Source organism: Musca vetustissima, unplaced genomic scaffold, assembly GCF_032173495.1.
Source record: "Musca vetustissima isolate MV318-11 ecotype Yass unplaced genomic scaffold, APGP_CSIRO_Mvet_v1 utg26893, whole genome shotgun sequence".
Lineage (NCBI taxonomy): Eukaryota > Metazoa > Arthropoda > Insecta > Diptera > Muscidae > Musca > Musca vetustissima.
In genome coordinates this window covers 1-117,132 of record NW_026887321.1, presented here as the reverse complement: position 1 = coordinate 117,132, position 117,132 = coordinate 1, and the positions used below count along the sequence as shown (strand labels likewise).

Here is a 117,132-nt window from a genome sequence, read left to right as displayed (position 1 = left end):
TTTGTTGGGATATTCTTCCCAGAAGCTATTGCTTATATACAAAAAACCTTTCATACCCAAATGTCTCTTGTAACAAAGCGAAGTACTTAGCTGACCAACGACATAAACTGCATGAGAATTTCGCTGGAGCCTCACTTCGAGGTTAACAAGGCATTTACAAACAATACCACACCTTTCCCACTGTTGTGTGTTGTCACATCGCGACAAATGCACACAACGACTTTGTTGGTGTTGCTAGTATACAGCAACAAACCAAACAGTTCAACCGTGCCTGCGTCTACAACTTCAGTAGTGTTGGCGGTTTATTTGGGATACCATTTGTATTTTGTTTTTGCAAAATAGTCAGGCTGAATCCCAGTTTGTTGTTTTTATAAAAAACAACTATTTATTAGTGGGGAATGTATGGCATTGTTTGCCGAGGGGTAAGGCAGGGAAGACTATAGTTTCGGATCACGCCACTGATCCTCATCAGTTCCCTTAGTTTTTTGTTGGGATATTCTCCCCAGAAGCTATTGCTTCTATACAAAAAACCTTTCATACCCAAATGTCTCTTGTAACAAAGCGAAGTACTTAGCTGACCAACGACATAAACTGCATGAGAATTTCGCTGGAGCCTCACTTCGAGGTTAACAAGGCATTTACAAACAATACCACACCTTTCCCACTGTTGTGTGTTGTCACATCGCGACAAATGCACACAACGACTTTGTTGGTGTTGCTAGTATACAGCAACAAACCAAACAGTTCAACCGTGCCTGCGTCTACAACTTCAGTAGTGTTGGCGGTTTATTTGGGATACCATTTGTATTTTGTTTTTGCAAAATAGTCAGGCTGAATCCCAGTTTGTTGTTTTTATAAAAAAACAACTATTTATTAGTGGGGAATGTATGGCATTGTTTGCCGAGGGGTAAGGCAGGGAAGACTATAGTTTCGGATCCAGCGAAATTCTCATGCAGTTTATGTCGTTGGTCAGCTAAGTACTTCGCTTTGTTACAAGAGACATTTGGGTATGAAAGGTTTTTTGTATAGAAGCAATAGCTTCTGGGGAGAATATCCCAACAAAAAACTAAGGGAACTGATGAGGATCAGTGGCGTGATCCGAAACTATAGTCTTCCCTGCCTTACCCCTCGGCAAACAATGCCATACATTCCCCACTAATAAATAGTTGTTTTTTATAAAAACAACAAACTGGGATTCAGCCTGACTATTTTGCAAAAACAAAATACAAATGGTATCCCAAATAAACCGCCAACACTACTGAAGTTGTAGACGCAGGCACGGTTGAACTGTTTGGTTTGTTGCTGTATACTAGCAACACCAACAAAGTCGTTGTGTGCATTTGTCGCGATGTGACAACACACAACAGTGGGAAAGGTGTGGTATTGTTTGTAAATGCCTTGTTAACCTCGAAGTGAGGCTCCAGCGAAATTCTCATGCAGTTTATGTCGTTGGTCAGCTAAGTACTTCGCTTTGTTACAAGAGACATTTGGGTATGAAAGGTTTTTTGTATAGAAGCAATAGCTTCTGGGGAGAATATCCCAACAAAAAACTAAGGGAACTGATGAGGATCAGTGGCGTGATCCGAAACTATAGTCTTCCCTGCCTTACCCCTCGGCAAACAATGCCATACATTCCCCACTAATAAATAGTTGTTTTTTATAAAAACAACAAACTGGGATTCAGCCTGACTATTTTGCAAAAACAAAATACAAATGGTATCCCAAATAAACCGCCAACACTACTGAAGTTGTAGACGCAGGCACGGTTGAACTGTTTGGTTTGTTGCTGTATACTAGCAACACCAACAAAGTCGTTGTGTGCATTTGTCGCGATGTGACAACACACAACAGTGGGAAAGGTGTGGTATTGTTTGTAAATGCCTTGTTAACCTCGAAGTGAGGCTCCAGCGAAATTCTCATGCAGTTTATGTCGTTGGTCAGCTAAGTACTTCGCTTTGTTACAAGAGACATTTGGGTATGAAAGGTTTTTTGTATAGAAGCAATAGCTTCTGGGAGAATATCCCAACAAAAAACTAAGGGAACTGATGAGGATCAGTGGCGTGATCCGAAACTATAGTCTTCCCTGCCTTACCCCTCGGCAAACAATGCCATACATTCCCCACTAATAAATAGTTGTTTTTTATAAAAACAACAAACTGGGATTCAGCCTGACTATTTTGCAAAAACAAAATACAAATGGTATCCCAAATAAACCGCCAACACTACTGGTAAATACTAATAATAAAATAGAAAATGCCGATATATCTACACTTTTAGTACAAAAAATGAACGAAAATAAATATTTGATTGAAAAATGCAGTTACTAAACATTAAAAAGAAACAATAAAAACATGTGTCAAAGAAATGAAGCAAATATTTCGAATAGAAATAACGGGAAAAATATAATAAAAAAACAGTGAGCGGAGCAGTATAGTCGGACGGGGCCGACTATATGATCTACACAACTTCCACGAAAATCTAACTTTGTGTGGTTCTTTATTCTGAGCTTGGGGAATATTTCGAGGTATATTTCTCTTGACCGACTAGTCGTCAACAAATATTACTAATATTCAGTACAGCACTCCACATTCCCCTCACCGTGCCTTGATCGACTCGAAAACTCACAAAAAATTAAGTTTTCGGTCTACTTCATGCCAATATTTTTATCTGATCATCATCGAAAATTATATGCGTTGTACTTGACCATACGTGAACCCTCATGGAAAATTTCAAAACGACCAGTGCTATATTTCCGCCCTCTAGTGTTGTAATGGGTTACTAAATAATATATGAATACGTAAGGACCTGTAAATGTTTAAGTGTAAATCCCACATCGGAGTACATAAGTCAATATAATTGGTATCAATTTAAAGGTCGACCACTCCTTTTGGATATGCTATCAACTCCTCCGGTCTATATCCTTCAGGGGTAAATATATACTCTATAGAATAAAAATTTTGAAGATTGCTCCATAACTGTGGCCTGTATCATGCTTACAAATTATATTGGACAGACGGACGGACACACATGTCTAGATCGACTCAGCTAGTCGAGATATGACGAGATATGATCGGTATACTTAAAGGTAGGACCAATATTTCGCGGCGATACAAATTCTTGGGGCTGCACAAAGCTATAATACCTTGACAACATATTTGTGTAGGGTATAAAAAGTTATAATACCCAGACAACATAGTTGTGTAGGGTATGAATAGCTAACATGAAATGTCGCATAAAACATAAAATAGACTTGAATAAAACAGACAATAAAAAATTATTTTAAAAAACTAGGAATCTGATTTTTCACAATTGCTATGTGCTAATTCTAATTCCTAATTCTAATTTGTCTTACGCTGTTGATAATTATTTTTATTTATTTATGGTACAAACTATTCAGCCATCTACGCGAGTCGACTAAAAGGCATGCTCAACAAAACTTGAGCAAGAGCTCACAAAAGTAAGCAAAAGCTTGTTTTTATGAATATGAAAATGTGAACAATCTCATCCAACTTCAAATTCTAAGTTCAAACTGAGCAAGAAGAGATCAAACGTGAGCAGTGAGCAAAAGCAAATACATCAAATTTTATTATGCATACGACAAGCAACTTTTACTCAAAAAATCGAGTTCGAGCTCAAGCTTACGTTTTATGCATGAGACCCATTGACATGAAATTGAACGAACTTGAACATGTGTTCTTTATGTCTTCGTTGGAACCTATGTTAATTTCATTTGGGCAAGTTTAGAGTCGTTTGCGCACAATGCGACACATTTATGTAAACCGATTTATACATTGCTATTCGGTAGACCGCACTCTTCAAAATTTAATCTCAATCAGACACCCGTTTGAAATATATATGGGTGCTGGGTCTGCATCTGCACCATTTTCTATAAAACGCATAACGTCGTTCTGGTCTCAATTTGATATGTTGTGCATAATTTCGTGTCAACAATATATATATATATATATATATATATATAGGAGCTATATCTAAATGTCAACCGATTTTCACGAAACTTACCAAACATCATTCCAGATTCAATTAGGTGCACTGCAAAATTGTGTGCAAATCGAAAAATATGTAGGGACTTTGGAGCACCATTTCTATTAAATCGGACGAAAATATATATATCTAAATCTGAACCGATATTTACGAAACTGTGCCAAATGAGCTGTGCCAAATTTCTTCCAATTTGGATCATAAATGTAACCTGTACTTTGTTTCCAATGACGTAAATCGACTCAGAAAGTGAGTCTATGCATATTCTTAAAGGTAGCTATGTGTCTATCTCGTTTCCTTTTGTCTGTTACAAACATATGCACAAAGACATAAGGAGCATCTATTGCATATATCAAAAGTGGTGAAGGGTAATATATAGTAGACGCGGCTGCCTTTTGCACTTTCCCTACTTGTTTTTGTATGTTTCTTTGGTCACCCTACAAAATGAAGGGTAAATTGGAAGTGGTTGCCGTTTACTCTGAATTGGCGTTGTCATACTAGTGCTGATTTGAGAGATATATTAAAATGTGTAAATGGGTTACATATTCCGATAGAGTTAACTATTATTATTATTATTACAGAAGAACATGCATATATTGTTGAATTAGGTCAGACCTGGGATTTGAGTTCCGCGTACGAAAATAGGTTGTCTTAGTGTACGTTATCTCAGCTCCGTCCTACTATAAACGAATTAAAATGGTGATTCAAATTATCCGCACTAAATAGAGCCGTGTGTAAAATTTCCTAAAACCTGTGCTAAGCCTGCCCGATGGACATGAAAATCTGAATACATATATTATCTATTGGCATATGTAAGTGCAATTGAATTAGGCTCATATATACATACAGCGTGAGATGAAAAACTGCAACCAACTTTATACTGCTGTCATTTCTAAGCCACTCGTCCGCAAGCTGTAAAATTTCCAGTGACATCTCATTATATTGTTTACAAGCGTACAAAAGCACTTTGGTAAAAATTTTTCAGATAAAAAGTTATTCGTGATGGAACAGAAAGAAAATAGACCGAAAAGAGCTAAAGATCGTGGCCGAAAGTGGTGAACTGCCGAATTTGGTTTTCACCGATGAGAAAACATTCGTTTTCCAGCAGTTTGTAAACCAACATAATGATCGTGTTTACTTGCCAAAGTGGTCAACTGAAAATGTGAACATTCGGTTGGCCAGCAAATCGAATATCATCAGAATAAATGCTGAATTTAATCGCGAAAATATTCTGGAGGGTGTATTAAAGCCTTGGACACGCAAATATTTTGGCCGTAGACCTTGGACATTCCAACAGGACCATCCTGAGTGCGATGGTGGACGCAACACCCAAGATGGTTACACAATGAGGTTCCTCGCTTCCTTTCCAGCGCACAATGGCCACCAACATCTCCTCATACCAATCCGTCTGGAGTATTTTGGAAAGCAAGATTGGCACTAAAAAATACCAAAGTGTCGATCACCTCAAGCAAGCGTTTCGCCAGGGATGAGCCAAAATACCGCAGAACAACAATCGGGCAGCGTGTGATGGTTTCATTGGCCGTTTGAAGGCTATAATTCCCGCCAAAGGTGACGAATTCGAACAAACCTGAACTCATTCTAAAATTTGACGCTATTTCCGACATTTTTCATTTCATTCAATAAAATTTGAAAAAAGTGTACAAATTATGGCGCTTGACTTTGTTGCAGTGTTTTTTATCTCACATAATTAATTTGTCCAGTTTCGTCTGACTGATTCATCAAAGATGCTATGTCTGACCGATCGATGGAAACTTTTACCCCTACAACCTATACAAAAAGTTTCGATACAACTTTTAATCACATTTTTATACCCTACACAACTATGTTGTCAGGGTATTATAGCTTTGTGCAGCCCCAAATGTTTGTAACGCCGCGAAATATTGGTCCTAGACCCACCTTTAAGTATACCGATCGTCATATCTCGACTAGCTGAGTCGATCTAGACATGTGTGTCCGTCCGTCTGTCCATTATAATTTGTAAACACGATACAGGCCACAGTTATGGACCAATCTTCACGAAATTTTGCATGTAGGATGGGTTCTGGCCAATGAAGACCCCTATTGTTTCTGGGAAAGATCGGCTAATATTTAGGGGATAAAATGGACCAAATACTAAATTTTTGTCGGTTTTTCTGGTCGCTCCAGAGGCCGCAATTATGGCCCAAACACCGCGAATTTTTGCATGGAGAAGGGGATCGGGTCAGAGAATAAGCATGCATGTTTTGATAAAGATCGGTCAATATTTAGCGGGTCAAATGGACCCTGACTTTTGTGTGAAAAATGACAAAATTTGTATTCTATGGCATACATATTTACTCCTGGAGGATGTAGACCCCAGGAGTTCATAGCATATCCAAGAGGAGTGGTTGGCCTTTAAATTGATACCATATATAGTGATGTATCTACTCAGATGTGGGAGTTACAGTCAAATATTTACAGGTGCTTACGTATTGAGATATTATTCAGTAACCCATTACCACATTAGAGGGAGAAATATCGCGCTGATGGCTTTGAAATTTTGCATGAAGTTCCAGTTATGGTCAAGAACATCGCCTACAATTTTCGGTGATGATCAGATTAAAATTTTGGGATGAAATGGACCGAAAACATAATTTTTTGTGTGTTTTCGAGTTGAGTATAATCCGAAAATCACAACACAACCCACCGTGAAGGTAATCTGGACAAGTCATTAGAAGGACTGTACTGAATATTCGAAAAAAGAAAGGAAGAGGTGTTGTTAACCTCTAATCGGACAAGAGGGGGCAAATATCACGAAATATTACTCAGACTCGGAATAAACATCCTCAGAAAGTTAGAGTTCGTGGTAGTTGTGTAGGGTATGGTCGGCCCCGTCCGACTATACTGCTCCGCTCACTGGTTTTCTATTATTTTCTATTAATGTTTGTTAACACAACTATGTTGTCAGGGTATTATAGCTTTGTGCAGCCCCAAAAGTTTGTAACGCCGCGAAATATTGGTCCTAGACCCACCTTTAAGTATTCCGATAATATCTCGACTAGCTGAGTCGATCCAGACATGTGTGTCCGTCCGTCCGTCTGTCCATTATAATTTGTAAACACGATACAGGCCACAGTTATGGACCAATCTTCACAAAATTTTACATGTAGAATGGGTTCTGGCCAATGAAGACCCCTATTGTTTTTGGTAAAGATCGGTTAATATTTAGGGTATGAAATGGACCAAAAACTTTATTTTTGTCTGATTTTCTGGTCGCTCCAGAGGCCGCAATTATGACCCAACCATCGCGAATGGAGAAGGGGATTGGGCCAAAGAATATGCATGCCTGTTTTGATAAAGATCGGTCATTATTTAGCGGGTCAAATGGATCCTGACTTTTGTGTGAAAAATTACAAAATTTGTATTCTATGGCGTATATATTTACTCCTGAAGGACATAGAACCGAGAAGTTGATAGCATATCTAAGAGGAGTGGTTGACCTTTAAATTGATACCAATTATATTGTCGTATGTACTCGGATTTGGGAGTTATACGTAAATATTTAGAGGTGCTTTAGTCACTATTTAGTAATAGTGACTAAACGGTGATCACAATTTTCGTTTACTGGCGCATAAATATTATAAAAATATAAAAATAACAATCAATATTTTGCATATCATTTGTCCATCACCAACTAATTAAGATAGCAAACAAACAAACAAAATTGGAAAACACAAACCATGAAAACAACTACAATGGATCAGAATTATTAGTATTAGAACAACAATATTCGCATAAAATATTTTATAAACGTTTATATATAAACTGTCAACTAATAATAAATAAATAAAAAAGAAGTATTAAATAATACAAAAACAAATGGAATATAACCTAATACAGGCAGATAACACAAACAAAACTCGGATGTTTCATATTAGGCTATAGCATATTTTCCAATAAAATTTTTCAATTTATCGTATAAAAGACTTGCTTGGCGGTCAGTGAATCAAACAGAAGCGAACATTCTTTCAATACAGTAGTTTTTTTTTCTCTTGTGTAGAATTCAATATGCGTGCTTTTATTGTCTTGTGTTTGGTGGCTGTTGCCTGTGCCGATAAATTGGGTTACAACTATCAACCAGTTGGTCACTCTTCATCTGGATTATCTTTCACTCCTGGTGCAGGTGTTGGTTCTGCCAGCTATGTTGCTCCCAGCTATACTGGTGGTGTTAGTTCTTATGGAGGTCAAGAAGGTTCCATTGCTCCCAGCTACAATGGTGGTGTTAGTTCTTATGAAGGTCAAGGTTCCAGCAGCACTCCATCATTCGTCCCACAAGCTGAACTTGAAAAGGAATTCTACACTTTCTCTGCCAACGATGCTGATTTCAATGAACCCGCCAGCTCTGAACAATTGGCTAACTCCTTGAAGAAGGGTCTCCGTGTCGTTTTCATCAAGGGCCCCGAAAACAATGGTTTGGAAGATGCCGCCTTGGCTTTGGCCAAACAAGCTGCCCAACAACAAACCGCCATCTATGTGCTCAACAAACAAGCTGACCTCAACGATTTGGCCAACAAATTGAACAACATCAACACCGGCAACAACAACAAACCCGAAGTTCATTTCGTCAAATACCGTACCCCTGAAGATGCTGCCAACGCTCAACGTGCTATCCAAGGTCAATACGATTCTTTGGGTGGTCGCTCTCAAAACATCAATGGTGGTGTTGCTCCCGTTATTAACTTTGCTTCTCAAGCTCCAGTTGCTCCTGTCCCAGCTCCATCTACTCCTGGTGCTAGCTACTTGCCTGCTTCCGTTTTGCGTCGCTTCCGTTTGTAAGATGTTCCGAGTGGAATGTTGTTGAAACGCATATTGTTGTTATATTATAATCTAGTCAAAAATAAAATTGTTAACGTTATTCCGATAAAAAGAAACAAAACATTTTTTTTTCATAAAAATTTAGATAGGAAAGGACTAATGTGAAAAATAATCGTGCTTCCAGAAGAGCCAGAACCGACAACAACTCCAATTTGGTCAAATTTTAAGATTTTGCTCCATTTGTTCTTCGGAAGCAATGGTGATGATTTGTTGCCAATGATTGCTGATGATTTGTTGCCATTTAAAAGGTAACATCAAAATGCCTCTCTCATAGAAGTCCTGTTCTCTAATTGCAATAAACTCTAGTATTGGATTTTCATAATCCTCCCTAGATACCACCTTTTTATCATTAAAGAAATTTTGCAATGCAAGAAAAAGATGATAATCGCTTGGTGCCAAGCTTCCTAACCAAGCTGGTGGAACACGACACTTCTCCTGTTTGCCAATTCTGGCCGTTTCTGGTCAATTGTAAATGGTTTAAAACTGTTTTATGGTCGATTTTTAGCTCCTGGGCGATGTTACTACTTCTAAAATGCCAGCCAACTTCGATAATTTCTCCGATTTTATCGATATTTTCTTCGACCGGCCTACCTGTAACTCACAACTAAATGCACCAAACTAAGAACAGCAAAATATTTTTTACTGCGAAATGTCACCCTTCCAACGAGCATAAATTGTTTGATCGATAATTTACGAGAAATCTATGAGTACAGCCATCTGGCGAAAAAATAATGAATTTATTTTTCCCCAACCTAATATGTTCTCTGTATCTCTGTTTTAGCAGGACACTTCAACATACCGAAAATTTATTTACGATATGCCATATTATGGCCACTTCGATGAAGAAATTCGGATAAACTTAATAATACCGACAATAGGAAGTGCAGTGAAAACCTTTAAAATATCGAAAATGAGGTGGATACGTTATAAGGTAACACGATCTTTGTAATTTGACCCCCCATGATAATCTGATAAATCAAATTGCAGCTAATACGGTTGCAAATTGTGCCCAAACATCCCAATCTACCAAAATTCGGGATGTAGCGTTATTGGAGACTACCCCAAACAGTGTACTAATATTAATCATAATACCCTTCACCACACTGTGGTACAGGGTATTATGTCTTTGTGCATATGTTTGTAACAGTTAAAAGGAAACGAGATAGACACATGGTTCCTTTTGAGAATATGCACAGAATCACTTTCTAAGTAGATTCATGAATGTCCGTCGGTCCGCCCATCTGTCCGTCCGACTGTCTGTCTATGTTAAATTGTAAACAAAGTACAGGTCGCATTTATGATTCGATTTGGATAAAATTTGGCAAAGCCTATTTATTTGGCCCAAGGACGAATCCTATTGAAATTGAGAAAAATCGGTTCAGACTTAGATATAGCTCCCATATATAATTGTGTCCGATTTTATGTAAATGGTGCACCAAAGTCCCTAAATATCTTTCGGATGAATTGAGCCTGGAATGATGTGTGTAAGTTTCGTGAAAATCGGTTCAGATTTAGATATAGCTCCCATATATATTTTCGTCCGATTTAAGGTGAATGGTGCACCAAAGTCCCTAAATTTCTTTCGATTTGCACGAAATTTGACAATTCGTATTGGATAAAGCCTAGGATGATGGGTGGCGAGTTTCGGGAAATTCGGTTCGGATTTAGATATAGCTCCCATATATATTTTCATCCGATTTAAGGTAAATGTTGCACCAAAGTCCCTAATATTTTTGGATTTGCACGGAATTTGGCACAGCGGACTGAATTAGGCCCAGAATGACGTGTGAAAATCGGTTCAGATTTAGATATAGCTCCCATATATATTTTCGTCCGCAAAAACTCCTAATGTTTGTTCGATAACAACAAATTTTGCACAACGTATCAAGTTGAGACTTGAGATGCAGCCAAAACTCCCATATGTATTTCGAACGGGTGTCTGATTGAAATTAAATTTTTAACAGAGCGGCGTATCGAATAGCTTGTATCAATTTTGCTAGACAAATTTATGGAAAACGATTTATAGCAAAATTGATACAAGCTATTTGGTACGCCGCACTGTTAAAAATGTAATTCGAATCAGACACCCGTTCGAAATACATATGGGAGTTTTGGCAGGCTACTCTAAATCTCCCGAATGAAATTACATTTATCATAGGTTGCAGAAAGACATGAGTATGTTCCTCCATGTACCAAGTGAAGGGGATCATGTAGTCGGCCTAGTCCGACTTTACTACTTTCATAAAAATATTAAATAGTGGGCGGTACCATTATATAGGGACTACGCTGAAACATAAGCCAATATTGAAAATTTTGATAGGGGGATTTTTTATCCTTTTAGAACCCAAAATATGATACTACAGCCAATTAGATTTGAAAATGTACGTAAAAGCATTAAAATACCGAATATGGGGAAGTACCAGCCCAACTGAACATAACGATGTTTTTACTTGTTTTAGAATTTAAGTACAAATAACAAATATTAAACTCGAACCTAAAATTGTAAAAACTAGTTTTAATGCCAAATACTTAAAACGGGCCGTCAAGAAACCTTTTTGGAGGTTTGTTCTACTCACAACCCCACATGGAATTTCCCACTCTTATTTTGGCTATGGTATTGTGTACATTTTCCTCTTTACAACATCATACTAGTTTTCTTAGGATAACAAAAGAATTATGTTTTTTTTTTTTTTTTTTTTTTTTTGTAAAAAATTAATAACAATTTTATTATTCTAGATCTATTCGACAACAATGGCAACAGCCAATTAAATTAACATATCTTTGGCCCACACATCTTACAAACGGAAGCGACGCAAAACGGAAGCAGGCAAGTAGCTAGCACCAGGAGTAGATGGAGCTGGGACTGGAGCAACTGGAGCTTGAGAAGCAAAGTTGATGACTGGAGCAACACCGCCATTGATGTTTTGAGAGCGACCGCCCAAAGAATCATATTGACCTTGGATAGCACGTTGAGCGTTGGCAGCATCTTCAGGGGTACGGTATTTGACGAAATGAACTTCGGGCTTGTTGTTGTTGCCGGTGTTGATGTTGTTCAATTTGTTAGCCAAATCGTTGAGGTCAGCTTGCTTGTTGAGCACATAGATGGCAGTTTGTTGTTCGGCAGCTTGTTTGGCCAAAGCCAAGGCGGCATCTTCCAAGCCATTGTTTTCGGGGCCCTTGATGAAAACAACACGGAGACCCTTTTTCAAAGAGTTGGCATATTGATTGGAGCTGGCGGGTTCATTGAAGTCTTCATCATTTGCAGAGAAAGTGTAGAATTCCTTTTCAAGTTCAGCTTGTGGGGCGAATGAGCCAGGGCTGCTGGAACCTTGAGCTTCATAGGAACCAACACCGCCATTATAGGTGGGAGCGACGGAACCTTGGGCATCATAAGAGGTTACACCGGAATCGTACGATGGAGCAACATAGCTGGCAGATCCAATACCGACACCTGTACCAGGTGTGAAAGATAATCCGGAGGAAGAGTGGCCAACTGGTTGATAGTTGTAACCCAATTTATCGGCACAGGCTACTGCCACCAAGCACAAGACAATAAAAGCACGCATTTTGAATTCTACACAGAGATCTAGATGATCTTAAAATGAAAGAATGTTCGTTTCTGTTTGATTTCCTGAGGTTAAAGCATGCCTTTTATATGATGATAAAAATACTTGACGATGGCAAGAACATTGTTCAGAATTCTGCAGTATTTTTGTTTTTGGGCTTATTATTCATATAGGCGGAATAGAATAATATTTATGAATTTTTAGTTCATAATTTAGAATTTGTTGTTAGTGATCGGCATGTTATTTTATTTGAAACAAAAAATACGTATTTTAATATTTTATGCATTTTATTTGCGAAACCGCAAACACTTCGCTATGTTGTCTTGTGTTTTATACAAAATTCTATTTGCTGTCTTAATTAAAATCCAGTAAGTTTGAGCATAAATGATATGCAAAATTAGATTGTTATTTATAAATGTATGTGTTGTGTGTGTGTTTGTGAGTGTATTTGTATGTGTGTTTTGTTCTTGTTTTATACACAATAGGAGGCTTTGCATATATAATGCAGTTATTTCAACATTGAAATATTCTTCTTATTAATATTGAGATTATTTGCGTTGAGAAACTTGTCAGCCAGTTATCAATAAGAATTCAAATTTCTATTGGAATGAGGAAGTCAAACTGAAAAAAAAAAACAAATGGTTGGGGGTGTACTGAAATGCATAAAATTGATTTTTTTATTATCTGGTTTTGAAAATTCCCATACATATCAGTATGGATTTAAAGATAATAAAATTATGATTTGCTCATAAATATGTAGTTAAGAATCTAAACCGGATAATTTGAAAGATAAAAATAACATAAAACATAAAATTAAAAATGGAAACAATAATAAAATTTAACATATCTACAGAGCGTCACAAGCATTTTGACGTTGAATGGAAAATCAAATAAAAAAGTAATTATGATACACCTTTTCCATAAAACAATGTAATATTTCGGCATAAGGACCAAAATATATTGAAAATGTTCCGCGAGTATTATCGATTGAAGAACAGTCAAATTACGTAAGGATACCCCGCATTCATTCACGGTTTCAAAAAATAGATTTTGTACGCTTCACCACACTGTGGAACAGGGTATTATGTCTTTGTGCATATGTTTGTAGGCAAACGAAAACGATTTAGACCCATGGTTACTCGTGAGAACTTCCATAGAATCACTTTCTGTACCGATTTATGCATAGTCGACGGTCTGTCCATGTTAATTGGTACGCAAAGCACTGGTCGCATTTATGATTCCAAAGAAATGAAATTTGGCACAGCCCATTTATTTGGCCCAAGGAAATCGGTTCAGATTTAGACATAGTTCTAATATATAGGTTTGTCCGATTTAATAGTTCACCCAAGATACAATGTTAGACTGATTGACTCGAAGTTTCAGTTCAGATTTAGCTATAGCTTCCGTCTATTTTGTCCGATTTTAGATAAACTTCACAAAACTCACAATATATGTTCGCTTCATACGAAGTTTCTCATAGCCTGCTGACTTATACCTAGAATGATATGTGGGGAGTTTCGGTGAAACCTGTTCATATTAAGATGTAGCACCCATACATATTTTCATCCGATTTTATATTAATGATGCACGAAAATCCCTATATTATTTCCGATTAACACGAAATTGTTTATGGCGTCTTTAATTGAGACTATGCGTGCTATGTTTTGTTTAAATGTTGCCCGATGTAGAAAAATATTGAGTCTAGAATGATAAAGTTTCGTATAGTGAGTTTCACATATATATTCGTCCGATTTCATCTAAATGCCAATTTTCATCCATCGGTATACATCTTAATGTACACTATAATAAGAAACTTGCGATCATTCCTTGTGTATTACCAAAGTTGTGAAAGGCATCAAATAGTCTTGATGCAATATGAACATTGAACTTCTCTAGAATTTCTCATTAACATTTCTAGTGAAAATCGCAACAACTCTTAAAGATATAGCCGATTTGCGTCAGCATCAAGTAACGGCAAAGGTACTTCTCAAGGGTACTATAGTCGGACAGATAACCGAAGCTATGGCTGCATCTGCACAAATTTTATACGTTGTGCAAAATTTCGGACAAACATTAGGAGTTTGGTGCATCATTTATGTAAAATCGGACGAATATATATGTATATGTGGGAGCTATATCTAAATATAAAACGATTTTCGGCATAAGGACCAAAATATATTGAAAATGTTCTGCGAGTATTATCGATTGAAGAACAGTCAAATTACGTAAGGATACCCCGCATTCATTCACGGTTTCAAAAAATAGATTTTGTACCCTTCACCACACTGTGGAACAGGGTATTATGTCTTTGTGCATATGTTTGTAGGCAAACGAAAACGATTTAGACCCATGGTTACTCGTGAGAACTTCCATAGAATCACTTTCTGTACCGATGAAATTTGGCACAGCCCATTTATTTGGCCCAAGGAAATCGGTTCAGATTTAGACATAGTTCTAATATATAGGTTTGTCCGATTTAATAGTTCACCCAAGACACAATGTTAGACTGATTGACTCGAAGTTTCAGTTCGGATTTAGCTATAGCTTCCGTCTATTTTGTCCGATTTTAGATAAACTTCACAAAACTCACAATATATGTTCGCTTCATACGAAGTTTCTCATAGCCTGCTGACTTATACCTAGAATGATATGTGGGGAGTTTCGGTGAAACCTGTTCATATTAAGATGTAGCACCCATACATATTTTCATCCGATTTTATATTAATGATGCACGAAAATCCCTATATTATTTCCGATTAACACGAAATTGTTTATGGCGTCTTTAATTGAGACTATGCGTGCTATGTTTTGTTTAAATGTTGCCCGATGTAGAAAAATATTGAGTCTAGAATGATAAAGTTTCGTATAGTGAGTTTCGCATATATATTCGTCCGATTTCATCTAAATGCCAATTTTCATCCATCGGTATATATCTTAATGTACACTATAATAAGAATCTTGCGATCATTCCTTGTGTATTACCAAAGTTGTGAAAGGCATCAAATAGTCTTGATGCTATATGAACATTGAATTTCTCTAGAATTTCTCATTAACATTTCTAGTGAAAATCGCAACAACTCTTAAAGATATAGCCGATTTGCGTCAGCATCAAGTAACGGCAAAGGTACTTCTCAAGGGTACTATAGTCGGACAGATAACCGAAGCTATGGCTGCATCTGCACCAATTTTATACGTTGTGCAAAATTTCGGACAAACATTAGGAGTTTGGTGCATCATTTATGTAAAATCGGACGAATATATATGTATATGTGGGAGCTATATCTAAATATAAAACGATTTTCACACATCGTTCTAGACTTATTTCAGTACGCTATGTGCAAATCGAAGCAGATATAAGGACTTTGGAGCGCTATTTACCGAAAATCGGACGAAAATATATATGGCAGATATATCTAGTTCTGAACCCTTAAACGGGGCGACCCCAAGCGCGTCGGTCTTGTGCGCAAGTCCACCAGTTTGGAAGACCACGTTCCAAGATGTTGTTTTCTACTTGGTCTTTCCATCTAATTCGTGGCCTTCCCCTTCTACGGAAACCATCCGTAGGCGCATTTTTATATGCCGTTTGAGCTGGGGCATCTTCATTCATCCGCACAACATGGCCTAGCCACCGTAGTCGCTGCAGCTCAATACGACTGACTATGTCGATGTCTGCGTATAAATTGTAGAGCTCGTGGTTCATTCGACGCCGATATTCACCGTCGACGCAGATCGGCCCGTAGATCTTTCGGAGAATTTTTCTCTCAAACACCCCAAGCGCTGCCTCATCTGCTTGCGCAAGTACCCATGCTTCTGATCCATATAATAGCACGGGTAGTATCAGCGTCTTGTAAAGTGTGAGTTTGGTCTGGTGAGAGGTGGCCTTGTTTCTAAACTGCTTACTTAGACCATAGTAGCATCTGTTGGCCATCACAATCCTTCTCCGAATTTCAAAACTGATATCATTCGTTTTATTTATGGCGGTACCAAGGTATATAAAGTCTTTAACTACCTCGAAGCTGTAGTTCTCAAGTTCCACAGTTGGTCCGAGTCTACTGGACGTCTTGCGCGTTGATACCATCAGCTTGGTCATCTCGCCGTTTACTGCCAGACCCACTTTCGCAGACTCCTTTTCAATTTGTTCAAAGGTGGCTATTACCGCTCGCAATGTTCGACCCATTATATCGATGTCATCGGCGTAGGCGAGTAACTGATGTTGTTTGGTGTACAGAGTGCCATTTCTGTTCACCTTTGCGTCTCGTATGACATTTTCCAGTAGGGTGTTAAAAAGATCACACTTTCCTACTTTAACGGCTGACCTTGTGCCACTTAAAGTTATCCTGCATAGCCGTATTAATTTTGCAGGAATGCCGAACGCAGACATGGCTTTAAACACCTCTGAACGGATAGGGCTGTCGAATGCGGCTTTATAGTCGACAAATAGGTGGTATGTGTCGATGTGTTTTTCGTGGGTCTTTTCCAGGATTTGGCGCAGAGTGAAAATCTGGTCAATGGTCGATTTGCCAGGTCTGAAGCCGCATTGATATGGTCCGATGATGTCATTGACCATTGGCTTCAATCGTTCACACAGCACACTGGATAGCACTTTATATGCGATGGGAAGGAGACTTATTCCTCTATAGTTGGCACATATCGTCTTGTCTCCTTTTTTGTGCACGGGACACAGGATGCTGAGGTTCCAATCATTGGGCATGCATTCATCTAGCCAAATTGTGTTAATCAGCTGGTGCATGCTCCTGACCAGCATCTGGCCACCAGTCTTGAATAATTCGGCTGGTAACCCATCGGCTCCTGCTGCTTTGTTGTTCTTGAGCCGATTAATTGCTTTTATGACCTCATCTTGGCTAGGTGGTATACACTCTATACCATCATCTCCTATTGGTTCTGGGGTATCTTCTTCATCGCCACTATTTGATACTAGTAGCTTTTCGAAATGCTCCTTCCAGATCCTCAACACGCTGTCTGTATCTGTCACCAGGTTTCCTTCTTCATCTCTACAGGAGGATGTACCTGCACCAAAGCCTTCGGTTTGGTGTTTTACTCGTTGGTAAAATTTCCGGACTTCATTCTGACTCCTGTACATCTCGATTTGCTCACGCTCACGTTTTTCTTGTTCTTTCTTCTTTTTTCTGAAAACACGTTTCTCCTCTCTCCTTTTCTCCCGATAATTCTCCATCACGTTACGTGTTGCTACTGTCTGCAGGGTTGCCCTATACGCTGCGTTTTTCACATCAGTAGCATTACGACACTCCTGATCGTACCATGGGTTTCTTGGTAGTGGTTTTTGGTACCCAATTGTTCTTTTTGCTGCAGTTTGTAGGGAGTGGGCAATTCTTTGCCATTGTGCTTCTATACTATTATCGGGACAAGAAGTGCTTTCTTCAAGCAGGTGGGTAAGTTGAGCGGAGTAGGCCTCGGCTACCTGTTGTGTTTGCAGCTTTTCGACGTCGAGTTTCCGTGTTGTATTAGATCGCACCTTTGCTGCAACATTTAGACGGGTGCGTACCTTGGCTGCCACAAGGTAATGGTCCGAATCGATATTCGCTCCTCGGATCGATCGGACGTCTAAAACACTGGATGAATGCCTTCCGTCTATCACAACATGATCAATTTGATTTCTCGTTACTTGATCAGGAGAAATCCAGGTGGCCTTGTGTATATCGAGATGCTTGAATCTGAATCAACCTCATGCCGTTGTCGGATGTTTCTTCATGAAGGCTGAATTTTCCGACGGTGGGGCCAAAGATATTTTCCCTTCCGATTTTTGCATTAAAATCTCCTAGCAGAATTTTAATGTCATGGCCAGGGCAACGGTCATATGCAGTTTCTAGGCGCTCGTAAAATATATCTTTGTTCTGTTCATCTTTATCTTCGGTCGGAGCATGGGCGCAAATTAGACTGATGTAAAAGAACTTCGCTTTTATACGGATTATAGCAATTCGCTCATCTACTGGAGTGAATCTGGAGACAAGGTCTTTTATTCTCCTGTTAACCATAAACCCGCAGCCAAATTCATGTCTCGTTTCATGGCAGCTATAATACAGGGCGTAATCGTCTGATTTACTTACGCCTGTCCCTTTCCATCGCATTTCCTGTAAGGCAATAATATCGGCTTTGTACTTCTTGAGTATATCCGCCAAAGCGAACACTGCCCCTGTTCTGTACAACGTGCGCACATTCCAAGTGCAGATTCGCAGATCGTGGTCCTTTATACGTTTGCGGGGGTCGTCAACATTAGGGGGGTTTGGTTTTCTTTTTCTTTGCTTTTTCATAGTAGGTTGGGTTTTCCGAGAGTGGGCAACTAACCCGACGCCTCAACCCATTTTTTTATAGTTCTTATGGGTGAACTCGCGGCACATATTAGCTCACTATTTCATCGGGTGATGAGAATAGCTCCCCAGGTGGCACCGCGGGGAGGTCAGTGTCCACAATTGAGATGAAAGAGGGACCAAGATAAGCCTGGGCTTCGCCATTTTAAAGCCAATCAGAGCCGTTGCTTGGTATCTATCATCCCCTACGCCACCCGAAAAAAAAAAATCTAAAGGTCCCTATAATAGATTAGTGTGATAATCCCTACCTAGGCCCGCTGCAGGTATGAGAATGAATACTTGGTAGGACGGTGGTTTGAAGGACATAAATCCAATACTTCCATCCCAACCTGATATAGGGTAGGGTATAACATAAACAGTTCAACAAAATGGTTAAATTTCACTATTATGATTATTATATCATGACCTATTGAATATTTATAATATATAATTAATTATTCTATTTAATAATATAATACATACATAATACTGACCACATCTAACAATTTAGTCATAATACTATTGCTTACGTCAACGATTCTTTTATTATCTTCTTTCAAATAGTTAATGATGACCTTACTATCAAATATCACAAGAAACCGCAATGAAATCGGAATGAATCATCAAATATGGTATAGACTGGCCACAAACAAATATGTCTGACGACCGATGCGGCATGTCATGGTATTACTTTGTGATAATTGGTCATTAATGCTTACCTGTCGGATTAAAACATTGAAACAAAATGGTATATCGCTGATGCGCAGAGTATAACATATTTTGGCGCCAGACATAAAAGAAAAAAATAAATCTCCCGTAATTAATAAAATTGCCAATTCCGATAATATTTTAAGTGATTAGAAATCTGGCGGTATATATCATTTTGATTTCAAAGCATTTTTTGTTAACAAAAAATAATAATTATAATATAAATAAGCTACAATCGACATCTCACTGATCATTGAAATCAAACGATCAATAAAATATTAACCATAAATGGCGATAAATTAAGGATTATTATTTTCTTAATATTCATATTTCGATATCAATGTGATTTCATAATTGAGAATGATATATTGACCTAAATTGTTATGGCGATTCTTATCGAATATAATACCGATTAAATATGAAAGAATTTAATTTTATATAAAACAATGGAATTAAAAATTAAATCCGTTAAGGAAGTTTGGAATTTTAAAGGCAAACCACTTTGGGTATATTCAACAGATGAATCCTAATATATGCGGGCTATATCTAACTTCGGACAAACTTTTGTTCTTTAGATCACAATTTACATAAAATCGGAAGAAAATATATATAGGAGCTATGTCCAAATCTGAACCGAAACTTAGCACACATCATTCTAGACTTAATTCAGTACGCTATGCCAAATTTCGTGCAAATCGAAAGACATATAGGGACTTTGGTGCACCATTTACATTAAATCGGACGAAAATATATATGGGAGCTATATCTAAATCTGAACCGATTTTTCCCAATTTCAATAGGGTTCGTCCTTGGGTCAAATAAGTGACCTATGCAAATTTTCGTCCAATTCGGATCATAAATGCGACCTTTACTTTGTTTACAATTTAACACCAAAAGACGAACGGACGGACATGCATAAATCGACTCAGAAAGTAATTTTATGCATATTCTCAAAAGGAACCATGGGTCTATCACGTTTCCTTTTGCCTGTTACAAACATGTGCACAAAGTCATATTACCCTGTATCACAGAGTGGTGAAGGGTATAAAAATGGGCATGAATTTGTAAATCTTAAATACATAATTATTTGGAAATCAGAAAAAGTAGACTTTACTGGGATCTAGGACTATACTGATAATATGCTGTACTGCGGAAACTATAAATCTAGTAAATGCCATGTTTGAGAAAATAGCAGAAAATAGCAAATAGCAGCAAAATAGCACAAAAATCGGACGGTACCCACTGTATGATACCTTACTCCGTTAACAGAATTGATTCTAGACTCAAATCGATACGCTACGCAAAATGTCGTTGTGATCGTTAATACATCGAATTCTTTACCGATTTCCCAAAAGCTTAATATAATTGTGTATTAACTCATTTCGGTACAATGTGCAAATTTTCGAGAATGTCCCTTAAAATTTTGAAGGCAAAATCTCAAAAACTATTGTAGATATAGCCGAATTATTTTGTCAGCATAAGAAGTTCTTCTCAAACTTTAAATGTGTTTTTCTCGAAACAATGTTAAGGGCAAAGTAAAAAGACTTTATGTCTGGCTCTGGTATGAACTAGGATTATTGACTTGGCACAAAAATTTGCAAAATGGCGGTCCAAGGTTATTTTTTAGAAGACCCAAGAAAGTGGTCTAGCTATTTTAGGCCTGAAAATTATCTACTAGCTTTATTATACCTGAGAAAGCTCTTGTACCTATATGAGATTTGAGTGATTCAAGCTAGTTCGTCTATAGCCAGAATACCTTTCTCAGACCTCCTAGAGGTAAAGTACTTTTTGCAGGTATTATGTAGAACACACTTCTTAAGTCTTTAAAAGCTAGACGACCTTATTCCTAATTTCTTCTCCCCGTCTTCTATAACTGGAATACTTTTCTCAAATTCTCTATATGTATAAGAGCTTTCTCAGGACCATAAGAGCTTTCTCAGACCATTTTCAGGACTTCTATATCCAAAAGACCATTATGTGGCCAAATATAGCTAGTAAACTTTTATCGGGTTATTTGTAGGTACTCTAGCAAAAAAGTACCAAAAACATGGTCATCTAACTTCAAACCCTTAGATAGGTATTCCAACTAGAGAGATAAACTTAGATAGGACTTTAAGTATAGAAGTCCTAAAGAAAGGTACTGAATGATTGAGTTAAGTCTTCATACTGTAGGATTCTTGTGGAAAATTCGAAAAGCTACAGAAGACCTAGAGGATGTTTTCTGGTTATAGAATGCTGATGTATGCATTCTAGCTAGAGAAAAATTGAGATACGTTTTCATGGTATAGACAACATTTTAAAGGCCTTCTATTTAAAAAACATTTTTTTCTGATCATAAAATATATTTCAAAGTTCCTCTGTCTGCAGAAGGCCTGTTGTTCGATCCATAAAAGACACTTTAAAGGTTTCTATTCAAAGGACAATCCGACACAAGTCTTATGTCTTGAAGTTACAGAAATACCAGTAAGGAACATACAAAAATCGGACGGGCCAGACTATATGATATCCTTCACCACAGATACATATCTGTCGATAGAACGGACATCTTTAGAGGACAATTGATATGGAATCGGACTAAATGAAATATGTGATATAGATAGATAAATGTACCAATCTAAGTACACAAGCATGTCAAATTTATGCAAAAGTCCATGCAATCAGACGGACTTGGGGTATATAGTGTACCATTTGTAAGAAATCAACGAGAGTTATGTGTAACTCTGTGCCGATTTAAAAATTGGCATACACGATTCGGTATTCGTTTGGTGTCACATTCACATAAAATTGGACGAAACTATATATAGAAACTATGTCTATATCTGATCCGATTTAAAAGAACGTTAACACACACTGTTCTTAATTAAATTCAATACGCTATGTATTATTTAATGCAACCGGCTAATATGTGGAATTTTGTGCACACTTTACACGAAATCGGGAGAATTTATATATGAGAGCTATATCTTAATCAGAACCGATTTGCTCCAATATCAATTTTTTTCAATGGGATCATAAATGTGACCTGTACTTTGTTTATCATTTTACATCAGCAGATTGACGGACTCGAATTTGGTTCTATCCATATCTCCGTTCCTTTTGCCTGTAACAAACACATGTACAAAGACACAGTATGGCGAAGGGAATAAAAAATTGTATATAATTCTAATCTAGATAACACCAAGTCTTTGCTGGCGTCGAGGAATATTGAACCAATATTTAAGGACATAATTTGTAAAAAAAATCTTCTAAATAGGTTAGATTTAGATTTCAGATTTAATTCATACAACCAAAATATATTTATTTAGTATTCAATCAAAAAATTATTATCCGAAAAATGTTATGATATTACAGTAAAAAATACCACCCGCTGAATTGTACTATATTAAACTAACTAGAATATTAAAAATAATATGAGTATTATAATATAAATCAAAAATTATTATTATTATAATTCTTAACAGTTATATTGTTATTGGCCTATTCTGCACAAACATAAATCTTAAAAATTCTTCTCATAACAATATATTATGCCACTTTGTTCCAAAGCAATGACTAACTGTCATTTCTTGTGGTTGACGTCGTCAACAGAATGAAATATAAGTGTCATAAATTTTTATGACCAGCATTTAAATCTACTGGTATTTTCACAGAATTATGCTGTGCAATATTTTGAACATATAAAAACACCTACTAATGCAAATAGCCAATCATAATCTGACGAACTCTTCATCCATTTGAAACAGAGTTAATCTAAAAGAACTACAAAGAGAACAACAATGCGTGCCTTTATTGTCTTGTGTTTGGTGGCTGTTGCCTGTGCCGATAAATTGGGTTATAACTATCAACCCGTTGGACACTCCTCTTCCGGATTATCGTTCACTCCTGGTGCTGGAATTGCTTCTGCCAGCAATGTAGCTCCCAGCTATACTGGTGGTGTTGGTTCTTATGGAGTTCAACAAGGTTCCGTTGCCCCCAGCTATAATGGTGGTGTTGGTTCATATGAAAGCCAAGGCTCCTTCGCTCCCAGCTACAACGGTGGTGTTGGTTCTTATGAAGGTCAAGGTTCCAGAAGTGTTCCCTCGTTCGCCCCACAAGCTGAACTCGAAAAGGAATTCTACACTTTCTCTGCCAATGATGAAGATTTCAATGAACCCGCCAGCTCCAATCAATATGCCAACTCCTTGAAGAAGGGTCTCCGTGTCGTTTTCATCAAGGGCCCCGAACACAATGGTTTGGAAGAAGCTGCCTTGGCTTTGGCCAAACAAGCTGCCCAACAGCAAACCGCCATCTATGTTCTCAACAAACAAGCTGACCTCAGCGATTTGGCCAACAAGCTTAACACCATCAACACTGGCAACAACAACAAACCCGAAGTTCACTTTGTCAAATATCGTACTCCTGAAGATGCTGTCAACGCTCAACGTGCTATCCAAGGTCAATACGATAGCTTGGGTGGTCCATCTCACAACATCAATGGTGGTGTTGCTCCAGTCATCAACTTTGCTTCTCAAGCTCCCGTTGCTGCTGCTCACGCTGCTTCTGCTCCTGGTGCTAGCTACTTGCCAGCTTCTATCTTCCGTCACTAAGAGGGTAAGGAGTTTCGAATCGATTTGTTGTTTGTTAGATTTAAAGAACAATAAAGTTGTTATTTGTTGTTTAATTCGAATTTAAAATGTTGTAGTTTTAATATTTACAAGTGTCAGTTTACTTCACTTCATGGAAAGGATAACGATTGAATAATATAGTCAAGTAAATGTTTCTCTATATATGTTAACTATATGGAGGCTATATAGTGTAGCGCCACATTGTCTGTATTCTATAGGTTTTAGCCTGATTTCCCATTATAGTGGCGGCTATTTTACATTGCGGGATATTGGAGGGTGAACCAATTTTAAGCGGAAAAATGTCTATATAAGTCCACGTTTCGTTTTGATAACATTCCCACATAAAAGTTTCAGTTTGTCTCTATCCTACGGCAACGATATTGCATTATCAGTTAAGAGGACCCCAGTTTCCAAACACTGAATTTTAATTTTATTTTGGATTTGGGCTTACACTAATGTCTCAATAATGTCTCTGTAAATTGTTTCAAGTGGAAATCTGAACAATCCAAGAAGATACAGCTGATTTATTGTGTCAGGATCAAGCGCCGGCAAGAGGGCATCTCAAAATGTAAACGTGTTTTTCTCGAAACAGTGTTTTTACGAATAGCGGGCACGATTACTCAAAGTCGTATAATCCAATCGGTTTTAAATTTTATCAAATTACTCTGTACGAACATACCTATCGTATGAGCTGGGATACGATACGAATGTAACCTTTAAAAATCGTTCTTATTATACCCTACATAACACTGTTGTCAGTGTATCATAGCTTTGTATGACCCTAAGAGTTTGTAACGCCGTAAAATATTGGTCCTAGACCCTCCTTTTAGCTTAGTCGATCTAGTGTTCGTCCGTTTGTCCAATGTAATTTGTATACACGAAACAGGCCGCAGTTATAGACCAATCGTCATGAAATTTTTCATGTAGGATGGAAGACCACTATTTTTCTGGTCGCTCTAGAGGCTACAATTTTTATCCGAACACCAGAAAATTTTACACGAGGAAAGGAATCTGACCAAAAAACATGCGTGGCTTTATATGCTATGAAAATAGGTCAACATTTAGCGGGTCAAATGGGCTCGGACTTATGTATGGCGTACGTATTTATTCCTGAAGAACATAGACTGGAGAAGTTGACGGTATATCCAAAGGGAATGGTTGACCTTTAAATTGATACCATTTATATGGTCGTATGTACTCGGATAGGGGATTTATACTTAAATATTTAGGGGGGTATTAGTATTACCCGATTGTTTAGTATTACCATAACCACACTAGAGGACATGAGGTTCTGGTTATGGTCAAGGAAGACGCCTATAATTTTTAATGATGATCAGATGATATTTCGGGGATGAAGTGAATCGAAAACTTTATTTTTGTCGGATTTTCTAGTTGCTATAGACGCCACAATTATATGTCGAACATCGCAAATTTTCCATTTTGACAAAGACCCCATATAAAGGGCCGCTGAAGATTTTAGCCAAATTTTCCGACTAAAGTGACAATTGTTTTGTATTTCGAATTTCTGGTTAATAAAAATTTTTGGGATGCTATATTATGGACGACTGGTAACGTGAAATGTGGTCAGAGGAATCCAAATTTAACCATTTCCAATGTCTGATTGGTAAACAATAATTCTGATAATCAAGCGCAAAGACACGACGTTGTAAGATCTTGAACATTCTTCAAACAGTATAGCAATCCAAAAAATTACAAAAATTCAATAAAGGGGATCCCCCCATTTTAAGTGTCAAAAAAATTAATTTAGTTTTTCTATATAATTCGAATCTTCACTAATTCAAGAATGTCCCTACAAAATTTCAAGTGAATATCTCAAGAACTTTGGAAGATATAGCCCATTTATTGTGTCAGCATCATGTGACGGCAAGAGTGATTCTCAAACGAGATAGACCCATGGTTCCCTTTGATAATGTGCATAGAATCACTTTGTGAGTGGATTTATGCATGTCCGTATTTCTGTCTGTCCATGTTAAATTGTAAACAAAGTACGGGAGCCAAACAAATGGCACATCCCATTTGTTTGGCTCAAGGACGAACCCTATTGCAATTGAGAAAAATCGATTCAGACTTAGATATATATCCCATATATAGTTTCGTCCGATTTAAAAAAAAATGGTGCGCCAAAGAGTCAAATTTAGGACGAATGTACAAAATTTTGAACAACGTACTGAAGATAGGATAGTCTAACGTGCCAAGTTTTATTGAAATCGGTTCCGATTTAGATATAGCTCCCAATATATTTTCGTCCGATTTAAGGTAAATGGCGCACCAAAGTCCCTATGTATATTTCGATTTGTGCAAAGTTTCGTAAAAATCGGTTCAGATTTAAATGTAGCTTCCACATATATTTTCGTCCGATTTAAGGTAAATGCTGCACCAAAGTCCCTAAAAATCTTCCGATTTTACACAACATTTTACACTAAGTTCTTAAGTTAATATAGCCTAATATGTGTTCAGTTAAGGTATTAAATTGAGCCTAGAATATAACGTATTGTAAACATTGGTTCAGAGGTAAATATTGCTCCCATATATATTTTCGACTGACTTCATGTTAATTGTCCACCAAATAATGAACTAGTGTCCACTTGAGGCTATGTGTTGTAACATAATGAATAATTTGATTTGAATCGATTTACATAATGTTGTCCCTTTGAAATCGTGGCTTAACGAAATGGAATTTGGCGAAGGTTACCGAGGACATGTGTGTGGATAAATGTAGCCAATAAGAACCCATTGTACCAAATTTCAGGGAAATCGGTTGACATTTTGGCGATCTATCTAAATTCGTTTGGAGAATAGAATTTTACGCTGATCGAGAATATATAAGCGTTATAGGGTCGGAAATGATTATTTCGAAGAGTTATAAACGGAAACACAAACTTAATATACCTTCCATACTATGGTGGAGGGTATAAGTCGATTCACATGTAGACACATTTAATTTAGTCCAATTTCCGGATTCCGATTGCTTTTTCCGGATTCCGATGTTACACTGAGGAGTTATCATACCCGCCATCAAACATAAGGACTTTTCTTTAATCACTAAAAACCACAACAACAACCAAATCTTGATAATTAATTTTCTTTTCTTTTAAATCTTATTGTGTTAAGTTACAAACCTTAACATGCATTAGTTTTCATATTCCAGCCCTATGAAAATCATGAAAACCTAAAATTGAGAATGGAGCATTAACCAGCACAAAGTCCCAATCCCAAACTCTCTATTTAAATAACATTTTCTGGTCAATTGTGCTGCTGTCTCCAGCTGGGAAGGTATGAATCAACACCTAACAATTTGGACAAGCTCTGAATGAAACAATTGACATTGCATATTGTGCCAGAAGAACATATATGGGAAATCTGTCTAAATCTGAATTTGAATGAACATGTATATGGGAGCTGTATCCTTATCTAAACAGATTTGATACACAAATAGTCATTCCAGAGTCCTCCACATGCAATCAGACAAAATTATATATGGGAACCGAAAAAAAACTGTTCACACAAGTTATTTCACATGTGTTCGGCAAAACGTCAGGTATTTGGTGTTCCATTTACGAGAAATAAGACGATATTATTTAGATGTCTTATATCTAAATCTGAACCTATTATCACCAATATGGAACTACATTAGGCGAATGAAATTAGCCGTTCAAATTTCATCGAAATTGAATTTAAATTTAAATCAACCCAAAAGGCGATTTCAGGCTTATACCAAAAAGTAAATGTATATTGTGAGCAGACCGGGTACAGTGGCGAAGGCTCTCCTTCCTTTTGTGTAGAACACGTCTCTTAATGTCTCTTAATTAAATGTTATCCTGTATTGCACAATAATAACATATTAGCACAAGACGTGCTACTAATTTGCCGGCCAAAACTCTTTACACTAACTATAACTCAAAATTCCATATTTCCGGAAAATATTTGAATACGGCTAAATCTAAGCATACCAAAATATGAAAGATGAATATTAAAATATGTTAAAAATGCCGGCATTGTTAAATGAATTGTTATAAATATTCACACATAATTATGTTTCAGTTTTTGCACCTCAGCTAAAAATAGTAGCATTTTATTATCTTTATTATCTCTAAAATTGCTAATTAAGCAAATTGTAAGATGAAGAAAAAAAACGACGAAACAATTTCTTTATAACCGCTACAATGCATTTCCAACATTAAGTGGCTGTTATGTGCAACTTTAATATTTGGGTTGTTGTTATTTTCGGTCAACGACTTACCGATTTTAAAATTGTATTGATAAATTAATAATCTGCTGGTATTATCTCCGAATTACGTCGTACAAAATTAAAACATATATAAACATCTAGCATTGCAAACAGTCAATCATAAAACCACGAACACTTCATCAATTAGAAACAGAGTTAATCTAAAGCAACTATAAAAATAACAACAATGCGTTCCTTTATTGTCTTGTGTTTGGTGGCTGTTGCCTGTGCCGATAAATTGGGTTATAACTATCAACCAGTTGGCCACTCCTCCTCCGGATTATCATTCACTCCTGGAGCCTCTGATGGTTCTGCCAGTAACGTAGTTCCCAGCTATGATGGCGGTGTTGGCTCATACGAAGGCCAAGGTTCCAGCAGCGCTCCTTCTTTCGCCCCACAAGCTGAACTCGAAAAGGAATTCTACACTTTCTCTGCCAACGATGAAGATTTCAATGAACCCGCCAACTCCGAACAATTGGCTAACTCCTTGAAGAAGGGTCTCCGTGTTGTCTTCATTAAGGGTCCCGAAAACAATGGTTTGGAAGAAGCTGCCTTGGCTTTGGCCAAACAAGCTGCCCAACAACAAACTGCCATCTATGTGCTCAACAAACAAGCTGATCTCAACGATTTGGCTAACAAATTGAACAACATCAACACCGGTAACAACAACAAACCCGAAGTTCACTTTGTCAAATATCGTACTCCTGAAGATGCTGCCAACGCTCAACGTGCTATCCAAGACCAATACGATGCTTTGGGTGGTCCATCTCACAACATTAATGGTGGTGTTGCTCCAGTCATCAACTTTGCTTCTCAAGCTCCAGTTGCTGATGCTCCCGCTGCTTCTGCACCTGGTGCTAGCTACTTGCCTGCTTCTATTTTCCGTCATTAAATGTATGTTTAGATACTAGGGATGATCCGCAAGGACAGTGCAGTTGTTATTATGTAGTTTGATTGTTTTAGAATAATAAAATTGTTTTGTTATAAAATCGAATGCTGATATGTTGGATTCCTTAAAAACTGGCTGTTGCACCCTGTACCAGATAGTGGAGTGTCATTCTTCTCCGAATATCAGAATATAATTCTATGTCAATTTAACAATGGCCGTCTACCCTTCCGTAGAGGTCGCAATATTTAAGATTGAGCTTTCAATTATTTCTAGTATGGAAAATATGTGTCAAATAATTCCAATTGCAACACCTAAAAAAAGTAAAAAAAATAAAATTAAGCACGATAGAGATCGCAATATTTAAGATCGAGCATTGTATTTTTGTATAGCTGCCATATAACGGTACCACCCTATTTTCGGCATTTGGAAGTTTTTAGTCCCATTTTTTAGTCGAAAAGACTGTGATTTTGTACTCCGGGTTTATGAAGGACGACATACGTCTATGCAGAAAATGATTATTGTTAATAGTTTATGTTTTGACAATGTACCGGCCTGACAATTAATCCATTACTACGGTTCGGATCAAACACGAATCCTATAGTTGGCCATAATGATAGGTCAATACTTAGGGTAGCCAATGATATCAAAATTGTATTCCCTTGTGATTTTTTCCAGTCGCCCAAGAGGCCTCAATTTCAATCTCTACATGATGAAATCTTACACGAGGATGGGGTTGTGATTAACCGACATATATGACTATTATGGTGATCATCGGTCAATATTTAGCGGCTCAAATGGGCCAAGTGTTTGTGGTGAGAGATTTCTATAATTTTCTTCAAGAAAACCAAATAAAAACCAGTAAGGAAAGCAATAAAGTCGGACGGGGTCGACTTTATGATATCCTTCACCACTTTGGGTATATTAAACAGATGTTTAATAATAGACGTCACATTTTTCAGAGAACACTAACATTTCTACAAAACTTGACAGACGTTACGTAACTTCAGTACATTGTGCAAAATTGTGTGCCAATCGGCCATATTTTAGGTCTTTGTTTATGGGAGCTATATTTGAATCTTAATCGATTACAGCGAACCTTTCCACATAATTGGTTGTACTAAGTACGGGTAAAATTTTGTGCGAATCGGCACCATTTACTGAAAATCGGACGAAACTATATATGGGATATTTAACTAATTCTGATCCAATTTCAGCGAAAATTTGCAAAAAAGTATGTTATACTAATTACAGAACGTTGTGTTTATTTTATTCCAATTGCCCATATTTTGGGTCTTGAAATACCATTTACTGAAAATCGGACGAAATTATATGTGGAGCTGCCATATTTTGGAGCTTAAGTGCACCATTTCAGTATACTATATGTGGGAGCAATGTAGTGAAAAATTTTGTGTCAAACGGCCATATTTTTGGCCTTTGTTGCACCATTTACTGAAAATCGGACCACACTATATATGGGAGCTATATCTAAATCTGAACCGATATTTCCCAAATAAATGCGACCTATACTTCGTTTACAATTTAACATGGGCAGACATGCATGTCCGCATAAATCGACTCAGAAAGTGTTTCTGCACTTATTCTCAAAAGAAAACATGCGCCTACCTCGTTTCCTTTTACCTGTTACAAAAATATGCACAACGACATAATACCCTGTACCCACACTATGAAGAGTATAAATACACCAGTAAACGGAGCAGTATAGTCGGAAGGTGCCGACTATAAGATACCCAACACAACTACCACCCAGTTCTAAGTTTCTGCGGGTCTATATTTCGAGCCTGGGTAATATTTGCACTCTCTTGGCATATACGTGATCAACAGCGCCACTGCGGCACCTTTTCCGTGTCAAGTTTTCCCGATTTAAAAAATTACTCCATAATATTCAAATGTATTTTAAAAAACAGCGGGTTTGGTTCATTTGTGGTGTCTATTTTATTGGCGCCGTCCATACAAACAAAATATAATATCAGTTTAAAGGCCCACCACTCCTCTTCGATATATTTTCAACTTCTCTGGTCTATGTCCTCGAAGAGTAAATATATACGCATGTTTTGTAATTTCTCACACAAAAATCTTTTGACCCGCGAAAATATACGCGGATCTTTGTCAAAACGGTCATGCTTAGAGATGGTATTTACCGGGTAAATACCCATTTGCGGGTATTTAGTTGGGTATTTACTATATTGAATCGGTAATACAACATCTTACACCATATTTCCGGGTTTCTGTTATCAAATCGATTTAGAATGGATAGTTTTACGATACTTAAATGACGTGGGTAAATACTTGGGTAAATACCCGAGTTTTTAACCAAAAATTGGGTATAAACTCATTAACTGCCGAACCACTTGACATAGGCGGCCAAAATTTGGCATACATGTTTTTAATGTCAAAGCAAATCTAGAAATTCAAAATGAGGTCCCTGGATCCAAGTTTTGATATAGCCCCCATATAACCGTATCTCCCGATTTAAGATAGTTTTGGTCTATTAGACACATTTTACAACCAAATTGGCTGTAATTTGGCACAGAGTGTTCTTTTTGGGTATCAAATGTTAATGAGTTTATACCCAATTTTTGGGTGAAAACACGGGTATTTAACCAAGTATTTACCCACGTCTTTAAAGTATTGTAAAACTATCCATTCTAAATCGATTTGATAACAGAAACCCGGAAATAGGGTGTAAGATGTTGTATTACCTATTCAATATAGTAAATACCCAAATAAATACCCACAAATGGGTATTTACCCAATTTACCGGGTATTTACCCTCTGCCCATATCTAGTCGTACTTACTCTTTGGCCAGATCCCCTTCCTAATGGAAAATTTCGTGATGTTCAGCAAAAAAAGCAAAAGGCGTTTGGTTAATTAACAGAATTCTTACCAGAACAATAGTAGTCGTCTTTGGCTCACAAAATTTCGTTGTGATTCACCTGTATCGCATTTACAAATTATAATAGACAGACGGACTAAAGGCCACACATGTCTAGATCTTGGATCGCCGACTACTGAATTAAAGTCAAGTTAAAAATCGTGCTCAACATTTTTAAAATGCTGAAATTTGCTGGGGATCTGTATATAGGGGCTATGGCTAAAAGTATATCGATATAGCCTATTTCGAAGTCAATTTAAAATATTGTCCGTATCAAATACACTCTAATTTTACAACAAATAACAATAATACATTTATTTAACTAAATAACTTATCGAAAGAGAAAACAAACAGTCAATCATAACAAATACAAACAAATGCCTTACAATCTGCGTTTCAATACTGAAGCGGGCAAGTAGGTGGCGCCAGGGGCAGAAGCAGCTGGCGCATCAGCTACTGGGGCTTGGGAAGCAAAGTTAATGACTGGAGCAACACCACCATTGAAGTTATGAGATGGACCACCCAACGAATCGTATTGTCCTTGGATAGCACGTTGAGCATTGGCAGCATCTTCAGGAGTACGGTATTTGACAAAGTGAACTTCGGGTTTGTTGTTGTTGCCGGTGTTGATGGTGTTAAGTTTGTTGGCCAAATTGGAAAGGTCGGCTTGTTTGTTGAGCACATAGATGGCGGTTTCTTGTTGGGCAGCATTTTTGGCCAAAGCCACGGCGGCATCTTCCAAACCATTGTTTTCGGGGCCCTTGATGAAGATAACACGGATACCTCTCTTCACAGCACTGTCGTATTGGTTGGAGCTGGCGGGATCATTGAAATCAGCATCATTGGCAGAGAAGGTATAGAATTCCTTTTCAAGTTCAGCTTGTGGGGCAACGGATGGTACGCCGCTGGAACCTTGACCTTCATAAGAAGCGACACCACCATTATAGCTGGGAGCAATGGAGCCTTGTTGACCATTATAAGAACCAACACCACCGGTATAGCTGGAAACTACATTACTGGCAGAGCCAACACCAGTACCGGGAGTGAATGATAAACCAGACGATGAGTGACCAACGGGTTGATAGTTGTATCCCAACTTATCGGCACAGGCAACAGCCACCAAACACAAAACAATAAAGGCACGCATTTTCTTCGATATTCCGATTTATCTCTCACTCTCGAACAGATGATCGAATGTTAATGATTATTCTTGGCACAACTGCAGTCTTTTATATCATTTAACAATATATAATAGCAAGAGATACAATTCTTTCTAAAATATTGTCAGTTTTGTATTTGGAAATCGGAAATATTTGAAACAAATCGATTTTGAATGTAAAACTGCATTTTTATAACAGTTTTATTGTTTTTTATCAATGTCAATGTTTCGAAAGTGATCCAAAAGAATTAAATAATGCAAAATTATGTATCAACCTGACCTACCACATAGTTTGTTGTTATTATTGGTTGCTATTGTGTGGGAGTTTAGACCGACTTTGGTTGTTTATGGTTTTTTTGTTGCAGTTTTTTTTTAATCAATGCAAAATTTGATTTAAATGCAAAATTTAAGTTTGTAAAACAAAACAAAACCAGTAAGGAAAGTAGTAAAGTCGGACGGGGCCGACTATATGATACCCTTCACCACTATGGGTATATTAAACAGGACTATTAACATGAAATTCGATGAAATAATATATGTGATATTTATCTAAATGTGAATCTACCTAGATATATCCATAAAGTATGTAAATCGACTTCAAACAAATATAAATAGGTCATACGTGGGGCTATGTCTGTACTTCTAGAAAACGCAACTACGTAATTCTATGCTCAATTTTGTACGTTGTGCAAAATTTGATGTGAATCTGACTAACATGAGGAGTTTGATGCGAAAATATATATGGAAGCTCCATCCAAATATTAAGCGATTTCAAGCAAACTTGTCACAGGTTAGGTTATACTAATTTCAGAACGTTTGGTTCCTATTGGTTCCTTGGTGCGTCAATTACTTAAAGTATGTGAGCTATATATGTGCGAGCTATATAGAAATCTGGACCAATTTTCTCGAAACTTGGCAGACATCACTCTAGGCCCAATTCAGTACGTTATGCCAAATTTCGTGCAAATCGAAGGATAAATAGGGACTTTGGGGCACCATTACATTAAATCGGACGTAACTATATATGGGAGCTATATCTAAATCTGGACCGATTTTCTCGAAACTTGGCAGACATCACTCTAGGCTTAATTCAGTACGTTATGCCAAATTTCGTGCAAATCAAAAGATATATAGGGACTTTGGGGCACCATTACATAAAATCGGACGTAACTATATATGGGAGCTATATCTAAATCTGGACCGATTTTCTCGAAACTGGGCAGACATCACTCTAGGCTTAATTCAGTACGTTATGTCAAATTTCGTGCAAATCAAAAGATAAATAGGGACTTTGGGGCACCATTTACATGAAATCGGACGAAACTATATATGGGAGCTATATCTAAACCTGGACCGATTTTCTCGAAACTCGGCAGACATCACTCTAGGTTTAATTCAGTACGTTATGCCAAATTTCGTGCAAATCAAAAGATATATAGGGACTTTGGGGCACCATTACATGAAATCGGACGAAACTATATATGGGAGCTATATCTAAATCTGGACCGATTTCCTCGAAACTTGACAGACATCATTCTAGGCTCAATTCAGTACGTTATGCCAAATTTCGTGCAAATCGAAAGATATGTAGGGACTTTGGGGTACCATTTACATGAAATCGGACGAAACTATATATGGGAGCTATATCTAAATCTGAACCGATTTTCTCGAAACTTGGCAGACATCACTCTAGGCTTGATTCAGTACGTTATGCCAAATTCCGTGCAAATCTAAAGATATATAGGGACTTTGGGGCACCATTTACATGAAATCGGAGGAAACTATATATGGGAGCTATATCTAAATCTGGACCGATTTTCACGAAACTTGGCAGACATCATTCTAGACCTAAATGATTAGGCTGTACCAAATTTCGTACAAATCGAAAGATATATAGGGGTCGTTTACATTAAATCGGTTAAATATATATACGGGAGCTATATCTAAATCTGAACCGATTTTTCCCAATTTCAATAGGGTTCGTCCTTGGGCCGAATAAGTGACCTATGCCAAATTTCATCCCATTCGGATCATAAATGCGACCTGTACTTTGTTTACAATTTAACATCTACAGACGGACAGACGGACGGACGGACGGACATGCATAAATCGATTCAGAAAGTGATTCTATGCATATTCTCAAAAGGAACCATGTGTCTATCTCGTTTCCTTTTGCCTGTTACAAACATATGCACAAAGACATAATACCCTGTACCACAGAGTGGTGAAGGGTATAAAAACGAAAGAGGTACTTCTTGTTATTTTTTGCTAAATTAATATTGACAAATCATAAACTACTCCTGTTGTTTATGGAGGTTTCGGAAATTGTAATAAATTAGCGTTTGGCTACGGTTTGCCCACAGTTACTTGAAGGCACGTTGAATCTCTTTATAAGAGAATTGAGTTCGTCTGTCTGAACATTTATTATTGTAAACACAGCACAGATCGTAATTTGTCCTCAATTGAACCCAAGAACCTATAGAAAATCGCTTCAGATTTATATATAGTTTTCGCATATAATTTCACCCGACTTGTGGACGCATATGAAGTTCAGTCAGATATTAGTTTAAAGCTTTGGTACAAAATATAGAAATTTACAAGAATTGATGTACAAAAAATCTCTAATTCTAGACACGAATACAATTAATCAATTCATGTCTTCCCGATGTGAACATATACGCCATAATATGCAAATTCTGTCACTTTTTCAACTATACATCTTGGATATACAGTTAACTTCTCCGGTCTATGTCCTCCATTATTTGTACGCCAGATGGCTGAACTGATAGATTTCTCTTAAAGTACCGATCAAACAATTTCAGATTTATGCTCGTTGGAAGGGTGAAATTTCGCAGTAAAAAATTATTTACCTTTTTTTTTTTGGTGCATTCAGTTGTGAGTTACAGGGTGTTAAAAATTTTCTTTGACAAAGGCGAAAATGAGAGCCGAGTGGCTAAAATTATAAATGGTGTTTATGGTTCCGATACTGTAACAGCCAATTATATGCAATTTCGGTTTCATAGATTCCGTGTAGGAATTTTTGATGTTAAAGATGTAACTCGCACAGATAGGCCGGTCGTCGAAAATGTTGATAAAATCGGAGAAATGTTCGAAGTTGAGAGGCTTGTTAGCAGTCGTATCATCGCCCAGGAGCTAAAATCAACCATAAAACTGTTTTAAATCATTTATAATTGACCAGAAACGGCCAGAATTGGCCAACAAGAGAGGTGTCGTGACTTCGGGAGATTGGTTAGGAAGTTTTAATGCATCCGCCAGACAGTCCGGACTTGACACCAATCGATTATCATCTTTTTCTTGCATTGCAAAATTTCTTTAATGATAAAAAATTGGTATCTAGGGAGGATTGTGAAAATCGACTACTAGAGTTGTTTGCAAACAGAGAGCAGGACTTCGATGGGAGAAGCATTATGAAGTTAACTTTAAAATGGCAACAAAATATACAACAAAGCAGTGAATATTTGGCCCAAATTGGACATTCCGAAGCATGTTAAATAAAGCCCTATAGTTCATATAAAAATAATGGATTTCATTTCCACCAAACAATATATTCAGAAAAATGTGCAAATTCTTTGGCCAGAACCGGACTTTTGTTCAAACTTTCGTGACTTTAGTAAATGTCCAAACTTTCGAGACTATAGTAATAGAGTATGAACGGAGACTTAGTTTTCACGTAAAAATTTGGTCCATTGGGCCCGCTAACATTTTCAAAACAACCATACCTATTCGTTTGGCAGACCCCTTCCCGTGTTATATATATACATATTATTTTAACTATTAGCCAATTGTTACGAAAACTTAGAGGTGTCCTCCTTGTTCAGCATACAAAATGTCTTGGCGATTGTTCCATAATTACGGCCTCTACTTCGATTACAAAGTAAAATGGGCAGACGGAGGGCACACATAACTAGATCGATTCAGCTAATAATTACACTGTGCGATACAATCAAGGCCAGGGTCTGGAGGTAGAATATTTCTATTAGAGATGAAATCCCCAAAAGATAACTTCATATCTTCATTTGTAGCTATTGTATGTATTTTTTGTAATTACATCTCTTATGTGAAATCGAATGGACGCTCAGTGGAGTCCAATGGGAAATATTCCCTGCACATTTTCCAGGAGCCATATTCGCCTATGTCGGATTTTAGTAGAAAGTTGCACTTCTCCTATTACATCTGCCTGCCACTTCAAATAAACTCACAAATTATTTAATATAAAAAAATCAACAATTTATTTTTTAATCTACAAATCTATCAACAAAAAAGGTTATAACTAAACATATCAGTCTGAGGATATGCAACTATAACGATGTCTTCTTATTGACGGAAGATAGAAGCAGGCAAGTAGCTAGCACCAGGAGTAGATGGAGCTGGGACTGGAGCAACGGGAACTTGGGAAGCGAAGTTGATGACTGGAGCAACACCACCATTGATGCTGTGAGAAGGACCACCCAAACTATCGTATTGACCTTGGATAGCACGTTGAGCGTTGGCAGCATCTTCAGGAGTACGGTATTTGACAAAGTGAACTTCGGGTTTGTTGTTGTTGCCGGTGTTGATGGTGTTAAGTTTGTTGGCCAAACTGGAAAGGTCGGCTTGTTTGTTGAGCACATAGATGGCGGTTTCTTGTTGGGCAGCATTTTTGGCCAAAGCCACGGCGGCATCTTCCAAACCACTGTTTTCGGGGCCCTTGATGAAGATAACACGGAGACCCTTCTTCAAGGAGTTGGCATATTGGTCAGAGCTGGCGGGTTCATTGAAATCAGCATCATTGGCGGTGTAAGTATAGAATTCCTTTTCGAGTTCAGCTTGTGGGACGAATGTGGGAGTACCAACGGAGCCTTGACCTTCATAAGAACTGACACCACCGGTAGAGGTGGGAGCAACGTAGCGTTGTTGACCTCCATAAGTACCAACACCACCGGTATAGGTGGGAGCTACATTGGTGGCAGTACCAACACCAGTACCAGGAGTGAATGATAATCCGGAGGAGGAGTGTTCAACGGGTTGGTAGTTGTAGCCCAACTTATCGGCACAGGCAACAGCCACTAAACACAACACAATGAAGGCACGCATCGTTTTCTCTACTTTACTCTTTGGTGGTTATTGCTTGATGAAATGTTCGATTGTTTATGATACTGATTGGGTCGAAGTATATCTTTTATAATGCACACGAAGACACACAGAAGAAACAAGTTTTGCAAATTTGTTATTGTTTACAATCTGAAATAGATACGAGAAACAAAATCGGAAGTTATGTTTTGCGCGGCAAAAGATGCATAAATTAACAAATTTAAATATTAAGTTAATAAAGTTAATCTTATTGGTTGATATAAATTCGTTATGTTGTTTTGTCATTTATGGGTTTTTAGGTAACTGCAGTTTGGATTAATTGGAATTAAAAATATATTGCAAATGTGTGGATTTGTTTCCGTTTTAATACTCCATACCAGGAAACATATTTTCTAATATGTCCCATATTTGGACATAATCTAAAGACGTTAAAAAATATTACGATAGTCAACGTTTCGATAAAATTGGATAATCCGGTTGCTTCATATGATTTGTACAAGTTTTCATAACATTTGTGGGGGAGGTACTGGAAGGAGCGGACGGATATGCTCCGTCTTCGAACCTTTTGTAAGTTTGAAATAAATATTACGAGACAGACGGTCATTTGTAAATTGACCCCAAATTGTCTGAAAGGGATTTGGTGCAAAGAATCATGGGGTCTAAAACCAATATTTCGATACCAAAAAAGTGAGAATGCTGTCCAATTCGGAGCCGAACGTTTCATACCTCCTACTATGTGAAGGACAATCGATTGGGACCCTTATATGGGAATGTAATAAATTGTTAATGTTAAATTGTAAGCAAAGTGCAGGTCAAATTTTGATTTGGCACAGCCCACTTATTTTACCCAAGGTCAAACCCTATTCAATTGGTTCAAATCTAAATATAACTCCCCGATTCAAAATGGCTCACCTAAGTCACAATGCTTAATATTAGGATCATTTCTTGTATATACCCAAAGTTATTGTATATACCCCTTCTGACTTGTGTACTTTTCTGACTGGCTTTATGTTATGTTGGTACACACATATTTTATATATCTTGATGATATCAGTCATTTTGGACTCAGTCCTGTGTGATCTTCGATTTTGTACTTAATATTATTTAGCAAAATACAACGTCGCATGTGCATCGCACAGGAGCTGTTGACTTGTAGATGGGTAGATTGAAATCTCTCTATCGTCTCTATTTGCCTAAAAAAATATTTTACCGGGATGCTACAACCCCAAAAGGTGAAGTGTACATTAAATTTATCATACCGTTTGCAACTCGCGAACTTTTTATTAAAGCTTTTGGACTCGATTTTCAACCTTACCAGGAGCAGTGTGGTATTTTGTATTCCCAATACATCTCTTTTCTATCAATGTCGATTGTTGTTGTTTAGGATACGTTGGACACTTTTTCATACATTGGCTCGAAGTTAGTATATTAATCTCTTAATCTCACTCCCAAAAATTGCGGTACCACCAAATATTTGGTATTTTTGGCACGTTCTTATCCTGAATCGGGGGTAATTTTGTATTTCGGTTGAAATTCGGTAACACATTCTCCTACCAAGAATTATCAACATTGGTCTCCTTTTTTAGGATAGTCATCATATAACGATACCTCGCAAATTTTGGTATTTGGAGAGTTCGGACACATTTGTAATCCCAATTGACTGTAATGCAGTACTATAAATTCACATTTGATAGTAAATCTTTCTATCCAGATTTATCAATTTTGGACCACTTTTTACGATATTTCCCTATAACGGTACGTCTCTAATTTAAATATTTTATTTTTTTTAAATATATTATATGTTTGGACGAGCTGGAGGTCTTCTTAATAGAAGAGCTGGAGGTCTTCTTCATAGAAGAGCTGGAGGTCTTCTTCATAGAAGAGCTGGAGGTCTTCTTCATAGAAGAGCTGGAGGTCTTCTTCATAAAAGATCTGGAGGTCTTCTTCATAGAAGATCTGGAGGTCTTCTTCATAGAAGAACTGCTGGATAGGTGGAGCTTCTTCATAGAAGAGCTGGAGGTCTTCTTCATAGAAGAGCTGGAGGTCTTCTTCATAGAAGAGCTGGAGGTCTTCTTCATAGAAGAGCTGGAGGTCTTCTTCATAGAAGAGCTGGAGGTCTTCTTCATAGAAGAGCTGGAGGTCTTCTTCATAGAAGAGCTGGAGGTCTTCTTCATAGAAGAGCTGGAGGTCTTCTTCATAGAAGAGCTGGAGGTCTTCTTCATAGAAGAGCTGGAGGTCTTCTTCATAGAAGAGCTGGAGCTCTTCTTCATAGAAGAGCTGGAGCTCTTCTTCATAGAAGAGCTGGAGCTCTTCTTCATAGAAGAGCTGGAGGTCTTCTTCATAGAAGAGCTGGAGCTCTTCTTCATAGAAGAGCTGGAGGTCTTCTTCATAGAAGAGCTGGAGCTCTTCTTCATAGAAGAGCTGGAGGTCTTCTTCATAGAAGAGCTGGAGATCTTCTTCATAGAAGAGCTGGAGATCTTCTTCATAGAAGAGCTGAAGGTCTTCTTCATAGAAGAGCTGAAGTTCTTCTTCCTAGAAGAGCATGAGTTCTTCTTCATAGAAGAGCTGAAGGTCTTCTTCATAGAAGAGCTGGAGGTCTTCTTCATAGAAGAGCTGGAGGTATTCTTCATTGAAGAGCTGGAGGTCTTCTTCATAGAAGTGCTGGAGGTCCTCTCAACTCAAGAAGTTTTGTCTTCATTTTTGTTTGTTTTCGGCTTCCGATGATGCAAACTATTTGAAGCATTGGTAAAACATAGAGGTACATGTCCCAAATAAAAATCAACAATTATTACAAAAACTAAAAATTCAACAATTTATTAACCTATAAATGTATCAACAACAAAAGTTATAACTAAACATATCAGTCGGCGGATATGCAACTATAACGATGTCTTCTTATTGACGGAAAATAGAAGCAGGCAAGTAGCTAGCACCAGGAGTAGATGGAGCTGGGACAGGAGCAACGGGAGCTTGGGAAGCAAAGTTGAGAACTGGGGCAACACCACCATTGATGCTGTGAGAAGGACCACCCAAACTATCATATTGACCTTGGATAGCACGTTGAGCGTTGGCAGCATCCTCAGGAGTACGGTATTTGACAAAGTGAACTTCGGGTTTGTTGTTGTTGCCGGTGTTGATGGTGTTAAGTTTGTTGGCCAAACTGGAAAGGTCGGCTTGTTTGTTGAGCACATAGATGGCGGTTTCTTGTTGGGCAGCATTTTTGGCCAAAGCAACGGCGGCATCTTCCAAACCACTGTTTTCGGGGCCCTTGATGAAGATAACACGGAGACCCTTCTTCAATGAGTTGGCATATTGGTCAGAGCTGGCGGGTTCATTGAAATCAGCATCGTTGGCGGTGTAAGTGTAGAATTCCTTTTCGAGTTCAGCTTGTGGGGCGTAAGAGGGAGTACCAACGGAGCCTTGACCTTCATAAGAACTGGCACCACCGGTGTAGGTAGGAGCAATGGAACCTTGTTGACCTCCATAAGTGCCAACACCACCAGTATAGGTGGGAGCTACATTGGTGGCAGAAGCACCAGGAGTGAAAGATAATCCGGAGGAGGAGTGACCAACTGGTTGATAGTTATAGCCCAATTTATCGGCACAGGCAACAGCCACTAAACACAAAACAATGAAGGCACGCATTTTTTTCTTTACTCTACTCTTTGGTGGTGGTTGCTTGATTAAACGTTCGTTTGTTTATGATACAATTTCGTAAAAAGTGTATCTTTTATAGCACCCTATACAGAAAAAAGAAGTTACCTCAAAGAAATACCAAAAAAAAATAAATAAATAAAATTTGCATTTTTTGTTAGTGTTTATTTAAAATGCAACAACGCAAAAACACTATAATGAAAATCGGAAGTTTGTTTTCTGCAAAAAAACAAAAAACCAAAAAATTCATTTGAATATTAAGTAGTGCATCAATGTAAATTTGTTTTAATTTATTTAAATATTTCAAATATTTTGTTTTATTTAGTAAATATAGCGTGAATTATAATTGTTATTTCGGTGTGTATAATTTAGTTATAAAAATAACAGATATGTACAAGTTTAAACCAGTTTGAAGTATAATATGGATGCAAGTATATACAGCACTCTGGGAAATTTACAAGTTTATAATGTGCCTTGCCTGAAGTAGTTGAAATGCAATTGTAAAATCGTAAAGTTTTTTTTTTCAAGAAAAGTAGAACTCCAAGTAGTTTAAAAGCGCACTTAGACCTACAATGACTATAGAAAAATACATAAAAGTATCGTGACACATAAAATTTTTAGACATTGAATTGAAGCACAAATGTTGTAAATTCGATTTTACCAAAATTTAATAAAATATTTAGATTTCTACTACTAGTTTTGGCATTTTTTGATAAATTTGACCAATATTTTGCACATTAAGATGACTTTCAGAACGAATAATAAAATGGTTTTTGGATAGGTAAAAAACGTGGGTTTCCAAAATTCCAAGTGGGAAAAATATATCCATTTATAATGTACCTAGAAAATCAATCATAGGATGATTACTGGAGAAATTAATAATGGCAACCCTTTTTAATTTGGAACTCATTTATCAACTTTAAATTGTTTGAAAAATAAATTCCATAAAAGTTTATGCATTTCGAATGGCATAATTTTCATAAAAAAAATAATGAAAATGTATACTTTCTGTAGTTGTCTTTGTGCATATGGTTGTAGCAGGCAAAAAGAATCGAGATAGACCCATGGTTCATTTTGAGAATATGAATACGCATGTCCGTCTGTCCGTCCGTCTGTACACGTTAATTGTAAACAAAGGTCGCATTTATTATTCGAATTGGATGAAATTTGGCGCAGCTCATTCATTTGGCCCAAAGACGAACCCTATTGAAATTGGGAAAAATCGGTTCAGATTTAGATATAGCTCCCGTATAAAGTTTCGTCCGATTTTATGTAAATGATGCACCAAAGTCCCTATATATCATTCAATTTGCACGAAATTTAGCATAGGGTACTAAACTAGGTCCAGAATGATGTGCTCGTGAAAATCAGTTCAGATATAGATATAGCTCCCATATATATTTTCGTCCGATTTAAGGTAAATGGTTCACCAAAGTTCTTAAATATAGTTCGATTTGCACGAAATTTGGCATAACGTACTGAATTGAGTCTAGAGTGATGTCTGCCAAATTTCGAGAAAATCAGTCCAGATTTAGATATAGCTACCATATATAGTTTAGTCCGATTTTAGGTAAATGGTGCATTAAAGACCCTATATATCTGTCGATTTGCACGAAATTTGGTACAACGTACTGAATTGAGCTTAGAATAATGTCTGCTAAGTTTCGTGAAAATCGGTCCAGATTTAGATATAGCTCCCATATATAGTTTCGTCCGATTTCATGTAAATGGTGCACCAAAGTCCCTATATATCTTTCGATTTGCACCAAATTTGGCATAACGTACTGAATTGAGCCTAGAGTGATGTCTGCCAAGTTTAGAGAAAATTGGTCGAGATTTAGATATAGCTCCCTTATATTATAGATTGATTTTAAGTAATTGACGCACCAAGGATCCAATATATGGCTGATAGGAACAAAACGTACTGAAATTAGTATAACCTAACCTGTGACAAGTTTCGTTGAAATCGGTTCATATTTGGATATAACTTCCATATACATATATTTTTGCCCTATTTTAAGTAAATTGGGCATCAAACTCTTCATGTTAGTCAGATTGACATCAAATTTTGCACAACGTACAAAATTGAGCATAGAATTACGAAGTTGCGTTTTCTAGAAGTACAGATGGATGACCTATTGATATTTGTTTGAAGACGATTGATCTAAGTCGATTCACATTTAGATAAATATCGTATATTTTATTTCATGTTAATAGTCCTGTTTAATATACCCATAGTGGTGAAGGGTAATCTATAGTCGGCCCCGTCCGATTTTACTACTTTCCTTACTGTTTTTTTAATTAATGTTGATCTTAAGATATAACTGTAGATGTTATATTTATAGATAATAGAGACTGAAAACTTCATGATATTAAACATTTTGTAATTGTTGCCACTCAACACGTGTTGTCCGTAAATTTCGAACAAGGATATTTTCATTTAACTTTTGAAAGCTTCAAAAGTAACCTGTAAGGAAAGTTCAAAAGCCGGACGAAGCCGACTATATGATACCCTTCACCACTTTGGGTACATACAAGAAATGTTAATATCTACAATATCCTGTAGAAAGAACAGACATAGAATCTTTGTAGGACCACTGAGTTTAAATCGGCGAAATTAAATGTGCTATCTAGATAGACATTTGAACCGATTGAAAAAAAAACATACACATACCATTCTGAAATCGATGAAAAATTGCATGTCAAACGGGCAGACTTCGATCCTTTGGTGTACCATGTGTATGAAATCGAGTATAATTATGTATAGGAGCTATAAATAAACAGCAACCGTTGCATACACCATTTGTTTTTGTTGTAAAACTACTTAAATCGGCTCTATGCATATTCTCAAAAGGAACCATAGGTCTATCTCGATTCCTTTTGCCTGTTACAAACATATGCACAAACACATAATACCTCGTACCACAGTGTGGTGAAGGGTATAAAAGTAATGTAACCTCCACTATTTAGAAGTTCAAAATTGTCTGCTGAATAAAATGACATGATATCGGATAAAAATCTGAATCGGTTTAATATCAAATGTGTGTAGGATGATCTAGGCTAAATACGGTACTCAACCAATCAATATGTAAGATTTTCGTCTTTTGTGCACAATTTACTTAAAGTCCGACAACGATAACAAATCTGGTCTATTTTGACACCAAAACAACATGTTCTACATACTGGCGGGCAGTGTTGTGCCAACTGGACAAACATAAGGGTTTTTGTGCATCATTTACATGAAATCGATAATGCCAAATTGCAGTCACTTATTTTAATTATGAACTTTTTCGATGTCCAAATATCAATAGAAAATGTAACCAAAACATACTCTTATTGTTTGATAGAGAGATTTTTCGCAAACAATAACAAATACCTGTTAGTAGGGCAAGTATACAAACAGTACACATCAATAGTTCCGATTTTTATAACAATGTGATAATCAAAGTAATTTTTATCTTCCAGTATTTAAGCAAATCACACTAACAAGATGCCGTATAATCTAATATTATGTGATATTATGTGGTAGCATATTTAATAAAAAACTTAACTTCCGGTTTTTGGTAGGCTTATACGATTTTCAAAAAGAAATGATTATGATTTGATAAATTCATAAAGTGATAATTTTATGCATTGATTATAGTTTCAGAATTCCATCATAATATATAAAAGAAGCCGCTCTCGACGATAACAGGTCATATTCAAACGAAATCATCTCCAATCAACTACAAACAAATCAATTTAACAATGCGTGCCTTCATTGTTTTGTGCTTGGTGGCTGTTGCCTGTGCCGATAAATTGGGTTATAACTATAAACCAGTTGGTCACTCCTCCTCCGGATTATCTTTCACTCCTGGTACTGGTGTTGGTACTGCCACCAATGTAGCTCCCACCTATACCGGTGGTGTTGGTACTTATGGAGGTCAACAAGACTACGTTGCTCCCACCTATACCGGTGGTGTTGGTTCCAGCAGCCCTCCCTCATTCGTTCCACAAGCTGAACTCGAAAAGGAATTCTACACTTACACCGCCAACGATGCCGATTTCAATGAACCCGCCAGCTCAGAACAATTGGCTAACTCCTTGAAGAAGGGTCTCCGTGTCATTTTCATCAAGGGACCCGAAAACAGTGGTTTGGAAGATGCTGCCTTGGCTTTGGCCAAACAAGCTGCCCAACAAGAAACCGCCATCTATGTTCTCAACAAACAAGCTGATCTTTCCGATTTGGCCAACAAACTTAACACCATCAACACCGGCAACAACAACAAACCCGAAGTTCACTTTGTCAAGTACCGTACTCCTGAAGATGCTGCCAACGCTCAACGTGCTATCCAAGGTCAATACGATAGTTTGGGTGGTCCATCTCACAACATCAATGGTGGTGTTGCTCCAGTACTTAACTTTGCGTCGCAGGCTGCCGTTGCCCCTGCTCCTTCTCCTTCTACTCCTGGTTCTAGCTACTTGCCTGCATCTATTTTCCGTCATTAGGAAACCATGCTGGTAGTTACATATCTACAGACTGATATGCGCTTAGTGATAAGGATTTATAGTTGTTGATATGTTTGTAGTGAAATAAAATTGTTATTATTTTGTATTTTAAATGTTATTATTTTTTCTGGAAACTTTTACATCGCCTACATCGCCCAGCGTGGCCAGAACTTTATTCAGAAATGTTTTTGGATTTTGTTGAAAAAGTGCTAAAGTTTTTATGTATATTCTTGATCAGAATAATCGAGTAGGAAATATTCCTCCTCCTGTCTGTTGAAATTGAGATAGAGCACGTTATATCGATCACAGTGTTTTAAAATTCTTTACATACATTATTACTCCTAATATATCGGTCTACTTTTTAGTGTTGCACCCATATAGCAATACCCCCGATATTCGGTATTTTTGAATCAGTTACGAACTTCTTCAACCTAATAAACTGAATTTTTTTATTTTGAGTTCTCAATGAGTAGAAAACCTACCTACTAAAAATTATCAATACTTCCCAAATATCGGTATTTAAACGAGTTTTATAATTTCGATTATCATTGTGCAGAAAATTTACCTACCTAAAATTATCAATATGTGGATAAATTTCGGGGTAGCTCCGAAATGGATGGATCAAACTACCGAATGAGTGGAGCGGTATTCCCAACATTCGGTAGTTTGGAGACTTTCGGACATACAGGTTATTCCTATTTAGGTACTTTTATGGTTATAGAACATCGTTTCCACCGAAGTGGCTGTTATTTGAAAAATATGTTGGGATTGAGGATTTTCGTGAATAAAAAATGTTCCTACCTGAATGTTTCCAATATAGGTTAATGATTGCTCCCATACAAAGGCCCTCTTTATTTTCGACACTTTACAATATACAAAAAAGTGTATAAAGTTGAACTCATCGTGTGAAATGTACGAAAATTTCAGTGTATCTATGTAAAATTGAGAAACGCTTTTTTTTTAATAAATCCAAAATCCAGGCGCCAGTTCACTTTTTATACCACACACAACTATATTGTCAGAGTATTACAGAGTTGTGCACCCAACTGGTTGTAACGCCGCGAAATATTGGTCCTAGTCCCACCTTTCAGTATACCGATCGTCATATCTAGATTATCTGAGTCGATCTAGACATGTGTGTCCGTCCGTCTGCCCATTAATTTGTTTTGGACCAATCATCACGAAATTGTGCATGTAAGACGGGTTCTGGCCAATGAATACCCTTTTTATACCCTTCACCACACTGTGGAACAGGGTATTATGTCTTTGTGCATATGTTTGTAACAGGCAAAAGGAATCGAGATAGATCCATGGTTCCTTTTGAGAATATGCATAGAATCACTTTCTGAGTCGATTTATGCATGTCCGTCCGTCCGTCCCGTCCGTCTGTTTATGTTAAATTGCAAACAAAGTACAGGTCGCATTCATAAACCGATTTGGCTGAAATTTGGTACAGCTCATTTATTTGGCCCAAGGACGGACCCTATTGAAATTGAGAAAAATCGGTTCAGATTTAGATATAGCTCCCATATATATTTTTGTCCGTTTTACGGACTTTAGTCCCTGCAAATCATTCGATTTGCACGAATTTTGGCATAGCGTACTGAACTATGTCTAGAATGATGTGTGCTAAGTTTCGTGAAAATTGGTTCAGATTTAGATATAGCTCCCATATATAGTTTCGCCCGATTTTTGGTAAATGGTTCACCAAAGTCCCTCAAAAACTTTCGATTTGCACGAATTTTGGCATAGCGTACTGAATTAAGTCTAGAAAGACGTGTGCTAAGTTTTGAGAAAATCGGTTCAGATTTAGATATAGCTCCCATATATAGTTTCGCCCGATTTTTGGTAAATGGTTCACCAAAGTCCCTCAAAATCTTTCGATTTGCATGAATTTTGGCATAGCGTACTGAATTAAGTCTAGAATGATGTTGCAAAGTTTCGTGAAAATCGGTTCAGATTTAGATATAGCTCCCATATATAGTTTGTCCGATTTAAGGTAAATGGTGCACCAAAGTCCCTATATATCTTTCGATTTGCACGAAATTTGGCACAACGTACTGAATTGAGCCTAGAGTGATGTCTGCCAAGCTTCGTGAAATTCGGTCCAGATTTAGATATAGCTCCCATATATAGTTTCGCCCGATTTTCTCAAATGGTGCACCAAAGTCCCTCAAAATCTTTCGATTTGCACGAATTTTGACATAGCGTATGGAATTATGTCTAGAATGATGTGTGCTAAGTTTCGTGAAAATCGGTTAAGATTTAGACATAACTCCCGTATATAGTTTCGCCCGATTTTATGTAAATGGTGCACCAAAGTCCCTGAAAATCTTTCGATTTGCACGAATTTTGGCATAGCGTACTGAATTGAGTCTAGAAAGAAGTGTGCTAAGTTCAGAGTTAGATATAGCTCCCATATATAGTTTCGCCCGATTTTAGGTAAATGGTGCACTAAAGATCCATAGCTAGGCCGATTGACATCGTTCAATTTCATGTCAATTTTCCTTCGAAAAATCGACGTCTATTAGGATACATATGTTGAATATATCCAAAGTGGTGAAGGGTATCATATAGTCGGCCCAGTCCGACTTTACTACTTTCCTTACTGGTTTAACATTGGAAAATTGAACTCATCATGTGAAATGTACGGAAATTTCAGTGTATCTATGTGAAATCGAGAAACGCTACTTGTTTAATAAATCCAAAATCCAGGTGCTACTTTACTTTTTATACCCCAAATATCTAGATTAGCTGAGTCGATCTAGACATGTGTGTCCGTCAGTCTGTCCATTAATTTGTAAACACGATACAGGCTAAAGTTTTGGACCAATCAAATTGTGCATGTATGACGGATTCGGGCCAATGAAGACCTCTATTGTTTTTTTATTGATCGGTTAAAATGGATGAAATGGACCAATAACTTTATTTTGAAGCCAAACCGGCTAAAAATCGTTCAATATTTAGCAGTTCAAACGGACCTAGACTTTTGTGTGAAAAATTATACACATTTGTATTGTATGGGGCCTTATAGCCCTTTCAGCCTTATGGCTAATGAGGGTATATACACTTTAATCGGAATATAAATAAAAATAAATAAATAATTTTATAAAATTTTATCAACATTAAATCCGAAACCTCTTTGATAAAAACATCTTTCTTATATAAAGCTAATAATAAAATCTGTGTGTATTTCCGAAGACCTCCGCAAATCATAGGCTGTGGGTATATATCCGTCGGCAACTTGTTGAAAGTCTTTTTAATCCCTCTAGAGGCCATTATTATATGCAGTATGTCACATATTTTACACGGCGAAGGGGATCTGACCAAATACTTTGAACGGGTGTTTAGATCATGATCATTCAATATGATCGATGGTCAAATCAACGCAAATTTAAAGTGGCCAAATTTTTATTTTATGGTGTAAATATCCACCCCGGGAAAACAAGATTTGGAAAATAAACTGGGTTAGAAAGGGTGCAAATATCGCACTTTGCCTTTGAATTATGTCATCGATAATGGAACTCGGTTCCATGATTGTACAACCATACGCGTACATTAGGAATATCTCTTCATGATTTAATCTTCAATCATCTGCAACTAGAAAGCTGCTTCTCATCAAAGCGAGTAGTGCTTTAAGCACATCACAGAAGTGTCATTGTATCTACTCTCCAGACATCAGGAACAATTTGGGTGGCTAAAGGTAGGATGAGTACAACTGTTAACTAATCTACTCCACCTTAACTAATCTACTCCACCTTAATCTAGTTGCTTAAGTTTTTCAATTGCAGCGGTTATAATTTTGTATTTTCGATATTTTACAACATGTGTTGACATGTCCTCATTTAATGGTCCCACCACAACTTCCGTAGCTTGAAGGTCATTTTCAAATATACTATATTTTTTGGTGTTTTGAATGCCTATAAATAGTTCATCCTTACTAAACTTGATAATCATTAAAAACAAACAAATTTCCCAAATAGTTTTTTACGGTTTTTCGAAACATATTAAAAAATTTTAAATATTTTGGAAAATGTAGTACCAAAAATACTTTGAGGAATAGATGCGCTTTTTGATCAACTTTGACAAACTAATCGCATAAAAAGTACCATATTTGTTAGGGACCACTTTTTCAACATTTTGATTTTTTTTATATTTTCTTACAACATTCTTTAGACAACAACATATACGGGCATTCCATTCTAAAAGACCGAAAACGGCAACAATGACGGATATTTGCATAATTTTTAATCAGAAAATGTAGATAAAGAAAAATATTTTAATGTTAACTTCCGAAATACGTTTTTTTGTTTTATTTATTAATAAATTCATAATCCGCTCAATTTAAATTTAGCATTCATCCGCAACTTTGATCATATAAAAGAAGCCGCTGCCACCCATAAGAGGTCATAATCAAACGAAAACATCTTCAATCAACAATTCAAACTAAATCAACAATGCGTGCCTTCATTGTTTTGTGCTTGGTGGCTGTTGCCTGTGCCGATAAGTTGGGCTACAACTACCAACCCGTTGAACACTCCTCCTCCGGATTATCATTCACTCCTGGTACTGGTGTTGGTACTGCCACCAATGTAGCTCCCACCTATACCGGTGGTGTTGGTACTTATGGAGGTCAACAACGCTACGTTGCTCCCACCTCTACCGGTGGTGTCAGTTCTTATGAAGGTCAAGGCTCCGTTGGTACTCCCACATTCGTCCCACAAGCTGAACTCGAAAAGGAATTCTATACTTACACCGCCAATGATGCTGATTTCAATGAACCCGCCAGCTCTGACCAATATGCCAACTCCTTGAAGAAGGGTCTCCGTGTTATCTTCATCAAGGGCCCCGAAAACAGTGGTTTGGAAGATGCCGCCGTGGCTTTGGCCAAAAATGCTGCCCAACAAGAAACCGCCATCTATGTGCTCAACAAACAAGCCGACCTTTCCAGTTTGGCCAACAAACTTAACACCATCAACACCGGCAACAACAACAAACCCGAAGTTCACTTTGTCAAATACCGTACACCTGAAGATGCTGCCAACGCTCAACGTGCTATCCAAGGTCAATACGATAGTTTGGGTGGTCCTTCTCACAATATCAACGGTGGTGTTGCTCCAGTTCTTAACTTTGCTTCCCAAGCTCCCGTTGCTCCTGCCCCAGCTCCTTCTACTCCTGGTGCTAGCTACTTGCCCGCATCTATCTTCCGTCATTAAGAAGGCATGGTTATAGTTGCATATTTCTAGGCGGATACGTTTAGTTGTAACTATTGTTGTTGATTTTATTTAGGTTAATAAATTGTTGAAATTTTATTTTAAAAGATTTTATTGAGTTTTCATTTAACTTAAGGGGAAAAATATATAGATTATTCTTTAAGGGAAATAGCTACCGATTCAGCTGAAATTTATGGCCGTGACATCGAAAATTTGTTCACAACTTATGATCCAAATTGAACTCCATTCATAAATATTTTGATTGTTCCCAGCCGATAATATTGGTCCCCAGATAATGTTACCTACGATTTGGTACTTTGGGATTCTCATTGTATAGCACATATCCGTACAAAAAAAAAAGACACGTTTGCCAATAAAATTTTCTGTAATTTGGAATTTTGGGTTCTCATAACGGTACTGCCACATATCCGCGCTAAAATTATTACTGTTGACCCAAGTCGGTATTTTGAGAATTTTGGACAGGTTCTTCAACCGAATTGTATGTAATTTGGTATTTTGTCTTATCATTGGCTGTCAAATTTCACTGTCAATAAATATCAATATTGATCTCTGTTTTATTATAGCCTCATATAACGGTACATCCACTATTAGATATTTTAAGATTTTCTCATGTATTGTTCGGTCAAACTTCTTCTAAATAATATATCTCATTTGTAATTACAAACATCCTCTGAGAAGTAAAAATATATGTTGAAAATCGTATAATAATATATCGAGCTCTACCGTCATTTAACATACGCTCGGACAGTCAGAGGGACATTGCTAATTGACGATAAACCGATTTCATAGGAGTGATATATCGAAATTTGAAATCCCCAAGATGAGCTATAACAAATGCAGCTTTATGGGAGCTGGACGCATATTTAACGTTAACACATCGTAACCTTTCGATATTCTTAGCTTAGACTTCCTAACGAGTTTTGTTATTTTTAAACCTTTATCTGCATTTTAATTGAGTACAATTTCGTACCCATAAATATGAATTTCCACAACTGCATCCATACCCCAGTGTTACACTCCAACAGTAACCTTATTTCCAAATTTCAGTGCTACAGCTCTATCGGTTCTCCCATATCCACATTTGGTACCATTTTGTACAAATTAGAACCCATTTCCAAAACGTTCTACATATCCTTACTCCAATTTTCAGGATTCCAACTATATTGATTCACCCAAAATTTAAATTGTACCAAATTTAGTACACGTTAGTACGAATTTCCAAAATTTTCTCAAAAACCCAATCCTACACCCTAAAGTCAAATTACATGATTCGGTTCACATAAATTCATATTTGGTATCATTTGTACAAATCTCCAAAGTTTCTACATCGGTTTACCCAAAATTTAAATTGTACCAAATTTATTTCACACTAGTAGAAATTGCCAAAACTTCCTAAATAGCTCATTTTTACCACCCAACAAAGATGCTAACTAAAAATGTCAAGGTTCCAGCTCTATCCATTCACCAAAATTTAAATTTGGTACGAATTTCATTTCTACGAATTTTCAAAATTTCCTAAATACACCAGTCCTAACCCCCAAACAATGATTCTAACTTCAAATTGTAGAATCCAAGCTCTATCTCTCTCTATAAAAAAATGCAAAACTAAGTTTATTTCAAATTTCAGAATTCCAAGTCCAAGTACCTCCAAATTAAATTTGTATCAAATATATTGTACTTTTCGTACGCATGAGTATACTTTTTCAAAACATTCATATCCTACTATCTTCAGTCGTTACGTCTTGGTGTTAAGGAAACCATGACACGTCAAACTATCTTAAAAAAATAATCCTATTTATACCCTTCGGCACTCTGTGGTACAGGGTATTATGCCTTTGTGGATATGTTTGTAACGGGCAAAAGGAATCGAGATAGACACATGGTTCCTTTTGAGAACATGCATAGAATTACGTTCTAAGTCGATTTATGCATATCCGACCGTCCATGTATTTTTGTGAACAAAGTACACAAAGGTCACATTTATGATCCGATTAGGATAAAATTTGGCACATATCACTAATTCGGCTCAAGAACGAACCATATTGAAATTGAAGAAAATCGGTTCAGATATAGATATAGCTCCCATATATAGTTTCGTCCGATTTTATGTAAATGATGCACAAAATTTCCAATATTGGTCCGATTGAGACAAATTTTTGCACAGTGTACTGAATTAAGCCTTGATTGATGTATGTGAAGTTTTGTTGGAATCGGTACTGATTTAGATGTAGTCCGATTTTATACCTATGTATGTTCGCTTTACATGAAATTAAAGTCGATTCATGTCTCGATATGGCTTCCATATATATTTTCATCCGGTTTCATCAAAATGGTGTACCAAATAAATAAAGTTTGTCCGATTAGAACGAAATAGTGCACAACGTACCAAATGGAACCCTGAAAAACTTGTATTGGATTTGGTGTCGAGATACATTTTGGATAGGGCACTGTGCTGCAGCAAACCAAATGGTGGATTACACGGTTGCTCAAATAATTTAATTCAAATTTTATATTTATGTTCTTCATACTGTTAATTTCGTCCGATTCCATTTCAATGGTCCCCCAATGGTGCTATGTATATTCTATCTACAGGATGTTGTACATTGAGCATCTCTTGTATGTATCCTTACTGTTTTAGTTACGTGATAGGTCGTACCTTTCGTTTTCTGTCCGAAGTAGTTTTAGATTATTAATAAATATTTTTCTTAAAATAAAATCGAACTCACATTTTCAAACAAACAACCCACTAATAAGCAACTCGTTATAGGCTGTTTATTATGTTTCATTTTATCATAAGAGTTGACAATATTGAACATAAACAACAATTTAGTTTAGGTCAACTACTTCCGGTCTTCTAATTTAAAGGTCAGTCCACCCCCTCTTCTAAACTGTCTCATTTTATTTGCAAATGATTAAAAACAAAATTCACAAACAAATGTTATTGTAGTTTCGATTTTTCGAACATAATTTGCATTCCAAAACACTAACGAACAACAACACCCGCAAAAATACCAGTCAAACAGACGTTGTAGTAAACGAATGAATTTTTAATCATTGATAATAAAAATGAGATTTTAATGTGATATATTTTTAATAGCTTCTGATTATTGTCATAAAAAGCCCAAAATTATCAAAATCACATCGCGTCACAACAGGGGGAATTATTCAAATCCTGAATTATTTTCAATAGCTAACAACAATTTTATAGCAGGTTGTTAAAATCATATTTTATGGTTGGCCAGCAAACCACAATGGCAATGCGATGCGTAGGTGGCTAGGTGAGTGAGAGATAGCCCAGTCACCATCATCGTCACCGTCAAATGCTATTCAAAATTTGCCTAATAAGACTATGACACCATTTGTGGAACTATTGTGACAAATAAAACGATAAAAAAGATCACTGATAACATTAAAACCAATCTGGTGTAATCGGATTTATTGGTATTTGTTTTAAGTTATATTTAATTTAGTTTAAATTTATTGGAGGTCAAGGTCATTATTATGTTTTTGGTTTTTTTTTTTATTGGACAAATATTTGAAAATATGCAGTTTTATATTCTACACCAAGGTGTTTAAATACGTTTTTTTTTGTCGAATATGTAATTGGTCTAGTTTAATTTGGGGGAAGGTGTGAAACCTTCTGAGTAAATAATATTTTAGTAGAAAATGCCAATATATTTCGAAACATTGGCATAACTCTCCTATAAAAGACTGACCCTATTTTCCAACAGGTTTCTTAGTATGTAAAAAATATGTAAAAACGTAGACCGAATTTTTATTAACCTTAAACCTTTTATAAACCTTAAAACTAAAACCTTAATAGTATCGGCAATAGGGCAGACATTAATGGGAAGCTATGTTAAAACCTTAACAATACGAAAAATAGAATGGTGTTTTTTGGTCGAAAGATTTAGGTTCTATGGTACAATTGTTCAAGGTAGGCTTGTGTGTGACTATATATGTAATGTTTTGAAAAATATATAAAAAATATATTCTAAAGTCCATTTGTTTAAAAACCAATATTACAAAAATGTAATAAGACATTTTGGAAAGAAAACCCGATATTCTATTTATTTTTCGCGTATGTGTAACACATATGAAAGTGCAGGGAATTGCGAGTTATTTCATGAAGAATGATTTGCTTCCCCAAACTTTCCCAGTAGGCAGATTGAGTAAATTGAATACGGGAGCTCATTTAATAAAGAACAATTTCAAATTGTATGCGTTCCAAATTTTCCTTTTGGGTGATTTTTAAAAACATAATTTGTCAAATTCATATTGACACTAGTATTACGTTTGCATTAAATCAGCTGGGATTTGCTGTTACCTTTTATAATTGTACCATGGCTACTACCTATCAAATGTACAAAAATTTAACCTAGTAGCAACAGTGTAAGTGTGAAATGTCAATGCTCTATTTTAAGTATTGTAAGCTCCTTCGTGTGTTCCAAAAGCAGACGTACAGAAAAACGGACATCGCCAAATCGATATAAAAGTTTAGTTTGATCAAGAATATATATATGTGTCTAAATCGGACATTAATGGTGTACCATTTACAAAAAAATCGGACGAATGTATATGGAAGGAATATTTAAATTTGCAACTAATCGCACCAAATGAGCTCGTCCTTGGAGAAAAAACATAAAAACAGTAAGGAAAGATCAAAAGTCGGACGGAGCCGACTTCACCATTTTGTGTGCATGCAATAGATGTTGATATAGGAGACATAGCATCTTTGGAAGACCATTGAAATTGAACCGATTTCAACAAAAATTCGCAGACATTAAATAGGGCCTAATTCAGTATGATGTGCAAAAAGTTGCCTAAATGCGACAAATATAGGGAGTTTGGTACACCAATTACATAAAATCGAACGAAGCTATATCTAAATGTGAACCGATTTATCCAATTCCAGTAGTGTTCGTCCTTGAGCCAAATAAGTGACTTATGCCAAATTTTATCCAAATCGGATCATAATGCGACCTGTATTTTGTTTACAATTTAACCTCAACTGACGGACGAACGGACGGACATGCATAAATCAGTTTGACGAAGGATATTAATCGGGTTACAATTGTAGATAACTTTTTGGAGTCAAAACTATAAACTCTCTAAGCTCAATCTCGAACTTAAATATTTTTAAAAATTTTATTGGAGATTTGGTAGCCAATGTAACAAATTTCAGCAAATTCGATTGAAAAACGAAGTTAAGAACCGAAAATATCCATCTCAATTCGTTCAAAGTGATTACATGCTTTCGATTTGGTATGGCGTACTGTATTGAGTTTCGCCTGAGTTTCGTGGAAATCAGTTTTGATTTAGATATGTCTCCCATACATATTTTCGTCCGGTTTAATGTAAATAATGCACCAAAGTCCCTGTATAAGTTTCGATTTGCACGAAATTTGGTATGGAATACTGAATGAAGTCTAGAATGATGTGTGTTAATTTTCATAAAAATCGGTTTAGATTTAGATAAATTTTGAAGAGTGCAGTGTACCGGATCGATTTATATAAATTTGTATCATTGTGCACAAATAACTCTAAATCTGGCCGAATGAAATGAAAATTAGCATAGCTTGCACAAAACCATGTGTAGGGATTGATGTTAGCCGGTTCGCTTATAGCTAAAGACCACATATTTAAATTCGTTCAATTTAATGACAATGTTCCTTCGAAAAGGCGATGTCTGTTAGGATACATATGTAGGATAAACCCAAAGTGGTGAATGGTATTATATCGGCCGAGTCCGATTTTACTACTTTCCTTATTAGTTTTTATAGCTCTATATAACAGAACTTACCATTATTAGGCTTATTGGTGATTATGTATTTTCATTGGGTGTTCAATCTTCCTACCAAAAACATATCTTGGCATAAACTGCCATATTTCTAGGTTCTCGAACTACAAAATGCACACTTTATGGCGGAGTGTATACAAATTTTGGGCTAGCAGAACGAACCTAACTAACCTTTTATCGCACTGTGTACTGAGCATTATGTATTTGTTCATATATTTGTAACAGGAAACGAGGTAGACTCATAGTTCCTTTTGCTTAGAATCTATTTTGAATCGATTTATGTATGTTCGTCCATTGCATTCAGGTCGCATTCATAACCCAATTATTTGCCACAAGGACGAAACATACTGAAATTGGTGATATTTGGATATAGTTCTTATATATTAGTTTGAGGAAAAATAAATCCATTATTTATTTCTTTTTTTTTGTGTAAATAGTTTAAAACAGTTATTGTCGATTTTTAACTCCTGGGCGATGTTACGACTGCTAACATGCCGATCAACTTCTTTCATTTCTCCGATTGTATCGACATTTTCGACGACCGGCCTACCTTTGCGATGTGCATCTTTAACATCAAAAATTCCTGAACGTAATCTATGAGACTAATATTGCGCATAATTGGCTGTATCGGAACCATAAACACCATTCACAATTTTAGCCGTTTAGCTTGCCTTTCCGCTTTTGTCAAAGAAAAACTGTAAGATGTGCCGAATTTTCTCTGTACCGAATTTTCTCGCCCTGTAACTCACAACTGAATGCAACGAACAAAAACCTGATTTAACTATATGATACCCTTCACCACTATGGGTATATTAAACAGGACTATTATCATGAAATTGTATGAAATAAAATATGTGATATTTATCTAAATGTTAAACGACCTAGATCTATCCATCAACATTCGTTTGTTACAATGGGACAAAAGTATGTAAATCGACTTCAAACAAATATCAATAGGTCATCCGTTGGGCTAAATCTGTACTTCTAGAAAATCCAACTTATTCTATGCTCAATTTTGTACGTTGTGCAAAATTTGATGTCAATCTAATAAATATGAGGAGTTTCATGCACAATTTACTTATATATGGATGCTATATTACTTATAATCAATACTTATAATCAATCTATAATATAAGGGAGCTATATCTAAATCTCAACCGATTTTCACTAAACTTGGATTAAACTCAAACGCTATGCAGCATAACAACTTGGGACATTATTTAGATTAAATCGGACGAAAATATATATATATATCTAGATCTGAATCGATTTCACGAAACTCAGCACACATCATTCCAGCATCAATTCAGAACGCTATGCCAAATTTTGTGCAAATCGAAGGATACATTTGGTGCACCATTTACATTAAATCGGACGAATATATATATATATATGGGAACTATATCTAAGTCTTGGCCGATTTTCACGAAACTTGGCACACATCATTCTGGATTAAATTCAAAACGCTATGCAACATAAGAACTTGGTACATTTTTTAGATTAAATCGGACGAATATATATATATATATATATATATCTATACTTCTAGGTCTGAATCGATTTTCACGAAACTCAGCACACATCATTCCAGCATCAATTCCGTACGTTATGCCAAATTTCGTGCAAATCGAAAGATATGTGAGACTTTGGTGCACCATTTAAATGAAATCGGACGAAACTGTATATGGGAGCTATATCTAAATATGGACCGATTTTCACGAAACATACCAGACATCATTCTAGGCTCAATTCAGTACTTTATGTCAAATTTCGTGCAAATCGAACGATATATAGGGACTTTGGTGCACAATTTACATGAAATCGGACGAATTTATATCCAAATCTGGACGATTTTCACGAAACTTGGCAGACATCACTCTAGGCTCAATTCAGTACGTTATGCCAAATTTCGTGCAAATCGAAAGATATATGGGGACTTTGGTGCTCAATTTACATGAAATCGGACGAAACTATATATGGGAGCTATTTCTAAATCTGGACCGAATTTCACGAAGCTTGGCAGACATCACTCTAGGCTCAATTCAGTACGTTGTGCCAAATTTCGTGCAAATCGAAAGATATATAGGGACTTTGGTGCTCAATTTACATGAAATCGGACGAAACTATATATGGGAGCTATATTTAAATCTGGACCGATTTTCACGAAACTTGGCAGACATCACTCTAGGCTCAATTCAGTACGTTGTGCCAAATTTCGTGCAAATCGAAAGATATATAGGGACTTTGGTGCTCAATTTACATGAAATCGGACGAAAATATATAAGGGAGCTATATCTAATTCTAAACCGATTTTTCCCAATTTCAATAGGGTTCGTCCTTGGGCCAAACAAATGAGCTGTGCCAAATTTCATCCAATTCGGATCATAAATGCGATCTGTACTTTTCTTACAAAAATACATGTACAGGCAGACGGACGAACGGACATGCTTAAATCGACTTAAAAATTAATTTTATGCATATTCTCAAAAGGAACCATGGGTCTATCTCGTTTCCTTTTGCCTGTTACAAACATATTCACAAAGACATAATACCCTGTACCACAGTGTGGTGAGGGTATAAACAGTATAATTTTTCGTGGGGCCATTCTAAGATACAAATTGAGAAGAGCAAAAATTGTAACCAAGTATATTGTGACGATATTTTTTTTAAATTTGAAAATTAAATTAAATTAGAAATTGAAAATTTTTTTAAAACAACGGTTCTTTATTAAAAAAAATAATTTTATTATAGAATAACAACAATAACATAAATATAACACTTTTCAGTCTTGACTAACGCAATCTGTACAATTTGTCTAATGGCGTTACAAACGAAGAACTGAACCTGGCAAATATTGGTTATCTGGTACTGCAACATTTGCAGGCTGAACCAAAGGCGTTGGAGAGGCAAAATTCAAACTTGATGCCAAACCGCCATTAATTGTCCTAGAACTACCACCCAAGGTATTATATTGTTGTTGAATAGCATTTTGAGCATTGACAGCATCGTCCGGTGTGCGATATTTAACAAAATGGACCTCTGGCCGATTGTTGCCGTTGTTGTTCTCACTCAACGAATTGAATTTATTTGTTAATTCATTAATGTCGGCTTGTTTGCTGAGAATATAGATGGCAGTTTGAGCAGTTCGTTTACCCAATGCTAATATAGCATCCTCGAAATTCTTATTTGATGGTCCTTTAATGAATACAACACGTTGGGGTTTCTTCACTGATTGCAGGACACGTTCGGGTGTGCTATCCTTGAAATCATTTTCATCAACGGTGTATGTAATGAATTGGTTGGTGGGAGCAGATTCATCGGAGTTGAAAGAGGGGCTGGAAGTTACGAAACCATCATTGGAGAATGTTGTTTGGAATGGTGAGGTATTTGGTCCATTTGGTCCATTGACATTGATTAGCGTGTTATAAGTACTGCCAGCTTTAGCATTGTTGGCAAATCCTCCAACAAGTCCTCTTACAGTTTGTCTGCCTTCATTTCCAATTTGATAATTGTATTGGCCGGAGGCAATTGCCACCACAACGGATAAAATTATAAATACACCACGCATTTTTCCAAATTGAAGATACTACTGTTCTATTGTTCTGAAGCTGTGCTAAGAATGATAACACCAAAGTAAATGGTTTCGATTTTATACTTTGACCTATTTCCTCTAAACTGGCAATCGCATGATAATCTGATAATCTAAAGTTATCTAATCTCATCTAAAACTAATCAAAAATGTAACAATAAAAACGTAAATCGGAACTTATGAATTCATATATTAGCGGTTAATTATGAGAACAAACATACAAAAAAATTATATTCAAATCTGTGGATTATTATTCATTTATTAGTCTACGTTATTTTGATGGAAGCTCTGTGATTTGCCTATTAAGTGGCTACTGCACAAGCGTCACATGACCATGTAGACAGGCTCGTTTAGCTCTTAATTGGATCGGTTATGAGTTTTTTTAATTTTTATTTGCTAGACACTTATATAAATATTAAAATATTCTTAAAACAAATCTGGTATTAGTTTTTAATAATAATAATACGGATTCAATTTAACAAAGCAAGTCATTCAATCTGAGCAACATAAAATCACAGAATTTGAATGGATTTTTTTTTTTTTTTTTTTTTTTGTAACCAATTAACTAACGAATATTATTGTAACCAGAAGCACGACATTATATTGTCGTGTTTTTTGTTCCAAATGGGTTAATGGGTTGCTATTGTTTTCTTAATGGCCGAAATTTACAATCAAAATATGTGGGTCAATAATAGGCAACTTATCTATTATGATTAGGTATGGCCTATACTAAGTATTCATAACACTTATGATATGCTAAAATCGATAAGTAGATTAGGTGATATTTCAACGCTCTAGTAGTGAAAATGCGTTTAATTCGTTCGGATCCAATTTTTGGTTTAATTTTAAGCCAAATTAAACAAAACTTAACACATGTCATTATTGTAAAATGGTTTCTTAATCGAACAAACCTTGGAAGTGTGGTTAGAAATTTACATCAAATCTGAACCGATTTCAGCAAAAAACACACATATCAAGTTGTACTTAATTTAGTACGCTGTGTGGAATTTCGTCTCAATCAGACAAGCAGAGAGTTTTTGTTGCGCCTTTTACATCAAATCCGATGAAAATATTTATGGGAGTTATATATAAATCTGAACCGACTTTCTCCAATTTGATAGAACCCGAATTTTTTATATTTTGGGTTCTCACTGGGTGTGAAATCTCTTTACCAAAAATAATCAAAACTACCTTTTCCGGTAGCCCGCATATAAAGGTACGACCAATTTTTCGGTATTTTGAGCTCGTTTTTCAACCGAATTCGTAGTCCGAATTTTGTAATCGTATTTGGTAATATATCTCCCTTTCAAAAAACATTAATATCCGCCCCTTATAGGGTGATCCTAATATAACCCCATTTTATACCCTTCACCATAGTATGGAGGGTATATTAATTTTATCATTCCGTTTGTAACTCATCGAAATATTCATTTCCGACCCTATAAATTATATATATTCTTGATCAGGGTAAAACTTTAAGTCGTCTAAACGAATTAAGATTCCAATTTTGTGGTTCTTGAGCGCGTTTTTCACCCGAATTCGCTAAAATGTGCTAAATGGGGTACCAAATTTATCCACTAAAAATTATAAAAGTAGGTCGACTTTTTTTGGTAGCCACCATATAGTGGTACCCCCAATTTTTTGTATTTTGGATGATATGAGCGTATTTTTCTACTTATTTGGCTGTAAGTTAGTACTATGAGTTTTTATTGGGTAGCAAATCTCTCCACAAAAAAATTTTCGGGTAGCCCCGTAGCTACGTAGTATGTAATTCTAGGACCATCTGTTGTAATCATTCTTTCTTTGGAGGATATCGAGATAAAAAACTAGAAGGTCAGGTTTTAAAGTGACTATACCGCCCAGCATTTAGGCCTAACCTCTATATAAAACCACCTACCGATTTAATATTTAACGTGAAGGAAGGTAATGAGATGACTAAACCAGTAAGGAAAATAGGAAAGTCGGGCGGGACCGACTATTTTAAACCCTTCACCACCCTAAGAATATTTAAAGGGGCCCCTCCCCCATTCTCAGGGTCAATTTTTTTTGATTTAATTCGAATCTACATTAATTCAAGAATGTCCCTACAAAATTTCAAGTGTTAATCTCAAGAATTCTTGAAGATATAGCCGATTTATTGTATCAGCATCAAGTGACGGCTAAAGGGCTTCTCAAACTTTAAACGCGTTTTTCTCTTTTGCGAATGGCGGGCACGATAACTCAAAAACTAATAACCCAATCGATTCCAAATTTTTACACGTTTCGCAGTGAATCGGTGAAGATCTTCCTTATTATACCCTACACAACTATGTTGTCAGGGTATTATAGCTTTGTGCAGCCCCAAAAGTTTGTAACGCCGCGAAATATTGGTCCTAGACCCACCTTTAAGTATACCGACCGTCATATCTCGACTAGCTGAGTCGATCTAGACATGTGTGTCCGTCCGTCGTCCGTCTGTCCATTATAATTTGTAAACACGATACAGGCCACAGTTATGGACCAATCTTCACGAAATTTTGCATGTAGGATGGGTTCTGGCCAATGAAGACCCCTATTGTTTTTTTGTAAAGATCAGATAATATTTAGGGGATGAAATGGACCAAAAACTTTATTTTTGTCGGTTTTTCTGGTCGCTCCAGAGGCCGCAATTATGGCCAAAACACCGCGAATTTTTGCATGGAGAAAAGGATCGGGCTAAAAAAGCATGCCTGTTTTGATAAAGATCGGTTAATATTTAGCGGGCCCAATGGACCCTGACTTTTGTGTGAAAAATGACAAAATCTCTATTATATAGCGTATATATTTACTCCTGAAGGACATAGAGCCGAGAAGTTGATAGTATATCCAAGATGAGTGGTTGGCCTTTAAATTGATACCAATTATATTACCGTATGTACCGGATGCGGGAGTTACACTTAAATATTTACAGGTGCTTTAGTATTCATATATTATTTAGTAACCTATTACCACACTGGAGGGCGGAAATATAGCGCTGACCGCGTTGAAATGTTCCATGAGGTTTCAGTTATGGTCAAGGACAACGTCTAAAATGTTAGGTGATGATCAGATAATAATTTTTCGGATGAAGTGGGCAGAAAACTTAATTATTTGTACTTTTCTAGTCGAAAGCCGAACATCACAACACAACCCACGGTGAAGTAATTAGAGGGGCTGTACTGATTATTAGTAACATTTGCTGATCTCTAGCCAGTCAAAAGTGTGCAAATGTCGCGAAATATTGCCCAATCTCAGAATATAGAACCACAGAAAGTTAGATTTTCATGGAAGTTGTATAGGGTATCATATGGTCGGCCCCGTCCGACTATACTGCTCCGCTCACTGTTTTTTTTTAATTTAGCGTGAAGGAAGGTATTTTGATACAAAACTAAAATATTTGGTTCGAAATTGAGCTATATCGTTCCTCAATTGGTAATTCCTGCACGATTTTATCAATATTGTTCACTCTTTCTGTACATAACTTTGCCCTCTAACTAAAACCATTGCATAAAATATGCTCCGACAACCACATTCCTCACAGTTGATTTTTTTTCTATAGTTCGATTTTTTAATTTCTCCAAAGACCTTAGGCATAAAAATGTCATAGCGGAACAGTCGCCGTATGATCGTTCGGCGGAAGAATCAGGTCAATATGTTTAAAGTTATTTTTCCAACGAACAACTTTCGTTGGATATGGCTCGTCTTTAATTAATTGCTGTTTTGGATCAGGCTCAAAAAATAGATATTAACACTTCTATTGAAAAAACCCCAATCGAATTTTTTCAACATTTCTTTGAACCTAGAAACAACGGAGCTATTGTCAAGTTGTACAGAATCCAATGAAACCCAAACCATTTTTGCCGTCAGTTTATTGAATGTATTCTGGTCGAAGAAGTATCCCAAGTATCATTAACTTACATTGTCCGTACACGCATGATATCAATGTTCTGGGGAACAACGTTTCCTGTTGGCTCAGGTCTACATTGTTAAATCATCTAAATTGTAATAAATAAGAGGAAAATATTTGAAAAAAACTTACAAAATTACCAATGTTTTTCATTTTCTATAATAGCTTCGCTCCCATTTTAATTGTAGGCAACTTTGGGTAAAGGATATACCGTATTTTTTTAATATTCTTATAGAATCCTCTATTCTTGCCAGAACGGAGTTCAAAACTTTTAATGAGCTATGCCACTTCTGTGACCATGGCTTTATATAAAATTTCTTTTGAATCTGTGTACATCAAATTAAGATATGTAGAACTCCTTTCACTAGTTATATATTTTTATCAGTATCCAAAAATAGCTATGTTTAAAAAATTACCTTTAAATGCAGCTCCAACTTCAGTACTACGCAGCACGTTTCTTATTAGAAGTTCGACACGAGTTCAATTAATTACGTCAAACAGATGCGGAAACCTAATAAATATTTAATAAACATGAATTAATTGATATCGGTTGCATCTGCCGTATTTATTAACTGTTCTTTCTTAATTTTTGATAACATTTTTTCTGGTCTCGATTTAGAAAGTGAATATTGTTTTTCATTGAAAAAATAAACAAGTTATTGTCAAGCGTTAAGCAAGCTTTAGGCACTTAATTAATATCACATCTGTGTGAAAATAGAATTGCATGGGCACCCGTTTTATTTTGTTAATGATTTATACCGGTAAAATTATAATTTATTTCTTATTATCGAATAATTTGGAAAATTCGCTATTGTATAAAAACCGCCTGCTATGCAATTTCAAATCATTCCACTTTTCAACATCTCTTCAGGAGTATCAGGGAAAGCAGTCTAATCAGTTTTCAATATGCGTGCATTCATCGTCTTGTGTTTGGTGGCCACAGCTTGTGCCCAATATAACTATCAAGTTGGCGGAGGTTCTGATGGGACCAGTGCATCATTGAGTTCCAGCGCTGTTGGCAGCAACTCAGCATCCTTCGAAGCTGTGAATGCTGGTGGTAATATTGCAAGTGGAATTAGTGGTGGAAGTAGTTTCGGTGTCTCATCCAACGCTGCTCCTGCTATAGGAACTATTTCATCATATGGTGTATCTAGTTCTGGTCCTTCATTGGCTGCCACAACATCTTCATACTCTGCTCCAGCTTTTACTGCTACCTCTGAAGGTAGCATTGGTGGCACAGCCAACATTGTTTCTGGCCAAACTGGTGCTTCATTCACATCTTCTTCCTCTGCTCCAGCTTTTACTGCCACCTCTGTGGGTACCACCGGTGGTGCTTCCAACTTTGCCCCAGCCCAAGCTGAATTGGAAAAAGAATTCTACACCTTCACCGCTAACGAAGAAGATTTCAGTGAACCCGCTGGCTCCAACCAAATCAACGCCATTGCTAAACAAGGTCTCCGTGTTATCTTCATCAAGGGTCCCGAAAACACTGGTCTTGAAGATGCTGTCTTGGGTTTGGCCAAATCTGCTGCTGAACAAAAAACCGCCATCTATGTGCTCAACAAACAAGCTGACCTCTCCGCTTTGGCTGAGAAATTGAACACCGCCAGTGGTGATGTTAACCACAAACCCGAAGTTCACTTCGTCAAATACCGTACTCCTGAAGATGCTGCCAATGCCCAAAAAGCCATTCAAGCTCAATATGATGCCTTGGGTGGTAAATCGGAACACTTCAATGGTGGTGTTGCTCCATCACTGAACTTTGCATCTGCAGCTCCTGCTGCTACTGCTGGACAACAAAGTGGTTCATTCCAAAGTGGTACAGTTGGTCAACAAGTTGGATCATTCCAAGCCGCCACTGGTGTTCAACAAGGTGGATCCTTCCAAGTCGCAACTGATGGACAACAAAGTGGTTCATTCCAAACTGGTACAGTTGGTCAACAAGTTGGATCTTTCCAAGCTGCCACTGGGGTTCAACAAGGTGGATCATTCCAAGCTGCTACTAGTTCTACCTATTTGCCTGCCTCTATTATCCGCCGTTACCGTGCTTAAGTGATTGAGTGTTTTTGGGTCAATAAGGGGTAGAGATGAAAACTATACATTTTTTTGTTGTTTCCTAAAATTGAATTGAATTTGTGGAATTATATTGAAAGTTAAATAAAAGATATACGATTTTTTTACAATTTAATAAATTTCTTTTATTCTATTCATCGCATGATGTAAGATATATATAGCACAAGGGGATTTATCCTATGAATACTTCAAATGCCAAATTTACAGTCGAAAATCCCTAAAGAGGACCTATATGTCTAAAAAACGTGAACCCAGATTGTCATTCAGAAGAAACTTGTACTCTCAGTGGGTAGGAGGCCAATGCACAACCAATTAAATTGGTTGTACATTGGGTCAAGGGTTCAAATAAATCTAATTCGTACTATGGATTTAAATATGAGAGGTTGAGAGGTTGAATATATGCAAAGTTAGTACATAGAGTCACTTAAAATATTTAACACTCAAAATATCAAATTATAGACGATATAAAAATTACAGATGTATTGTCGAAAGGCGCTAAAACTCCCCGAAATACCGAAATTTGAAAGCTTCATTTGGGTAGAATAACAAATCATCCTACCCAAATGAAGCTTTCAAATTTCGGTATTTCGGAGAGTTTTAGCGCATTTCAACAATATATCTAATTAGAATTCAAAAAGCATTATATAGTGGCTGTTTTGGTCTATTTTTCATACTAAAACAAGTAACGAAAAGTAGTAAAGTCTGTGGGGACGTCTTAACAGACGTCTCATTACTGAAGGGCCAGAGATATGATCTTTGACGAACTGAAATACGCTAAATGTCATTTCATTTGAAGATTTTTAGTCGTCAGTGTACAATGGAACAAAATATGTAAATCGATTTAAAGCAAACTTGGCATACACTATTCGGGTCTTTGGTGCACCATTCACTTAAAATCGGACGAAAATATATAATGTAGTTATATGTAAATCTCAATCGATTTTCACCAATATGTACGTGCTAGGGCCAAATAAGTGACCTTTGTCATATATCATCCAATTCGGATCATAAATGCGACCTGTACTTTATTCACAAGAATACATGGACGGACAGACGGTCATCCATAAATCGAGAACCTGATGCTATCCATATTAGCAAAAGGAGCCAAAGATCTATCCCGTTTCCTTTTGCCTCTTACAAAGATATGCACAAATACATAATACACTGTATCGCAGTGTGGTGAAGGGTATAAAAAGTCGGTTATCATATGACATTAACGTTCCAAATTGACAGTGACATTAGTTGCATCGTCGTTTTCAAAGAAGTAAGGTCCAACTACACCATCGGATAACAAAGCGCACCAAACAAAGACTTTTTTTTTGATTTAACGGCCTTTATTCAATTGCTTAAGGCTACAGAGAACCCCAACTACAACAACTTAGGCAGAAGGTAATATAGGGACAATGGTGCACCAAAGTTCCTATATTACCTTCGATTTGCGCGAAGTTTGAAATAGCGAACCGAATAAAGCCTAGAATGATGTGTGGCAAGTTTCGAAAAAATTGGTTCAGATTTCGATATAGCTTTCCCATATATATTCGTCCGATTTTACATAAATGGTTCACAAAACTCCTAATGTTTGTCCGATTAACACGAAATTTTGCACAACGTATCATAGGTTGCAAAATGCATGAGTATGTTCCTTCGAGGGAACATTGAAATGCAATTTTAAGGATACATATTTACAATATATCCAAATTGGTGAAGGGTATCATATACTACTTTCCTTACTGGTTCCACCTGTTATATGGTATATTATGGTTTCACTGTGTGGAAAATCATCATACTAAAATGGGTAAGTTTTCAACCTAATTAGCTGTAATGTGGTAGATATAAAGGTGCTACCCCATAAAGGTGCTACCCCATAAAGGTGCTACCCCATAAAGGTGCTACCCCATGGGAGCTATGCCTAAACCTACATAGACCATTTTCGAACTTGGACTGCCTGCGGACAAACGACAACACGATTTGTTTGGAGGCTAGAGTGATTACAATAGACAGACGGACAAATTTAAATCGGTATGTCGTTTACGCTGATCATTTTTATGAGTTACAAACGAAAAAAAAAATAATACCCTGCAAAACTTGTCTATCGTACAGCCCTGATTCGCAACCCTATGACTTTTTTTATTCCAGCACCTGAAAACAAAATATGAGGTCAACGATTGTCACTGCCAGAAAATGCTGATGAAGCATTTAAAATGCATTTGGAGATGTCTCATTCGGTGAGAAAAATATTCGGATTTTCATTATTGGTATATATATATATATATAGAAGCCCTCGCATGCTCTGGCATGTTTGTTGTCACTCTCTTAAATTTAATTACCATTTCTGTAGTTTTCGCAGTAAGAGAGCACATCTCTTGCAAAACTAACAAAGAGAGAACAAACTTTAATTTTGCAGGCTCTGGAAAATTCGTTTATAGCATTTCGATTTCGTGGACAGTGGGTTGGAATCTCTAGCGTGAGAACAAAGATAACAAACAAATTGAATGATAAATTCTAATGATTTTAAATATTCTTCCACTTTATACCGTCTATCCAAAAACACAATATACAATAAATAACAACAGTTTATTATACCCTACACAACTATGTTGTCAGGGTATTATAGCTTTGTGCAGCCCCAAATGTTTGTAACGCCGCGAAATATTGGTCATAGACCCACCTTTAAGTATACCGATCGTCATATCTCGACTAGCTGAGTCGATCTAGACATGTGTGTCCGTCCGTCCGTCCGTCCGTCTGTCCATTATAATTTGTAAACACGATACAGGCCGCAGTTATGGACCAATCTTCACGAAATTTTGCATGTAGGATGGGTTCTGGCCAATGAAGACCCCTATTGTTTTTGGAAAAGATCGGTTAATATTTAGGGGATGAAATGGACCAAACACTAAATTTTTGTCGGTTTTTCTGGTCGCTCCAGAGGCCGCAATTATGGCCCAAACACCGCGAATTTTAGGGGATCGGGCCAGAGAATAAGCATGCATGTTTTGATAAAGATTGGTCAATATTTAGCGGGTCAAATGGACCCTGACTTTTGTGTGAAAAATGAGAAAATTTGTATTCTATGGCATATATATTTGCCCCTGGAGGATGTAAACCCCAGGAGTTGATAGCATATCCAAGAGGAGTGGTTGGCCTTTAAATTGATACCAAATATAGTGATGTATCTACTCAGATGTGGGAGTTACAGTCAAATATTTACAGGTGCTTATGTATTCAGATATTATTTAGTAACCCATTACCACATTAGAAGGAGAAATATCGCGCTGATTGCTTTGAAATTGTTCATGAAGTTCCAGTTATGTTCAAGAACAACGCCTACAATTTTCGGTGATTATCAGATTAAAATTTTGGGATGAAATGGACCGAAAACATAATTTTTTGTGTGTTTTCGAGTAGAGTATAATCCGAAAATCACAACACAACCCACCGTGAAGGTAATCTGGACAAGTAATTAGAAGGACTGTACTGAATATTCAAAAAAGTATGTTGTTAACCTCTAATCGGACAAGAGGGGGCAAATATCACGAAATATTACTCAGACTCGGAATAAACATCGTCAGAAAGTTAGAGTTCGTGGTAGTTGTGTAGGGTATCGCATGGTCGGCCCCGTCCGACTATACTGCTCCGCTCACTGGTTTATCTATATATTAGCGAATTCAATAATCCGAACACGGAAAATTGTCAAAAATAGCTTCTGTGCATTCAACCCAAAATGTTTTAAAATATGCATGCCTTTATTAAATAAGTTTCTTCAATTCACTCATTCAAATTAAATAAATATTAATAGACTATGTATTTCCGTTAGTATCGAATTAAACGATATTTTCCCACGCGTCGATGCAGGAAGATTTGACTGCTGAATTAGGCAATAAATTTCAAAATTTGCTGAAGAGGCTAAACACAATGTCACAACAATCACTTTTTTCGCTAGGAAACCCCATTAATGAATAATGAATATTTTATTGGGTCATTAGTCAAACTGGTAATAAGTCATTTCGATGTTCGGTGATGTTTTTTTATTCGAATATATAAAAGTAAAATCGATGTCAATATGGAATCATTCAAGTTTCGCTAGAACTTTGGAAGACGATACTAGAACTCACGGTAAAGAAAGGATGCGTGCCTTTATTGTTCTAACATGCCTTATGGCCATGGCTTGTGCTGATCATTTGGGCCCCGATTATCATCCAGTAGGACGTAGTTATATACCACCAGGTGGTGTTGGAGCTACTTCTAATGCGGAACGTAGTTATATTCCTCCAGGTGAAGCTGGTGTGGGAGCTGCTTCTAATGTGGAACGTAGTTATATTCCACCAGGTGGAGCTGCCTCAAACATTGAATCCTCATACTCGGTGGGTGGACAAGGTTCGAATTTCCAGTCTGGTGCAGGATTTGGTTCTTCCAATGCTGCAGTGAGTTTCGGAAATACTGCTGCTTTTGATGCTGGAAACACAGATACATCTTTTGTAGCTGGAAACTCTAGCCCAACCTCCGTTAACTCCGTAACTGATTCCTCAGATTACACTGCACCTCAAGGCAATTATGAATCAGCTTCAAATACATCCCCTTTGGTTAGCGCTGGCGGCATTGAAAAGGAATTCTACACTTTTACTGCCGATGAAGAAGATTTTGCCCAACCCGCTGCCAGCAATCAATTTGAAAATTCCATCAAACAAGGAGTTCGAGTTATTTTCATTAAGGGTCCCGAAAATAATGGCCTGGAAAATGCCATCGTTAGCTTGGCTAAACAAGCTTCGGAACAAAAAACCGATATTTATGTCCTTACCAAACACGCTGATCTCGCCGAATTGAACAATAAATTGAATACCGCCAATGATAATGCCAATCATAAACCTGAAGTTCATTTTGTGAAATATCGTACCGCTGAAGATGCTGCCAATGCACAACACGCCATTCAAGCCGAATATGAAGCATTGGGTGGCCCAGCTCAATATTTTGATGGTGGTGTAGCTCCTTCATTGAACTTTGCTTCGCAAGCGCCTCTAGGTGAAACTGTAACAGCTGTGGCTCAGGGCAGTCAAGAATCGATGATCGTTACTATGGGCAATGTTGGTTCAACATATCTACCAGCTTCAGTTTTACGTCTATTCCGTTTGTAATTGTGACCTGAGCTTTTCTTATTGTTGTTGTTATGTTTTAATACTAAGCGAAATAAAGAAATTAATTAAAAATAAAAAAATACTTTGATTGGATAAGGAAACTATGATTAAGAAAATACCAAAATTCGGGCTTATACTTTATATAGGTCTCTGTGAACTTTTCCAGCTTATTTATAATCCTGACAACATTTCAACCTGAAACATATTCTTAAAAAATACACACTTATTGCTCTGATAATCCTTAAAAAATATTATTTTTGTTTAATCCACGCCAAAAAATGAACTTAAACCAGTAAGGAAAGTTCAGAAGTCGGACGGGGCCGACAATATGATACCCTTTACCAATTTGGGGACAAAATGGGACGAAAATGTATGTAGGAGCTATATTTAAATCTGATCATATTTCAACAAAACTTCACGGATGTCAACCTGTAGCAACTTCAATACGGTATGCAAAACATTGTCTTAATCGGAAAACGTTGACTGTTTGTACTCCATCTACATTAAATCGGGCAATACTAGATACGGGAGCTATATCATAATCTGACTCGTTTTCTATAAAACTTCGCACACATTAATCTGAACCTAATTCAGTGCGCTGTGCAAAATTCTGTCTCAATTGGACAAATATTGCCAGGTGCACAATTTACATAAAATCGGAGGAAACTATATATGAGAGCTATATATAAATCTGAATCGATTTCAACAAAATTAGGCATATAATTATCTAGACCTAATTTAGTACTCTGTGCAAAATGTTATCCCAATCAGACAAATGTTGGGAGTTTGGTGCACCATTTACATAAAATCGGACCAAACTATATATGTGAGCTATATCTAAATCTGAACCGATTTCAAGAAAACTTGGCATATATCTATCCAGAACTACTTCAGTATTCTGTGCAAAATTTTGTCTCAATCGGGCCAATATTGGGAGTTTGGTGCACCATTTACATTTCAACAAAATTTCGCATACGTAAATCTGGAACTAATTCAGAACTCTGTGCACAACTTTGTCTAAATCGGACCAATAATGGCAGTATGGTACTCCATTTACTTGAAATCGGACTATGTATGGGAGCTATATGTAAATCTGAACCGATTGCAATAAAACTTGACATATATCTATCCAAACCGAACGAAACTATATATGGGAGCTATATCTAAATCTGAACCGATTTTCTCCAATTTCAATAGGGTCAAATAATTGACTTGTGCAAAATTTCATCCAAATCGGATCATAAATGCGACCTGTACTTTGTTCACAAAAATGCATGGAAGGACATACGGACATGCTTAAATCGACTAAGAAAGTGATTCTATGCATATTCTCAAAAGGAACCATGGGTCTATCTCGATTACTTTTGCCTGTTACAAACATATACACAAACACATAATACCCTGTACCACAGTGTGGTGAAGGGTATAAAAATCCACGCCTTTGGCTCTTATAATCCTTAAACAAATATTTTTAAAAATTCCACGTCTTTGGATGTGATAATCTTTTCAAAAAAACTTAAAAAATGCACGCCTTTGGCTCTGATAATCCTTGAAAAAATATATTCTTAAAAAACCCACACCTCTGATAGTCCTCCAATAATAGTAGTTTTAAAAAACTCACACCTCTGATAATCCTTCAAATCCACGTCTCTGATAATCCTTCAAAAAATATGCTTATAAAATCCAGGCTTTTGATAACCCTTCATAAATATTCTTAAAAATCCAGGCTTTTGATAACCCTTCATAAATATTCTTAAAAATCCACCCTTCTGATAGTCCTTCAAAATATATGGTTAAAAAGTCCACGACTCTAATAATCCTTCAAAATATATGGTTAAAAAGTCCATCCTCCAAAAAATAATTTTTAATAGAATCCACGCCTCTGATAATCCTCAAAAACTTTTTTTAAAAAATCCACGCCTCTGATAATCTTCCAAAAAATATTTATAAAAAATCCCAGCCTGTGATTCTCCTAGTCTATTTTTAAAAAATCCACGCCTCTGATAAATCTTCAAAAAATATGCTTAAAAAAATCTACGTCTATGATTCTCCTAGATTATTTTTAAAAAATCCACGTCTATGATTCTCCTAGATTATTTTTAAAAAATCCACGCCTCTGATAATCCTTCAAAAAATATTTATAAAAAATCCACGCCTCTGATAATCCTCCAAAAAATATTTATAAAAAATCCACGCCTCTGATAATCCTCCAAAAAATATTTATAAAAAATCCACGCCTCTGATAATCCTCCAAAAAATATTTATAAAAAATCCACGCCTCTGATAATCCTCCAAAAAATATTTATAAAAAATCCACGCCTCTGATAATCCTCCAAAAAATATTTATAAAAAATCCACGCCTCTGATAATCCTCCAAAAAATATTTATAAAAAATCCACGCCTCTGATAATCCTCAAAAAAATATTTATAAAAAATCCACGCCTCTGATAATCCTCAAAAAAATATTTATAAAAAATCCACGCCTATGATTCTCCTAGATTATTTTTAAAAAATCCACGCCTATGATTCTCCTAGATTAAATATTTTCTCCTAGATAAAAAAATCCACGCCTATGATTCTCCTAGATTATTTTTAAAAAATCCATTTCTCCTAGATATTTTTAAAAATCCACGCCTATGATATTTTTAAAAAATCCACCCTAAAATTATTTTTAAAAAATCCACGCCTATGATTCTCCTAGATTATTTTTAAAAAATCCACGCCTATGATTCTCCTAGATTATTTTTAAAAAATCCACGCCTATGATTCTCCTAGATTATTTTTAAAAAATCCACGCCTATGATTCTCCTAGATTATTTTTAAAAAATCCACGCCTATGATTCTCTAGATTATTTTTAAAAAATCCAAGCCTCTGACAAATCTTCAAAAAATATGCTTAAAAAATCCACGCCTCTGATAAATCTTCAAAAAATATGCTTAAAAAATCCACGCCTCTGACAAATCTTCAAAAAATATGCTTAAAAAATCCACGCCTCTGATAATCCTTCAAAAAATATGTTTAAAAAATCCACGCCTCTGATAATCCTTCACAAAATATGTTTAAAAGCCACGCCTATTGTTCTAATAATATTCCTTCAAAAACTTTTTTTAAAACATCCACGCCTTTTACTCTGCTAATCCTACAAAATGTACTCTAGAAAAATCCTCTCCTATTGCTCTATTTCTCTCCTATTGCCCTCAAAATTTTTTTCTTAAAAAAATATTTTAAATTTTGAATTCATTTCTGTGTCGATATTAAAATTCAAACAAAAAAATCTATTTAAACATTTTAATAAATTTTATTCGAAATACAATAACAACTAATAAATAAGAAATAGGAAAAAGATCGTATCACGCTTCACCATTACTGACGGTGAACCGAAGCTGGCAAATATGTTGTTTTTGTAGCAGCTCCACTAGTATGTTGTTCATGACGAACGCTGGCTGCTGGAGAAACGGAGGCAAAATTCAAAGCCTTGGCCACACCACCATTGAAATACAAAGATTTACCATCAATAGCCGCATCGTATTCAGCTTGAATTGCACGTTGAGCATTGATAGCATCTTCATTGGTGCGATACTTGACAAAGTGGACATCGGGCTTGTGATTGAGATTTTCCGTTGATAAATTCACTTTATTGGCCAATTCCGAAAGGTCATTTTCTTTGGTCAAGACATAAATTGCCGTCTTATGTTCGGCCATTTGTTTGGCTACCTTAAGGATGGCATCTTCTAAACCGGTATTTTCGGGAGCCTTGATGAAAACTACACGCAAGTTTTGCTGTAGATTATCGAGCAATTCACCCGATGCAGATGGTTGATAGAAATCGTTTTCATCGGCGGTGAAGGTGTAGAACTCCTTCACCAATTGACCACGACCATTTGGAATATTGGAGATGGCACCAACAGAACCATAAGAGGAATCGTAGCTGGAGGAGGCGAAATTGGAGCCTGAATTGGTGGCACCGTAACTGGAACCGGTGTTGGAACCCGCAAAATTAGAACCATAATTCGAAGTGGAACTTAAACCGGAACCAATTGTGTAGGAGTTGGAACCGAATGTTGAACCAGAACCGGAAGCACCCAAAGAGGAACCTGATGAACCGGAACCAATTGTGTAGGAGTTGGAACCGAATGTTGAACCAGAACTGGAAGCACCCAAAGAGGAACCTGATGAACCGGAACCAATTGTGTAGGAGTTGGAACCGAATGTTGAACCAGAACCGGAAGCACCCAAAGAGGAACCTGATGAACCGGAACCAATTGTGTAGGAGTTGGTACCGAATGTAGAACCAGAACCGGAAGAACCCAAAGATGAACCTGAATTGAAGCTGCCGAAGGAAGGAGCTGAGCCAGATACCGCGAAGCTGGATGTACCAAATGTTGGTGTTGACTTGGAAGCAGTGAATTTTGAATCGCTGCCGGTTGAAACCAAGGATGGACTGGCAGCAACAAAAGCGGCACCAGTACTGGATCCAATTAATTGAGAAGTCAACTTATTGCTATCGTAATTATTTCCTGAGCTGGAACCACTTGAAACAGAAGAAATGAAACTGGATCCAACACTGGACAGGGGAGAGCCGGATGTACTGATTTTAGATTCGTAATTAGAATTACTGTAACTGCTGCCAGAAGCGGGAAGAATAAAACTAGATCCAACGTTAGAGACTGGTGAGTTTGAGGCACTGAATTTAGAATCTGAGCCAGAGCTTGGACCCGATCCAAATGAAATAGAGTCGAAGCTGGAACTGACAGTAGTGGGACCAGAACTGGAAGCAACACTGGAACCACCGAATGCAGGTGTACTACTGGAAATAGTGAACGAGGAACTGGCAGGGGCTCCATTGGTAGTGGAGTATGTCGAATCTGAGGAGGATTGGAAGCCATTGGTGAAGCTACCTGTATTGGAACTACTGAACGACGGAGCGGAACCAGATATCGTGAAACTGCTACCACTTGTAACTGGAGAAGAGCTGGTAACACTGAATTGAGTATCTGAGCCTAAAGTGCTGACACTAGGTGTTGAGGCTGGTGTAGCAACCAAATCTGAGGCAAAGCTGGTACTTCCGGAATTTGATGCAGTGAAAGATGGGGCAGAGTTAGAAACAGTAAAACTGGAACCGCTGTTAGCTGGGGATAAGCTTGAAACAGTGAATGTTGAAGAATCTGAGCTAGAGCTGCTGGCAGTATCTGAGCCTAAGGTGCTGGCACTAGGCGCTGAAACTGGTGTAGAAACCAAATCTGAGGCAAAGCTGGTACTACCGAAATTGGAGCTAGTGAAAGCAGGGGCCGAGTTGGAAACTGTGAAACTGGCGCCACTGGTAACAGGCGATGAACTGGATACCTCAAATTTAGTATCTGAGCTCGAGGTACTGACGACGGGGTTTGAACTAGATGTGACAAAATCAGAGTCTGAATTGAGACCGCCAAAGGTGGTGCCTGTATTGGAACCAGAAACAGTGATGCTACCTTCACTTGAAGCAGGCACTGAACTGAAGGTGCTGAATGATGATTTGGAGCTTGAGGTGGTTAAAGGTTCGTTGCTGGAAATAGTGAAACTGCTTCCACTTGTAGCAGGCAAGGTACCTGAGGTGCTGAATGATGTTTCAGAACTTGAGCTGGTCAATGGTTCGATGCTGGAAATAGTGAAACTACTTCCACTTGTAGCAGGCGATGAACTGGAAGTGCTGAATGATGATTCGGAGCTTGAGGTTGTTGAAGGTTCGTTGCTGGAAATAGTGAAACTGCTTCCACTTGTAGCAGGCAAGGTACCTGAAGTGCTGAATGATGTTTCAGAGCTTGAGCTGGTCAATGGTTCGGTGCTGGAAATAGTGAAACTGCTTCCACTTGTAGCTGGCGATGAACTGGAGGTACTGAATGATGATTCGGAGCTTGAGGTGCTTAAAGGTTCATTGCTGGAAATAGTGAAACTGCTTCCACTTGTAGCAGGCAAGGTACCTGAAGTGCTGAATGATGTTTCAGAGCTTGAGCTGGCCAATGGTTCGGTGCTGGAAATAGTGAAACTGCTTCCACTTGTAGCAGGCAAGGTACCTGAAGTGCTGAATGATGTTTCAGAGCTTGAGCTGGCCAATGGTTCGGTGCTGGAAATAGTGAAACTACTTCCACTTGTAGCAGGCGATGAACTGGAGGTACTGAATGAAGAATCAGAGCTTGATGTGGTCAAGGTTGGAGCTGTGTTGGAGCCACTAAAAGAGCTAGAAAGAGAGAAACTGATTCTAGTAGGTGACGAACTGGTTGTACCGAATGAGGAATCTGAGCTTGAGGTGATCACAGAAGAAGCTGTGTTGGAACCACTCAATACAGGAGAAGAGCTGCTGACTGTGGAACTAGCTTCTTTGGTGGCGGGCAATGAGCTAGAAGAGTCGAATGAGGACTCTGAGCTTGATGTGATGGCGCCTGAAACTGTATCAGAACCACTCAATAGGGGAGAAGAGCTGGAAATAGTAAAGCTTGATTCCTTGATGACCGGTGCTGAGCTGGAGGAACTGAATGTTGAGAATGAGCTTGTTGAGGTTGAGGCTGGTGCTGTGAAGCTAGATTCGCTTGTTGTTGGCGAGGAGCTCGAAACACTGAAAGATGAATCAGAGCTAGAGGTGGTTATAGAAGGCTCGGTTTTTGAAACACTGAATGTGGTTTCGCTGGTAACCGGTGAAGAGCTTGATGTGCTGAATGATGATTCCGAGGTGGCTGGAATTGCATCGAGACCAACGGTTGCAGAGGCTGAATCAGAGCTAGTGGTAGTCTTTGAAACACTGATTGTGGTTTCACTTGTAACCGGTGAGGAGCTTGAGGTGCTGACTGATGATTCCGAACTGGCTGGAATTGCATCGAAGGTAAGGCCAACGGTTGCAGGGGCTGAATCAGAGCTTGAGGTGGTTATGGTCTGCTCGGTTTTTGTAACACTGAATTGAGTTTCACTTGTAGCCGGTGAGGAGCTTGATGTGCTAAATGAGGATTCCGAACTTGCTGGAATTGGATTGAAAAAGAGAGGGGCTGTACCGGATCCACCCACATTGAATTTTGTACTAGAACTACTGGATGTCAAGTCAACGGACGAGTCAGTATTAGATGTCAGCGATTCAACGGATGGTTTAGATACCATCGAACCGGTAACCAAGCTTAAGAGTCCACTGCCGCTTTCCGAAGTTTCAACAGTCTTACTGCCGGAACTTAATTCGCCATTATCATTACCAGTGTTACTTGCTTCGCTTACAATGATTTCGCTTGAGCTGCCTTCATTTTCGGATCCCATTAATGTTGTATCCATGTTTGAAACATCAGTATCCTGTTCAGATTTAATTGCACCGATTACAACAGCACTATCACCTGTCATTTCCGTACCAGAAGTAATGCTGGAAACTTCAGTATTACCATCCATACTGCTATCACTGGCGACAATATCACTATCTGTGTTACCGATCATTTCAGCTCCAGTAACAATGGAGACCAAGCTGGAAACGCCTTCATCATTGATGGTATTTGAAGAACCACTAACAATGGAATTATCAGAGTCCATTTTGATTCCCTCGACTTCCGAATCGGACGTCAAGCTATCACTTCCAGTACTGACGGCACTGCTTACAACATCACTATCGGTGGATAAGCTGCCACCGAAACCAGTTATCAATGTGGAAACCTCGGCATCACCTTCCTTATCACTGGCCATGCTTACACTTTCAGTCATACTGGCACTGCTTACGACATCACTATCATCACCACCATTCATTTCCGCTTCAGCAATCATGCTTACAACAACACTTTCACTTCCGGCACTGTCATCACTGATCACATTGTCACTGACCACAATTGAATCTGCAGCACTGCTACTGTCATCCGAATTATCCACTACTGAATTGGTAGTTTCAAAGATTGAAACTGTTTTAGTAGAAGAACTTTTCAGACTAGCTGGTCCACTGACATCTTTAGCTCCAGCTCCAAAAGCACTATATGTTTTAGCTTTTCCACCAGTTCCAAAAGCACTATATGTTTTAGATTTTCCACCAGTTCCAAAAGCACTATATGTTTTAGATTTTCCACTGCCAGCTTTGCTTACACTGCTGACAATTTCAAACTTGCCTCCTGCAGCATTGGCTATCTCGTAAACGTAACCTTTTCCAGCATAAGCGCATGCCACCAGGCACAAAATGACTAGAATCCGCATATCACAAAAAATTATTTTCCCCCAAACTAGCGTTCACACTAACCGATGACGAGAATAATTCTAAAATGTTAAATGATTTCACTTTTATATATACCCTTGGGTAGTTTTTTTATTCTTGTATGATGAAGCTGGAACATATGTCACCGCATAGTTGTGGTTCAAAATTGCCACAAAACAACTTCAAATTTGCATTATATTTTTGCATTTCATACAATTTAGTTTTGTTTTCTTCGCCGCATACAGGTTTCGCATAACTGGCCAAAACATAAATTGTTCTAATCCAGACACTGGATATAATTAAGAAAGCTAGTTGATCAACTATTTTGTAGAATGAAAAGTGGATCGTTGATGCTTTCACGTGCCGAAACATTTTATAATAGAACGGCATTTGATAATAGAACGGTAGTTAGTAAGAGGTGAAATGGGCTGAACCGACTATATTAGGTGCTACACTATGATTTCCTTATCGATCTCTCGAATACATGTATTTATTAAAGTAGATATATGTATAGCCTACGCATCTACTAATGTTATAAGTGTGCGGAAAATTGGAAAGATACCAGAGGTTATGTCATTTGATTGATGATTGTGGAGGAAAAAAACTAAACTCTGAAAAAATTATATAGAACTCCCATATGGTTTCTGTTATCCAAATTTCATACCATCCAAATTTTAACTATTACTAGTGTGTGTTCTTCCGTTAACTATACGATGGATATGATTTTTGCACAACAATATTTATGAAAATTTAGTAATCCACATGTGTATGTTGTATAGCTTTGGGTTCTGTTATGTTAGCTTTTCCTTCCCTTTCCTTTAAAATTTTAATTTTAGTTTTTTGTTGGGGTATTCTCCCAAGAAGCTATTTATTGCTTCTTTACAAAAACCAATTCGAAGTGCCTACGTTACCAGCGATACGACCTCATTGCCTTACTTTCCCCAATAATAAATAGTTGGTATTTATAAAAACAACAACCTGGGATTCAGCCTGACTATTTTGCAAAAACAATTTTCATTAATTTGTTTGTAACGCAACCGTGTACGTATACATTTATGGGTCCTGATATGGTAGCTACCACTTCCCATTCATGTTTTCGTCTTCATTGGCTACGAGTAGTTTTTTGCAGAAACAATATTTATGAACGTTTTTTTTAACCCTCCACCATAGTATGGAGGGTATATTAATTTTGTTTTTCCGTTTGTAACTCACCGAAATAATTATTTCATAAACTTCTATGAAGATTTAGCCATGTCCGTCTGTATGTTGTAATCACTCTAGCCTCTGAACGAATTGAGATAGATCGCCAAAATTTTGCATAGAGTAGTCCTTTGTCTTCAGGCAGGTCATGTTCGAAGATGGACTATATCGGTCCATGTTTAGTCATAGCTCTCATATAAGTGTACCCCTCATTAACGGTATTTTGGGGTTCTTGAGTGTGTGTTTCAACTGAATTCGCTGATATTTGGTAAATTATAAATATAAGTCCACTTTTTCTGGTAGCCCCCATGTAAGGATATTCTCCAATTTTCGGTATTTTAGCGTATTTTTGACTGAGTTGGCTGTAATTACATACGTTGAATTCTAAATGGGTAGCAAATCTCACCACAAGAAATTATAAATATAGGTCAATTTCCGGTAGCCCCCATATAAGGGTACCCTCCAATTTCGTTATTTTCGGATACGTTTTTCAACCGAAAGTCGCTGTAATTTGGTACTTATATGGTAACAAAGTTCCCTACCTAAAATTGGCATAGCGTACTAAATTGAGTCTGTAAAGATGTATGCTAAGTTTCGTGAAAATCGGTTCAGATTTAGATATAGCTCCCACATATATTTTCGTCCGATGTAACGTAAATGATGTACTAAAGTCCCTATATATCTTTCAATTTTTAAAGTTTGTCCGATTGACCCACAATTATGTATAATATACTGAAGTTAATAAAAATTACTCTCATGCAAAGTCGTTGAAATGGGTTCAGATTTAAATATAGCGTACGGCGTGTATCAAGTTTGCTTTAAGGGGACCCCCCCCATTCTAGGGGTCAAATTTTTTTTGATTTAATTCGATTCTACACTAATTCAAGAACGTCTCTACAAAATTTCAAGTGAAAATCTCAAGAACTCTTGAAGATATAGCCGATTTATTGTGTCAGCATCAAGTGACGGCTAAAGGGCTTCTCAAACTTTAAACGCGTTTTTCTCTTTTGCGAATGGCGGGCACGATAACTCAAAAACTAATAACCCAATCGATTCCAAATTTTTACACGTTTCTCTGTGAGTGTATAGCTATTGTATGAACTAGGATAAAGCCAATCGGTGAAGATCTTCCATATTTTTTAATTTGGTTTTTGGTCAAAAATCGGCGATTTTCCAAAAATATTTTTTCAAAGGTCCGCCATTTTGTTAATTTTAGAGCGAAGTCAATAATCCTAGTTCATACGAGAGCCAGACATGTATTCTTTCTAACACCGTTGGAATTTTCGGATTCCGATGTTCCAGTGAGGAGTTATCATGCCCGCCATCAAAAATAAGGACTTTTCTTTAAGTACAAAAAACAACATCAAAGCAATAACAAAAATTTTTTGTAAATTATTTTTCTTCTCTTTTAAATCTTCAAATATATATGTGCAAAGTTGCAAACCTTAACAAGCATTGGTATTGATTTACCAGCCCATTGAAAATCTTGAAAAATTAAAATAGAAAATGGGTGGGGTTCCCTTAAATTGATTAGTCCCATTGTAAGCAAATAGTTCTAAATCTGTCCGAATGAAATTAAATTTTGCATAGGTTGCAGAAAGGCATATGTATGAATTGATGTTAGTCGTTTCACTTATAAATAAAAATCATATATTTAAGCTTGTTCAACTTCAGGTTAGGCTACATATATGTATCCTATAGCGAAATGGTGAAGGGTATCATATAGTCGGCCCAGTTCGACTTTACTACTTTCCTTACTGGTTTGTATTAAAATAGTTATCTGATTAGTTTCGTGTGTTGGGTTGTCCCCATATAGGAGTATTTTTGTCAGTTTATACCCTACAAAGTATGGAATTCTATGCCGTTTTAGCCATCTTTCGTCTTCTAAGGACGGCATATCCCCCATATAATGATATCTCCTGAAGGAAAGTATTGAGATACAAAACTTAAATTTTGGGTTCGAAATTGCGCTATATTGGTCAATAATTAGGCATAACCCCAAGTATTCGCTAATACCTAGCTATGTATTCAATATTGATCCTCCTGTAGGCATAGTCTCATATAACTTTGCACTATAAATTGTAGTAGTTTGAGGATATTATACACATATTCCACTCTACCATGTGTTATCAATATCAATCCACGTTTTGGGATTTTCAGATCACTGAAATTTTTATTTGGGTACATAATGGTTTACATAAATTGGTTTGTAGAAATAACGGTATAGGTCCACTTTTTGGCATGTTCCCTATATTCTCATTTCAACTAACTTTCAGTATACCTATGGTGGAGGGTGACCAATGTTCAGCCCGGCTTAACGCTTTTCACTTGTTTTAATTTCAACAGGCACACGTAAGCGGTATAAATAATTTCAATCATTTTTTTTATAGTGAAAATGAAGTAAAAATATTATTTTAAGATGTCATTAAATAAGTTATCAAAAATCCTTATACAAAACACATGTTCTTTAATAAATGCTTTTTTAGTTGCATTGTCGTTCAAAAGCTTTCAGGGGGAGTAGGGTGCTACAAATGCTACCCGAATTTAAATTTAAGATAGCTTTTTTACTTCTTCACTTTTCCTTTCGCTTTAGTTCTTTAAATTATTTCACAATGAATAGATGAAAAACAAGTTATATAGTTTGTTTTTATCAAATTGGAAACTACAAAAAAAGAAGAACTTTCAAAAGCTATTCAAAATTGTTTGCGGTTTTTTTATACGACCTGTTATGCGAATTTTTGATGAACAAATTAGTTGCAAAGTCTCTATTGAAAGAATACACCGTTCTAAATTGCGTTATTTTATATAGAATGTGGATTGTCAAAACAAGAAATCTTGAAACTTATTATATATGCAATTTTATTCTCAAAATAAGTGAAAGTGAATATTCAGAATATAATTCTGTAGATGATAAAACCGGAAATTTGTTAAACAAAAAAAAAAAAAAAAAAAAAACATAAAAAAATTATACAGAATTTTTTATGACTAATGAAAGTTTTTTTTTTTGTTCACAAAATTAATAAAAATGTGCAATTTCATTAATTGTTAATAGAATTTTGAATAGTGTTTTTAAGGAAATTGTTAAGATATGTTTGGAATAAATAGTGTTGTTTTCTAATGACAGGATCTACAAAACTGCCATTTTCGAAGATATGAAGAGCTTCCATTAAGAATCTATTGTTATTCTACCATGTTTCTTTAGACCAAAACCTTTTCAGACAAGGGAATAACCGGTGTCGTTCAAATTATGTACATTATTTATTATTTATTTATTTTTTATTTATTTATTTATTTTTTTTTGAAAACTTAAATCAGGTTCGAAAAGTAGACCCAAAAATTAGCTGAAACATAAATTTGTAACATCATGCGAACTGATTTTGCACAACCTAAACGTTATATATTTACCTTATACAGATAAAGTTCGAAGGTGAGACCCGTCGGTTCACTAGTTCTTTCCCACAATATGTCAAAAAATTCAATATTTATTACTCCAATGATCCAAAACATGCCACTTGATCCCGTTCCGAAGATGGTCAAGTCTTCTATAAAAAAAATATACCTCATATAAAGCGAAATAAAACCTGTATGTAATTCCGTAGATTTCCGCACACCATTGGCTGAGGGTATATTTTTGTCGGCAACATACGGACATGTATATTTTATAAAAATTGTATGCTGAGCAAGATCTTTCGATTTGCTCGAAATTTGGCACAGCGTAATAAATTAGGTCTAGAATGATGTGTGTTAAGTTTCCTGAAAATCGGTTCAGATTTTGATATAGCTCCCATATATCGTTTCGTCCGATTTAAGGTAAATGGTGTACCAAAGTCCCTACATATCTTTCGAATTGCACGAAATTTGGCATAACGTACTGAATTAAGCCTAGAGTGATGTCTGCCAAGTTTCAAGAAAATCGGTCCAGATTTAGATAAAGCTCCCATATATAGTTTCGTCCGATTTCATGTAAATGGTGCCCCAATGTCCCTATATATCCTTCGATTTGCAGGAAATTTGGCATAACGTACTTAAATGAGCCTAGAATGATGTCTGTCAAGATTTATGAAAATCGGTCCAGATTTAGATATAGCTCCCATATATAGTTTCGTCCGATTTCATGTAAATGGTGCACCAAAGTCCCTATATATCTTTCGAATTGCACGAAATTTTGCATTACGTACTGAATTAAGCCTAGAGTGATGTCTGCCAAGTTTCAAGAAAATCGGTCCAGATTTAGATATAGCTCCCATATATAGTTTCGTCCGATTTCATGTAAATGGTTGGGGGCACCATTTACACCTATATATCCTTCGATTTGCAGCAAATTTGGCATAACGTACTTAATTGAGCCTAGAATGATGTCTGCCTTGTTTCGTGAAAATCGGTCCAGATTTTGATATAGCTCGCTTTTATTATAGATTGATTTTAAGTTATTAACGCACAATGGAACCAATAGGAACAAAACGTTCTGAAATTAGTATAACCTAACCTGTGACAAGTTTGTTTGAAATCGCTTAATATTTGGATAGAGCTTCCATATATATTTTCGCCCGATTTCAAGTAAATTGGGCATCAAACTCCTCATGTTAGTCAGATTGACATCAAATTTTGCACAACGTACAAAATTGAGCATAGAATTACGTAGTTGCGTTTTCTAGAAGTACAGACATAGCCCAACGGATGACCTATTTATATTTGTTTGAAGTCGATTTACATACTTTATGGATAGATCTAGGTAGATTCACATTTAGATAAATATCACATATTTTATTTCATCCAATTTCTTGTTAATAGTCCTGTTTAATATACCCATAGTGGTGAAGGGTATCATATAGTCGGCCCCGTCCGACTTTACTACTTTCCTTACTGGTTTTGTTTTTTTTTGTGTTCACAAAATTAATAAAAATATGCAATTTTATTAATTGTTAATAGAATTTTGAATAGTGTTTTTAAGGAAATTGTTAAGATATGTTTGGAATTAATAGTGTTGATTTCTAATGACAGGAACTACAAAACTGCCATTTTCGAAGATCTGAAGAGCTTCCATTAAGAATCTATTGTTATTCTGCCAGCCTTATGTCTAATGAGGATATGCCTCTTCGGAATATTGGTCTTAGACCCCATGTTTCCTTAGACCAAATCCTTTTCATACAAGGGAATAACCGGTGTCGTTCAAATTATGTACATTATTTATTATTTATTTAGTTTTTATTTATTTATTTATTTATGTTTTTTTTTTTTTTTTTTTGAAAACTTAAATCAGGTTCGAAAAGTAGACCCAAAAATTAGCTAAAACATAAATTTGTAACATCATTCGAACTGATTTTGCACAACCTACCTCCCATAAACGTTACACATTTACCTTATACAGATAAAGTTCGAAGGTGAGACCCGTCGGTTCACTACTTTTTTCCCACAATATGTCAAAAAATTGAATATTTATTACTCCAATATCAAGAGAATTGAATATCCGATTTGATCCAAACCATGCCATTTGATCCCGTTCCGAAGATGGTCAAGACTTCGATAAAAACATATACCTCATATAAAGCGAAATAAAACCTGTATGTAATACCGTAGATTTCCGCACACCATTGGCTGAGGGTATATTTTTGTCGGCAACATACGGACGGACATGTATATTTTATTAAAAATTGTATGCTGAGCAAGAATTTATGTTACGATTTGGATGAAATTTAGCATAGGCCACTTATTTGGCCCAAGGGCGAACCCTATTGAAATTGGGAAAAATCGGTTCAATTTTAGATATAGCTCCCATATATATTTTCGTCCGATTTAATTTTAAAAGGTCCACCAAAGTCCTTATAGATCTTTCGATTTGCACGAAATTTGGTACAACGTAATGAATTATGTATAGAATGATATGTGTTAGGTTTCCTGAAAATCGGTTCAGATTTAGATATAGCTTCCATATATATTTTCGTCCGATTTAATGTAAAAGGTCCACCAAAGTCCCTATATATCTGTCGATTTGCACGAAATTTGGTATAGCGTAATGAATTAGGTCTAGAATGATGTGTGTTAAGTTTCCTGAAAATCGGTTCAGATTTTTATATAGCTCCCATATATATTTTCGTCCGATTTAATATAAATGGTGCACCAAAGCCCCTTAATATCTTTCGATTTGCACGAAATTTGGCACAGGGTAATGAATTAGGTCTAGAATGATGTGTGGTAATTTTCCTGAAATCGGTTCAAATTTAGATATAGCTTCTATATCTGAGCAAATGAAAAATTTAGTATCGATTGCAGAATGACAAGTTTATAGATCCAATTTCATTTTACTGGTCCTTTAAAAATGTGACGTCTTTTAGGATTCATCTGTTGCATATATCCAAAGTGGTGCAGGGTATCATATAGTCGGCCCGTCCGACTTTACTACTTTCCCTACTTTTTTTTGCTCTTTTAAGAGAACACATTTTATAAAAATGATATGATCATTGCCTTTTAATATTTGACCTTGCTGGGCACCCGATTATAGAGAAATTAATCTATAAATCACTTTGTTGGTAAAGAAAATTAATTTATTTATTTTTGTACATCATTATGGAAGATTGTGAAAATTTTGCTATCAAAATTTTGCTATTTGCATTACCTAATCTACTTGCGACGGAGACGACGCAAAATAGCAGCTGGCAAATAATTTTGACTCAAGCTAGCACCAGATGCAGGAGCAACATAAGAACTTGCTGGAGCTGAAGCAGCACCATATGATCCCTTAGAAGCAAAATTCAAGGCAGGAGCAACACCACCATTGAAATGTTGGGAAGTACCACCCAAACTGTCGTATTGGCTTTGGATAGCGCGTTGAGCATTGGCAGCATCTTCAGGGGTACGGTATTTCACAAAATGAACTTCAGGTTTGTGGTTAACATTGTTGTTGATTCTACTGAATTTATCAGCCAAACCGGCAAGATCAGGTTGTTTGTTGAGGACATAAATGGCAGTACGTTGTTCAGCAGCTTGTTTAGCCAAGCCAAGGACAGCATCTTCCAAACCATTATTTTCAGGACCTTTGATGAAAATAACACGAAGATTCTTCTTAGCGACTCTGTTGTATTGATTGGAGGCAGCTGGATCATTGAAGTCAGCATCATTGGCGGTGAAGGTATAGAATTCCTTTTCCAAAGTTGAACTTTGAGGAGCAAAGGAAGGAGTTACACTGCTGGCAGCTCCATAATTTCCACCACTAGTACCGGCACCATAATTATATTGGGCACATGCCGAGGCCACCAAGCACACAAGAATGAAAGCACGCATCTTCCTCACCTTGAGTTGTGATATTTGTTGATAGTACAAAAACTCGAACTTAGAATGATTTCGAAATGCATTGCTTGCATCTTTTATATAAACGAAATTCGAAATTTGTAAACAAAAACAATGCCACAATTCCAATACCACCCACAAAACTATCCACATTCTTCCTATCTGGAATTCCCATTAATCCCTATGAATTATGGCAAATTTCCATTTATTAGTAGTTTTATTTTATTGAAAATATTAAATATATTTCAATTTAGATTTAAGTATAACTAATTCGTTCTTTGTTCTAAAACCGGCTCATTTAATATTTGTTATCTTAATTAATTTGCCACTTTTATGATATTTATTAAATTTTTAATTCAAATGCGGTATTATGATGTTTGTTGAGTTCAGTGTTCAAATGCTCTTGCGAGTTGTCCAGTTAATAAAATGAAATCAATTTTAACAACGCTACACATTTCCTGCAACATTCCCTATTGCCTAATCACAATATATTTTGAGTTATTTATGAAGAGGTAAAATCAATGGTGTATGAAAAGGTTTTGCTTTTGGTCACACACTAACGCGTTATCATGGTGCAGAATCCATGTTCAGTTACTGATTGTTTCCTTATTAATCAAGAGAATTCAAAACACTAAATTATAGCTATGTGGGAAGTATAGCTATATGACAGATATCCTTAAAGGTGGTCCAATATTAATAATAATTTTAGTAGAAATATTTGCGAAGCAGCATACTCGAGCGGGGTCGACCATATTATACCCTACACAACTACCACTAAACTCAAATTTTCTTCTGATCTGCCTGGAAAATTTTTTACCCTGGCCCCTTTTTTGAATCATGTTTTTCTAGAGACAGAACATTTACGTCATAAGATTCAAATATTGTTATTTTACTCATAAAATATTGGTTCATTTGACCCGCAACAAAACATATCGTACGAATACAGCAGTTTGTCATGGTCGGCTTATAATAGAGGCCTATGGAGTGTTTAGAAAACCTGACAAGAATCTATGATAATCACCGAAAAGTATAACCATCTTCAGCTCTTAAAAACTTTCTGTAGAAATTTTTGCAAACCAAACCTACACAACCACCACTAAAATCAAACTTTCTGCTGATCTGCCTGCAATTTTTTTACCCTGGCCCCCTTTTTGAATCATGTTTTTCTAGAGACAGAACATTTACGTCATAAGATTCAAATATTGTTATTTTACTCGTAAAATATTGGTTCATTTGACCTGAAAAAAACCCGATCGTGCGAATACAACAATTTGTGATGTTCGACATATAAAGAGGCCTATGGATTGTTTAGAAAACCTGACAAGAACCTATTATCATCACCGAAAAGCATAGGCATCGTCACCTCTACATATACGCCCTCTTCTAGTGCGGTTATGGTAATACTAATCAATATCCGAATAGGTAGACCCCTGTACATATTTACGAATATCTCCTACATCCGAGTACATACAACAATACAATTGGCATCAATTTAAAGGTCAACCAATACTCTTGGATATAGGGACAATTTCTCCGGCCTATGTTCCTCTGGTGTAAATATATACGCCATATAAAGTACATTTTGTCATTATACCATTCACCACACTGTGGTACAGGGTATTATGTCTTTGTTCATATGTTTGTAACAGGCAAAAGGAATCGAGATAGACCCATAGTTCGTTTTGAGAATATGTATAGACTCCCTTTCTGTGTCGATTTATGTATGTTCGTCCGTTCATGTATTTTCGTGAACAAAGTACAGGTCGCATTTACGATCCGATTTGGATGACATTTGGCACACGTCACTTATTTGGCCCCAAATGGAACACCATACTGCCAATTTTGGTCCAATTGAGACAACATTTTGTACAGAGTACACACTTAGGATTAGATTGATATACACCAATTTTTGTTGAAATCGGTTCAGATTAAGATATAGCTTCCATATATACTTTCGTCAGATTTTTTGTAAACAGTGCACTGTTTACATAAAATCGGACCAAAGGTTGTTCGATTGAGACAAAATTTTGCACAGGGTACTGAATTAGGTCTAGATTGATATATGCTCAGTTTTGTTGAAATTTGTTCATATTTAGATATAGTTCCCATATATAGTCTAGTCCGATTTTATATAAATGGTGCACCGAGGAGTTCGGATGTAGGTGTATCTCCCTCATATATTTTCGTCCGATTATATGCAAATGGATTGAAGACGATTCAGGTTTAGATATAGCTTCCATATAGATTTTCATGCCATTTTATCAAAATGATGTACAAGGTAACTTAAGTTTGTCCGCTTAGGACGAATTAGTGCACAACGTACCAAATCGAACCTAGAATAAATTATATTGGATTTTGTATGTGTATGGATTGTTTTAAATTAGGTCAGATATCTATGTACGCAGTTAATTTCGTCCGATTCCATTTCAATGGCCCTCCAAAGATGCTATGCCTATTCTATCAAAAGGTAATTGTACATATGAAAATCTCTTCACCAAAAGAGGTGAAGGGTAACATATAGTCGGCATCGTCCGACATTTGAACTTTCCTTACTAGTTTTCGTATGGATGTTTGATTAACAAGAAGAAAATAAATTTTTCAATTAAAAACAATTCGCTTAAAGAATGTATACAAATCTTTTAAATACCAATGAAAGAGAATACCGTTCTATGGGTAGCTGATATTTACAATTTTTGGTAGTGGGAATCGCTTCAAAAAGAGTTCCAAATGCTTAAAGTAACAAACCAGAGAGGGGAGCAGTATAGACGAACAGGACCGACATACACAACTGCAACTGAACTCAAACTTTCTACTGATCTGTATTCCTATCATGGACACTATTTCGCGACAACTGCACCCTCTCGATCGATCAAAGGTCAACAGACCCTCTTTCTTACCCTGGCACCTTTTCCGAATCATGATATTCCGGAGTGAATATCATTGCAATAAGATTCAAAATTTGTTATCGTGACTGATTGTATGAATGCAGCAATTCTAATTTGTTGGCCAGATCCCCTTCCAGAGAAAAAATTGTGATGTTCGGCTTTTAATAGAGGCTTATGGAGTGACTAGAAAACCTTTCAAAAATATATATTTTGGTCCATTTTATACCCTATGTATATGGGAGCTATATCTAAATCTTAACCGAGTTTCACGAAACTTAGCACACATCGTACTAGACTTAATTCAGTAAGCTATGCCATATTTCGCAAATCAAAAAAAAAAAAAAAAAAAAAAAAAAAAATCAAATTGAAGCGCTTTGGTGCCCCATGACATGGGAGCTATATTTAAGGGGACCCCCCATTCGCGGGGTCAAATTTTTTTGATTTAGTTCAAACCTATATTAATTCAAAAATGTCCCTATAAAATTTGAAGTGAAAATCTCGACAAGTTTTGAAGATATAGCCGATTTATTGTGTTATTAACAAGTGACAGCAAGAGGGGTTCCCAAACTTTAAACGCGTTTTTCTCCAAACAGCGAATGGCGGGCACGATAACTCAAAAACTAATAACCCAATTGATTTCAATTTTTTACACGTTTTTCTGTGAATTTATAGCTATCGTATGAAATAGGATAAAGTCAATCGGTGAAGATATTCCTTATTTTTTAACTTGGTTTTTGGTCAAAAATAGGCTATTTTCCAAAAAAAAAAAAAAAAATCATAGTTTCACCATTTTGTTAATTGTTGTGCGAAGTCAATAATCCTAGTTCATAAGAGAGTTAGACATGTACACTTTCTAACACCGTTAGAATTTTCGGATTCCGATGTTCCCTTAAATAAATTTGTGTCATTGTACGCAAACTACTCTCAATCTGACCGAATGAACATAGTTTGCAGAATTGCATATTTATGGATTGACATTTTTAATTTCGTCCAATTTCATGCCATCGAAAAGGCGACGTTTCTTAGGATACATGTGTAATATATATATATATATATATATATATATATGGTAAAAGGTATCATATAATCGACTCCGTCCGACTTTATTATTTTCCTTACTGGTTTCTTTATCCATTTTTCGAAAACAATATTGTAAGTTGTTTTTCAGGACTAGCTTTAACCTAATAAGCTATCCTGTGGTAACTTGGAAGTATTTCCACAAATGTTCCAATTACCTAACCTTGTAACAAAATATATTTCTGTTTAAATGATATTAGTTGTATTTTAAATATTATAACACACACACATAAAAAAAAAATTAAAAATTCTAATTTAAAATTTCATTTTTGTTGTTTTTGTTTATTAATCAAACTTCTTCTGACCGCATTTTATAATGACAAACTGGATTACCGTGAAACGATAAAAATACGCCATTAAATACCATTCGGGTTTTGAGTAACGAACGAAAAAAAATCCACTTCAGCCATGTAGACTTTGTTTGGCGAAAAGTAGTTTTCCTTCACAAAAAAAGAAGATCGAACAAACATATTTTTAATAGTTTCAACTTAATATTCATTCAAATTAATATTATTCTGATCACATTTACGATATGAGGGTGTCTAGATCAGGTTGTCTAAGTTTAATGGTAACGAATAAAGAATTATGAACACAGTATTTTTTTTTTTTTTTTCTAAAACAACATTTATTTAACAAACAAAAAATAACAACAAATTTACATATAGAGTGAAGAACAAAACTGATTGTCATCAATTTTCAATTCGATTCAATTTGATTCAGTCTTAAATATTACCTCTTGCCTCAGTTAGGCACTTTAATGGCGGAATAGACTAAGAAGAGAAGCAGGCAAATAATTGGTGCTAGGTTCATCAACTGGAATTGGTGGTGGAATATAGGTGTTGGAGGGTTCCGAGGTAGCTGGGGGAATATAGGTGGTAGTGGGTGCTGGTGGAACATAGGTTTTTGGTGGGGTAGTGGCAGGAGTTGGTGGGATATAGGTTTTCTCAGGAGTAGCAGGAGCCACTGGAGCTGGGGGAATGTAGCTCGTTGAGGGTTTAGAAACAGCTGGAGGGATGTAGCTGTTGGATGTTGCAGTACCATAGTTGTTTGATCCAGAAGTGACAACAGACACTTGAGAAGCAAAGTTCAAGACTGGAGCAACACCACCATTAATAGTTCTAGTATTACCACCCAAACCATTGTACTGATCTTGAATGGCACGTTGGGCATTGAGGGCATCTTCAGCGGTGCGGTACTTGACAAAATGAACTTGGGGTTTGTTGTTGTTACCAGAGTTGATAGTGTTAAGTTTGTTGGCCAAACTGGAAAGATCGGCTTGTTTGTTGAGAACATAGATGGCGGTTTCTTGTTGGGCAGCTTGTTTGGCCAAAGCCAAGGCAGCATCTTCAATACCCTTGTTTTCGGGACCCTTAATGAAAATAACACGAACACTCTTCTTCAAGTTATTGGCAGCTTGTTGGGCATCAACACCTTCGTTGAATTCATTGTCGTTGACGGTATAGGTGATGAATTCCTTTTCGATTTCGGGAGCAACAGCCGTGGGTACCTGAACTGATGGTGCAATCAAGCCACCACCACCACCACTAACACTAACCACAGTACCGGTACCCGAGGTAATTGTTGGTTGATAATTGTACTGGGCACATGCCACAGCTATCAAGGACAATACGATGAATGCACGCATTATTCCACCGTCGACTATTCGATTTGATTGAAGTGTAAAATGAGAATGATGCTCAAACATAATCGTCATTCGATTTTATAGCATCGAAAAATATTTGCTGATGGCGCCATGCACAACAATGGCCAATAACCATTTTCGGTGTTTCTTGTTGTCGTGGTTGTTGTTGGTTTTTTCTTCAGTTAATTTAAAGTGTAACATAGTTTACGATATTCGTTTTTTCATTTTGTTTTGTTTACGTTATTTGCTGAAATGTTTTTGTTGCTTTTTATTTCTTTCTACGGTGGATACAGGTATCGTAAAAATATGTAATCAATATTCAAAAATATTCAATGCTACCATCGTAAAAATTCCATCTGATCGTCATGATGATAGTTATGACGTGGGTTTCAATATTGAAGATAGCATTTTTGACAGATGTCAAAAAATAGATATTAAACAAATACAATGTATTTAATGCGTTTATTATTTTAATATTACAATGTGTTAAAAATAATACTTTTAATTTATGCAAAAAATGTTAGCGATTTGTTATTGTTTTGTCTGGAATGTTTTTTTATACCCTTCACCACACTATGGTACAGGGTATTATGTCTTTGGGCATATGTTTGTAATAGGCAAAGGAAACGAGATAGACACATGTTGCTGTTAAATTGTAAACAAAGTACAGGTAGCATTCATGATCCGAATAGGATGAAATTTGGCACATACTACTTTTAAGTATCGTGAAAATCGGTTCCGATTTAGATTTAGCTCCCATATGCATTTTCATCCGATTTTAAGTAAATGATGTACTAAAGTCTAAAGTCGATTTGCACGAAATTGCGCATAGCGTACTGAATAAGGCCTAGAATGTTGAACGTTAAGTTTAGTGAAAATCGGTTCCGATTTAGATATAGCTCCCATATGCATTTTCGTCCGATTTTAAGTAAATGATGTACTTTAGTCCCTATATATCTTTCGATTTGCACTAAATTTGGCATAGCGTACTGAATTAAGTCTAGAATGATGTTTGTTAAGTTCTGTGAAAATCGGTTCCGATTTCAATATAGCACCCATATATATATATATATATATATATATATATATTATATATTATATATATATATATTATATATATATTATATATATATATATATATTTATTGGTCCTATTTTATGTAAATGGTCCACCAAAGTCCCTATATATCCATCAATTCGCACGAAATTTGGTATAGCGTACTGAATTAAGTCTAGAATGATAAGTGGTAAGTTTCGTGAAAGTCGGTTCAGATTTAGATATAGCTCCCATATATATTGTGCACCAAGCTCCTAATGTTTGTCCGATTAACACGAAATTTTGCGCAACGTATCAATTTGAGACTTGAATGACGTTATTGGGTTTTGTTGAAATTGGTGCAGATCCAGCCAAAGATTCCCCATATAATTCGAACGGGGGTCTGATCGAGATTAAATTTTTAGCAGTGTGGCTTACTGAATAGCGCGTGTCAGTTTTGCTATAAATAGATGTCCATAAATTTGTCCCATAGTACGCAGACGACTCTTAATCTGCCTGAATAACATTAAATTTAGCATAGGTTGCCGAAAGACTTGAGTATGTTCCTTCGAGGGAACATTGACATGCAATTGTAAGGATACATATGTACAATATACACAAAGTGGTGAAGGGTGTCATATAGTCGGCTCAGTCCAGTATAAATTATAGACGAAACGCAATTTCCAATTACGGAACCCTATCAACACATGATATCAAGGTCATAAATATTTGTTTTTATCAAATAAATCCAAAAAAACCCTACAGTTTTTCATAATTAAGAATTTTTTGAAATAAATGACGGATATACTCCGTCATCTTCTCTCTGGAATTTTGAAAATTTTCACAAAAGTCTTGATCCATTTGACCCGGTAAATATTGAGCTTTCTTTATCAAGAGATACATGTTTATTCTTCGCCTTCCCCATGTAATATTTCGTGATGTTCGAGCCTTAATTGTATCATCTATAACGACCAGAGAAACAGCCTCATTTTACCCCCTAAGCATTAATCGATCAAGCACAATTGTTATCTTCTTTGGAACCGGACTGACACCCCAATTGGTCCATATTAGCATTCACCCAGGTCTATCAGTTAATCGTTATTTGACGATCGGTATAGGATAAAAATTTCTCGGCGTACAAACTGCTGGGCCACACAAACCGTGCAACATCGGGTAATCTGAAGAAATGATGTATGGATAATTTATCGAAATTTGCAACTATTTTCCTCAACTTCAATATGGTCCCGCGTTGGCCAAATTTAGGTTTTGTGCCTAATTCCATGGTATTCGCATAATACCAAAATACGTGGACATGGTCAGAAATCTACTCATAAAGTGATATTTTATTACCATCAAATCAGTTATGTTTATTCGTTGACCAAATAATCTTCCCTAATTAGAATTCAGTATAGTTCGGGTTATGTTTGTGCGACTTAATCCGCTATATGTGTAAGTACATATCATTTCGGCCTGAACCAAACCTACATTTCGCAATATTTTTCTGCCACAGTGACATCGATCGTTATATACTCGATATATCTATACTAATAAAAGAGTAAAGTGATTGACTGACTGACTGATTTAACGATTCATCAACGCCCAGACGAAACGGCTGAAGCTAGAATCTTGAAATTTTGGATGAGGGTCACTCTTGGTCCAAATGTGACAGATAAGGCTGGGTTTTTGGAAATCTATACTAATAAAAGAGTAAAGTGATTGACTGACTGACTGATTGACTGACTGATTTAACGATTCATCAACGCCCAGACGAAACGGCTGAAGCTAGAATCTTGAAATTTTGGATGAGGGTCACTCTTGGTCCAAATGTGACAGATAAGGCTGGGTTTTTGGAAATTCGTACTAAAACGGTACGAAAAGTACTAAAACGTACTAAATGTGATGCCATTTGTATTTGGCGAACCGGTGGAGCTAGAACTCTGACATTTGGTTTGGTGGTCGATGATGGAGTGTAGAATAGATGTACCAAAGGGTTTTTGGAAATTCGAACTATAACTATCCGAAAAGTACGTAAATGTACTAAATTTGGTACAATTCTGTAGCATGTGAACGGATAGAGGTAAAAACTTGGAATTTGAAATGCGAATTAAGGTTGGGAAGTAAGGTCGATATAAGGAGATGGTTTTGAAACCATGTACTCATGTGTACGAAAAGTACTATATGGTACTATATTTAGTACAAATTTAATTTAGAGGTACAAATCGAGCTGGGATCCTGAAAATTGATATTAACATTACCGTCGGAGTATAGGATTGGGATATGTACGTAGTTTTGGAACTTTGTCACTTATGTGTGCGAAAAGTACTAAATCGTTCTATAATTGGTACAATTTGGATTTGGGTGAACCGATAGAGCGGGAACAATAAAATTTGGAGTCAGGATCACTGTAGGGTGTAGGATTGGGGTCAGGACTCAGTTTAAGACATTATTACTTATGGGTACTAAATGGTACTAAATTTGGTACAATTTGAATTTTAGGTGAACAAATTGAGGTAGAGTCATGAAATTTGGAGACAGGATCATTGTTGAGGTGTAAGATTGATATATGTAGGGAGTTCTAAAAATTTGTACTAATGTGTACTAAATTTGGTACAATTTAATTTGTGGGTGAACCGATGGAATTGGAATCCTGAAACTTGGATTTAGGATCACTGTGGGGGTGTTGGTTTGAGTTAAGTAGGAAGTTTTGGAAATTCGTATCACTGTGTACTAAATTTGGTACAATTTGAATTGCGGGTGAACCGATAGAATCCTGAAATTTAGATTTTGGAGCACTGTGGGGGTGTTGGTTTGGGTTAAGTTGGAAGTTTTTGAAAGTTTTGGACATTCGTAATAATGTTTACTAAATGGTACCAAATGGTGTTAGGATCACTGTTGGGGGGTTCGAATGGGGTATGTAGGAAGTTTTGGAAATGTCTACTAATGTGTACTAAATGGCACTAGATTTGGCACAGTTTGGATTAAAAGTTAACCGATAGAGCTGAAATCTTGAAATTGAGTAATAAGATTTGCATTGGATTGTAGTAATGCAAATTTGTACCTATGTGTAATAAATGGCACTAAATTTGAAACAAATTGGATTTAGGTGAACCGATAGAATCCTGAAATTTGAAATTAAGATTGGGGTATGTGGGAAGTGTTGGAAATTCGTATGTTAATGTAGGAAGTTATGACAATTTATAAATTTATGTTTACTAACTGGTATTTAATTTGGATTTGGGTGAAGCTATATTTGAAATTTGGAAATTTAACTAAATGACACCAAATTTTGTATAGTGCTTGATTTATTTTGCGGTCTGAATTTGTGTGTAGGGTTGAGTACTATAAGAGAACATTGGTACTAAACGGGTTTAAAAGTGGTAATATTGGTTGGTATTGGGTTTTAAATACTTCCCACATTCGCTGACGAAGTAGCGGGTATATGCTAGTAAACTAATATTGCTATGTATGTCAGTCCGCTTTTCCATAATAACTTGTAATCAAGGTACCGAAAGTAGTAACGGAAAGCAGAATTCCTTATGGGTCCATTACTACCTTCGGTACTTTGATTACAAGTTATTATTAAAAAGTTAAGGGATAGACATAGCAATATATATTTAGTTAGTCCAGATATAAAGATCGATATCATAGTGGCGATATCTTTGTGCCTTATAGGGATAGGGAAAGACCTTGGTGAGTATATGACGAACTTAGAAGGACAAATTCGCCATAGGTAAAGTTTTTAATGATGCCTTTTTTGCTGGTAACTCTAAATTTCACGAAGAAAAATCTTCATATTTTGTTTGCGGCTATTACAGGATATTAATATGTCATTCCGTTGATAAATACCACATAAAGTATATATATATTTATTATCAGAATCAAATTATATTTATAATGCTATGTATGTAAATCTATGTCTGTCTGTTGAAATCACAATAGAGATCTCAATATTTGAGATAGAGCTATGAAATTTTGCACTTGCATTGTTTTTACTTCTAGGTATTGCAAATCGTTTATATCGGTATTTGGGGATTTTTATACGTTTTTTAACAAAATTGGCTGTAGATTGCTACCTTTGGTTTAGATTGTGAACTAAATCATTCTATCGAAATTTATTAATATTTTATCCTCTTTTTAGGGTAACCCCCATATACGGTACCCCCCATTATTCGATATCAAATCTTCTTACTAAAACTGATCAAAATTGGCTTATTTTTCAAGAAATCTATGAGGTGATTTCATAGAAAGTGCTGATACATCGCCATTTCATTATTTTGGGGAGCTTGGACAACATTATCTGTAATTTCAATGATCAGTAATAACCCACGATTCCGGGTAGCCCTCATATAATGATATACACATTATTTGGTATTTTCGAGGTTTTAGGCATTTTTTAAAACGAATTCGTTGTAAGTTGATTTATCAAATTTTATGGGTAGTCAAATGTTCCTGACCAATATACAGATTTATGCGGTGTAAATACAAGTCCATGTTTTCGTATAACTCTACATAAAAGATCCGCTTCTTTTTCTGTATTAATACATTTTTAACCGAGTATTCTCATGGAAAAGACTATAATTTGACATATCAGTTTAATGATAAATAAAATTAAAACCAGTGAGCGGAGCAGTACAGTCGGACGGGGTCGACCATGTGATACCCTATACATCTATTAAGAAAATCTAACTTTCTGGGCAATATTTCGCGATATTTGCATCTTATTGACGATTATAGGTCAACAGCTCCACTCTAAACCCGGGCATATTTTCCAAAGCTTGTTTTCACGAGTTGAATATTTACGCCATAAAATAAAAATACACTCAATTTAGGTTTTGGTTGATTTGACCCTCGGAATATTGGGCGATCATCATCTGAACAGTCGTATGTGGTCTGATCCCCTTCACCGTGTAAATAATACCCTCCATATCATCTGATCACTTCCGAAAACTGTAGGTTTCCTCTTTGACCATAACAGAAACTTCGTGAGCGATCAGCGCTACATTTAATGGTAAAGTAATGGTAATACTTAATAACAATACGTAGACCCCTGTACATATTTAAGTATAACTCCCGCATCCGGATACATACAAAAATATAATTGGTTTATAGAGGAGTCAACCACTCCTCATGCATATACCATCAACTTCTCGTATCCATGTCCTTAAATTGAAATTTTTGCCATTTTTCACATAAAAGTTGGGGCACATTTGACCCGCTAAATATTAACCAATCTTTCTTAAAAGAGTCTTGCTTTTTCTTTGGCCGTATCGCCTTCTCCATGTAAAATTTCGTTATGTTCGGGTCATATTTGTGGACTCCGGAGCGACCAGAAAAACGAAAAAAAAGTTTTTGGTCTATTTCATCCCTCAAATATTAACAGATCTTTACTAAAAAATTTGCTCTTCTTTGGCCAGAATCTGTACTACATGCAAAATTTCTTAGCAATTTGTCTATAACTGTGACCTGCATCCTGTTTACAAATTATAATGGGCAGACGGACGGATAATATGATCACAATACAAACTCTTGAGCCTGCACAAAGCCTCTAGAGTCCATTACATAGTCCATTTATATATGTCATAATCGACATAAGGAATTTTGAATGCACTTCATGTGGGTATAAAAAGTTCGACCCGGTCGAACTTAATGCCTTCAGTCAGATTAAATGAGAAATATGTTGGTAAAATATATACTCCTTCGATATCGAGTCTTGATATGGTAGACACATATAAAAAATCGATGTTCGAATGATTTTTATACCCTCCAACATAGTATGGGGGGTATATTAATTTTGTCATTCCGTTTGTAACTCATCGAAATATTCATTTCCGACCCTATAAAGTATATATATTCTTGATCAGGGTAAAATTCTAAGACGATCTAGCCATGTCCGTCCGTCCGTCTATCCGTCGGTTGTAATCACGCTACCTTCTGAAGAAATTGAGATAGGGTTCTGAATTTTGCCTTTTGTCTGCATGCAGGTCATGTTCGAAGATGGGATATATCGGTTCACGTTTATGCATAGCTCCCATATAACAGTACCCCCAATTTTCGGTATTTTGGGGTTCTTGAGCGCGTTTTTCTACCGAATACATTGAAATTTGGTACATTGGGTTCCTATTGGGTACTAAATGTCCCCACAAAAAATTATAAATATAGATCCACTTTTTCTGGTAGCCCCCATATAACGGTACCTCCTAATTGTCAGTATTGTGGGGTTTTGATCGTATTTTGTCACCGAATTGGCTGTAATTTAGTATTTTGAGTTCTTATTAGGTACCAAACCTCTCCACAAAAAATTATAAATATAGGTCCATTTTTTCGCATAGCCCCCATATAAGGGTACCACCAAATTTCGGCATTTTGGGGTTCTTGAGCGCGTTTTTCAACCGAATTCGCTGCACTAATTTCGAAAGAAGTAATAAGATGGCCAAAGTGTGGATGAAATCAAAATTTTTTGACACAAATTTGGTCCAAGGAAACATGGGGTCTAGGACCAATATTTAGGACCATAATCGGTTTTTAGAAATGTTGGTATAGGTACACTTTTTGGTATGTTCCCTATATTTTTATTTCAAGTACCTGTCTGTATATCTATGCAGTCAACATCTTATTCGTTTATTGTATAAAATATAAATACCAATATTCATCCTAAGAATACAAATAGTCAACAAAGAAAAATCAATACTTTTGCACAATCATCTAGATTTATCTAAAATTTGTGATTCATAAAATACTTCATAATTTATTTTATGATATTTTCTAAACTGTCAACCCACATTATTCGATTTAATTATAACACAAACAGATGCTTCAAAAATATCGATTTTCATTTGTAAATTGATTTATTTCTTGCTTATTAGATATTCACAATGTCATGTAGGGTCACCAGTAGAAGATATTAAAAATAAAACAGTTCAAAGGCCAATAGATCACGTCATTTCTAATATTTATTTTTTTTGCGCTACCTACCTGACATTGAAATTTGTATTTCATACCGATTTGTTGACATTTAATTATTTGCTAACAAATTAAAAAAATACAAATACTTTCAAAATTTTCGAAGATTTATTATCTATTTTGAATTTCGATGCATTAGTAGGTTATGTTTTTTGCATATTGTGCACCGTTTATACATTGATAACAAATCGAATAGAGGCAATATATCATACATATTTTGGCCGGCGACGACAACGAAAAATTCGAAAGAGTTGACAATCTTAATTAAAAGCTGTTTAGGTGAATGGTTGATATGCTCAACTATACGAGTGTATTGGATTTGAGGTTTGGGGTATTACAAAAGGCGAACTGCTGTAATATTTTAACGTGTCTGACTCTGGTATGAACTAGGATTATTACCAACGCACAAAAATTAATAAAATGGTGGACCTATGACAATAATCTGGTGAGAAAACCAGTGAGCGGAGTGTATAGTCGGACGGGGCCGACCATACAATATCCTACACAACTACCACGGAACTTTAATTTTCTATGGATTTTTATTCCGAGCCTGGGCAATATTTTGTGATAGTTGGACCCTATTGCACGATTAGAGGTCAACAGCACCTCTTCCTTATACTGACATATTTTCTGAATTTTACCAATATTCAGTAGATCCCTTCTAATTACTTGTCCATATTCCCTTCACCGTGGGTTGTGTTGTGATGTTCGGCTTATAATTGTAGCCTATAGATCGAATCGAAAAAAAACACAAAAAATAAGTTTTAGGTCCACTTCATCCCAAAATTTTTATCTAATCATCCAGGATATTATAGGCGTTGTACTTGACAATAACTGGAATCTCATGCAACATAACAAAGCGATCAGCGCTATATTTCCGCCCTCTAGTGTGGTAATGGTTTATTAAATAATATCTGAATACGTAAGCAACTGTAAATATTTACGTGTAACTCCCTAATCCGAGTACATACGACAATATAATCGTTATCAATTTAAAGGCCAACCACTCCTCTTGGATATACTATCAACTTCTCGGGTCTATGTCCTTCAGGGGTAAATCCATACACTATAGAATACAAATTTTGTCATTTGTCTTCATTGGGCAGAACCCATCCTACATGCAAAATTTCGTGAAGATTGGTCTATAACTTTGGGCTGTATCGTGTTTACAGATTATAATGGACAGACGGACGGGAGCACATGTATAGATCGACTCAGCTAGTCGAGATATGACAATCGGTATACTTAAAGGTGGGTCTAGGACCAATATTTCGCGGCGTTACAAACTTTTGGGGCTGCACAAAGCTATAATACCCTGACAACATAGTTGTGTAGGGTATAATAAGGAAGAACTTCATCGATTGAAATTTATCGGTGACAGGCATATGTACAGAATAACGTGTTAAATTTTGGAACCGATGGGATTTACAGTTTTCGGCGTGTGGACTACATTGATATTTGAACTAATTTAAACCAACCTATACACAAACAATTCTGAAACCTATGAAAAATTGCATGTTAATCGAACGGACTTGGGTTCTTTGGTGTACCATTTATATGAAATCGAGCACAATTATGTATGGGAGGTATATGTAAATAGGGCGTATTTCAGCAACCATTTGGTATGCTGCCGCACAGTGTGCTGTCCAAAATGTATCCCGATTGCAGAAACGGTTGTTATCTGGTGCACAATTTGCATGAACTCACATTAAAATATAAACCGTATATATCAACATATGGACACATTTTAAATATTCCAATATAGATTATTCTATTTGGTTATATCGGAGGAAAATATATATGGGAGCTATATCTAAATCTGAACCGATTATCTCGAGGCTTAAGACATAGTCCATCATTCTAGACTTAATTAAGTACGCCATGCTAAATTTCGTCAAATTATAAGATATACAGAGGCTTTTGTATATGATTTAAATAAAATCGGACGAAAATATATATGGATGGTATGTATAAATCTGAACCAATTACATCGAAACTTAAGACACACCATTCAAAGTTCAATTCAGTACGCCGTGCCAAATTTCTTGCAATTTAAAAGATATATAGAGGCATTGGTATACCATTTAAATAAAATCGGACGAAAATAAGTATGGAAGACATATCTAAATCTGAACCGATTTTTACGAAAGTTAACACACATCATTCGTGAAAAACGCGCTCAAGAACACCAAAATACCGAAAATTGGGGGTAGCCTTATATGTGGGCTATCCGAAAAAATAGACCTATATATTTTTTTGTGGATAGATTTGGTACCTATTAAGAACTCAAAATTCTAAATTACAGATAATTCGGCGGAAAACTACGATAAAACCCCCCAAAATAATGAAAATTATGAGGTACCGTTATATGGGGGCTACCAGAGAAAGTGGGCCTATATTTATAATTTTTTGTGGAGACTTTTAGTACCTAATAAGAACCCAATGTAGCAAATTTCAGCGAATTCGGTTGAAAACGCGCTCAAGAACCCCTTATGGGAGCTACCAGAAAAAATGGAATTATATTTATAATTTTTAGCGGAGATATTTGATAACCAATTTACAAAATTTCAACGAATTCGGTTGAAAAACGCGCTCAAGAACCCAAAAATACCAAAATTTGGGGGGTACCCTTAAATGGGAGCTATGCCTAAACGTGGACGGATAAAGCCCATCATCGAACTTGACCTGCCTGCACACAAAAGACGACTCTATGCAAAATTTTGGCGATCTATCTCAATTCATTTAGAGGCTGGAGTGATTACAATAGACAGACGCACATGGCTATATCGTCATAGATTTTTACGCTGATCAGGAATATATATACTTTATAGGGTCGGAAATTATTATTTCGATGAGTTATAAACGGAAAAACAAAATTAATATACCCTCCATACTATGGTGGAGGGTATAATAATGTCTGGTTTGATCCAAACTTTGCACATCTATAGGGCAACATCATCGAGAACCACTCCAACACTTTGTGTTTTATTCTGTAGATCTCCGTAAAACATAGGCTGAAGATGCATATATGTCGCAACGCCGACTGACACTTTCTTACTTTTTAGTAGAAAGATTAAGCAATCCATGAGAATTTGAAGAATGCAATTAAAGCAAATTCTTTAGATAAACATGCTAAACCCCCAAAATACAGAATATAGGGCGTAATGTGGGCTACACGGAAGTTTGGCTACCATTTATAATTTTTGGTTGGGAGATTTTGTACTCAATGAGAATCCAAAATATAAAATAATATCCAATTTGGTTGAAACACATGCTATACATAATATCGAATATTGTGAGTATTGAATTGCTACTGTTGCTACTTGAAAAACTGTTCCAAAAGCTTCAAAATATCGTAAATGTGGTCTACTCTAAATAATACCAAAACCAAGCAGCTTAAGAGCAATAGCAATGTATATCTAAAATTTCAAAACTCAAGCTAGGTTCTCAGGTGAATATTTCGCAAATCACAAATTTAATATACACTTCATCCTGTGGTGGAGGGTAAAAATATAGGTACGGCATTTGGCCATCGGTATTCTAAAATGTAGTTCCAGTACCAATATTTTGTGGTGTAACTTATTATATGATTATTACAATTTATCTATCATTTTAAAATGTTCGTCTGTACGATTTTGAGCAAGCTTGGATCAATTTGGAAGACATAAATTTGATAAAAAAAAATATTTCTCATATGAAGTAACTGATTTGATCCAAATTTTTCTCAAATTTAGCATATCACTCCAAAACTTCCCTATTTACCCATTTTTTCAATTTTAGCACCTGATTTTCTAAAAAAGATCCTCTTAAGAAAATGCGTAAATTTATATTTTCTGAAAATTTGAAATCTTTATTATTCGCTGAAAGAAAATTAAAACACTATCGAATCATGCTCTCCAGACTAAATAAAGTAATTATTAAATATTAATAATTAATTTATTTGTGGCGGAGACGACGCAAGACAGATGGGGGAAGATAGGTAGCGCTGGGGGCAGCAAAGGCACCAGGAGCAATGCTACCAAAGTTGGCGCTGTAGGCACTTTGGGGACCAACACCGTAGGAGGATGTAGCACCAGAGCTGAAAGATCCTTGAGTAGATTGGGAAGCGAAGTTCAAAGCGGGAGCAACACCACCATTGAAAGATCCTTGAGTTGATTGGGAAGCGAAGTTCAAGGCAGGAGCAACACCTCCATTGAAGCTTTGAGAGGTACCACCCAAGCTGTCGTATTGGCTTTGGATGGCACGTTGGGCGTTGGCGGCATCTTCAGGGGTACGGTATTTGACAAAGTGGACTTCAGGTTTGTGGTTGACGTTGGTGCTGACGGTGTTGATCTTTTCGGCCAAACCGGAGAGGTCAGTTTGTTTGTTGAGGACATAGATGGCGGTCTTTTGTTCAGCAGCTTGTTTGGCCAAGCCGAGGACGGCATCTTCCAAGTGATTGTTTTCGGGTCCCTTAATGAAGATAACACGGAGATTTTTCTTGATAATGGCGTTGAAGTTGTTGGAGGCAGCGGGTTCATTGAAGTCAGCATCATTGGCAGAGAAAGTGTAGAATTCCTTTTCTAAGGTTGCGGCTGGAGCAGCATAGGAACCAACATTGTTGCTGGCAGCACCATAAGAAGCACCAGATCCGAATGAGGAGCCCGATGAACCGAAGGTGGAACCGATGGAGGAACCCGAACCGAAGGAGCCTGAACCAAAGCTGGAACCAGAGCCTGAACCGAAGGAAGCACCTGAATTGCCGCTGTAGGAAGCACCAGAGCCGGGGGTGAAAGACAATCCACTGGAGGAATGGCCAACTGGGTGATAGTTATAGCCCAATTTGTCGGCGCAGGCAACAGCCACCAAGCACAATACAATGAAAGCACGCATCTTTTGATTATTCTAAGTTTGAATGATGCTGGATGGTGGTTTCGGTTCCCTTATATACTCTGCACAGAGAATGCAATAAAAGCGAAAGTTATGACGTGAAATGTCAACAATTAAACCAGATTTCGTTCTTGTTCATCATCTTAGGCAATAAAACCAGTGTCGTCCGCAAATGTGGATTCTTTGCAAAACCAATTCTTTTGAAATTGAGTTCTAAATACATGCATAACATTATGCAAAATATGCCCAAACCCCCTAAAATATAGAACAATTAAGGGGGTATCGTTCTATGGCGGCTACCCCGAAATTTTGACCAAAATTTTTAATTTTTGGTTGGACGATTTTGTACTCAATGAGAATTCAAAGTTTAAAATAATAGCCAATTTGTTTGAAACATGTGACCAATCTATCCATAATACCGAATTTTTTGGTGTTGTTATATGGGTGCTACCCCGTATCATGGACCAATATGGATTTTTTTCGTAGAAAGATGAAACTCTCTAGTATGAAATTAGAATCAATTCTGTTAAAAAAGTGTCCCAAAAGCTTCACAATATCGAATATGGGGGCTACCTTAAAAGAAGGGCCGATATATCCCATTTTCAATACCAAACATCTTAAGAGGAATTGAAATGTATGACCGAAATTTCATACAATATTGCGAGCTCTATGTACACTCTATGGTGTCTTAGGTGTATATTTCGTACTGATACAAACGAAATGACAAACTTAATATACACTTGACCTTGTGGTGGAGGGTAATAGTATAGGTGCCGTATTTGGAAAGAACCGGACATTGGTGCAATATTCGATTCAGATAGTCGAGATGTAACGATGGGTATTCTAAAATGTAGTTTCAGGACCAATATTTTGTAGCATAACATACTTTTTGAGACCCACAAACTTATAATATGCTTATTACAATTTATCAATAATTTTAAAATGTTTGTCTTCATGATTTTTATCGAGCTTAGGTCAATTTCGAAGACATATATTTGAAAAATATATATTTCTGATGTGAAGAGCATTGAGTTTCTGATTTGATCCAAATTGTTATCAAATGTGTCACTTCAGAACTTCTCGATTTAACCATTTTCTTAAATTTAATAACCTAATTTTCTATACCCCCCAGCAGTAAACAGTAAAATATTCAAAATATTTGTATTTTATGAAAATTTGAAGTCTTTATTATTTGCGGAATATAGGCCCGATATGTAACATGTCAATCCAAAACTTCTCGATTTACCCATTTTTCAACAATAAAAAATTCATAAAATTTATATTTTATGAAAATTGGAAATCTTTATATAGTCTTTATCATTATAGAATATAGTCCTGAAATGTAGCATATCAATCCAGAATTTTTCGATTTTCCCATTTCCCCAATTTTTTAAACAATAAAAACTGCATAATATTTATTTTTTATGAAAATTGGAAATTTTTATTATTCGCTGAAAGGAAATTAAAATATAATCGATTTTAATCACGCACTCCAGACTAAATAAAGTAATTATTAAATTGTAATAATTAATTTATTAGTGGCGGAGACGACGCAAAACAGATGCGGGAAGATAGGTGGCGCTGGTGGCAGTGGAGGCACCAGGAGCAAAGCTACCGGAGTTGTAGGCAATTTGGGGACCAACACCATAAGAGGATGTAGCTCCAGAGTTGAAAGATGAGTGAGTAGATTGGGAAGCGAAGTTCAAGGCAGGAGCAACACCTCCATTGAAGCTTTGGGAGGTACCACCCAAGCTGTCGTATTGGCTTTGGATGGCACGTTGGGCGTTGGCGGCATCTTCAGGGGTACGGTATTTGACAAAGTGGACTTCGGGTTTGTGGTTGACGTTGGTGCTGACGGTGTTGATCTTTTCGGCCAAACCGGAGAGGTCAGTTTGTTTGTTGAGAACATAGATGGCGGTCTTTTGTTCAGCAGCTTGTTTGGCCAAGCCGAGGACGGCATTTTCCAAGTGATTGTTTTCGGGTCCCTTAATGAAGATAACACGGAGATTTTTCTTGGCAATGGCGTTGATGTTGTTGGAGGCAGCGGGTTCATTGAAGTCAGCATCGTTGGCAGAGAAAGTGTAGAATTCCTTTTCTAAGGTTGCGGCTGGAGCAGAATAGGAACCAACATTGTTGCTGGCAGCACCATAAGAAGCACCAGATCCGAAAGAGGAGCCCGATGAACCGAAGGAGGAGCCGATGGAGGAACCAGAACCGAAGGAGCCAGAGCCAGAACCGAAGCTGGAACCAGAGCCTGAACCGAAGGAGACACCAGAATTGCCGCCGTAGGAAGCGCCGCTGTAGGAAGCACCAGAGCCGGGGGTGAAGGACAATCCACTGGAGGAATGGCCAACTGGGTGATAGTCATAGCCCAATTTGTCGGCGCAGGCAACAGCCACCAAGCACAATACAATGAAAGCACGCATCTTGTTTTGCAACGATTAAAATCTTTTGATTATTCGAAGTTTGAATGATACTGGATGGCGATTTCTGTTCCCTTATATACTCTGCACACAGAATGCAATAGAAACGAAAGTTATACATTTCACGTCAACAATTAAACCAGATTTCGTTCTTGCTCATCATCTTAGGCAACAAAAACCAGTGTCGTCAGCAATTGTGGATTCTTTGCAAAACCAATTCTTTTGAAATTGACTTCTAAATCCCTGCATAACATTATGCAAAATAAGTTGTCGTTCGTTCGTTCGATTGTGAGGTAATTACTTTTATGTTCTTGTTATTGTTGTTGTGGTTTTCGTTATACATTTTTTTATTATATCAGACCTCTAAATTTCGACTAACAAATTGACAAATGTTTAGGGTGTCAAAAACTAACATAAATTAGTTTTTTTTTTCCTAGCCACCCTCAACAGCAATAAAAATGGTTCTGCTTCGAAAAAACAACAACAGCATAAAAACAAAAAGCTATTTATCAACTTGTTCTAATATCATCAAACCGAAACGAAAATCAGTGTTCTATAAAACTCCAAATGATTCTTAATCTATGCAATTTGAAATGCCATATAAACTAGTTTGATATCGATTAAAGTTACCAAATAAAACCGGTATAAAGAAATTATGAAATGTTTGCATTCCAATTAAAATTTTAGTAATTATTAATTTCATGAAAACTTTTTTTTTAATTGTTGACATTTTTTCGTTCAATTTAAATGGTTGGTAGCTAAATTAAATATGAAATATGATATTACTTCGAACCGAAGTAGACATACTTTGAAAAATGTTATTCGAGAGAATAATAAATTATTAATTTATATTAGGATCATTCTAAAATTATTTTACTTGACAAAAATCATCGAACCATTTGTTTTAGTCCCCATTTTTCTTTGGATGCAATCCGATTCAGACAATATGTAGTCTATTTAGAAATATCCGGCGCAGGCAACATCCACCAAATACAATACAATGAAACATTTGAAACCAACGATTAAATCTTTTGATGTGGCTCACCGAAATTGGTTTTAGACCCTATGTTTATTTGGATCAAATCAGACAATTTGGAGCTGATTTACAACTGTTCGTCTATCCATCTGTCAGGCTGGCTGGTGCCCACGATAACACTCGAATAGAAAACCCGATTCCATCCATGTTTTGCACATAATAATACTTTTTATACCCTCCACCATAGTATGGATGGTATATTAATTTTGTTTTTCCGTTTGTAACTCATCGAAATAATCATTTCCGACCCTATAAAGTATATATATTCTTGATCAGCGTAAAATTCTAAGACGATCTAAGCATTTCCGTCTGTCCGTCTGTTGTAATCACTCTAGCGTCTAAACGAGTTGAGATAGATTGCCAAAATTTTGCACAGAGTCTTTTTTTGTCTGCAGGCAGATCAAGTTCGAAGATGGGATATATCGGTACACGTTTAGGCATAGCTCCCATATAAGGGTACCCCCCAATTTTCCGTATTTTTGGGTTCTTGAGCGCGTTTTTCAAACGAATACTCTTAAATTTGCTACATTGGGTTCTTATTGGGTACTAAATGTCTCCACAGAAATTTATAAATATAGGTCCACTTTTTCCGGTAGCCCCCATATAACGGTACCTCCTAATTTTCAATATTTTGGGGATTTTGATCGTATTTTTCCGCCGATTTAGCTGTAATTTTGTATTTTGAGTTCTTAAATTACAAAAAAATTATGAATATTGGTCCATTTTTGCGATAGCCCCCATATAAGGGTACCCCAATTTTCGGTATTTTAGGGTTCTTGAACGCGTTATTCAACCGAATTTGCTGCAAATTGGTATTTTGTAGTCGTATATGGTACCAAATCTCCCTACCAAAAATTATTAATATTCGCCCCCATTTTGGGGTAGTCCCCATATAAACCCCTTTTTTATATTAAAATGGTTATCTGATTTGTTCCGCGTTTTGAGTTTGGTTCTAAGACTCTGATGTAATCTTTTCACCTGCGGAGGATATCGTGATAAAAAAGTAGAGCGTAACGTTCGATAATGAACTATAACCCGCTTTTAGACCTAGTCCGTGTATGGAGGTTCCAGAAGAAGTGGACCGATATTCCCCATCTTCGAATTTGAACTAAGATTGGAAGAAATAATAAGATGGACAAAGTTTGGATGAAAACTACATTTTTGTAACGGATTTAGTCCAAAGAAACATGGGGTGTAGAACCAATATTTCGATTAGCCACAGTATATAATTATCCATTCAAAATTAATGAATTTTTTATTATGGTTTACATAATCCCTTTTTAGAAATGTCGGTATAGGTCCACTCTTTTGTATGCTCCCTATATTTTTATTTCTAGTACCTATCAGTATATCTATCAGTATATAAAGAATAGCTATTCAAGGACTATCAATGGGGTGTATTCTTAAAGAATAGCTTTTTAAGGACTATCAATTGGCGTGGATTTTTAAAGAATATTTTTAAGGACTATCAATAGGTGTGGATTTTTAAAGAATATTTTTTCATTTCTAGTACCTGTCAGTATATCTATGGTGGAGGGTATCCAAAGTTCGGCCCGGCCGAACTTAACGCTTTTTCACTTGTTTATATTAAAATAGTTGTGCAATAGGTCTAGAGTGATGTGTGTGTAGTTTCCTGAAAATCCGTTCAGATCAAGATATAGCTCCCATATATATTTTCGTCCGATTTAAGGGAAACCCATCCATTCTCAATTTGAATTCTTCAAGATTTTCAATGGGCTGGTAAATCAATACCAATGCTTGTTAAGGTTTGTAACTTTGCACATATATATTTGAAGATTTAAAAGAGAAGAAAAATAATTTACAAAAAATGTTTGTTACTGTTGTTGTTTTTATACCCTTCACCACACTGTGGTACAGGGTATTATGTCTTTGTGCATATGTTTGTAAAAGGCAAAAGGAAACGAGATATACCCATGGTTCCTTTTGAGAATATGCATAGAATCACTTTTTAAGTTGACTTAAGCATGTCCGACCATCTGTCTGTCTGTCCATGTATTTTTGTGAGCAAAGTACAGGTCGCATTTATGATCCGAATTGGATGAAATTTGGCACAGCTGATTTGTTTGGCCCAAGGACGAACCCTATTGAAATTGGGAAAAATCGGTTCAGATTTAGATATAGCTCCCATATATATTTTCGTCCAATTTAATGTAAATGGTGTATCAAAGTATCTATATATCTTTCGATTTGCACGAAATTTTGTATAACGTACTGAATTGGGCCTAGAGTGATGTCTGCCAAATTTCGTGAAAATCGGTCCAGAATTAGATATAGCTCCCATATATAGTTTCGTCCTATTTCATGTAAATGGGGCACCAAAATCCCTATATATCTTTCGATTTGTACGAAATTTGGCATAACGTACTGCTGGAATAATGTGTGCTGAGTTTCGTGGAAATCGATTCAGATCTAGATATATATTTTCGTCCGATTTAATCTAAATAATGTACCAAGTTCTTATGTTGCATAGCGTTTTGAATTTAATCCAGAATGATGTGCCAAGTTTCGTGAAAATCGGCCAAGACTTGGATATAGCTCCCATATATATTTTCGTCCGATTTAATGTAAATGGTGCACCACATATATCCTTCGATTTGCACAAAATTTGGCATAGCGTTCTGAATTGATGCTGGAATGATGTGTGCTGAGTTCCGTGAAAATCGATTCACATCTATCCATATATATATATATATATATATTCATCCGATTTAATCTAAATAATGATTTTATGTAATTGACGCACCAAGGAACCAATATATGGCTGATAGAAAGAAAAGGTACTGAAATTAGTATAACCTAACCTGTGACAAGTTTCGTTGAAATCGGTTCATATTTGGATATAGCATCCAATATAAGTAAATTGTGCTCCTCATATTTGATAGATTGACATCAAATTTTGCACAACGTACAAAATTGAGCATAGAATAACGTAGTTGGGTTTTCTAGAAGTACAGACCTAGTTCAACGGATGACCTATTAATATTTGTTTGAATTTACATACTTTTGTTCCATTGTAACAAACGAATGACATGTTTATGAATAGATATAGGTCGTTTCACAGTTAGATAAATATAACATATTTTATTTCATACAATTTCATGATAATAGTCCTGTTTAATATACCCATAGTGGTGAAGGGTATCATATAGTCGGCCCCGTCCGACTTTACTACTTTCCTTACTGGTTTGTAATTAAAGAAAAGTCCTTATTTTTAATGGCGGGCATGATAACTCTTCACTGGAACATCGGAATCCGAAAATTCCAACGGTGTTAGAAAGAGTACATGTCTGGCTCTCGTATGAACTAGGATTATTGACTTCTCCTCTAAAATGAACAAAATGGCGGACCTATTTTGGAAAATCGCCGATTTTTGACCAAAAACCAAGTTAAAAAATAAGGAAGATCTTCACCGATTGGCTCTATCCTAGTTCATACGATAGTTATACATTCACAGAGAAACGTGTAAAAATATGGAATCTATTGGGTTATTAGTTTTGAGTTATCGTGCCCGCCATTCGCAAAAGAGAAAAACGCGTTTAAAGTTTGAGAAGCCCTTTAGCCGTCACTTGATGCTGACACAATAAATCGGCTATATCTTCAAGAGTTCTTGAGATTTTCACTTGAAATTTTGTAGAGACATTCTTGAATTAGTGTAGATTCGAAATAAATCAAAAAATATTTTGACCCCGAGAATGGGGGGGTCCCCTTAATGTAAATTGTACACCAATGTCAACATATTTGTACGGAATTGGGCATAGCGTAATGAATTAGGTCTAAAGATCCAAAGTTTGTCCGATTGCCACACAATTTTGTATAATGAACTGTAGTTAATATAAGTTAATCTCTGGCAGGTCTCGTTGAAATATATATATATACTAGCGGGCCCGGCAAACGTTGTCTTGCATAGCATTATTGTTGATGTATAATTCACAAATATAATTCAAGATAGCCCAATATTAAGCTACACTCCACGATTTAAGATAGTGCTCTGAAACTTGCACACACATTGCTACTACTCCTACGATATTTGATATTGAAATTGTTCAATATTAATTCACTATTTAGGGTATCCCCATATAACGGTACCTTCAATATGAGAAATTGTAACAATTTTATCAACAGAATTGGTTGTAATTTAGCAGAAAGTGTCCGTACCAAATATTATCAATATTGGCATATGTTTCGGGGTACCGCCTATATAATGGTAGCCCTAAACATTCAGTATTTTGAAGATCTTGAGCACGGTTTTCAACAGAATTGCTTTTAATTTAATATAAGGGATAGTTCTTGAGCAGAAAATCTCTCTACTTAAAATTATCAATATTATATCAGTATTTGGCTGTAATTTTATATTTTGGATGATCATCGAGCAGAAAATGTTCCTTACAAAGCTTCCGAAATGCCTCCATACGAACCTTTTAGGGATTTGGACACATTTTTCAACCTAATCAGCTGCAATTGGTTGTTTTATTTGGTAGCATGAATCCATTGTATGTCTAAATATAATAAAATATGTCATTTCGGGATATTGGGGTGAAAAATTATCTATTTAGGACCAAGTTTTGATATAGCATATAAATACAGGTTTCGGTTCTATAAAGACATTGGCCGGATTCCTGTGAATAAAAAACAGCATCCCAGAAATTATGGACTATAGATTAACGTTTTAGAAATACGTCATAATTATTTCCCGTTCAATTTTCGGTATGTTGAAGTTCTTATTCCCGTTTTCCAACCAGAGTGTGATATGATATACTTCTCAATTATTTGTTGTTCTCCTAAAAATGTTTTAATACAATGTCAATCCAATTGAAAAAAAATACTTAGAAATTTTTAAATAATTGAAAAATATAGGCTTAAAGGAATGATACCGATTTTCGTCAAAAATATCTCAAAATAACAACTACGACGTGGTGCAATTCAAATAACTCGATACTGAATTCGTGAAAATGCCAATATGTTGCAAAATACTATTTGCAAATTATTCGCGGTTTTTGAATTTTCGTCACCTTTTTAACATTCCCTGGAGCTCCACGTACATTTTAACATTGCCGGCCCGGCAAACGTTGTCTCGCATAGCAATATTGTTGATGTATACTTCACATAACGATAGCCCAATATTAAATTATATTTAAGATAGTGCTCTGAAATTTGCACACACATTGAAATTGCGCAGAAAGTGTCCGTACAAAATATTATCAATATTGGTCCATGTTTCCGTGTACCGCCCATATAATGGTAGCCCTAAACATTCGGTATTTTGAAGATCTTAAGCACGGGTTTCAACAGAATTGCTTTTGGTTTAATATAGGGGATACTTATTGAACATAATTTCTCATGTTGTGTAAAATATTCTTACCAATAATTAATATGTCTCCATTCCCATTGTTGTAGTTAAAATAGTTCATTCCGGGATATTGGGGGGAGACACATTTTCGCGACAAAGTACCTACTTAGGTCCGAGTTCTGATATAGCATCTATATAGCATAATACCCCATTTATTATAAAGTATTATAAAGACATTGACCGAATTTCCTAATAGAGTTGGCTATAATTACGCATAACGAATTTCTGTGAATAAAAACCATCATTCCAGGAATTTTGCACTACAGCTTACCTTAAAAAACGCCATAATTATTTTCATGTTGAATTTCTTACTCCCGTTTTCCAACTTGAGTGTTATCGGTAGTTAGCATGTTCAATACGAATGGGTAACATCGGACGGAGGTTTTCGTATAACCTTCAAGTCGCTACGTCATCGCTAATTTTTATAAAATTGCTGGTTTTTTGTTTGTTGTTCTCTTTCCAACTGAGCTTAATGATAGATTTTTGCAAAGAAGATATCTCGTATATTGCACTGTGATAAATATTTTGGTGTCGATTAGGCATATAACCGCCTGATTTGATATTTCCCGAGACATATCTACATTTCAGGTACTTTAAGGAACAACATGTTCTTATTATTATTATTATTTGCAAACAAATTAATCAAGGGCATGGATCTTAGAATCAGAATACCCTGAATGGACACGAACTCGATTCAGAATCTCTTCTGATTTTCCATCCTTGCATTAGTCCCAAAATGTACTTGCATTCTATGGACGACCTAAGTCAGGTCGTCTTCTCCTCGGCATCTAAACGTTATTAATTAATGACGTTAAGATGCCGAACAATAGTGTAACTATGACAGGGTCACTATCTCAAAGGATCACAAAAGTAAAGAAAGTTCTCGCGCACGTATCGGCAATCGAAACTTAATCCTTTCAGAAACTTAATTTGTGACAAAATTTAAAATTTATCAAACTT

The 117,132-nt window shown here is 36.4% G+C and overlaps 17 protein-coding genes across 19 annotated transcripts; 7 read left to right on the top strand and 10 right to left on the bottom strand.

Moving 5' to 3' along the window:
* Window positions 1-8,046: 8,046 nt before the first annotated feature.
* Window positions 8,047-8,814, top strand: LOC133334886 (uncharacterized). The gene has a single exon (XM_061543202.1). It carries the CDS (start codon window positions 8,047-8,049, stop codon window positions 8,812-8,814), a length of 768 nt encoding a protein of 255 aa, XP_061399186.1.
* A 2,834-nt stretch (window positions 8,815-11,648) lies between these two features.
* Window positions 11,649-12,419, bottom strand: LOC133334889 (uncharacterized). Its single transcript, XM_061543205.1, has one exon. The coding sequence runs from the start codon at window positions 12,417-12,419 to the stop codon at window positions 11,649-11,651; it is 771 nt and encodes a 256-aa protein (XP_061399189.1).
* A 10,810-nt stretch (window positions 12,420-23,229) lies between these two features.
* Window positions 23,230-24,041, top strand: LOC133334885 (uncharacterized). Of its 2 annotated transcripts, XM_061543201.1 has the most exons (2): window positions 23,230-23,383; window positions 23,465-24,041. In XM_061543201.1, the coding sequence occupies exons 1-2, from the start codon at window positions 23,230-23,232 to the stop codon at window positions 24,037-24,039; spliced, it is 729 nt and encodes a 242-aa protein (XP_061399185.1). In that variant the 3' UTR covers window positions 24,040-24,041. The 2 variants fall into 2 exon arrangements, with proteins under 2 accessions (XP_061399185.1, XP_061399184.1); XM_061543200.1 differs by having other exon boundaries at window positions 23,230-24,041.
* Window positions 24,042-28,492: 4,451 nt separating this feature from the next.
* Window positions 28,493-29,198, top strand: LOC133334882 (uncharacterized). The gene has a single exon (XM_061543196.1). It carries the CDS (start codon window positions 28,494-28,496, stop codon window positions 29,196-29,198), a length of 705 nt encoding a protein of 234 aa, XP_061399180.1. The 5' UTR covers window position 28,493.
* Window positions 29,199-32,471: 3,273 nt separating this feature from the next.
* On the bottom strand, window positions 32,472-33,236 carry LOC133334892 (uncharacterized). The gene has a single exon (XM_061543208.1). It carries the CDS (start codon window positions 33,234-33,236, stop codon window positions 32,472-32,474), a length of 765 nt encoding a protein of 254 aa, XP_061399192.1.
* A 4,347-nt stretch (window positions 33,237-37,583) lies between these two features.
* LOC133334891 (uncharacterized) lies at window positions 37,584-38,342 on the bottom strand. Of its 2 annotated transcripts, XM_061543207.1 has the most exons (2): window positions 38,234-38,342; window positions 37,584-38,107 (listed from the first exon to the last, which is right to left on the bottom strand). In XM_061543207.1, the coding sequence occupies exons 1-2, from the start codon at window positions 38,340-38,342 to the stop codon at window positions 37,584-37,586; spliced, it is 633 nt and encodes a 210-aa protein (XP_061399191.1). The 2 variants fall into 2 exon arrangements, with proteins under 2 accessions (XP_061399191.1, XP_061399190.1); XM_061543206.1 differs by having other exon boundaries at window positions 37,584-38,342.
* Window positions 38,343-41,234: 2,892 nt separating this feature from the next.
* Window positions 41,235-41,988, bottom strand: LOC133334887 (uncharacterized). Its single transcript, XM_061543203.1, has one exon. It carries the CDS (start codon window positions 41,982-41,984, stop codon window positions 41,235-41,237), a length of 750 nt encoding a protein of 249 aa, XP_061399187.1. The 5' UTR covers window positions 41,985-41,988.
* Window positions 41,989-45,740: 3,752 nt separating this feature from the next.
* On the top strand, window positions 45,741-46,481 carry LOC133334881 (uncharacterized). Its single transcript, XM_061543195.1, has one exon. The coding sequence runs from the start codon at window positions 45,741-45,743 to the stop codon at window positions 46,479-46,481; it is 741 nt and encodes a 246-aa protein (XP_061399179.1).
* A 4,455-nt stretch (window positions 46,482-50,936) lies between these two features.
* On the top strand, window positions 50,937-51,715 carry LOC133334888 (uncharacterized). Its single transcript, XM_061543204.1, has one exon. It carries the CDS (start codon window positions 50,939-50,941, stop codon window positions 51,695-51,697), a length of 759 nt encoding a protein of 252 aa, XP_061399188.1. The 5' UTR covers window positions 50,937-50,938; the 3' UTR covers window positions 51,698-51,715.
* An 8,624-nt stretch (window positions 51,716-60,339) lies between these two features.
* On the bottom strand, window positions 60,340-61,083 carry LOC133334879 (uncharacterized). Its single transcript, XM_061543194.1, has one exon. It carries the CDS (start codon window positions 61,081-61,083, stop codon window positions 60,340-60,342), a length of 744 nt encoding a protein of 247 aa, XP_061399178.1.
* Window positions 61,084-65,914: 4,831 nt separating this feature from the next.
* On the top strand, window positions 65,915-67,060 carry LOC133334878 (uncharacterized transmembrane protein DDB_G0289901-like). Its single transcript, XM_061543193.1, has one exon. It carries the CDS (start codon window positions 65,915-65,917, stop codon window positions 67,058-67,060), a length of 1,146 nt encoding a protein of 381 aa, XP_061399177.1.
* Window positions 67,061-71,208: 4,148 nt separating this feature from the next.
* On the top strand, window positions 71,209-72,213 carry LOC133334877 (uncharacterized). Its single transcript, XM_061543192.1, has one exon. The coding sequence runs from the start codon at window positions 71,209-71,211 to the stop codon at window positions 72,211-72,213; it is 1,005 nt and encodes a 334-aa protein (XP_061399176.1).
* A 3,364-nt stretch (window positions 72,214-75,577) lies between these two features.
* On the bottom strand, window positions 75,578-80,395 carry LOC133334876 (uncharacterized). The gene has a single exon (XM_061543191.1). The coding sequence runs from the start codon at window positions 80,393-80,395 to the stop codon at window positions 75,578-75,580; it is 4,818 nt and encodes a 1,605-aa protein (XP_061399175.1).
* Window positions 80,396-88,211: 7,816 nt separating this feature from the next.
* On the bottom strand, window positions 88,212-88,871 carry LOC133334875 (uncharacterized). The gene has a single exon (XM_061543190.1). The coding sequence runs from the start codon at window positions 88,869-88,871 to the stop codon at window positions 88,212-88,214; it is 660 nt and encodes a 219-aa protein (XP_061399174.1).
* Window positions 88,872-93,593: 4,722 nt separating this feature from the next.
* LOC133334893 (serine/threonine-protein kinase phg2-like) lies at window positions 93,594-94,484 on the bottom strand. Its single transcript, XM_061543210.1, has one exon. It carries the CDS (start codon window positions 94,482-94,484, stop codon window positions 93,594-93,596), a length of 891 nt encoding a protein of 296 aa, XP_061399194.1.
* An 11,892-nt stretch (window positions 94,485-106,376) lies between these two features.
* Window positions 106,377-107,348, bottom strand: LOC133334884 (uncharacterized). Its single transcript, XM_061543199.1, has 2 exons — window positions 106,625-107,348; window positions 106,377-106,492 (listed from the first exon to the last, which is right to left on the bottom strand). The coding sequence occupies exons 1-2, from the start codon at window positions 107,346-107,348 to the stop codon at window positions 106,413-106,415; spliced, it is 804 nt and encodes a 267-aa protein (XP_061399183.1). The 3' UTR covers window positions 106,377-106,412.
* Window positions 107,349-108,842: 1,494 nt separating this feature from the next.
* LOC133334883 (secreted protein C-like) lies at window positions 108,843-109,838 on the bottom strand. Its single transcript, XM_061543197.1, has one exon. The coding sequence runs from the start codon at window positions 109,769-109,771 to the stop codon at window positions 108,881-108,883; it is 891 nt and encodes a 296-aa protein (XP_061399181.1). The 5' UTR covers window positions 109,772-109,838; the 3' UTR covers window positions 108,843-108,880.
* Between the last annotated feature and the right edge of the window lie 7,294 nt (window positions 109,839-117,132).

What these genes read in the sequence shown, in the direction of transcription:
- LOC133334886 (XM_061543202.1), top strand. Translation starts at nt 8,047, where the DNA reads ATGCGTGCTTTTATTGTCTTGTGTTTGGTGGCTGTTGCCTGTGCCGAT.
- LOC133334889 (XM_061543205.1), bottom strand. Translation starts at nt 12,419, where the DNA reads ATGCGTGCTTTTATTGTCTTGTGCTTGGTGGCAGTAGCCTGTGCCGAT.
- LOC133334885 (XM_061543200.1), top strand. Translation starts at nt 23,230, where the DNA reads ATGCGTGCCTTTATTGTCTTGTGTTTGGTGGCTGTTGCCTGTGCCGAT.
- LOC133334882 (XM_061543196.1), top strand. Translation starts at nt 28,494, where the DNA reads ATGCGTTCCTTTATTGTCTTGTGTTTGGTGGCTGTTGCCTGTGCCGAT.
- LOC133334892 (XM_061543208.1), bottom strand. Translation starts at nt 33,236, where the DNA reads ATGCGTGCCTTTATTGTTTTGTGTTTGGTGGCTGTTGCCTGTGCCGAT.
- LOC133334891 (XM_061543206.1), bottom strand. Translation starts at nt 38,342, where the DNA reads ATGCGTGCCTTCATTGTGTTGTGTTTAGTGGCTGTTGCCTGTGCCGAT.
- LOC133334887 (XM_061543203.1), bottom strand. Translation starts at nt 41,984, where the DNA reads ATGCGTGCCTTCATTGTTTTGTGTTTAGTGGCTGTTGCCTGTGCCGAT.
- LOC133334881 (XM_061543195.1), top strand. Translation starts at nt 45,741, where the DNA reads ATGCGTGCCTTCATTGTTTTGTGCTTGGTGGCTGTTGCCTGTGCCGAT.
- LOC133334888 (XM_061543204.1), top strand. Translation starts at nt 50,939, where the DNA reads ATGCGTGCCTTCATTGTTTTGTGCTTGGTGGCTGTTGCCTGTGCCGAT.
- LOC133334879 (XM_061543194.1), bottom strand. Translation starts at nt 61,083, where the DNA reads ATGCGTGGTGTATTTATAATTTTATCCGTTGTGGTGGCAATTGCCTCC.
- LOC133334878 (XM_061543193.1), top strand. Translation starts at nt 65,915, where the DNA reads ATGCGTGCATTCATCGTCTTGTGTTTGGTGGCCACAGCTTGTGCCCAA.
- LOC133334877 (XM_061543192.1), top strand. Translation starts at nt 71,209, where the DNA reads ATGCGTGCCTTTATTGTTCTAACATGCCTTATGGCCATGGCTTGTGCT.
- LOC133334876 (XM_061543191.1), bottom strand. Translation starts at nt 80,395, where the DNA reads ATGCGGATTCTAGTCATTTTGTGCCTGGTGGCATGCGCTTATGCTGGA.
- LOC133334875 (XM_061543190.1), bottom strand. Translation starts at nt 88,871, where the DNA reads ATGCGTGCTTTCATTCTTGTGTGCTTGGTGGCCTCGGCATGTGCCCAA.
- LOC133334893 (XM_061543210.1), bottom strand. Translation starts at nt 94,484, where the DNA reads ATGCGTGCATTCATCGTATTGTCCTTGATAGCTGTGGCATGTGCCCAG.
- LOC133334884 (XM_061543199.1), bottom strand. Translation starts at nt 107,348, where the DNA reads ATGCGTGCTTTCATTGTATTGTGCTTGGTGGCTGTTGCCTGCGCCGAC. An exon ending in CTTCGCTTCCCAATCAACTC is followed by an intron (nt 106,493 to 106,624) that starts AAGGATCTTTCA and finishes CCAACTTTGGTA; the next exon opens with GCATTGCTCCTGGTGCCTTT.
- LOC133334883 (XM_061543197.1), bottom strand. Translation starts at nt 109,771, where the DNA reads ATGCGTGCTTTCATTGTATTGTGCTTGGTGGCTGTTGCCTGCGCCGAC.